Source organism: Agelaius tricolor, unplaced genomic scaffold (genome assembly GCF_023055355.1).
Source record: "Agelaius tricolor isolate 1412-34295 unplaced genomic scaffold, bAgeTri1.0.p SCAF_150, whole genome shotgun sequence".
Classification (NCBI taxonomy): domain Eukaryota; kingdom Metazoa; phylum Chordata; class Aves; order Passeriformes; family Icteridae; genus Agelaius; species Agelaius tricolor.
In genome coordinates, this window is record NW_027269410.1 from 1 (window position 1) to 140,660 (window position 140,660).

At 39.1% G+C, this 140,660-nt stretch overlaps 5 protein-coding genes and 2 long non-coding RNA genes across 7 annotated transcripts; 1 reads left to right on the forward strand and 6 right to left on the reverse strand.

The window, feature by feature from the left end:
• Positions 1 to 2,185: 2,185 nt before the first annotated feature.
• Positions 2,186 to 68,416, reverse strand: LOC139586896 (uncharacterized). Its single transcript, XM_071420560.1, has 29 exons — positions 68,315 to 68,416; positions 67,331 to 67,456; positions 63,819 to 63,950; positions 61,968 to 62,087; positions 60,372 to 60,485; positions 57,370 to 57,454; positions 54,800 to 54,917; positions 51,446 to 51,617; positions 51,096 to 51,230; positions 50,498 to 50,859; positions 49,509 to 50,295; positions 46,054 to 46,170; positions 42,058 to 42,216; positions 41,570 to 41,778; positions 40,106 to 40,474; positions 38,204 to 38,288; positions 34,583 to 34,639; positions 33,340 to 33,464; positions 27,880 to 27,968; positions 26,328 to 26,368; positions 22,810 to 22,980; positions 18,862 to 19,011; positions 18,682 to 18,795; positions 18,501 to 18,614; positions 15,717 to 16,592; positions 14,441 to 14,595; positions 12,827 to 12,995; positions 6,793 to 6,889; positions 2,186 to 3,434 (listed from the first exon to the last, which is right to left on the reverse strand). The coding sequence occupies exons 1-29, from the start codon at positions 68,414 to 68,416 to the stop codon at positions 3,058 to 3,060; spliced, it is 5,727 nt and encodes a 1,908-aa protein (XP_071276661.1). The 3' UTR covers positions 2,186 to 3,057.
• Positions 11,214 to 12,723, reverse strand: LOC139586895 (sporozoite surface protein 2-like; the record flags this gene model as incomplete). The annotated part of the gene is made up of 2 exons (XM_071420559.1): positions 11,214 to 11,556; positions 11,924 to 12,723. Coding segments are annotated over 2 exons (1,002 nt in total), but the record flags the coding sequence as incomplete, so codon positions are not given.
• Positions 68,417 to 71,433: 3,017 nt separating the features above from the next.
• Positions 71,434 to 89,369, reverse strand: LOC139586897 (sucrase-isomaltase, intestinal-like). The gene is made up of 7 exons (XM_071420561.1): positions 89,365 to 89,369; positions 89,168 to 89,303; positions 82,751 to 82,902; positions 80,100 to 80,271; positions 76,841 to 76,940; positions 71,775 to 71,887; positions 71,434 to 71,532 (listed from the first exon to the last, which is right to left on the reverse strand). Exons 1-7 carry the CDS (start codon positions 89,367 to 89,369, stop codon positions 71,434 to 71,436), a joined length of 777 nt encoding a protein of 258 aa, XP_071276662.1.
• Positions 89,370 to 100,061: 10,692 nt separating this feature from the next.
• Positions 100,062 to 100,402, reverse strand: LOC139586893 (uncharacterized). Its single transcript, XR_011678053.1, has 2 exons — positions 100,340 to 100,402; positions 100,062 to 100,210 (listed from the first exon to the last, which is right to left on the reverse strand). It is a non-coding gene; the product is annotated as an uncharacterized lncRNA (long non-coding RNA).
• Positions 100,403 to 119,149: 18,747 nt separating this feature from the next.
• LOC139586894 (uncharacterized) lies at positions 119,150 to 122,101 on the forward strand. Its single transcript, XR_011678054.1, has 3 exons — positions 119,150 to 119,213; positions 121,237 to 121,373; positions 121,534 to 122,101. It is a non-coding gene; the product is annotated as an uncharacterized lncRNA (long non-coding RNA).
• A 911-nt stretch (positions 122,102 to 123,012) lies between these two features.
• On the reverse strand, positions 123,013 to 140,067 carry LOC139586898 (nicotinate-nucleotide pyrophosphorylase [carboxylating]-like). The gene is given in 7 exon segments (XM_071420562.1): positions 123,013 to 123,299; positions 130,569 to 130,671; positions 132,202 to 132,230; positions 139,277 to 139,400; positions 139,402 to 139,633; positions 139,636 to 139,788; positions 139,791 to 140,067. Coding segments are annotated over 7 exon segments (1,104 nt in total). The 3' UTR covers positions 123,013 to 123,113.
• A 42-nt stretch (positions 140,068 to 140,109) lies between these two features.
• On the reverse strand, positions 140,110 to 140,508 carry LOC139586899 (sporozoite surface protein 2-like). The gene has a single exon (XM_071420563.1). The coding sequence runs from the start codon at positions 140,506 to 140,508 to the stop codon at positions 140,110 to 140,112; it is 399 nt and encodes a 132-aa protein (XP_071276664.1).
• Between the last annotated feature and the right edge of the window lie 152 nt (positions 140,509 to 140,660).

The window sequence follows — 140,660 nt, forward strand, 5'->3', positions numbered from 1 at the left end:
AAAAGTTCCCAAAAAATTCACAAAAAATACCCTAAAAATCCACAAAAAATCCCCAAAAAATCCCCCCAAAAATTCCCAAAAAATCCACAAAAAATTCCCAAAAAATCCCAAAAAATCCACAAAAAATTCACAAAAAATTCACCAAAAAATCTCAACAAATTCACAAAAAATCCCCAAAAAATTCACAAAAAATATCAAAAAATCCACAAAAAATTCCCTAAAAATTCCTTAAAAATCCCCAAAAATTCCCTAAAAATTCACAAAAAATCCCCAAAAATTCACAAAAAAATCCTCAAAAAATCACAAAAGACCCCCAAAAATCCTCAAAAAATTCCCCAAAATCTCAAAAAATCCCCAAAAAATCCTCAAAAAAATTCCCAAAAAATTCACAAAAATTCACAAAAAAAAAAAAAAAAATCAGAAGAAATTCCCAAAAATCTCCCAAAAAATCCCTAAAAAATTCCCCAAAAAATCCTCAAAAATTCCTCAAAAAAATCCGAAAAATCCACAAAAAAATCTCAAAAAATCCCCAAAAAATCCACAAAAAATCCCACAAAAATTCACCAAAAAATCCCCCAAAATCCCCAAAAATCCTCAAAAAATCCTCAAAAAATTCACAAAAAAATCACAAAAAAAAACCTCCAAAAAAATCCACAAAAATCCACAAAAAATCCCCAAAAAATCACAAAAAATTCCCAAAAATCCCCCAAAAAATCCACAAAAAATCCCCCAAAAATCCCCAAAAAATCACAAAAAATTCCCTAAAAATCCACAAAAAATCCACAAAAAATTCCCAAAAAATCCCAAAAAATCCACAAAAAATTCACCAAAAAATCTCAACAAAAAATCTCAACAAATTCACAAAAAATCCCCAAAAAATTCACAAAAAATATCAAAAAATCCACAAAAAATTCCCTAAAAATTCCTTAAAAATCCCCAAAAAATCACAAAAACTCTCAAAAAATTCACCAAAAAATCCCAAAAATTCACAAAAACTCCACAAAAAAAAATCTCAAAAAATTCACAATAAATCTCCAAAAATCCTCAAAAAATTCAGAAAAAATCTCAAAAATCCTCAAAAAATTCCCAAAAAATTCCCAAAAAATCCACAAAATTCCACAAAAAATTCAAAAAAAATCCCCCCAAAATTTCCCTAAAATTCCCAAAAAATCCACAAAATAATTTTTAAAATTCCCCCAAAAATTCAAAAAAATTCACAAAAAATTCCCTACAAATCCCCAAAAAAATCCCCCAAAAATTCACAAAAAATTCCTAAAAATAGTCACAAAAAATCCCAAAAAATCCCAAAAAATCTCAAAAATTCCTTAAAAATCCCCCAAAAATTCACAAAAATACCCAAAAATTTCACAAAGAATTCATTAAAAATTCACAAAAATCCACAAAAAATTCTCAAAAAATTCACAAAAAAATTCCCTACAAGTCCCCCAAAAATTCACAAAAAATCTCAAAAAATTCACCAAAAAATCCAGCAAAAATTCACAAAAAATTTACAAAAAATCCCTAAAAATCCCCAAAAATTCCCCAAAAATTCACAAAAAATCTGAAAAAATTCACCAAAAATTCGCCAAAAAGTTTTAAAAATTCACAAAAAATCCTCATAAAATTCACAAAAAATCCTCAAAAAATTCACAAAAAAATCTCAAAAACTCACAAAAATCCCCAAAAAAATTCACAAAAATCCCCAAAAAATCACAAAAAATTCCCTAAAAATCCACAAAAAATCTCAAAAAATTCCCAAAAATATCCCCCCAAAATTCCCAAAAAATTCACAAAAATCCACAAAAAATTCCCAAAAAATCCCCCAAAAATTCACAAAAAAATCTGAAAAAATTCACCAAAAATTCCCAAAAATTCAGAAAAAATCTCAAAAAATTCCCAAAAAATCCACAAAAAAATCTCAAAAAATCCCCAAAAAATCCACAAAAAATTCCCAAAAAATTCACAAAAAATACCCAAAAAATCCCCCAAAATTTCACAAAAATTCACAAAAATTCACCAAAAAATTCCCAAAAAATTCCCCAAAAGTTCCCAAAAAAATCAAAAAATCTACAAAAAAATTCTAAAAATTCACAAAAAATTTACAAAAAATCCCCCAAAAAAATCCCTAAAAATGCCACAAAATTCCCCAAAAATTCACAAAAAATCTGAAAAAATTCACCCAAAATTCGCCAAAAATTTTTTAAAATTCACAAAAAATCCTCAAAAAATCCACAAAAAAATCTCAAAAAATCCCCAAAAAATCCTCAAAAAATTCACAAAAAGTTCCCAAAAAATCACAAAAAATACCCTAAAAATCCCCAAAAAATCCACAAAAAATCCCCCAAAAAATCCCCAAAAAATCCCCAAAAAAATCCCAAAAAATCCCAAAAAATCCACAAAAAATTCACAAAAAATCTCAACAAATTCACAAAAAATCCCCAAAAAATTCACAAAAAATATCAAAAAATCCACAAAAAATTCCCTAAAAATTCCTTAAAAATCCCCAAAAATCCTCAAAAAATTCACAAAAAAGACCCCCAAAAATCCTCAAAAGATTCCCCAAAAATCCTCAAAAATTCACAAAAAATCCCCAAAAATCCTCAAAAAATTCAGAAAAAAATCTCAAAAAAATCCTCAAAAAGTCCCAAAAAATTCCCAAAAAATCCACAAAAAATCCACAAAAAATCCCCAAAAAATCCACAAAAAATCCCCAAAAATTCACAAAAAAATCCTCAAAAAATCACAAAAGACCCCCAAAAATCCTCAAAAAAATTCCCCAAAATCTCAAAAAATCCCCAAAAAATCCTCAAAAAAATTCCCAAAAAATTCACAAAAATTCACAAAAAAAAATAAAAAAAAATCAGAAGAAATTCCCAAAAATCTCCCAAAAAATCCCTAAAAAATTCCCCAAAAAATCCTCAAAAATTCCTCAAAAAAATCCGAAAAATCAAAAAAAAATCTCAAAAAATCCCCAAAAAATCCACAAAAAATCCCACAAAAATTCACCAAAAAATCCCCAAAAATCCTCAAAAAATCCTCAAAAAATCCTCAAAAAATTCACAAAAAAAACCTCCAAAAAATCCACAAAAAATCCACAAAAAATCCCCCCAAAATCCTCAAAAAATCCCAAAAAATCCTCAAAAAAATCCACAAAAAATTCCCAAAAATCCCCCAAAAAATCCACAAAAAAATCCTCAAAAAATCCCCAAAAAATCCACAAAAATCCCCAAAAAATCCCCAAAAAAATCCCAAAAATCCCCAAAAATCCCCAAAAAAATCCCCTCCAACCCCCCAAGCTCCCCATCCCCGTCTGGGCCTCACCTCCGTGTACTCCTGCACCACCTGCTCGGGGCTGGGCCCCAGCACCAGGTAAAAATCCAGGACACCCCCGGTGCTGCGGTAGGTGAGCGACGGCATCGGCGTCAACGTCACGTCTGCAACCGGGAAAGTTCCGGAACACGGCGCCCAAAATTCCCCAAGTTCCCCAAATTTCCCACAAATTTCCCCAATTTTCCCAAGATTTTCCCCAAATTTCCCTGATTTTTCCACAAATTTCTCTAAATTTCCCCAATTTTTCCACAAGTTTCCCCAAATTTCCCTGATTTTTCCTCAAATTTCCCCAATTTTTCCCAAATTTCTCCAAGTTTTCCTAAATTTACCCAATTTTCCCCACATTTTCCACGAGTTTCCCAAATTTTCCACAAGTTTCCTCAATTTTTCCCGAATTTCCCCAATTTTACACAAGTATCCCCATATTTCCCTGAATTTTCCTCAGATTTCCCCAAATTTTCCCAAATTTCCTCAAATTTCCCTGATTTTTCCTCAAATTTCTCCAAATTTCCCACAATTTTCCCCAAATTTCCCTGATTTTCCCCAAATATCCCAAATTTTCCACAAGTTTCCCCAATTTTTCCACAAATTTCCCCAAATTTCCCACAATTTTCCCCAAATTTCTCCAAATTTCCCTGATTTTTCCCCAAATTTTCCCCAAATTTCCCTGATTTTTCCTCAAATTTCTCTAAATTTCCCCAAATTTTCCACAAGTTTCCCAAAAATTCTCCAAATTTCCCACAAGTTTCCCTGATTTTTCCTCAAAATTCTCCAAATTTCCCTGATTTTTCCCCAATTTTTCCACAAGTTTCCCCAAAATTTCCCCAATTTTTCCACAAATTTCCCCAAATTTCTCCAAATATCCGAAATATATTTACACAAGTTTCCCCAAATTTCCCTGATTTTTCCACAAATTTCCCTGATTTTTCCCCAAATTTCCCTGATTTTTCCTCAAAATTTCCCAAATTTCCTCAAATTTCCCACAATTTTCCCCAAATACCCCAAATTTTACACAAGTTTCCCCAAATTTCCCCATTTTTCTCAAATTTCCCTCAAATTCCCCAAATTTTCCCCAAGATTTCCCCAAATTTCCTCAAATTTCTCCCAATTACCCCAAATTTTCCCCAAAATTTGCCCAATTTCCCCCAAAATTTCCTCAAATTTTCCCCCAAAATTTCCCCAGATTTTCCCCAAATTTTCTCAATACTTTCCCCAAAACTTCCCAAATCTCCCCCAAATTTCCTCAAAATCTCCCCCGAATATTTTCTCTCAAATTTCCCCCAATTCCCGTGAATTTTCCCCCAAATTTTCCCCAAATTTCCCAAATTTCCCCCAACATGTCCCCAAAATTTCCCCAGATTTTCTCAATATTTCCCCCAAAATTTCCCAAATCTCCCCCAAATTCCCCAAAATTTCCCCACATTTCCTCAAATTTCCCCAAATTTTCTCCAATTTCCCCTCAGATTTCCCCAAATTTTCCCCAAATCTCCCCAATTCCTGCACATTTTCCCCAATTTCCCCCAATTTCCCCAAAATTTCCCCATTTTCCTCAAATCTCCCCAAAAATTTTCCCAGATTTCCCCCAATTCCCACGAATTTTCCCAAATTTCCCCCAAATTTTCCCCAATTTCCCCATATTTTCCCAGTTTCCCCAATTTCCTCCAAATTTCCCCCAAATTCCCTAAAATGTCCCCAATTTTCCTCAAATCTCCCACAAATTTCCTGAGATTTCCCCCAAATTTTCCCCAATTGCCCCCCAAAATTTCCCCAAAATTTCCCCAATCTCCCCCAAATTTCCAACCAATTTCCCCAAATTTCCTCAAAATTTCCCCAAAATTACCCAAATTTTCCCCAGTTTCCCCCAAAATTTCCCCATTTTCCTCAAATCTCCACCAAATTTCCCCCAATTCCCGCGAATTTTCCCAATTTCCCCCCAAAATTTACCCCCAAAATTTCCCCAATTTCCCCCAAATTTTCCTTAGATTTTCCCCAAATTTCCTCAGTATTTTCCTCAAAACTTCCCAAATCTCCCCCAAATTCCCCAAAATTTCCCCACATTTCCTCCAAATTTCCCAAATTTCCTCATTTTCCTCAAATCTCCCCAAAAATTTCCCCAGATTTTCCCCAAATTTCCTCAAATTACCCCAAATTTCCCCCAATTTCCCCCCAAATTTCTCCAGTTTTCCCCAATTTCCCCAAAATTTCCCCAAAATTTCCCCAAAATTTCCCCCAGATTTTCCCCAAAATTTCCCCCAAATCCCGCTAATTTTCACAAGTTTCCCCAAAATTTCCCACAAATTTTCCCCCAAATTACCCAAAATTTCTCATTTTCCTCAAATCTCCCCAAAAATTTTCCCAGATTTTCCCCAAATCTCCTCCGATTTCCCCCAATTCCCGTGAATTTTCCCAAATTCCCCCAAAATTTCCCCAAATCTCCCCCAATTTTCCCAAATTTCCTCAAATTTCCCCAAAATTTCCCCAATTTCCCCCCAAATTCCCCAAATTTTCCCCAAGATTTCCCAAATTTCCTCAAATTTCCCCAATTTCCCCCTGAATTTTCCCACAAATTTTCCCCAAATTTTCCCCAATTTTCCCCAAATTTCCCCAATCTCCCCCAAATTTCCTCAAAATCTCCCCCAAATTACCCAAATTTTCCCCAATTTTCCCCACAATTTCCCCATTTTCCTCAAATCTCCCCCAAATTTCCTCAAATTTTCCCCAATTCCCGTGAATTTCCCCAATTTCCCCCCAAATTCCCCAAATTTTCCCCAAGATTTCCCAAATTTCCTCAAATTTCCCCCAATTACCCCAAATTTCCCCAAAATTTCCCCAATTTCCCCCTGAATTTTCCCACAAATTTTCCCCAAATTTCCCCAAATTTTCCCCAATTTTCCCCAATCTCCCCCAAATTTCCTCAAAATCTCCCCAAATTTCCCCCAAATTACCCAAATTTTCCCGTTTCCCCCAAAATTTCCCCATTTCCTCAAATCTCCCACAAATTTCCTCAAATTTCCCCCAATTCCCGTGAATTTTCCCAATTTCCCCCCAAATTCCCCCAAAATTTCCCCAAATTTCCTCAAATTTCCCCAATTTCCCCAAAATTTCCCGCAATTTTCCCCCAAAATTTCCTTAAATTTTCCCCCAAATTTTCCCCAGATTTTCCCCAAATTTCCCACAATTTTCCCCAAATACCCCAAATTTTACACAAGTTTCGCCAAATCTCCCCCAAATATCCTCAAATTTCCCTCAAATTCCCCAAATTTTCCCCAAGATTTCCCAAATTTCCTCAAATTTCCCCCAATTACCCCAAATTTCCCCAATTTCCCCCCGAATTTTCCCACAAATTTTCCCCAAAATTTCCCCAATTCCCCCCCAAATTTTCCCCAGTTTTCCCCAATTTCCCCAAATTCCCCGAATTTTCCCAAAATTCCCCAAATTTCCCCAAATTCTCCCCGGCATTACCCATGGCGTTGCTGTTGAGCAGGAGCACGCCGTGCGCGCTGCCGTCCCCCTCCAGCGCCAGGTGGAACGGGTGGAAGCCGTAGGAGTTGAGCTTGTACTGGGCACCGAGAACGGGGGGGAAAGGGCCCGTTATTGATCCGTGGGGTATTGGTTATTGATCCGTGGGTTATTGATTTGTTATAGAGCTCATCAATGATGTTACTGATCCGTGGGGTATTGGTTATTGGAGCTCATCAGCGTTATTGATCCGTGGGTTATTGATTCGTTATAGAGCTCAGCAATGTTATTGATCCGTGGGTTATTGGTTATTGGAGCTCATCAATGTTATTGATCCATGGGTTATTGATTCCTTAGAGAGTTCATTGATTTGTTATAGAGCTCATCAATGTTATTGATCCGTGGGGTATTGGTTATTAGAGCTCATCAATGTTATTGATCCGTGGGTTATTGGTTATTGGAGCTCATTGATTCATTATAGAGTTCATCAATGTTATTGATCCGTGGGGTATTGGTTATTGGAGCTCATCAATGCTATTGATCCGTGGGTTATTGGTTATTGGAGCTCATTGATTCATTATAGAGTTCATCAATGTTATTGATCCGTGGGGTATTGGTTATTGGAGGTCATCAATGTTATTGATCCGTGGGTTATTGGTTATTGGAGCTCATTGATTCATTATAGAGTTCATCAATGTTATTGATCCGTGGGGTATTGGTTATTGGAGGTCATCAATGTTATTGATCCGTGGGTTATTGGTTATTGGAGAGCTCATCAATGTTATTGATCCGTGGGTTATTGGTTATTGGAGCTCATTGATTCATTATAGAGTTCATCAATGTTATTGATCCGTGGGGTATTGGTTATTGGAGGTCATCAATGTTATTGATCCGTGGGTTATTGGTTATTGGAGAGCTCATCAATGTTATTGATCCGTGGGTTATTGGTTATTGGAGCTCATTGATTCATTATAGAGTTCATCAATGTTATTGATCCGTGGGGTATTGGTTATTGGAGGTCATCAATGTTATTGATCCGTGGGTTATTGGTTATTGGAGCTCATTGATTCATTATAGAGTTCATCAATGTTATTGATCCGTGGGGTATTGGTTATTGGAGGTCATCAATGTTATTGATCCGTGGGTTATTGGTTATTGGAGAGCTCATCAATGTTATTGATCCGTGGGGTATTGGTTATTGGAGCTCATCAATGTTATTGATCCGTGGGGTATTGGTTATTGGAGTTCATCAATGTTATTGATCCGTGGGGTATTGGTTATTGGAGAGCTCATCGATGTTATTGATCCATGGGGTATTGATTTGTTACAGAGTTCATCAATGTTATTGATCCGTGGGTTATTGATTCGTTATAAAGTTCATTGATTCATTAGAGAGTTCATTGATTCGTTATAGAGTTCATTGATTCGTTACAGAGCTCATCAATGTTATTGATCCATGGGGTATTGGTTATTAGAGCTCATCAACGTTATTGATCCGTGGGTTATTGATTCGTTATAGAGCTCATCAATGATGTTATTGATCCGTGAGTTATTGGTTATTGGAGTTCATCAACGTTACTGATCCGTGGGTTATTAATTCGTTATAAAGTTCATTGATTCATTGGAGAGTTCATTGATTCGTTATAGAGTTCATCAGTGTTATTGATCCGTGGGTTATTGATTTGTTATAGAGCTCAGCAATGTTATTGATCCGTGGATTATTGATTCGTTAGAGAGTTCAGCAATGTTATTGATCTGTGGGTTATTGGTTATTGGAGCTCATCAATGTTATTGATCCATGGGTTATTGATTCCTTAGAGAGTTCATTGATTTGTTATAGAGCTCATCAATGTTATTGATCCGTGGGGTATTGATTATTGGAGAGTTCATCAATGTTATTGATCCGTGGGGTATTGGTTATTGGAGCTCATCAGTGTTATTGATCCGTGGGGTATTGGTTATTAGAATTCATTGATTCATTATAGAGTTCATCAATGTTATTGATCCGTGGGGTATTGGTTATTGGAGAGCTCATCAATGCTATTGATCCGTGGGGTATTGGTTATTGGAGTTCATCAATGTTATTGATCCGTGGGTTATTGATTCATTATAAAGTTCATTGATTCATTAGAGAGTTCATTGATTCGTTATAGAGTTCATTGATTCGTTACAGAGTTCATTGATTCGTTACAGAGCTCATCAATGTTATTGATCCATGGGTTATTGATTCATTATAGAGTTCATTGATTCATTACAGAGTTCATCAATGTTATTGATCCGTGGGTTATTGGTTATTGGAGTTCATCAATGTTATTGATCCGTGGGTTATTGATTCGTTATAGAGCTCAGCAATGTTATTGATCCGTGGGTTATTGATTGGTTATAGAGTTCATTGATTCGTTACAGAGTTCATTGATTCATTACAGAGCTCATCAATGTTATTGATCCGTGGGTTATTGATTTGTTATAGAGCTCAGCAATGGGGTATTGGTCAAAAAAATGCTGGGGATGGGTTGGGTGGGGTTGAGTTGGGTTGGGTTGGGTTGGGTTGGGTTGGGTTGGATTGGGTTGGGTTGGGTTGGGTTGGGTTGGATTGGGTTGGGTTGGGTTGGGTTGGGTTGGGTTGGGTTGGGTTGGATTGGGTTGGGTTGGGTTGGGTTGGGTTGGGTTGGGTTGGGTTGGATTGGGTTGGGTTGGGTTGGGTTGGGTTGGGTTGGGTTGAGTTGGATTGGGTTGAGTTGGGTTGGGTGGGGTTGGGTTGAGTTGAGTTGGGTTGGGTGGGGTTGGGTTGGGTTCGGCTGGGTTGGGTTGAGTTGAATTGAGTGGGGTTGAGTTGGGTGGGGTTGAGTTGGGTTGGGTGGGGTTGGGTTGGATTGAGTTGAGTTGGGTGAGGTTGGGTTGGGTTAGGATGGAATGGGTTGAGTTTGAATGGGTTGGGATAAGTCTGGTCAGGTTTGGTTGGGTTGGCTTGGGCTGGGTTGGGTTGAGTTGACTTGGGTGGGGTTGAGTTGGGTTGGGTTGGGTTGGATGGGATTGAATGAGTTCAGTTGAGTTGGGTTTGGTTGGATTGAGTTGGGTTGGGTTGAGTTGGGTTTGGTTGGGTTAGGATGGGGTGGATTGGATTGAGTTGGCTTGAGTTGAGTTGGGTTGGGATGGGTTTGGTTGGATTGGATTGGATTGGGTTGGGCTGGGTTGGGTTGGTTTGGATGGGCGGGGTTGGTTTGGGAAGGGCGGGGTTGGTTTGGGAAGGGTGCCGTTGGGGTGGGGTGGGTTCCACAGTGTTGGGTTGGGGTGAGTTTGGATTACTTGGGTTAAGTTGGGATGGGTTTGGTTGAGATGGAATGGGTTGGGTTGGTTTGGGTTGGGTTGAGTTGCGTTGAGTTGGGTTGGGAGGGGATCAGTTGGGATGGGATGGGCTGGTTTCGGTTGGGTTGGGTTGAGTTGGGAGGGGAAGGGATGAGTTTGAACAGTTGGAATGAGTTGGGTTGGGTTGCATTGGGATTGGTTGGGATGGGTTGGGTTGAGTTAAGTTTGGTTGGGATGGGTTGGGTTGAGTTGGGTTGGGTTGGCTTTGCTTTGCTTGGGATGGTTTGAGTCTGGTTGGGTTGAGTGGGATTGGGATGGGTTGAGTCACGTCGTGGTGAGTTGGGATAAATTGGGATGGGATGGGCTGGGATGGGTTGGGTTGTGCTAAGCTAGGATGGGAAGGGTTCAAATGGGTTGAGTTGGGTTGGGTTGGGTTGAGTTGGGTGGGGTTGGATGGAATGGGTTGAGTTTGAATGGGTTGTGATAGGTCTGGTCAGGTTTGGTTGGCTTGGGTTGGGTTGAATTCCGTTGTGTTGGGTTGGGATGGGTTTGAATGGGTTCAGTTGGGTTGGGATGGGTTTGAATGAGTTCGGTTGGGTTGAGTTGGGTTGGGATGGCTTGGGTTGGGTTGACATGGTTTGGCTTGGGATGGGTTGGGTTTGCTTGAGTTGAGATGGGCTTGATTGAGTTGGGTTTGTTTGGATTGGATTGAGTTGGGATGGGTTGGGTTGAGTAGAGTTGGGATGGGGTTGCGTTGGGTTGGGATGGGTTTGGTTGAGTTAGGATGGGGTGGGTTGGATTGGGTTGGGTTGGGTTGGGATGGGATTGAATGAGTTCAGTTGGGTTGGGTTGGCTTGGGTTGGCTTGGGTTGAGTTGACGTGGTTTGGCTTGGGATAGGTTGGGTTTGCTTGAGTTGAGATGGGTTTGGTTGAGTTGGGTTCGGTTGAGTTGGGTTGGGTTGAGTTGGGTTCGGTTGGATTGGATTGGGTTGGGTTAGGATGGGGTGGGTTGGGTCGAGTTGGGATGGTTGGATTGGCTTGAGTTGGCTTGAGTTGAGTTGGATTGGGTTGGGCTGGGTTGGGTTGGTTTGGGATGGGATGGGCGGGGTTGGGGTGGGGTGGGTTCCACAGTGTTGGGTTGGGGTGAGTTTGGATTACTTGGGTTAAGATGGGATTGGTTGAGTTGCGTTGGATTGGATTGGTTGAGTTGGGTTAAGTTGGGATTGGTTGAGTTGTGTTGGGTTGGATTGGAGTTGGGTTCAGATGGGAAGGCTTGGCTTAGATTGGGTTGGGTTGAGTTGGGCTGGGTTGGGCTGGGATGGGATGGGTTGGGATGGGTTGGGTTGGGTTTGAATGAGTTGGGTTGGGTTTGAATGAGTGGGGTTGGGTTTGAATGAGTTGGGTTGGGTTTGAATGGGTTGGGTTGGGTTTGAATGGGTTGGGTTTGAATGGGTTGGGTTGGGTTGGACTCAGTTCGGTTGGGTTGCGATGGATTGGGTTAGGATGGGATGGGTTGGGTTGAGTTGGGTTGGGTTGGGAGGGGATCGGTTGGGATGGGATGGGTTGGTTTGGGTTGGGTTGAGTACGGTTGGGTTGGGTTGGGTTGGGTTGAGTTGGGTTGAGTTGGGAGGGGAAGGAATGAGTTTGAACGGTTGGAATGAGTTGGGTTGGGTTGCGTTGGGATTGGTTGGGATGGGTTGAGCTGGGTTGGGATGGGTTGGGTTGACATGGGATGGGTTGGGTTGGATTGAGCTGGGTTGGATTGGGATGGGTTGAGCTGGGTTGGGATGGGTTGGGTTGGGTTGAGTTGAGTTGGGTTGTGCTAAGCTAGGATGGGATGGGTTCAAATGGGTTGGGTTGGGTTGGATTGGGAGGGGATGGGATGAGTTTGAAGGGGTTGGGTTTGAACACCTTGGGTTGAGTTGAGTTGGGTTGGGTTGGGTTGAGTTGGGTTGAGCTGCATTGCATTGGACTGGGTTGGGTTGGGTTGGGTTTGAATGCGTTGGGTTGAGTTGGGTTGGGTTGAATTGGGTTTGAACACCTTGGGTTGAGTTGGGTTGGGCTGAGTTGGGTTGGGTTGGGTTTGAACACGTTGGGTTGAGTTGAGTTGGGTTGGGTTGAGCTCCATTGCATTGGACTGGGTTGGATTGAGTCGCCTTGAGTTGAGTTGAGTTGGGTTTGAACGCGTTGGGTTGGGTTGGGTTGGGTTGGGTTGGGTTGTGTTTGAACACGTTCGGTTGGGTTGGGCGGGGTTGAGTTGGGGATTGGGTTGAGTTGGGTTGGGTTTGAATGCGTTGAGTTGAGTTGGGTTGGGCTGAGTTGGGTTGGGTTGAGTTGGGTAGGGCTTGAACATTTTGGGTTGGGTTGAATTGGGTTGGGTTGGGCTGAGTTAGGTTGAATTGGGTTTGAACATGTTGGGTTGGGTTGGGTTGAGTTGGGTTTGAACACATTGGGTTGAGTTGGGTTGACTTGGGTTGGGTTGGGTTGAGTTGGGTTGGGTTTGAATGCGTTGGGTTGGGTTGGGTTGAGTTGGGTTGAGTTGGGTTTGAACACCTTGGGTTGAGTTGGGCTGAGTTGGGTTGGGTTGGGTTGAGTTGGTTGGGTTGGGTTGGGTTTGAACGCATTGGGTTGGGCTGATTTGGGTTGATTTGGGCTGATTTGGGTTATTTTGGCTTCTCTTCCACCCCCTTTCCCCGATTTCCCCGTTTTTCCCCCCAAAGCCGTGGCTCACGCCGGGCGGCTGGTCGCGGGCGAACATCCCCCACGTGTGCCAGCTGAGGTCGTGCCGGAACCTTCCGTGCTCGTGCTCGCCGAAGCCGTACAGGAACGGCGACGGGAGGCGCGTGGAGATCTGCAGGAACTGATCGGCGAAGGTGAACGTGGGCAGCTGCGAGTCCCAGCTGGGAATTGGGGCGGAAAACGGCAAAATCGGTGAAAATTGGGAAAAAAAAAATTCAAAATTTGGGGAAAATTGGGGGCGATCAAGCGAAATGGGAAATTAAAAAAAAAAATCCCAAGGAAATGAAATTTAAATTACAAAATAAAAGGGGAAGAAGGGAAACAAAGCCATGCTAATGAGAGGGTGTGGATATGCGAATGAGAGGGTGGGAATATGCAAATGAGAGGGCAGGAATATGCAAATGAGAGGGCAGGAATAGACAAGTGAGAGGGCGTGAATACGCAAACGAGAGGGGGGGTGAACATACAAGTGAGAGAGCATGAATATGCAAATGAGAGGGCACAGATATGCACATGAGAGGGCAGGAATCTACAAATGAGAGAGTATGAATATGCAAATGAGAGGGAAGGAATATGCAAATGAGAGGGCAGAAATATGCAAATGAGAGGGTGTGAATATGCAAATCAGAGAGCACAAATATACAAATGAGAGCATGAATATGCAATTGAGAGGGCAGGAATATACAAATGAGAGGGTATTACTATGCAAATGAGAGGGCACGAATATATGAATGAGAGGGCGTGAATACTCAAATGAGAGGGGACGAACATGCAAATGAGAGGACGGAAATATGCGAACGAGAGGGCACAAATATGCAAATGAGAGGGCAGGAATATACAAATGAGAGGGCGTGAATACACAAACAAGAGGGGGAGGAACATGCAAATGAGAGGGCACGAATATACAAATGAGAGGCCAGAAATATGCAAATGAGAGGGTGTGAATATGCAATCAAGAGGGCAGGGATATGCAAATGAGAGGGCGTGAATACGCCACCGTAAGGGGGATGAACATGCAAGTGAGAAGGCATGGATATGCAAATGTGAGGGTGTGAATATGCAAATGAGAGGGTGTGAATATGCAAATGCGAGGGGGATGAACATGCAAGTGAGAGGGCAGGGATATGCAAATGAGAGGGCAGGAATATACAAATGAGAGAGCGTGAAGATGCAAAGGAGATGGCACAAAGGGCACAAATATGCAAATGAGAGGGCACAAATATGCAAATGAGAGGGCACGAATATAAAATCGAGAGGGCACAAATATGCAAATGAGAGGGCAGGAATATACGAACGAGAGGGCACGAATATACAAATGAGAGGGCGCGAATATACAAATGAGAGGGTATGAATATACAAACGAGAGGGCACAAATATGCAAACGAGAGGGCGTGAATACGCAAACGAGAGGGGCGTGAATGAGAGGTCAGGAATATGCCAACGAGAGGGCACGAATATACAATCGAGAAGGCATGAATATGCAAATGAGAGGTCACGAATATAAGAAGGAGAGGTCAGGAATATACAAACGAGAGGGCAGGAATATACAATCAAGAAGGCATGAATATGCAAATGAGGGACATTAATATGCAAATGAGGCGCTCACATGACGGTGCCCGAGCGGCGGCGCCGCACGCGGATCCCGAAGGGCCAATCCTGGACCTCGACGTCGTAGAGGCGGCTCTGGGGGCGGGCCTGGGGCGTGGCCGGGAGCGCCAGCGGCAGCGGGACCTGGAACCGCCCCCGGGAGGGGTCGGAAATCTGAAATTGGGATAAAAATTAACAGGAAATTTAATTAATGTTGGGGTTTGCAAAGGCTGGAATAGGGAAATTTGGATTATTCAAATAGGGGAAAATTGAAGGGAAGAAAATTGGAAAAATTCAAAATATGGTAGAGGGAAAAATAGAGAGAGCAGTGGGTGGAAATGGGAAAATATAGAAAATATGGCATAATATAAAATGTTATAAAAATATAAAAATATATAATATAAAATATATATAATATAATATAAGTATAAAATTATATATAATATAAATATAAAAATTAATAATAACAAAAATAAAATACAAAATAGCAAAATATGAAAAAGTAAAAATATCAATATTTGAAAAAAGGTAAATATACAAAATAAAGCATATTATAAAATATTTTAAAATATAAAAATATATATTTTTTAAATTATAAATAATATAAAAATATATAGAATTAAATATAATAAAATATAAAAATATAAAGTTAAAAAAGTAAAAATATCAATATTTGAAAATAGGAAAATATACAAAATATAGCATAATATAAAATATTCTAAAAATATTAAAAAGATATAATATAATATAATATAACATAATATAACATAATATAATATAAATATAAAAACATAAAATAACAAAAATAACATATAAAAAATATAAAAACCCAAAAATAATATCTAAAATATAAAAAATATAAAAAAGCAAAATTCAAAATATCAAAAAGTCAAAAAGTAAAAATATCAGTATTTGAAATTAGAAAAATATATAAAATATAGGAAAAATAGCAAAATATACAAAATTTAGGAAAATATAAAAGATTATAAAAATATAAAAAATATTTATATATATTTTTATATATAAAAATATAAAATATATATAAAATATTAATTAAATAAAAATATTCAATAGATATCGTATTACTAATTAATATCACCATACTAATTAATCAGTAATTTACATATTCTAATGAAGAGCTGTTTAATCAAGAAATGAATAATCAATTATTAATCATTAATATTATTGTTTATATAAATATTATATTATTAACAAATAGACTATTAATTAATAAATAGAAATTTAATAATTGATTCTAATTTAAATAATTAATAATTATTAATTAACTAATTAACCTTGAACTGCAGCAGGTGGTCGCTGTGATAGGTGATCTCCAAACGAAGCCGCTCGATTGGCTGCAAGCCCGGGGGGTAGGCGGAGCCTGTGCTGCTGTGGGCGGAGCCTGAGCCACTGTGGGCGGAGCCAGAGTCACTGTGGGTGGAGCTTGAGCTGCTTTGAGCAGAGCTTTGGCTCTGGTGGGCGGAGCTTTGGCTCTGATGGGAGGAGCCTGTGCTGCTGTGGGCAGAGCTTGTGCTGTAGTGGGCAGAGCCTGTGCTGTAGTGGGCGGGGCCTGCATTGTCACAGTGGGCGGAGCCTGTCTCGCTGTGGGCGGAGCCTTTGCTGTCACAGTCTATCTGTCCTGTGCTGTACTGGGCGGAGCTTTGACTTTGATGGGCGGAGCTTTCTCCCTGGTGGGTGGAGCCTGTGCTGCTGTGGGCGGAGCTTGAGCTGCTTTGAGCAGAGTTTTGGCTCCGATGGGTGGAGCTTTGTCCCTGCTGGGCGGGGCTTTGTCCCTGCTGGGCGGAGCTTTGTCCCTGCTGGGCGGAGCTTTCTCCCTGTTGGGCGGAGCTTTCTCCCTGGTGGGCGGAGCCTGCGCTGCTGTAGGCGTGGCCTGCGCTGCTGTGGGCGGAGCTTGAGCTGCTCGGAGCAGAATTTTGCCTCTTTTGGGCGGAGCTTTGGCTTTGCTGGGCGGAACTTTGGTGGGCGGAGCTTTGTCCCTGCTGGGCGGAGCTTTCTCCCTGGTGGGCGGGGCCTGGGCGGCGGTGGGCGGGGCGTCCCAGGGTGACGGTGGCGGTGACGCCGGTGTCCCCGTACCGGATGTCGGTGGCGCCGTAGCCGCTCTCGAGGCCCTCGTAGAAGCAGAAGGGGACGCGCTCGGCCGAGGTCGTTTCCTGGAACCACGGAACATTCCGGAATTTTGGCCTTTTTTGGAATCATTTTGACCCAAAAATGTCATTTTTTAGCCCAACAATGGTCATTTTTTATCCCAAAAATGTCATTTTTTTGATCCCAAAAATGTCATTTTTTTATCGCATAGAAGGTCATTTTTTAGCCCAAAAATATCCATTGCACGCGTTAATTAACTGCAGGCTGTTAATTACGTTCCCAGGTACCCAATCATGCGTTAATTAACTGCAGGCTGTTAATTATGTCCCCAGGTATCCACTACATGCATTAATTAGCTGCAGGCCATTAATTACGTTCCCCAGGTACCCAATGCATGCATTGCAGGGCGTTAATTACGTTCCATTGGCAGCCGGGGCTGTGTTAATTAGCTGCAGGCCGTTCATTACATTTCCAGGCACCCAGTGCCCTCATTAATTAACTGCAGGCCGTTAATTACATCCCAGGCACCCAGTGCCCTCATTAATTAACTGCAGGCTGTTATGACCATTCCCAGGCACCCAGTGCCCTCATTAATTAACTGCAGCCGTTAATTACATCCCCAGGCACCCAGTGCCCTCATTAATTAACTACAGCCGTTCATTACATCCCCAGGCACCCAGTGCCCTCATTAATTAACTGCAGGCTGTTATGACCATCCCCAGGCACCCAGTGCCCTCATTAATTAACTACAGCCCGTTAATTACATCCCCAGGCACCCAGTGCCCTCATTAATTAACTACAGGCCGTTCATTACATCCCCAGGCACCCAGTGCACGCATTAATTAGCTACAGCCCATTAATTACGTCCCCAGGCACCCAGTGCCCTCATTAATTAACTACAGCCCGTTCATTACATCCCCAGGCACCCAGTGCCCTCATTAATTAACTGCAGGCCGTTAATTACATCCCCAGGCACCCAGTGCCCTCATTAATTAACTGCAGCCGTTAATTACATCCCCAGGCACCCAGTGCCCTCATTAATTAACTGCAGGTTGTTAATTACGTTCCCAGGTATCCAATGCCCTCATTAATTAACTGCAGGCCGTTAATTACATCCCTAGGTATCCAGTGCACTCATTAATTAACTGCAGGCCGTTAATTACGTTCCCCCATCCAATGACCATTCCCAGGCAATCAGGGGCTGCATTAATTAGCTGCAGGCCGTTAATTACGTTCCCCAGGCACCCAGTGCACTCATTAATTAGCCGCAGGCCGTTCATTACATCCCAGGTACCCAATGCCCTCATTAATTAACTACAGGCCGTTCATTACATTCCCCAGGCTCCAGTGCCCTCATTAATTAACTGCAGGCTGTTATGACCATCCCCAGGCACCCAGTGCCCTCATTAATTAACTGCAGCCGTTAATTAGGTCCCCAGGCACCCATTGCCCTCATTAATTAACTGCAGCCCGTTAATTACGTCCCAGGCACCCAGTGCCCTCATTAATTAACTGCAGCCGTTAATTACATCCCCAGGCACCCAGTGCCCTCATTAATTAACTGCAGGTGTTAATTACGTCCCCAGGCACCCATTGCCCTCATTAATTAACTGCAGCCCGTTAATTACGTCCCCAGGCACCCAGTGCCCTCATTAATTAACTACAGCCCGTTCATTACATCCCCAGGCACCCAGTGCCCTCATTAATTAACTGCAGGTGTTAATTACGTCCCCAGGCACCCAGTGCCCTCGTTAATTAACTGCAGTCGTTAATTACATCCCCAGGCACCCAGTGCCCTCATTAATTAACTACAGCCCGTTAATTACATCCCCAGGCACCCAGTGCCCTCATTAATTAACTGCAGGTGTTAATTACGTCCCCAGGCACCCATTGCCCTCATTAATTAACTGCAGGTGTTAATTACGTCCCCAGGCACCCAGTGCCCTCATTAATTAACTGCAGCTGTTAATTACATTCCATTGGCAGCCCCGCGCCCGGCAGCGCTCGGCGCTGGCCCCGTCCCAGGGGTGGCAGTCCAGGCGCTCGCTCTCGCGCGTCCCCAGGCACCCAGTGCCCTCATTAATTAACTGCAGCCCGTTCATTACATCCCCAGGCACCCAGTGCCCTCATTAATTAACTGCAGCCGTTAATTACGTTCCATTGGCAGCCCCGTGCCCGGCAGCGCTCGGCGCTGGCCCCGTCCCAGGGGTGGCAGTCCAGGCGCTCGCTCTCGCGCGTCCCCAGGCTCCCAGTGCCCTCATTAATTAACTGCAGGTGTTCATTACATCCCCAGGCACCCAGTGCCCTCATTAATTAACTGCAGGTGTTAATTACGTTCCATTGGCAGCCCCGTGCCCGGCAGCGCTCGGCGCTGGCCCCGTCCCAGGGGTGGCAGTCCAGGCGCTCGCTCTCGCGCGTCCCCAGGCTCCAGCGCACGGCGTGCGACCGGCCCAGCCGCAGCCGCAGCCCCCGCGCCTCCGCCACCTGCGGGGACACGGGGTAATTAGCAAAGGTGTTGATTGGGGGAGCTCGTTAGGCTAATGATCCGAAATTGGTTGTGGTTTTGGTGTGTGTTGTTTTTATTGACATCTGAATTGTATCTATATCTATGTCTATATGTATATCTATATCATTATCTATATCTATATGTATATCATAATCTATATCTATATCTATATGTAATCTATAGCTATATCTCTATCTCTATATATCTATATCTATATATCTATATATTTATATCTATATCTATATATCTATATATCTACAGCTATTATCTATATCTGTAACTATATATATATCTCTAACTATATCTCTAACTATATATCTATATCAATAACCATATATATATCCCCATCTATATCTATATCTATATCTATATCTATATCTATATCTATATCTATATCCCCATCTATACCTATACCTATACCTATATCTATATCTATCTCTATATTTATATCATATCCATATCTACATCTATTATCTATATCTATTATCTATATCTATATCTATACATATACCTATATCTATATCTATATATATATCTCTATATCTATATCATATCCATATCCATATCTATGTCTATTATCTATATCTATGCATATACTTATATCTATATCTATATATATATCTATATCTATATCCATATCTATAATCTATAATTATAATTGTATCTGTATCTATATCTCTATCTGTATCTCTATCTATATCTATATCTTTTTCTATACCTATATCTATATGTATATATCTATTATCTGTATCTATATATTTATATCTATATCTGTATCTACAAATATATCTATATAACTATATCTATATCTATAATCTATATCTATATCCATATCTATATCTACAATCTATAATCTTTACCTATAACAGTATCTATATCTATATCTATTGTCTATATCTATACCTATATCTATATCCATATCCACATCTATAACTATATATCTATGTCAATAACCATATATATATCCCCATCTATACCTATACCTATACCTATATCTATATCTATATCTATATCATATCCATATCCATATCTATATCTATTATCTATATCTATATCTATATCCATATCCACATCTATAACTATATATCTATATCATATCCATATCCATATCTATGTCTATTATCTATATCTATGCATATACCTATATCTATATCTATGTATATATCTATAAATCTATATCTATATCCATATCTATAATCTATAATTATAATTATATCTATACCTACACCTATATCTGTATCTGTATCTATATCTCTATCTCTATCTATATCTTTATCTATACCTATACCTATATCTATATATCTATTATCTGTATCTATATATTTATATCTATATCTATATCGATAAATCTATATCTACAAATATATCTATATAACTATATCTATATCTATAATCTATATCTATATCCATATCTATATCTACAATCTATAATCTTTATCTATAACAGTATCTATATCTATAACTATATCTATAACAATATCATATATCTATATCTATATCTATATCCATATCTTTATCTATTATCTATATCTATATCTAATCTATATCTATCTATATATCTATATATCTATACCTACATCTATTATCTATATCTGTAACTATATTTATATCTATATACACATCTATATATCTATATTTATATTTCTATATATCTATACCTATATCTATATGTATATATCTATATCTATATCTATATTTATATATCTACATCTATATATCTATACCTATATCTATATCTATATGTATATTTCTATATATCTATATATCTATATATCTATATATCTATATATCTATATATCTATATATCTATATCAATATCTATATCTATTATCTATAATCTTTATCTATAACAATATCTATATCTATAACTATATATCTACACCTATATCTCTATCCCCGTCTCTATCTATATATCTATATCCATATCTATATCTATATTTGTATTAAAAATTCTAGTTTGATTTTCTTTTTATATTGTTTTATCATCATGCTAATTTTATTTATTTTTACCTTTTGATTTTATTTCCATTTTATTAGTTTTATCATTTATTATCATACCAAATTCTCCAATATCCCAAATTCCCCAAATTCCCCATTCCCAAATACCCCAAATTCCCCAATATCCCAAATTCTCCAAATTCTGAATTCCCCAATATCCAAAATTCCGAATTCCCAAATATCCCAAATTCCCCAATATCCAAAATTCCCGAAATTGCTCAAATTCTGCATTCCCAAATATCCCAATTATCCCCAACTCCGCATTCCCCAATATCCCAAATTCCCCAATATCCCAAACTCCATTCCCCAATATCCCAAATTCCCCAAATTCCCCAAATTCCCAAATCCCAAATACCCCAAATATCCCAAATTCCCCAAATTCTGCATTCCCCAATATCCGAAATTCCCCAAATTCCGCATTCCCCAATATCCCAAATTCCCCAAATTCCGCATTCCCAAATATCCTAAATTCCCTAAATTCCGAATTCCCCAATATCCCAAATTCCTAAATTCTGAATTCCCAAATATCCCAAATACCCCAGTATCCCAAATTCCACAAATTCTGCATTCCCCAATATCCCAAATTCCCCAAATTCTGCAATCCCAAATTCCCCAAATTCCCCGAATTCCACATCCCCCAATATCCCAAATTCCGCAATTTCCACATTCCCCAATATCCCAAATTGCCCAAATTCCGAATTCCCAAATATCCCAAATTCCCCAATATCCCAAATATTCCAAATATTCCAAATTCTGCATTCCCCAATATCCCAAATTCTGCAATTCCCAATATCCCAAATTCCCCAAATTCCACATTCCCAAATATCCCCAATTCCCCAAATTTCGCATTCCCCAATATCCCAAATTGCCCAAATTCTGCAATTCCCAAATATCCCAAATTCCCCAAATTCTGCATCCCCCAATATCCCAAATTCCCCAAACTGCCCAAATTCTGAATTCCCAAATATTCCAAATATTCCAAATTCCCCAAATCCCCCAAATTCCGCATTCCCCAATATCCCAAATTCCCCAAATTCTGCATTCCCCAATATCCCCAATATCCCAAACCCCCCAAATTCAACATTCCCCAAATCCCAAATTCCCCAAATTCCAAATTCCCAAATACCCCAAATATCCCAAATTCCCCAAATTCCAAATTCCCCAAATTCTGCATTCCACAATATCCCCAATATCCCAAATTCCCCAAATTTCGCATTCCCCAATATCCCAAATTCCCCAAATTCCCCAAACTCCGAATTCCAAAATATCCCAAACTGCTCAAATTCCATATTCCCCAATATCCTGAATTCCCAAATTCCGCATTCCCCAATATCCCAAATTCCCCAAATTCCCCGAATTCCGCATTCCCAAATATCCTAAATTCCCTAAATTCCGAATTCCCCAATATCCCAAATTCCTAAATTCTGAATTCCCAAATATCCCAAATACCCCAGTATCCCAAATTCCACAAATTCTGCATTTCCCAATATCCCAAAATCCCCAAATTCCCCAAATATCCCAAATTCCCCAAATCCCCCCAAATTTGGAATTCCCCAATATCCCCAATATCCCAAGTTCCGCATTCCCCAAAATCCTAAATTCCCCAAATTCTGAATTCCCCAATATCACAAATTGCTCAAATTCCACATTCCCCAATATCCAAAATTCCCCAATGTCCCAAATTCCAAATTCTGCATTTCCCAATATCCCGAATTCCCCAAATCCCCCGAATCCCCCAAATTCCCCGTTTCCCCCCCAAAACCGTGTCCGTCCCCCACCTGGGCGGCGCCGTCCCAGCTCAGGCTGTGATTGGCCGTGGCGGCCACGCCCTCGGTGGTGACGCTGATGCCGATTGGTGCTCGCGGCAGCCCCAGCACCCGCAGCTCCTCAAAGTGCAGCCCGTGGGGGTCCGAGTAATTGTTGTGGGTCACGGAAAGTTCCAGAACGTTCTGGGATGGGGGGGGAAATGGGGGAAATTGGTCACGGAAAGTTCCAGAACGTTCTGGGATGCATGGGGGGAAAATGGAGGAGTTTGGGCACGGAAAGTTCCAGAACGTTCTGGGATATGGGGGGGAAATGGGGGAAATGGGTCATGGAAAGTTCCAGAACGTTCTGGGACTGGGAGGGGAAATGGAGGAGTTTGGTCACGGAAAGTTCCAGAACGTTCTGGGATTGGGGAAATGGGGGAAATTGGTCACGGAAAGTTCCAGAACGTTCTGGGATGAGGGGGGGAAATGGAGGAGTTTGGTCACGGAAAGTTCCCGAAGGTTCTGGGATCAGGGGGAAATGGGGGAAATTGGTCATGGAAAGTTCCAGAACGTTCTGGGATTGGGGAAATGGAGGAGTTTGGGCACGGAAAGTTCCAGAACGTTCTGGGATGGGAATGGAGGAGTTTGGACACGGAAAGTTCCAGAACATTCTGGGCTTGGGGGCAGGAAATGGGGGAGTTTGGTCATGGAAAGTTCCAGAACGTTCTGGGATGGAGGAAATGGAGGAGTTTGGTCACGGAAAGTTCCAGAACGTTCTGGGATGGGATGGGGGGGAAATGGAGGAGTTTGGGCACGGAAAGTTCCAGAACGTTCTGGGATATGGGGGGGAAATGGGGGAAATGGGTCATGGAAAGTTCCAGAACGTTCTGGGACTGGGAGGGGAAATGGAGGAGTTTGGTCACGGAAAGTTCCAGAACGTTCTGGGATTGGGAGGGGAAATGGAGGAGTTTGGTCACGGAAAGTTCCAGAACGTTCTGGGATTGGGGAAATGGGGGAAATTGGTCACGGAAAGTTCCAGAACGTTCTGGGATGAGGGGGGGAAATGGAGGAGTTTGGTCACGGAAAGTTCCCGAAGGTTCTGGGATCAGGGGGAAATGGGGGAAATTGGTCACGGAAAGTTCCAGAACATTCTGGGATATGGGGGGGAAATGGGGGAAATGGGTCATGGAAAGTTCCAGAACGTTCTGGGATTGGGGGGGGAAATGGAGGAGTTTGGTCACGGAAAGTTCCAGAACGTTCTGGGATTGGGAGGGGAAATGGAGGAGTTTGGTCACGGAAAGTTCCAGAACGTTCTGGGATTGGGGAAATGGGGGAAATTGGTCACGGAAAGTTCCAGAACGTTCTGGGATGAGGGGGGGAAATGGAGGAGTTTGGTCACGGAAAGTTCCCGAAGGTTCTGGGATCAGGGGGAAATGGGGGAAATTGGTCACGGAAAGTTCCAGAACATTCTGGGATATGGGGGGGAAATGGGGGAAATGGGTCATGGAAAGTTCCAGAACGTTCTGGGATTGGGGGGGGAAATGGAGGAGTTTGGTCACGGAAAGTTCCAGAACGTTCTGGGATGGGGGGGGGGGGGGGGGGGGAATGGAGGAGTTTGGTCACGGAAAGTTCCAGAACGTTCTGGGATGGGGGAAATGGCGGAGTTTGGTCATGGAAAGTTCCAGAACGTTCTGGGATTGGGGGGGGGGGGAAATGGAGGAGTTTGGTCATGGAAAGTTCCAGAACGTTCTGGGATGAGAATGGAGGAGTTTGGTCATGGAAAATTCCAGAACGTTCTGGGATTGGGGCGGGAAATGGAGGAGTTTGGTCATGGAAAGTTCCAGAACGTTCCGGGACTGGGGAAATGGAGGGGTTTGGGTGGTGAGGGGTGGGAAAGGGAAAATCAAATTTGGTTTTTATGGGGGATTTTTGGGGTAGGAAATGGAGGATGTGATTAAAATAGGAATGAATTAATGGATTTGTATGTGATAATTTATGTATAATATAGATACGGATGTGATTAGAAATGGAAATTTAATTGTGAATGTAATAGAATTTAATTATAAATATAATATTGTATAGTTAATGGGATATAATAGGATAGGATATAAAAGGATGTAATAATAATATAATATAAAATAATGTCATGTAATATAATGTAATGTAATGTAATATAATGTAACGTAATGTAATATAATATAATATAATATAGTATATACAATATAAAATAATATGATATAATATACCTATAAATATAAGTAAAAATATAAATATGTAAATTTTAAAATATGTAAATATACAAATATATACATAAATATATAAATATAATTATAACTATTAATATTATTATGACTATAGATATAAAAAATAGGATATAAAAGGATATTATATAAGAGGATACATTATAACTTAATATTAGAGGCTATTACATTATATTATATTATATTATATTATATTATATTATATTATATTATATTATATTATATTATAATATATTAGATTATATATTACCATATAATATATACTATGTTAATATATATAACATATATAAGAGATATTTAATATTACATAATCATTATTATCTATATTAATATTTCTATTAATATTAATATTTGATGGTGTCATTATCAATTTTAATATTGAAAATAATATTAATCATATTATATGCGTATATATACATAAATACCTATTTTATATTTTTAAATTTATAGATGTTCATAAATATTTTGAATTTAAACTTGCAGGATATTTCTTTAAATTAATTTTAAAATATTAGTGTATAAATAAATATAACAGATATAAACTATAAAATATTATATATATTATAATTTAATTATTTCTAATATTAATAGCACTATATTACAATAAACTATAATTTAATGCAAGATACAATTGGATATAAAAGGATATATTATATATGATATAAAATATGCTAAAATATAATATAAAAGATATAAAAATTTTTTCTTTGAAACACTGGCTATGTAAAAAACATATTTATTAATATTATATAAATAATTTAATATAATATAGATTTATACTGTATTAATTTAATATTTTATATCTTCCTAAGGTAATATTATAATAAGCTAAATTAATAAAGAAAATATGTTCATGAAATATAAATTAATATACTGGAGTAATTTATTGTAATAGAATTTATTTTATTCCCTTACATATAAATTATACAATTATATTATATTATATTATATTATATTATATTATATTATATTATATTTACAATACATTACAACATAATATAATATAATATAATATAATATAATATAATATAATATAATATAATATATAATTATATTTAGATAATTAGATATAATATATAATGAATAATAGATATGTTATAATATTATTATTTATATAATAATTAAATTTTATCACCTTTTATACTAAAATAATCCTTTAATAAATAAACTTTTTAATGGATTTCTTTGAATAATTCAGCATTTCCAATTTAATTCTGTAATTAATTGAAAATCTTGATGAATAAAAGCAGGAATTCCAATTGAAGGAATTTCAAGTTTGTGACTCACGTTGGAAAATCGGAATTCGTAGAAAATGTAGGAATTGCTGTCTGAAATGGGAGAAAAATCAAAATAATGAGGAAAATAATTAAAATGCTGAAATAATAATAATGATAATGGTGGTAATAATAATAATAATAATAATAATAATAATAATAATAATAATAATAATAATAATAATAATAATAATAAAGATTTTGCCACCTCACCCGTGGATTCTCCATAATAATAATAATAATAATAATAATAATAATAATAATAATAATAATGGTGATGCTAATCATGATGACAATGATAGTAGTGATAATAATAATTCCTTAATAATAGTAATTATAATTATAATGATGATAATGATAATAACAGTAATAATTTATTAATATAATAATAATAATAATAATAATAATAATAATAATAATAATAATAATAATAATAATGATTTTTCCACCTCACCTGTGGATTCTCAATAATAAGAATAATAATAATAAGAAGAAGAATGAGAATATAATGGATAATAATAAAATAATGGATGATGATGATGATGATAATAATAATAATAATGAATATTTTAATAATAATTAAGATTGTGCCGTCTCACCCGTGGATTCTCCCTAATAATAACAATAATAACAATAACAATAACAATAACAATAACAATAATAATAATGAATATTTTAATAATAATTAAGATTTTTCCGCCTCACCCGTGGATTCTCAATAATAATAATAATAATAATAATAATAATAATAATAATAATAATAATAATAATAATAATGATTTTTCCACCTCACCTGTGGATTCTCAATAATAATAATAAGAAGAAGAAGAAGAAGAATGAGAATATAATGGATAATAATAAAATAATGGATGATGATGATGATGATAATAATAATAATGAATATTTTAATAATAATTAAGATTGTGCCGTCTCACCCGTGGATTCTCCCTAATAATAACAATAATAACAATAACAATAACAATAACAATAACAATAATAATAATGAATATTTTAATAATAATTAAGATTTTTCCGCCTCACCCGTGGATTCTCAATAATAATAATAATAATAATAATAATAATAATAATAATAATAATAATAATAATAATAGGGATAATAATAAAATAATGGATGATGATGATGATAATAATAATAATAATAAAGATTTTTCCGCCTCACCTGTGGATTCTCAATAATAATAATAATAATAAGAAGAAGAAGAATGAGAATATAATGGATAATAATAAAATAATGGATGATGATGATGATAATAATAATAATAATAATGAATATTTTAATAATAATTAAGATTGTGCCGTCTCACCCGTGGATTCTCCCTAATAATAACAATAATAACAATAACAATAACAATAACAATAACAATAACAATAATAATAATGAATATTTTAATAATAATTAAGATTTTTCCGCCTCACCCGTGGATTCTCAATAATAATAATAATAATAATAATAATAATAATAATAATAATAATAATAATAATAATAATAATAATAATAATAATAATAATAATATTTTAATAATAATGATGATTTCCCGCCTCACCCGTGGATTCTCCGTCGTCCCAGAACAGCTCCCCCGAGGCCTCCTGGTTCTCGTCCAGCGCCACGATGAGACCCAGGGGGTTCCTGCGGCTGGGAAAACCCAATCACAGCTCGTTAATTGCTAATTAATCATCAGGCAATGAAGGAGAAGGCAGTGAAGAAGATGAAGAAGATGAAGACGATGAAGATGAAGACAATGAAGATGAAGACAATGAAGATGGAACAGGGAGAGGAGCTCATTAATTACTAATTAATAATCAGGCAATGAAGGAGAAGATGATGAAGAAGATGAAGAAGATGAAGATGGAACAGGGAGAGGAACAAGAAGAAGGAGATGATGAAGATGGCAAGAAGAAGAAGATGATGAAGATGAAGATGAAGATGAAGATGAAGATGACGAGGAAGAAGAGGAACTTGAAAATGATCAGGAAGAAGAAGAAGATGACGATGAAGATGAAGATGACATGAAGAAGAAGAAGACAATGAAGATGAAGATGAAGATGACAAGATGAAGATGAAGATGACAAGATGAAGAGGAAGACAATGAAGATGAAGAAGACAACGAAGAAGAAGAAGACGAGGAAGAAGAGGAACTTGAAGGTGATCAGGAAGATGAAGAAGACAAGAAGAAGAAAATGAAGAGGAACAAGAAGATGAAGAAGAAGAAGATGATGAAGATGAAGAGAAGGACACTGAAGATGAAGGAGAAGAAGAAGACGATGAAGATGAAGAAGAAGAAGACAATGAAGAAGAGGAACTTGAAGATGATCAGGAAGATGAAGAAGATGATGATGAAGATGAAGATGAAGAAGAAGAAGACAATGAAGAAGAGGAACTTGAAAATGATCAGGAAGATGAAGATGACAATGAAGATGAAGATGACAAGATGAAGAGGAAGACAATGAAGATGAAGATGAAGAAGACAATGAAGAAGAAGAAGATGAGGAAGAAGAGGAACTTGAAGATGGTCAGGAAGAAGAAGAAGATGATGAAGATGAAGATGAAGATGACAAGAAGAAGAAAATGAAGAGGAACAAGAAGATGAAGAAGAAGAAGATGATGAAGATGAAGAGAAGGACACTGAAGATGAAGGAGAAGAAGAAGACGATGAAGATGAAGAAGAAGAAGAAGACAATGAAGAAGAGGAACTTGAAGATGATCAGGAAGATGATGACGATGACGATGAAGATGAAGATGACAAGATGAAGAGGAAGACAATGAAGATGAAGATGACAAGAAGACGAAGATGACGATGAAGAAGAGGAACTTGAAGGTGATCAGGAAGATGAAGATAACAATGATGAAGATGAAGAAGACAACGATGAAGATGAAGACGACAAGAAGAAGAAAATGAAGAGGAACAAGAAGATGAAGAAGAAGAAGATGATGAAGATGAAGAGAAGGACACTGAAGATGAAGGAGAAGAAGACGATGAAGATGAAGATGGCAAGATGAAGAGGAAGACAATGAAGATGAAGATGACAAGAAGACGAAGATGACGATGAAGAAGAGGAACTTGAAGATGATCAGGAAGATGAAGAAGACAAAGATGAAGATGAAGAAGACAAAGATGAAGATGAAGAAGACAATGATGAAGATGAAGACGACATGAAGAAGAAAATGAAGAGGAACAAGAAGATGAAGAAGAAGATGATGATGAAGATGAAGAGAAATACACTGAAGATGAAGGAGAAGAAAAACAAGAAGATGAAGAAGAAGACGATGAAGATGAAGAAGTTGACAGTGAAGATGAAGGAGGAGAAGAAGATGACAGCAATGAAGATGAAGAAGAAGAGGACAGTGAAGATGAAGAACAAGACAACAATGAAGATGAAGCCAATGAAGGAGCCAACAGCGCAGCCACCACCCCACCATCCTCATCCTCCCGAGATGATGAAGATGAAGATGGCAAGAAGCTGACAGAGAACAAGAGGAGGAACAAGAAGATGAAGAAGACAACAATGAAGATGAAGAAGGAGAGGCCAATGAAGGAGAAAGCGATGAAGATGAAGCCAATGAAGATGAAGGAGGAGAAGAAGAAGAAGAAGACAACAATGAAGATCAAGAGGAAGCCAATGAACAAGACATCAATGAAGATGAAGATGAAGCCAATGAAGATGAAGAAGCCATTGAAGATGAAGAAGCCAGTGAAGATGAAGACAATGAAGATGAAGAAGAAGAAGACAACAATGAAGATGAAGATGCCAATGAAGATGAAGAAGAAGCCAATGAAGATGAAGCCAATGAAGAAGAAGCCAATGAAGAAGAACAAGACAACAATGAAGATGAAGAAGCCAATGAAGATGAAGATGAAGCCAATGAAGGAGCCAATGGCGCAGCCCCCGCCCCACCATCCTCATCCTCCCGAGCCTTCCTCCCCTCAGGGGTTACCTGGCGGCCGTGGTGGTGGCCGGGCGCTGCACGGGGAAGATGTGGCCCCCACCCCACCATCCTCATCCTCCTGAGATGATGGTGAAGATGGCAAGAAGCAGACAGAGAACAAGAGGAGGAACAAGAAGATGAAGAAGACAAAGAAGATGAAGATGATGAAGAAGACAACGATGAAGACGAAGAAGGAGAAGCCGATGAAGGAGAAGCCGATGAAGATGAAGGAGGAGGAGAAGAAGACAATGATGAAGATGAAGCCAATGAAGATGAAGAAGACAACAATGAAGATGGAGGAGAAGAAGAAGAAGACAACAATGAAGATGAAGAAGAAGCCAATGAAGAAGAACAGGACAACAATGAAGATGAAGATGAAGAAGCCAATGAAGATGAAGATGAAGAAGCCAATGAAGATGAAGAAGACAACAATGAAGATGAAGCCAATGAAAGAGCCAACGGTGCAGCCCCCACCCCACCATCCTCATCCTCCCGAGATGATGAAGATGAAGACGACAAGAAGCTGACAGAGAACAAGAGGAGGAACAAGAAGATGAAGAAGACAAAGAAGACGAAGAAGAAGAAGAACAAGACAACGATGAAGATGGAGAAGGAGAAAACAATGAAGATGAAGGAGGAGAAGAAGAAGATAATGATGAAGATGAAGCCAATGAAGATGAAGATGATAATGAAGATGAAGAAGAAGCCAATGAAGAACAAGACAACAATGAAGATGAAGATGAAGATGAAGATGAAGATGAAGAAGCCAATGAAGATGAAGATGAAGAAGCCAATGAAGAAGAAGCCAATGAAGATGAAGCCAATGAAGATGAAGCCAATGAAGGAGCCAACGGCGCAGCCCCCGCCCCACCATCCTCATCCTCCCGAGCCTTCCTCCCCTCAGGGGGCGTTACCTGGCGGCCGTGGTGGTGGCCGGGCGCTGCACGGGGAAGATGTGGCCCCCACCCCACCATCCTCATCCTCCCGAGATGATGAAGATGAAGATGACAAGAAGCAGACAGAGAACAAGAAGAGGAACAAGAAGATGAAGATGATGAAGAAGACAACAATAAAGACAAAGAAGGAGAAGCCGATGAAGATGAAGGAGGAGGAGAAGAAGACAATGATGGAGATGAAGAAGAAGCCAATGAAGAAGAACAGGACAACAATGAAGATGAAGATGAAGAAGCCAATGAAGATGAAGAAGACAACAATGAAGATGAAGCCAATGAAGATGAAGATGAAGAAGCCAATGAAGATGAAGCCAATGAAGATGATGATGAAGAAGCCAATGAAGATGAAGCCAACGAAGGAGCCAACGGCGCAGCCCCCACCCCACCATCCTCACCCTCCCGAGCCTTCCTCCCCGGGGCCGTTACCTGGCAGCCATGGTGGTGGCTGTGCATTGCACATAGAAGACATGGCCCCCACCCCACCATCCTCATCCTCCCGAGATGGTGGTGAAGATGACAAGAAGCAGACAGAGAACAAGAGGAACGAGAAGATGAAGAAGACAAAGAAGATGAAGATGATGAAGAAGACAACAATGAAGACGAAGAAGGAAAAGCCGATGAAGGAGAAGCCGATGAAGATGAAGGAGGAGGAGAAGAAGACAATGATGAAGATGAAGCCAATGAAGATGAAGAAGACGACAATGAAGATGGAGGAGAAGAAGAAGAAGACAACAATGAAGATGAAGAAGAAGCCAATGAAGAAGAACAGGACAACAATGAAGATGAAGATGAAGAAGCCAATGAAGATGAAGATGAAGAAGCCAATGAAGATGAAGAAGACAACAATGAAGATGAAGCCAATGAAAGAGCCAACGGTGCAGCCCCCACCCCACCATCCTCATCCTCCCGAGATGATGAAGATGAAGACGACAAGAAGCTGACAGAGAACAAGAGGAGGAACAAGAAGATGAAGAAGACAAAGAAGAAGAAGAAGAAGAAGAAGACAACGATGAAGATGAAGCCAATGAAGATGAAGAAGACGACAATGAAGATGGAGGAGAAAAAGAAGAAGACAACAATGAAGATGAAGAAGAAGCCAACGAAGAAGAACAGGACAACAATGAAGATGAAGATGAAGAAGCCAATGAAGATGAAGGAGGAGAAGAAGAAGAAGACAACAATGAAGATGAAGATGAAGAAGCCAATGAAGATGAAGCCAATGAAGCCAATGAAGATGAAGAAGAAGCCAATGAAGATGAAGCCAATGAAGAAGAAGCCAATGAAGATGAAGATGAAGAAGCCAATGAAGATGAAGCCGATGAAGGAGCCGACGGCGCAGCCCCCGCCCCACCATCCTCATCCTCCCGAGCCTTCCTCCCCGGGGGCGTTACCTGGCGGCCATGGTGGTGGCTGTGCATTGCACATAGAAGACATGGCCCCCACCCCACCATCCTCATCCTCCTGAGATGGTGATGAAGAAGATGGCAAGAAGCAGACAGAGAACAAGAGGAGGAACAAGAAGATGAAGAAGACTAAGATGATGAAGATGATGAAGAAGACAACGATGAAGACGAAGAAGGAAAAGCCGATGAAGGAGAAGCCGATGAAGATGAAGGAGGAGGAGAAGAAGACAACAATGAAGATGAAGAAGCCAATGAAGAAGAACAGGACAACAATGAAGATGAAGATGAAGATGAAGATGAAGAAGAAGCCAATGAAGATGGAGCCAATGAAGATGAAGAAGACAACAACGAAGATGAAGAAGAAGCCAATGAAGATGAAGATGAAGAAGCCAATGAAGAAGAAGCCAATGAAGAAGAACAAGACAACAATGAAGATGAAGATGAAGAAGCCAATGAAGATGAAGATGAAGCCAATGAAGGAGCCAATGGCGCAGCCCCCGCCCCACCATCCTCATCCTCCCGAGCCTTCCTCCCCTCAGGGGTTACCTGGTGGCCGTGCGCTGCACGGGGAAGACATGGCCCCCACCCCACCATCCTCATCCTCCCGAGCCTTCCTCCCCTCAGGGGGCGTTACCTGGTGGCTGGCCACTGCATGGGGAAGATGTGGCCCCCGCCCCACCATCCTCATCCTCCCTGAGCCTTCCTCCCCTCAGGGGGCGTTACCTGGCGGCCGTGGTGGTGGCCGGGCGCTGCACGGGGAAGATGTGGCCCCCGCGCAGGTGCAGCCCCAGGCGGTCCCCGGGCAGGTACAGGTGAGTCCACTCGCCACGGCGCCACAGGCGGGAACCCTGCGTGATGGGAGGGGAGGAGGAGGAAGATGAAGATGAAGACGGAGAGGAGGAGGAGGAGGAGGAAGAGGGAAAAGAGAAAAAGAAGGAAGAGGAGGAGGAGGAGGAACAAGATGAAGATGAAGATGAAGATGAAGATGAAGATGAGGAGGAAGAGGAGGAGGAGGAGGAACAAGATGAAGATGAAGAGGAGGAGGAGGAAGAACAGGAGGAGGAAGAGGGAAAAGAGAAAAAGAAGGGACAGGAGGAACAGGAGGAGAAGAAGGAAGAGGGAAATGAGAAAAAGAAGGAAGAGGAGGAGGAAGAGGAGGAGGAGGAGGAGAAAAATGAGTAAAAGGAGGGACAAGAGGAAGAAGAAAAAGAGGAGGAAAAAGGAGGAAGAAGAGGAAGAGGAGGAACAGGAGGAAGAGGAGGAGGAAGAGCGAAATGAGAAGAAGAAGGAGCAGGAGGAGGAGGAAGAACAGAAGGACGAGGAGGAGGAGGAAGAGGAAAATGAAGAGGAACATGAGGAAGAAGAGGAGGAGGAGGATGAAGAGGAGGAGGAAGAAGAAGAGAAGGGTGGAATGAGGAGGAAGCAGAAGAGGAAGAGGATGGGGAAGAGGAAGAGGAGGAAGAGGAAAAGCAACAGGTAAAGGAGGTGGTGAAGGAAGAGGAAGAGGAAGAGGAAGAAGAAGAGGAGAAGGAAAGAGCAACGTTACTCATTATGCATTGAACAACAACTCTCATTAATTACCCGTTAATTAATTAACCCCTGATTAATTAATGAATGAATGAATCCCTAATGAATGAATTCCTAATGAATGAATTCCTAATGAATGAATCCCTAATGAATGAATCCCTAATGAATGAATTCCTAATGAATTAATTCCTAATTAATTAATTCCTAATTAATTAATGAATGAATGAATCCCTAATGAATGAATCCCTAATGAATGAACCCCTAATGAATGAATTCCTAATGAATGAATCCCTCATGAATGAATCCCTAATGAATGAATGAATGAATCCCTAATGAATGAATCCCTAATTAATGAATCCCTCATGAATGAATCCCTAATGAATGAATCCCTAATTAATGAATCCCTAATTGGGGCAGGAGATCGGGAAGCGTCGCTCACCGAGTGCCACTCGTACCAGACGGCGTCGGGGATGTAGGCCCGGACCAGCTCCACGCCCTGCGGGGGACACGGAACGTTCCGGAATGAACCCGCCCCGCCGCGAGGAAGAGGAGGGGAGGAGGAAGGGGAGGGAGGGGAGGGAGGGAGGGGAGGGGGACAAGGAAAGGAAAAGAGAGGAAGAGGAAGAGAAAGAAGGAGAGGAAGATGAAGACAAAAATGATGAAGATGAGGAAGATGACAAGAAGAAGAAGAAGAGGAAGACAAAGAGGATGATGAAGAAGAAGAGAAAGACAATGAAGATGAAGATGACAAGAAGAAGACGAAGAAGAAGATGAGGAAGAAGAAGATGAGGAAGATGAAGAAGACCATGAAAAAGAGCAAGAGGAAGATGAAGACAAAGATGAAGAAGATGAGAAGAAGAAGAAGAGGAGGAGGAAGACAAAGAGGATGACGAAGAAGAAGAAGATGAAGATGACAAAGACCAAGAAGAGATGAGGATGATGAAGATGATGAAGATGACAAAGACCAAGAAGAGAAAGATGATGAAGGTGAAGATGACAAGAAGAAGATGAGGAAGGTGAAGATGAGGAAGATGAAGAAGACCATGAAAAAGAAAAAGAGGAAGATGAAGACAAAGATGAAGAAGTTGATGAAGATGGAGAACAAGAGGAAGGTGAGGAAGGAGAGGAAGATGAAGGAGACAATGAAAGGAAAAGAAAAGAAGGAGAGGAAGATGAAGACAAAAATGATGAAGATGAAGGAGAGGAAAAGAAGAAGAAGAGGAGGAGGAAGAGAAAGAGGATGATGAAGAAGATGAAGACCAAGAAGAGAAGGACAATGAAGATGAAGAAGACAACGAGGAAGAGGAAGATGAAGAAGACCATGAAAAAGAGCAAGAGGAAGATGAAGACAAAGATGATGAAGATGAAGAAGTTGAAGAAGATGAAGATGAAGAACAAGAGGAAGGTGAGGAAGGTGAGGAAGATGAGGAAGATGAAGAAGACAATGAAAGGAAAAGAAAAGAAGAAGAGGAAGACGAAGACAAAAATGATGAAGATGAAGGAGAGGAAGGGGAAGACAAAAATGATGAAGATGAAGGAGAGGAAGATGATGAAGATGAAGGAGATGAGAAGAAGAAGAGGAGGAAGACAAAGAGGATGATGAAGAAGAAGAAGAAGATGAAGAAGACCAAGAAGAGAAAGACGATGAAGATGAAGATGACAGAAGACAAAGAGGAAGAGGAAGATGAAGACAAAGATGATGAAGATGAAGAAGATGAAGAACAAGAGGAAGGTGAGGAAGGTGAGGGGAGACAATGAAAGAAAAAGAAAAGAAGAGGAAGAAAAAGAAGGAGAGGAAGACGAAGACAAAAATGATGAAGATGAAGGAGATGAAGAAGACCAAGAAGAGGAAGACGATGAAGATGAAGATGACAGAAGACAAAGAGGAAGAGGAAGAGGAAGACAAAGATGATGAAGATGAAGAAGATGAAGAAGTTGAAGAAGATGAAGAGCAAGAGGAAGGTGAGGAAGGTGAGGAAGGTGAGGGGAGACAATGAAAGGAAAAGAAAAGAAGAGGAAGATGAAGACAAAAACGATGAAGATGAAGAAGATGACAAGAAGATGATGAGGAAGATGAGGAAGATGAAGGAGACCATGAAAAAGAAAAAAAGCAAGAGGAAGATGAAGACAAAGATGAAGAAGATGAAGAAGATGAAGAACAAGAGGAAGGTGAGGAAGGAGAGGAAGATGAAGACAGAAATGATGAAGATGAAGGAGACGATGAAGATGAAGAAGATGAAAAGAAGAAGAAGAGGAGGAGGAAGACAAAGACGATGATGAAGAAGATGAAGACCAAGAAGAGAAATGCGATGAAGATGAAGATGACAAGAAGACGACGAGGAAGATGAAGATGAAGATGTTGATGAAGATGAAGAGCAAGAGGAAGGTGAGGAAGGTGAGGAAGATGAGGAAGATGAAGAAGACAATGAAAGGAAAAGAAGAAGAGGAAGATGAAGACAAAAATGATGAAGATGAAGAAGATGACAAGAAGAAGAAGATGAGGAAGATTAAGATGAGGATGAAGATGAGGATGAAGATGAAGATGATGAAGATGAAGATGAGGAAGGTGAGGATGAGGAAGGTGAGGATAAGGAAGATGAGGATGAAGGTGAGGATGAAGATGATGAAGATGAGGATGAAGATGATGAAGATGAGGATGATGAGGATGAAGATGAGGATGATGAAGATGAGGAAGATGAGGATGAGGAAGGCTTTTTCGAGGAAGGCGAGGATGAGGATGATGAGGATGAGGATGATAGATGATGAAGATGGTGAGGATGATGAAGGTGAGGATGAGGAAAATGAAGATGAGGATGAAGATGAAGATGATGAAGATGAGGAAGGCTTTTTGGAGGAAGGTGAGGATGAGGATGAGGAAGATGATGAAGGCTTTTTGGAGGCAGGTAAGGATGAAGATGATGAGGATGATGAAGGTGAGGATGAAGATGAAGAAGATGATGAAGGCTTTCTGGGGGAAGGTGATGAAGATGAGGGTGATGAGGATGAAGATGAGGGTGATGAAGGCTTTTTGGAGGAAGGTGAGGATGATGAAGATGAGGATGATGAAGGTGAGGATGATGAAGATGAAGGTGAGGGTGATGAGGATGATGAGGAAGATGAGGGTGATGAAGGCTTTCTGGGGGCAGGTGAGGATGAAGATGACGAGGATGAAGATGATGAGGGTGATGAAGATGAAGGTGAGGATGATGAAGGTGAGGATGAAGATGAGGATGAAGATGAGGATGAAGATGATGAAGATGAGGGTGGTGAGGGTGATGAAGATGAGGGTGATGAAGGCTTTTTGGAGGAAGGGTTAGGGTTAGGATGATGAAGATGAGGATGATGAGGATGAGGAAGATGATGAAGATGATGAAGGTGAGGATGATGAAGATGAGGATGAGGATGATGAGGGTGATGAAGATGAGGGTGATGAGGATGAAGATGAGGATGGTGATGGTGATGAAGGCTTTCTGGAGGAAGGTGAGGATGATGAAGATGAGGGTGATGAAGATGAAGATGATGATGGTGATGAAGATGAGGATGATGAAGATGAGGGTGGTGATGAAGATGAGGGTGACGAGGATGAGGATGAAGATGAGGATGAGGGTGATGAAGATGAGGGTGATGAAGGTGATGAAGATGAGGATGAGGATGAGGATGATGAAGGTGAGGATGGTGATGAAGATGAGGGTGATGAGGGTGATGAAGATGAGGGTGATGAGGATGATGAAGATGAGGGTGATGAAGATGAAGATGAGGATGGTGATGAAGATGAGGGTGATGATGAAGATGAAGATGATGAAGATGAGGAGAATGAGGGTGATGAAGATGAGAGTGATGAAGATGATGAGGATGAGGAAGATGAGGGTGGTGATGAAGATGATGAGGATGATGAGGGTGATGAAGGTGATGAAGATGAGGGTGATGAAGATGAGGATGATGAAGGTGAGGATGATGAGGGTGATGAAGGTGAGGGTGATGAGGGTGATTAAGGTGAGGATGATGAGGATGATGAGGATGAAGGTGATGAAGGCTCTCAGGGGGGGGCGGGGTCACTCACGGGCTCCAGCACGGGGGTGATGAGCAGCCCCGCCCCCCACAGGAACTGCTGCTCCACGTCCCACGCGGCCTCCTCGGCAAAGAACCTGCGGGGCCGCAATTAATTACCGCTAATTAGCCCTAATTAACCCTAATTACCCTTAATTATTACCCTTAATTGGGGCCATTAATGGGGGCAGTGCAATTACCCTTAATTACCCTTAATTACCCTTAATAATTAGCCTTAATTACCCTTAATTGGGGCCATTAATGGGGGCAGTAATTACCCTTATTACCCCTAATTACCCTTAATTACCCTTACTTGGGGTGGGCAGTGCAATTACCCTTAATTGGGGCCATGGGGGGGCGGCAATTACCCTTAATTACCCTTTATTAGGGCTATTAATGGGGGGCCATTAATTTCCCTTAATTACCCTTAATTGGGCCCATTAATGGGGGCAGTAATTACCCTTAATTGCCCTTAATTAGCCTAAATTGGGGCCATTAATGGGGGACAGTGCAATTACCCTTAATTGGGTCATTAATGGAGCCGGTAATGACCCTTAATTACCCTTAATTGAGGCTATTAATGGGGGCAGTGCAATTACCCTAATTGGGCCATTAATGGAGGGCGGTAATTATCCTTAATTACCCTTAATTGGGGTCATTAATGGCTTGGCCGTTAACTACCCTTAATTACCCTTAATTGGGTCCATTAATGGGGGCAATAATTACCCTTAATTGCCCTTAATTACCCTAAATTGGGGCCATTAATGGGGGCAGTGCAATTACCCTTAATTGGGGCCATTGGGGGGGACTGTTAATTACCCTTAATTACCCTTAATTGTGGTCATTAATGGGGGGCCGGCAATTACCCTTAATTACCCTTAATTGTGGCCATTAATGGGGGGGCTTTAATTACCCTTAATTGGGGTCAAAGTCAAGACCAAGCCAAGGCCCAAGTCAAGATCAAGGCCCACGTCAAGACCAAACTCAAGATCCAGGCCAAGCTTAAGGCCCAGCTCAAGGCCTAAGTCAAGACTAAGCCGAGATCAAGACAAAGTCAAGATCAAGACCAAGTCAAGGCCTAAGTCAAGACCAAGCCAAGGTCAAAATCCAAGTCAAGGTCAAAATCAAGATTCTAAGCCAAGCTTAAGGCCCAAGTCAAGGCCTAAGTCAAGAGCCAAGCCAAGCCTAAGGCCCAAGTCAAGGCCTAAATCAAGGCCCAAGCCAAGATCAAGGTCAAAGCCAAGGTCAAAATCCAAGCCAAGGTCAAAATCCAAGTCAGGACCAAGATCAAGATTCAAGCTCAGCTTAAGGCCCAAGTCAAGGTCAAAGTCCAGACTCAAGCCAAGATCAAGAGCAAGTCAAGGCCTAGGTCAAGACCAAGCCAAGGTCAAAATCGAAGTCAAGGTCAAAACCAAGATTCTAAGCCAAGCTTAAGGCCCAAGTCAAGACCAAGATCAAGATTCAAGCCCAGCTTAAGGCCCAAGTCACGGCCTAAGTCAAGATTCAAGCCCAGCTTAAGGCCCAAGTCACGGCCTAAGTCAAGAGCCAAGCCAAGATCAAGACCAAGCCAAGGTCAAGACCAAGCCAAGGCCCACGTCAAGACCAAGATCAAGATCCAGGCCAAGCTTAAGGCCCAGCTCAAGGCCTAAGTCAAGACCAAGCCGAGATCAAGACAAAGTCAAGACCAAGACCAAGTCAAGGCCTAAGTCAAGACCAAGCCAAGGTCAAAATCCAAGCCAAGGTCAAGACCAAGGCAAGACCAAGCCCAAGCCAAGGTCCAAGTCAAGACCAAGATCAAGATTCTAAGCCCAGCTCAAGGCCCAAGTCAAGGCCTAAGTCAAGAGCGAAGCCGAGATCAAGGTCAAAGTCAAGACCAAGCCAAGATCAAGGTCAAAGTCAAGGTCAAGATCAAGACCAAGTCAAGGTCAAAATCCAAGCCAAGGCCCAAGTCAAGACCAAGATCAAGGTCCAGGCCAAGCTTAAGGCCCAGGTCCAGATCATGGTCAGATCCAGGTCAGGGTCAAGATCCAAGTCAGGGCTCAAATCAAGGCCAAGGCCCAGAGCCAAGACCAAATCAGGCTCAGGACCCACATCAAGGCCAAGGTCAAGCTTAAGGCCCAGGTCAAGGCCAAGATCGAGGCCCAAGTCATGGTCAGGACCCAAATCAAGGCCAAGACCAAGACCCAAGCCAAGATCAAGGCCCAAGCCAAGACCAAGACCCAAGCCAAGATCAAGGCCCAAGTCGAGCTCAAGGTCCAGATCAAGCTCAAGACCAAGACCCAAGCTGAGATCGAGGTCCAAGTCAAGCTTAAGGTCCAAGGCTCAAGGCCAAGATCAAAATCCAGGTCAGGATCAGGACCCAAAACAAGGCCAAGACCAAGACCCAAGCCAAGATCAAGGTTTAAGCCAAGATCAAGATCAAGACCAAGACCCAAGCCAAGATCAAGGTCCAAGTCAAGCTCAAGATCCAAGTCAAGGTCAATGTAAGGGTCAAGTTCCAAGTCAAGCTTAAGGCCCAAGTCAAGGCCAAGATCAAGGCCCAAGCCAAGATCAGGACCCAAATCAAGACCAAGGTCAAGACCAAGTCAAGATCACGATCCAAGTCAAGCTCAAGGTCCAAGTCAAGCTCAAGACCAAGACCCAGTCAAGATCAAGGTCCAAGCCAAGGTCCAGGTCAAGCTTAAGGTCCAAGGCTCAAGGCCAAGGTCAAAATTCAGGTCAGGATCAGGACCCAAATCAAGGCCAAGACCAAGACCCAAGCCCCGATCAAGGTCTAAGCCCAGACCAAGATCAAGACCAAGACCAAGCCAAGACCAAGACCAAGTCAAGACCAAGGTGCAAGTCAAGGTCTAAGTAAGGGTCAAGTTCCAAGTCAAGCTTAAGGCCCAAGTCAAGGCCAAGATTGAGGCCCAAGCCAAGATCAGGTCCCAAATCAAGCCCAAGGCCAAGACCAAGGCAAGGTCAAGGCCCAAATCCAGGTCAAGGCAAACATTCCCAGGTGTCCCAGGTGTGCCCAGGTGTCCCCAGGTGTGCCCAGGTGCCCCCAGGTGTCCCCAGCTGTGCCCAGGTGTGACCCAGGTGTCCCCAGGTGTGACCCCAGGTATCCCCACGTGCCCCCAGGTGTGCCCAGGTGTCCCCAGGTGTGACCCAGGTGACCCCAGGTATCCCCAGGTGTCCCCAGGTGTGCCCAGGTTAATTCCCACCATTCCCAGGTGCCCCCATTCCCCCCAGGTGTCCCAGTACCCACTCTATGGGCAGTGCCCATGCCAGGCTGTGCCCGTGGCTGTGTGCCCGCTGTGCCAGGCTGTACAGGTGGGGCAGCAGGCGGTACCGGATCCCCAGGTGTCCCCATTGTCCCCAGGTGTCCCCAGGCTCTCACTCTAGGGGCAGTGCCCGTGCCAGGCCGTGCCCGTGGCTGTGTGCCCGCTGTGCCAGGCTGTACAGGTGGGGCAGCAGGCGGTACCGGATCCCCAGGTGTCCCCATTGTCCCCAGGTGTCCCCAGGTGTCCCCAGGTGTCCCCAGGCTCTCACTCTAGGGGCAGTGCCCGTGCCAGGCCGTGCCCGTCCCTGTGCGCTCTCTGTGCCAGGCTGTACAGGTGGGGCAGCAGGCGGTACTGGGTGCCCAGGTGTGCCCAGGTGTGCCCAGGTGTCCCCAGGTGTCCCCATTGTCCCCAGGTGTGCCCAGTACCCACTCTAAGGGCAGTGCCCGTGCCAGGCCGTGCCCGTGGCTGTGTGCCTGCTGTGCCAGGCTGTACAGGTGGGGCAGCAGGCGGTACCGGATCCCCAGGTGTGCCCATTGTCCCCAGGTGTCCCCAGGTGTGCCCATTGTCCCCATTGTCCCCAGGTGTCCCCAGGTGTCCCCAGTACCCACTCTAGGGGCAGTGCCCGTGCCAGGCCGTGCCCATCCCGGTGTGCCCGCTGTGCCAGGCTGTACAGGTGGGGCAGCAGGCGGTACCGGATCCCCAGGTGCGCCCGTGTCGAGTTCAGCAGCAGCGAACGGGCACCGAACGCAGCCGGGTCCTGGGCCTGGCACCAGGGGGAAACACAGGAATTAATGTCAATTAATCCATGTTTAATTAAATTAAATTAAATTAAATTAAATTAAATTAAATTATATTTTTAATTTATTGAATTTTAATTCTATTTATTTTTATTTCATTAAATATTGGGGTCCTGAGCCGGGCACCAAGGGAAACACAGGAATTAATGCTAATTAACCGAAGCTTAATTTAATTTAATTTAATTTAATTTATTTTATTTTATTTTATTTAAATTTTATTTTATTTTATTTTAATTTTCTTTTAATATTATTTTATTTTAATATTATTTTATTTTATTTTATTTTAATATTATTTTAATATTATTTTATTTTATTTTATTTTAATATTATTTTAATATTATTTTATTTCATTTTATTTTATTTTATTTCATTTTATTTTATTTTATTATTTTATTTTATTTCATTTTATTTTATTATTTTATTTTATTATTTTATTTTATTTTATTTTATTTTATTTTATTTTATTTTATTTCATTTTATTTCATTTTATTTTATTTTATAGTATTTGAATTTATTTTATATTATTTGCATTTAATTCTATTAATTTTTATTTAATTTAATTTTGGGCTCCTGAGCCTGGCATCAAGGGAATCCAACAATTAATGTTCATTAATCGAATTTTAGTTTAATTTAATTTAATTTTAATTTTATTTTATTTTATTTCACTTTTAATTAATTGAATTTTAACTCTATTATTTTTATTTCATTTAATTTTGGGGTCCTGAGCCAGGCACCAAGGGAATCCAGTAATTAATGTTAATTAATCGAATTTTATTTTATTTTATTTTATTTCATTTTATTTTATTTTACTTTATTTTATTTTACTTTATTTCATTTTATTCAGAATTTCGGAATTTTTTCAATGTAGAATTTCAGCATTTGATCATTTTTAAATTTTGGAATTTTTTTAAATTAGAATTTGATCATTTTAAAATTTTAGAATTTTTTCGATGTAGAATTTCAGCATTTTATAATTTTAGAATTTCAGAATTTTTTCTATTTAGAATTTCAGCATTTGATCATTTTAGAAATTTTTTAAATTAAAATTTTAGCATTTGATCATTTTAGAATTTCGGAATTTTTTCAATTTAGGATTTTATAATTTTAGAATTTTGGAATTTTTTAATTTAGAATTTCAGCATTTGATCACTTTAGACTTTCAGAATTTTTTTGATTTAAAATTTCAGCATTTTAGAATTTTAGAATTTCAGAATTTTTTCAATTTAGAATTTTATAATTTTAGAATTTTTTAATTTAGAATTTCAGCATTTGATCACGTTAGAATTTCAGAATTTTTTTATTTAAAATTTCAGCATTTTATAATTTTAGAATTTCGGAATTTTTTCAATTTAGAATTTTATAATTTTAGAATTTTGGAATTTTTTAATTTAGAATTTTAGCATTTGATCATTTTAGAATTTCAGAATTTTTTGATTTAGAATTTCAGCATTTGATCATTTTAGAATTTCAGAATTTTTTAAAATTAGAATTTTTGCATTTGATCATTTGATCATTTTACAATTTTTTTATTTAGAATTTCAGCATTTGATCACTTTAGACTTTCAGAATTTTTTTGATTTAAAATTTCAGCATTTTAGAATTTTAGAATTTTGGAATTTTTTCAATTTAGAATTTTAGAATTTTAGAATTTTGGAATTTTTTAATTTAGAATTTCAGCATTTGATCACTTTAGAATTTCAGAATTTTTTTGATTTAAAATTTCAGCATTTTAGAATTTTAGAATTTCAGAATTTTTTCAATTTAGAATTTTATAATTTTAGAATTTTGGAATTTTTTAATTTAGAATTTCAGCATTTGATCACTTTAGACTTTCAGAATTTTTTTGATTTAAAATTTCAGCATTTTATAATTTTAGAATTTCGGAATTTTTTCAATTTAGAATTTTATAATTTTAGAATTTTTTAATTTAGAATTTCAGCATTTGATCACTTTAGAATTTCAGAATTTTTTTATTTAAAATTTCAGCATTTTATAATTTTAGAATTTTGGAATTTTTCAATTTAGAATTTTAGCATTTTATAATTTTAGCATTTTACAATTTTTTTATTTAGAATTTCAGCATTTGGTCATTTCAGAATTTCAGAATTTTTTAATTTAGAATTTTAGCATTTTAGAATTTCAGAATTTTATAATTTTTGAATTTCAGAATTTTTTTGATTTAGAATTTTAGCATTTGACAATTTTAGAATTTCAAAATTTTTTCGATGTAGAATTTTAGCATTTTATAATTTTAGAATTTCAGAATTTTTTAACTTAGAATTTTAGCATTTGATCATTTGATCATTTTAGAATTTCAGAATTTTTTGATTTAGAATTTCAGCATTTGATCATTTTAGAATTTCAGAATTTTTTGATTTAGAATTTCAGCATTTGATCATTTTAGAATTTCAGAATTTTTTAAAATTAGAATTTTTGCATTTGATCATTTGATCATTTTACAATTTTTTTATTTAGAATTTCAGCATTTGATCACTTTAGACTTTCAGAATTTTTTTGATTTAAAATTTCAGCATTTTAGAATTTTAGAATTTCAGAATTTTTTCAATTTAGGATTTTATAATTTTAGAATTTTCTAATTTAGAATTTCAGCATTTGATCACTTTAGAATTTCAGAATTTTTTCAATTTAGAATTTTATAATTTTGGAATTTTTCAATTTAGAATTTTAGCATTTTATAATTTTAGCATTTTACAATTTTTTTATTTAGAATTTCAGCATTTGGTCATTTCAGAATTTCAGAATTTTTTTATTTAGAATTTCAGCATTTTAGAATTTTAGAATTTCAGAATTTTTCCAATTTAGGATTTTATAATTTTAGAATTTTGGAATTTTTCAATTTAGAATTTTAGCATTTGATCATTTTAGAATTTCAGAATTTTTTGATTTAGAATTTCAGCATTTGATCATTTTAGAATTTCAGAATTTTTTAAAATTAGAATTTTTGCATTTGATCATTTGATCATTTTACAATTTTTTTATTTAGAATTTCAGCATTTGATCACTTTAGACTTTCAGAATTTTTTTGATTTAAAATTTCAGCATTTTAGAATTTTAGAATTTCAGAATTTTTTCAATTTAGGATTTTATAATTTTAGAATTTTCTAATTTAGAATTTCAGCATTTGATCACTTTAGAATTTCAGAATTTTTTGATTTAAAATTTCAGCATTTTAGAATTTTAGAATTTCGGAATTTTTTCAATTTAGGATTTTATAATTTTAGAATTTTCTAATTTAGAATTTCAGCATTTGATCACTTTAGACTTTCAGAATTTTTTTGATTTAAAATTTCAGCATTTTAGAATTTTAGAATTTTGGAATTTTTTCAATTTAGAATTTTATAATTTTAGAATTTTGGAATTTTTTAATTTAGAATTTCAGCATTTGATCACTTTAGAATTGCAGAATTTTTTTGATTTAAAATTTTAGCATTTGATCATTTTAGAATTTCAAAATTTTTTCGATGTAGAATTCTTGCATTTGATCATTTTTAAATTTTGGAATTTTTTGATGTAGAATTTTAGCATTTTATAATTTTAGAATTTCAGAATTTTTTCAATTTAGAATTTTAGCATTTGATCATTTGATCATTTTAGATTTTTTTTTAATTTAGAATTTCAGCATTTGATCATTTTAGAATTTCGGAATTTTTTCAATTTAGAATTTTAGAATTTTAGAATTTTGGAATTTTTTAACTTAGAATTTCAGCATTTTAGAATTTTAGAATTTCGGAATTTTTTCAATTTAGGATTTCATAATTTGAGTATTTTGGGGTTTTCCTGACCGTGCCCGGCTCCTGGTTGTGGTTCCGGGCCAGGGGCAGGAAGGCCCCGAGTTGGTGCCAGCGCCGGCAAAGCTCCTCAGGACAGCGCCCGACGCCGCCGCAGATCGACCCGCCCGACTGCAATGCATAAAATAAATTAAATTAATCAGATTAATCAGATTCATTACATTAAAGTTGAAATTCAAATGGAAAAAAATTATAATTAAAATTAAAAAAAAAAAATTAAAATTGAAATTAGAAAATATCATTAAAAATGGAGGTGAAACTTGAAATTGAAAATTAAAATTAAATTCAAATGGAAATTTAAAATTCAAATTGATGTTGAGGAATGATTTGAAATTGAAATTCAAAAGGAAAAAATGGAAATAAAATTTAAATTAAAAATATCATTAGAAATGGAGTTGAAATTTGAAATTGAAAATTAAAATTAAATTCAAGTGGAAATTGAAAATTCAAATTTATGTCGAGGAATGATTTGATATTGAAATTCAAATGAAAAAATTATAATAAAAAAATTAAAATTGAAATTAAAAAATATCATTAGAAATGGAGGTGAAATTTGAAATTGAAAATTAAAATTAAATTCAAATGGAAGTTGAAAATATAAATTGATGTTGAGGAATGATTTGAAATTGAAATGCAAATGAAAAAAAATTATTATAAAATAAAAAATATCATTAGAAATGGAGTTGAAATGTGAAATTGAAAATTAAAATTAAATTCAAATGGAAATTGAAAATATAAACTTATGTTGAGGAATGATTTGAAATTAAAATTCAAATGAAAAAAATTATAATAAAAATTAAAAAATTAAAATTGAAATTTTAAAATATCATTAAAAATGGAATTGAAATTTGAAATTGAAAATTAAAATTAAATTCAAATGGAAATTTAAATTTCAAATTTATGTCAAGGAATAATTTGAAATTGAAATTCAAAAGAAAAAAATTAAATTAAAAACTAAAAATTGAAATTTAAAATATAAGAAATGGCACTGAAACGTGAAACTGAAATTGAGATTTAAAATTAAATTCAAATGGAAATTGAAATTTCAAATTTATGTCGAGGAACAATTTGAAATTGAAATTCAAAAAAAAATTAAATTAAAAAATAAAAATGTAACATTTAAATTTAACATTTCAACTTTTAAAGTCAAAATTTCAAATTAAGGATTTGATATTAAAATAGAATTGCAAATAAGAACGAAATGTGAGATGGGAATTTGAAAGGGAGCTGAAACTGGGGCTGAGTTCCCATTGAAATTCCCGCTGAAATTCCCATTGAAATTCCCATTGAAATTCCCAAAAACTGGGGCTGAATTCCCATTGCAATTCCCAAAAACTGGAGCTGAATTCCCATTGCAATTCCCAAACCGGCCCTGAATTCCCATTGCAATTCCCATTGAAATTCCCATTGAAATTCCCACTGAAATTCCCAAAACCTGGAGCTGAATTCCCATTGCAATTCCCAATCTGGCCCTGAATTCCCATTGAAATTCCCATTGCAATTCCCAAACCGGCCCTGAATTCCCATTGCAATTCCCATTGAAACTGGAGCTGAATTCCCATTGAAATCCCCAAACTGCCCCTGCATTCCCATTGAAATTCCCATGGAAATTCCCATTGAAATTCCCACTGAAATTCCCACTGAAATTCCCAAAACCTGGAGCTGAATTCCCATTGCAATTCCCAAACTAGCCCTGCATTCCCATTGCAATCCCCATGGAAATTCCCATTGAAATTCCCAAACCGGCGCTGAATTCCCATTGGAATTTCCACTGAAATTCCCAAAACCTGGAGCTGAATTCCCATTGGAATTCCCAAACCGCCCCTGCATTCCCATTGAAATTCCCACTGAAATTCCCACTGAAATTCCCAAAACCTGGAGCTGAATTCCCATTGAAATTCCCAAACTAGCCCTGCATTCCCATTGAAATTCCCATGGAAATTCCCAAAACCTGGAGCTGAATTCCCATTGAAATTCCCCAACCGCCCCTGCATTCCCATTGAAATTCCCAAAACCTGGAGTTGAATTCCCATTGAAATTCCCATTGAAATTCCCATTGAAATTCCCGCTGAAATTCCCATTGCAATTCCCAAAGTTGCCCTGAATTCCCATTGCAATTCCCATTGCAATTCCCAAACCGTCTCTGCATTCCCACTGAAATTCCCAAAAACTGGAGTTGAATTCCCATTGAAATTCCTAAACTGGAGCTGAATTCCCATTGAAATTCCCACTGAAATTCCCAAACTGCCCCTGCATTCCCATTGAAATTCCCATTGAAAATCCCAAAAACTGGAGCTGCATTCCCATTGAAATTCCCATTGAAATTCCCATTGAAATTCCCACTGAAATTCCCAAACTGCCCCTGCATTCCCATTGAAATTCCCATTGAAATTCCCATTGAAATTCCCAGACTGGCACTGAATTCCCATTGAAATTCCCATGGAAATTCCCAATCTGGCCCTGAATTCCCATTGCAATTCCCATGGAAATTCCCATTGAAATTCCCAAACCGGCGCTGAATTCCCATTGAAATTCCCACTGAAATTCCCAAAACCTGGAGCTGAATTCCCATGGAAATTCCCAAACCGCCCCTGCATTCCCATTGAAATTCCCATTGAAACTGGAGCTGCATTTGCATTGCAATTCCCATTGAAATTCCCAAACCACCCCTACATTCCCATTGCAATTCCCATGAAATTCCCAATCTGGCCCTGAATTCCCATTGAAATTCCCATGGAATTCCCATTGAAATTCCCCAAACCGGCGCTGAATTCCCGTTGAAATTCCCATGGAAATTCCCACTGAAATTCCCCAAACTGGAGCTGAATTCCCATTCCCATTCCCATTGAAATTCCCAAAACCTGGAGTTGAATTCCCACTGAAATTCCCAATGAAATTCCCATTTCAATTCCCATTGAAACTGGAGCTGAATTCCCATTGAAATCCCCAAACTGCCCCTGCATTCCCATTGAAATTCCCAAAAACTGGAGCTGAATTCCCATTGAAATTCCCACTGAAATTCCCAAACTGCCCCTGCATTCCCATTGAAATTCCCAAAACCTGGCCCTTCATTCCCATTGCAATTCCCATTGAAATTCCCAAACTGGAGCTGAATTCCCATTGCAATTCCCATTGAAATTCCCACTGAAATTCCCATTGCAATTCCCAAAAAGTGGCACTGAATTCCCATTGAAATTCCCATTGAAACTGGAGCTGAATTCCCATTGAAATTCCCACTGAAATTCCCATTGAAACTGGAGCTGAATTCCCATTGAAATTCCCACTGAAATTCCCATTGAAACTGGAGCTGCATTCCCATTGAAATTCCCACTGAAATTCCCATTGAAACTGGAGCTGCATTCCCATTGAAATTCCGGTTGCAATTCCCATTGCAATTCCCATTGAAATTCCCCAAACCAGCCCCTGCATTCCCATTGAAATTCCCCGACTGGCGCAGAATTCCCATTGAAATTCCCATTGAAATTCCCATTGAAATTCCCAATCTGGCCCTGAATTCCCATTGCAATTCCCAAAACCTGGAGCTGAATTCCCATTGAAATTCCCATTGCAATTCCCAAACCACCCCTGCATTCCCACTGCAATTCCCGTTGCATTCCCATGGAATTCCAGCGCCTCGGGCACCCCATTCCCATTGGGAATTCCCAACCTTTAGCCCCATTCCCATTGACATTCCCAGACTTTAACCCCATTCCCATTGGGAATTCCCAAACTTTAGCCCCATTCCCATTGACATTCCCAAACTTTGGCCCCATTCCCATTGGGAATTCCCAGCGTTTATCCCCATTCCCATTGGGAATTCCCAAAGATTTTGCCCATTCCCATTGGACATTCCCAGTTTTTCCCCATTCCCATTGGGAATTCCCAAAGTTCAGCCCCATTCCCATTGGGAATTCCCAGTTTTTCCCCATTCCCATTGGGAATTCCCAACCTTTATCCCCATTCCCATTGGGAATTCCCAACCTTCGGCCCCGTTCCCATTGAGAATTCTCAAACTTTCGCCCCATTCCCATTGGGACATTCCCAAACTTCAGCCCCATTCCCATTGGGAATTCCCAAACTTTGGTCCCGTTCCCATTGGGAATTCCCAAAGTTTTCCCCATTCCCATTGGGAATTCCCAAACTTCAGCCCCATTCCCATTGACATTGCCAACCTTTATCCCCGTTCCCATTGGGAATTCCCAAAGTTTGGCCCCATTCCCATTGGGAATTCCCAACCTTTAGCCCCGTTCCCATTGGGAATTCCCAGTTTCCCCCATTCCCATTGGGAATTCTCTCACTCACGTAGGGCAGGCCGGCCATGGCCGCCCCCAGGGCCTCGGGCACCCCATTCCCATTGGGAATTCCCAGAGTTCAGCCCCATTCCCATTGGGAATTCCCAGTGTTTCCCCCCGTTCCCATTGGGAATTCTCTCACTCACGTAGGGCAGCCCGGCCATGGCCGCCCCCAGGGCCTCGGGCACCCCATTCCCATTGGGAATTCCCAGTTTTTCCCCATTCCCATTGGGAATTCCCAGAGTTTTCCCCCGTTCCCATTGGGAATTCCCTCACTCACGTAGGGCAGGCCGGCCATGGCCGCCCCCAGGGCCTCGGGCACCCCATTCCCATTGGGAATTCCCAGTGTTTCCCCCATTCCCATTGGGAATTCCCAGTTTTTCCCCATTCCCATTGGGAATTCCCAGTGTTTTTCCCCATTCCCATTGGGAATTCCCAGTTTTTCCCCATTCCCATTGGGAATTCCCTCACTCACGTAGGGCAGCCCGGCCATGGCCGCCCCCAGCACCTCGGGCACCCCGTTCCCATTGGGAATTCCCAGAGTTTTCCCCCATTCCCATTGGGAATTCCCAGAGTTTTCCCCATTCCCATTGGGAATTCCCAGTTTTTCCCCATTCCCGTTGGGAATTCCCAGAGTTTTCCCCATTCCCATTGGGAATTCCCAAAGTTCAGCCCCATTCCCATTGGACATTCCCAGTTTTTCCCCATTCCCATTGGGAATTCCCAGAGTTTTCCCTCACTCACGTAGGGCAGGCCGGCCATGGCCGCCCCCAGGGCCTCGGGCACCCCATTCCCATTGGGAATTCCCAGTTTTTGCCCATTCCCATTGGGAATTCCCTCACTCACGTAGGGCAGCCCGGCCATGGCCGCCCCCAGGGCCTCGGGCACCCCATTCCCATTGGGAATTCCCAGAGTTTTCCCCCATTCCCATTGGGAATTCCCAGAGTTTTCCCCCATTCCCATTGGGAATTCCCTCACTCACGTAGGGCAGCCCGGCCATGGCCGCCCCCAGGGCCTCGGGCACCCCATTCCCATTGGGAATTCCCAGTGTTTCCCCATTCCCATTGGACATTCCCAGTTTTTCCCTCACTCACGTAGGGCAGCCCGGCCATGGCCGCCCCCAGGGCCTCGGGCACGGCCTCGCGCAGGCGCTGCCAGGAGGCGGCGCCGGCCCCGCCCCATTGGCCCCCGAAGCGGCCGGAGCCCGGGAAGGTGGAGCTGGAGACCAGCAGGGGGCGCCGGGCCGGGAACAGGCGCTGCAGGGCACTGCCGGGACATACGGGAATATGGGGAAAGGGAAATGGGTAAATATAGAAAAATATAAAAATAAATATATAAATATATAAATATATAAATACATAAATATATAAACATATAAATATATAAACATATAAATATATAAATACATTAAATAAAAATAAAAATAAAAATATATAGAGAAATGTATAAATATATAAATATAAATACAAGTATAAATATAACGTATAAATATAAATATAAATGAAAATGGAAATGGACATATATAAATGGAAAAATAGAAATAGAAATAGAAATAGAAATAGAAATAGAAATAGAATTGGAAATGGATAAATGGAAATTTATAAATGGAAATATATAAATATGGAAATTGGAAATATGGAAATATGGAAATATAAATATAAACGGAAATGGATAAATGGAAATGGAAAAATATAAATATAAATATAAATATAAATATAAATATAAATATAAATATAAATATAAATATAATCAGTGATCACTGTGGTCACTCAGTGGTCAGTTGGTCACTGTGGTCACTCTATGGTCAGTGGTCACTCAGTGGTCACTCAGTGGTCAGTTGGTCACTCTATGGTCACTCTATGATCAGTGGTCACTCCGTGGTCACTCACCCGTGCGTGGCCGCAGCCATGGCGTGCCCGTACAGGTTGTGCACTGGCAGTGGTCACTCATTGGTCACTCTATGGTCACTCTATGGTCACTCAGTGGTCACTCATTGGTCACTCAGTGGTCACTCAGTGGTCACTCAGTGGTCACTCATTGGTCACTCAGTGGTCACTCAGTGGTCACTCACCCATAGGTGGCCATGGCCATGGTGTACCCGTACAGGTTGTGGACGTGGTAGTGGTCACTCTATGGTCACTCTATGATCAGTGGTCAGTTGGTCAGTGGTCAGTGGTCACTCAGTGGTCACTCTATGGTCAGTGGTCACTCAGTGGTCACTCAGTGGTCACTCACCCATAGGTGGCCATGGCCATGGCGTACCCGTACAGGTTGTGGACGTCGTAGTGGTCACTCTATGGTCACTCTATGGTCACTCATTGGTCACTCAGTGGTCACTCTATGGTCACTCTGTGGTCACTGATTGGTCACTCAGTGGTCACTCTATGGTCAGTGGTCACTCATTGGTCACTCAGTGGTCACTCTATGGTCAGTGGTCAGTGGTCACTCAGTGGTCACTCTATGGTCAGTTGGTCAGTGGTCAGTGGTCACTCAGTGGTCACTCACCTGTGTGTGGCCATTGCCATCGTGTACCCATACAGGTTGTGGATGTCGTAGTGGTCACTCTATGGTCACTCTATGGTCACTCTATGGTCACTCTATGGTCACTCTATGGTCATTGGTCACTCAGTGGTCACTCAGTGGTCACTCAGTGGTCACTCACCCATAGGTGGCCGCGGCCATCGCGTGCCCATAGAGGTTGTGGACGTCGTAGTGGTCACTCATTGGTCACTCTATGGTCACTCAGTGGTCAGCGGTCAGTTGGTCAGTGGTCACTCACCCATAGGTGGCCGCGGCCATGGCCTGTCCATAGAGGTTGTGGATGTCGTAGTGGTCACTCTATGGTCACTCTATGGTCACTCTATGGTCACTCTATGGTCAGTGGTCACTCACCCATGTGTGGCCATTGCCATGGCGTGCCCATAGAGGTTGTGGACGTGGTAGTGGTCACTCTATGGTCACTCATTGGTCACTCCCAGCAGTCAATGGTCACTCTATGGTCACTCTATGGTCAGTGGTCAGTTGGTCACTCAGTGGTCACTCACCCATAGGTGGCCATGGCCATGGCCTGTCCATACAGGTTGTGGACGTGGTAGTGGTCACTCTATGGTCACTCTGTGGTCACTCTATGGTCACTCTATGGTCACTCTATGGTCAGTGGTCACTCAGTGGTCACTCAGTGGTCACTCAGTGGTCAGTTGGTCACTCTATGGTCACTCACCCGTGCGTGGCCATGGCCATGGCATACCCATAGAGGTTGTGGACGTGGTAGTGGTCACTCTATGGTCACTATGGTCACTCTATGGTCACTCAGTGGTCACTCATTGGTCACTCCCAGCAGTCAGTGGTCACTCTATGGTCAGTGGTCACTCAGTGGTCAGTTGGTCACTCACCCATAGGTGGCCGCGGCCATGGCATGCCCATAGAGGTTGTGGATGTCGTAGTGGTCACTCTATGGTCACTCTATGGTCACTCAGTGGTCAGTGGTCACTCAGTGGTCAGTTGGTCACTCACCCGTGTGTGGCCGCAGCCATGGCATACCCATAGAGGTTGTGGATGTCGTAGTGGTCACTCTATGGTCACTCTATGGTCACTCTATGGTCACTCTATGGTCAGTGGTCACTCAGTGGTCACTCTATGGTCACTCAGTGGTCAGTTGGTCACTCACCCATAGGTGGCCATGGCCATGGTGTACCCGTACAGGTTGTGGACGTTGTAGTGGTCACTCTATGGTCACTCCCAGCAGTCAATGGTCACTCTGTGGTCACTCCCAGCACTCAGGGTCACTCATTGGTCACTCCCAGCAGTCAGTGGTCACTCTATGGTCACTCTATGGTCACTCTATGGTCAGTGGTCACTCAGTGGTCACTCAGTGGTCAGTTGGTCACTCACCCATAGGTGGCCATGGCCATTGCATGCCCATAGAGGTTGTGGATGTCGTAGTGGTCACTCTATGGTCACTCTATGGTCACTCTATGGTCAGTGGTCACTCAGTGGTCACTCAGTGGTCAGTTGGTCACTCACCCATAGGTGGCCGCAGCCATTGCATGCCCATACAGGTTGTGGATGTCGTAGTGGTCACTCTATGGTCACTCTATGGTCACTCTATGGTCAGTGGTCACTCAGTGGTCACTCAGTGGTCAGTTGGTCACTCACCCATAGGTGGCCGCAGCCATTGCATGCCCATACAGGTTGTGGATGTCGTAGTGGTCACTCTATGGTCACTCTATGGTCAGTGGTCAGTTGGTCACTCACCCATAGGTGGCCGCAGCCATGGCCTGTCCATACAGGTTGTGGACGTGGTAGTGGTCACTCTATGGTCACTCTATGGTCACTCTATGGTCACTCCCAGCAGTCAATGCTCACTGTGGTCACTCTATGGTCACTCTATGGTCACTCAGTGGTCAGTGGTCACTCAGTGGTCACTCAGTGGTCAGTTGGTCACTCACCCGTGTGTGGCCATGGCCATGGTGTACCCGTACAGGTTGTGGACGTGGTAGTGGCGCCCCCAGGCGTGGGCGGCGTCCGGGCACAGCGAGCGCAGGAACAGCGGCCGCCCCACCCCCGCTGGGCAGTGACCGGATAATGAGCCCCCGTTAATTGATTGATTATTGATTAATGAGGCACAGATCTAAAATGATTACCTGCTAATTAATTAGCTATGCGGCGATTGAATGGAGTGACTCCAGCAATTAATGGAATTGATTGAATGGAGTGATTCCATCCATTAATTGGATTGATTGAATTAATTTCCTCCATTAATTGAATTGATTGAATTGATTAATTACATCAATTAATTGAATTGATGGAATTGAGTGATTTCATCCATTAATTGAATTGATTGAATTGATTGATTCCTTTAATTTATTGAATTGATTGCATGGAGTGATTCCATCAATTAATTGAATTCATTGAATTGAGTGATTTCATTGATTCCTTTAATTAATTGAATTGATTGAATTGATTGATTTCATTGATTAATTGAATTGATTGGATTGATTGAATTGATTGATTCCTTTAATTAATTGAATTGATTGAATGGAGTGATTTCATCGATTAATTGAATTGATTGAATTGATTGATTCCGTAATTAATTGAACTGATTGAATTGATTTCATCCATTAATTGAATTCATTGAATGGAGTGATTTCATTGATTAATTGAATTGATTGATTCCTTTAATTAATTGAATTGATTGAATTGATTGATTTCATCAATTAATTGAATTGATTGATTTCATCAATTAATTGAATTGATTGAATTGAGTGATTTCATCCATTAATTAAATTGACTGAATTGATTGATTTCATCAATTAATTGAATTGATTGAATTGATTGATTCCTTTAATTAATTGAATTGATTGAATTGATTGATTCCATCCATTAATTGAATTGATTGAATTGATTAATTTCTTTAATTAATTTAATTGATTGAATTGCGTGATTCCATCCATTAATTGAATTGATGAAATTGATTGATTCCTTGAATTAATTTAATTGATTGAATGGAGTGATTCCATCCATTAATTGAATTGATTGAATTGACTGATTCCTTTAATTAATTGAATTGATTGAATGGAGTGATTCCATCCATTAATTGAATTGACTGAATTTATTGATTCCATCAATTAATTGAATTGATTGAATGGACTGATTTCATTAATTAATTTATAGTTAAGTAACGATCCTGATACTGAATCATTAATTTCCCCCAATTAATTAATTTTTTAATCTAGGTTTTAAAGTTAATTAACTATACAATTATTTGATTAATTATTATCTAGTTTTTTAAATTAATTTAAAACCCAAGTATTTAATTAATGATTATGTAGTTTTTTAATTAGTTAAAAACCAAGTATTTAATTAATGATAATGTAGTTTTTTTAATGAATTAAAAATCCAAGTATTTAATTAACTATTACCTGTTTTTTTAATTAATTAAAAATCCAAGTATTTAATTAATTATTACCTAGTTTTTTTAATTAATTAAATTCCAAGTATTTAATTAATTATTTGGACAATAGGGAATTAAATATTATGGATTCTGTAATGGCCATTCCGCTAATTAGGGAATTAATTATTATTAATTATTATTAATATTATATTTCTTAATAATATTATTTATTATAATAATAGTATTTTTATTATTAATATTATTAATATTATTAATTAATAATATTATTAATTATTAATAATTATTATTATTACAAAGGACTGAATTAGTCATCCAATTAGGGTTAGATAAAAATAAATAAAAATAGATAAAAATAAATAATAAGAAATAAAAATAAATAAAAATAGATAAAAATAAATAAAAATAAACAAAGAGAAATGAAAATAAAAATAAAAGAATAAAAATAAATTAAAATAAATTAAAATATATAAAAGTAGATATAAATAAATAAAAATAAATAAAAATAAATAAAAGTAGATAAAAATATATAAGAAATAAAAATAAATAAAAATAGATAAAAAGAAATAAAAAGAAATGAAAATATATATAAATAAATATAAATAAATAAAAATAAATAAAAATAAATAAAAATATATAAAAATAGATAAAAATAAAAATAAATTTAAAAAATAAATAAAAATAGATAAAAATAAAAATAGATAAAAATAAATAAAAAGAAATAAAAATAGATAAAAATAAAAATAAATAAATAAAAAATAAATAAAAATAAAGAGAAATAAATAAAAATAGATAAAAATAAAAATAAATAAAAAAATAAAAATAGATAAAAATAGATAAAAGTAAAAATAAAAATAAAAATAAAAATAAAAAATAAAAACAGATAAAAATAAATAAAAATAAAAATAAATAATTCAAAATAAATCAAAAGTAATAAAAAGAAATAAAAAGAAATGAAAATAAAAAGAAATAAATGAAAATAGATAAAAACAAATAAAAATACAAACACAAATAAATCAATCGAAATCAATCGAAATAAATCGAAATCAAAATCAAAATCCAAATCAAAATGAATGAAGGTAAGCAAGGGGAGCAGGTTCATCTCACCGGGGCTGTAGGGGGGGAAGTTCCATCGGTTGTCGGCGCAGCCGCGCTCGGAGCCGGGCACCAAACTCGTGGGGACGTTCAGCTCCTGCGGCACAGAACGCACCGGAAACTGGCACAATTGCATCTCATTTGAATAGCATTTGCATCTCATTTGAATAACACCTGCATGACATTTCAATATTTGAACATTTGACTATTTGAATATTTCAATATTTAATGGCCAATCCATGTTCAGCTCCTGCAGGCACAGAATGCACCTTAAACCGGGACATTTGCATCTCATTTGAATATCATTTGCATCTCATTGAACACCATTTGCATAACGCTTGAATATTTGAACATTTGAATATTTGAATATTTCAATATTTAATGGCCAATCCACATGGGGACGTTCAGCTCCTGCAGCACAGAACGCACCGGAAACAGGGAGATCTGCATCTCATTTGAATAGCATTTGCATCTTATTTGAATGCTATGTGCATGACACGTGAATATTTGAATACTTCAATATGTGAATATTTGAATATTTAATGGCCAAACCACATGGGTCTGTTCAGGTCTGGAAAGAACAGAATGCACCTTAAAACGGGACATTTGCATCTCATTTGAATACCATTTGCAGAAGACTTGAATATTTGAACATTTGACTATTTGAATATTTCAATATTTAATGGACAATCTGTGTGGGGCCATTCAGGTCTGGAAAGAACAGAATTCACCTTAAACCGGGACTGGACATTTGCATCTCATTTGCATATTAAGTAATTATTAAAATATTTCAATATTTAATGGACCAACCCCAATGGGGTCATTGATGCAGGGACAGAACAACTCTGAAACGCAGAACTGGAATAGTGGGATATTTGCATCTCATTTGGATATCTGCATCTCATTTGAATATTTTGATATTTAATGGTCAATCCTCATGGGTTTTTGTTCATGTCCAGAAATCAAAGAACCCAGTTTAAACCCAGGATTGGAATGGCAGAAAATTTACATCTCATTTGAATATCATTTGAGTATTTTAATAATTAACAAAGGATCCTTGCATATCATTTGCATATAACTTCAATACTTGAATATTTAATGGCCAATCCCTGTGGGGCCGTTCAGGTCGTGAGCTCACAGAATTCACCTGAAACCAGCGCTGAATATTTACATCTCATTTGCATCTCATTTGAATATTTCAATATTCAATGGCCAATCCCTGTGGGGCCCTTCAGGTCCTGTGTGTACAAAACCACACAGAAACGGGTTCTGGGAATTTACATCTCATTTGAATCTCATTTGCATATAACTGCAATATTTAATGGCCAAACCTTGTGGGTCTGTTCAGGTCCTGAACTCACAGAATTCACCTGAAATCAGTGTTGGACATTTGCATCTCATTTGCATATCATTTGAATATCAACTATTTCAACTCACAGAATTCACCTGAAATCAGCCCTGAATGTTTACATCTCATTTGCATATCATTTGAATATAATTTAAATGTTTGAACATTTAATGGCCAATCCCTGTGGGGCCGTTCAGGTCCGGAGCTCACAGAATTCACCTGAATCCAGCACTGGCCATGTACATATCATTTACATATCATTTGCATCTCATTCAAATACGTCAATATTTAATGGCCAATCCCTGTGGGGCCCTTCAGGTCCTGTGTGTACAAAACCACGCGGAAAGGGGGTCTGGGAATTTACATCTCATTTGAATCTCATTTGCATGTAACTGCAATATTTGAACATTTAATGCATAATCCCTGTGGCGCCATTCAGGTTCTGAGCTCAGAGAATTCACCTTAAATCAGCACGGGCCATTTACATCTAATTTGCATATCATTCAAATATTTCAATATTTAATGGCCAATCCCTGTGGGGCCGTTCAGGCCCTGAACTCACAGAATTCACCTGAAACCAGCACTGGACATTTACATCTCATTTGCATCTCATTTGAATATCATTCAAATATTTGAACTCACAGAATTCACCTTAAATCAGCTCTGGGCATTTACATCCCATTTGCATATCATTCAAATATTTCAATATTTAATGGACAATCCCTGTGGGGCCCTTCATGTCCCGTGTGTACAAAACCACGATGAACCCAGGACCAGAAATTTACATCTCATTTGCATATAATTTGCATATAACAGCAATATTTCATGGGCAATCCGTGGATTTTGGGGTAAAGAAGGAGGATTTTGGGGTGAAAAAGGAGGATTTTGGGTTGATAATGGCAGATTTTGGGGTAAAAATGGCAGATTTTGGGGTGAAAAGGGCGGATTTGGGGTGATAAAGGTGGATTTTGGGGTGAAAAAGGCCGATTTTGGTGTAAAAAAGGTGGATTTTGGGGTAAAGAAGGAGGATTTGGGGTCGATAAAGGCGGATTTTGGTGTGAAAAAGGCAGATTTAGGTCAATAAAGGCCGATTTTGGGTTGATAAAGGTGGATTTTGGGGTAAAAAAGGCAGATTTTGGGTCAATAAAGGCAGATTTTGGGGTAAAAAAGGAGGATTTGGGGGTAAAAAAGGCGGATTTGGTGTAAAGAAGGAGGATTTTGGGGTGATCAAGGCAGATTTTGGGGTGAAAAGGGCAGATTTTGGGGTGAAAATTGGTGGATTTTGGGGTAAAAAAGGTGGGTTTGGGGTCGATAAAAGAGGATTTTAGTGTAAAAAAGGCGGATTTTGGGTTGATAAAGGCAGATTTTGGGGTGCAAAGGCGGATTTGGGGTGCAAAGGCGGATTTTGGGTGGATAAAGGCTGATTTTGGTGTAAAAAAGGCCGATTTTGGTTTGATACAGGCCGATTTTAGGGTGAAAAAGGCGGATTTGGGGTGGATAAAGGCAGATTTGGGGTGGATAAAGGCAGATTTTGGTGTGAAAAAGGCCGATTTTGGGAGGATAAAGGTGGATTCGGGGTGGATAAAGGCAGATTTTGGTGTGCAAAGGGCGGATTTTGGGTCAATAAATGCCGATTTTGGTGTAAAAACGCGGATTTTTCTCTCACCAGGCAGAGCCCATCGAAGCCGAGGCTGTCCCCGAAGCGCCGCAGTTCCTGTTCCCACCAGCGCCTGCAGGGGGCGCTGCTGAAATCCGGGAACCGCACCCGGCCCGGGCCCGCCTGCAACCATGAATGAATCCATCAATTCATTAATGATTAATTAATTTAATGATTGCGTAATTAACCGCCGGACTGCGCCCAGAGCCAACGGCCGGGATTCATGAATCCATCAATTCATTAATGATTCATTAATCAATAATTGCCTAATTAACCGCCGGACTGCAGCCAGAGCCAACGGCCGGGATTCATTAATGAATCCATCAATTCATTAATGATTAATTAATCAATGCTCGGGTAATTAACGGCCGGACTGCAGCCAGAGCCAACGGCCGGGATTAATGAATCCATCAATTAATTATTGATTAATTAATTTAATGATCGGGTAATTAACCGCCGGACTGCAGCCAGAGCCAACGGCCGGGATTCATGAATCCATCAATTCATTAATGATTAATTAATCAATAATTGCCTAATTAACCGCCAGGCTGCAGCCAGAGCCAACGGCCGGGATTCATGAATCCATCAATTCATTAATGATTAATTAATCAATGCTCAGGTAATTCCCTCCCCCGCCATGTTTAATTATCAAACTCCCACCCCAATTAACACCAGGGGCTGTTAATTACTGCATGACCTCTCCAGTTAAAGCCCCTGATTATTAATTAATTCATTCATTAATCCCCTCTCCAATTAACATCTGCGGCTATTAATCCCCTCTCTAATTAGCGTAGGGAGCTATTAATTAATCCCCTCTCTAATTAACATAGGGAGCTATTAATTAATTCCCTCTCTAATTAGCCCAGGGAGCTATTAATTAGTCCCCTCTCTAATTAGCATAGGGAGCTATTCATTAATTAATCTCCTCTCTAATTAGCACAGGAAGCTATTAATTAATTAATTCCCTCTCTAATTAGCACAGGAAGCTATTAATTAATTAATTCCCTCTCTAATTAGCATAGGAAGCTATTAATTAATTAATTCCCTCTCTAATTAGCATAGGGAGCTATTAATTAATTAATCCCCTCTCTAATTAGCATAGGGAGCTATTAATTAATTAATCCCCTCTCTAATTAGCATAGGGAGCTATTAATCAATTAATCCCCTCTCTAATTAGCATAGGGAGCTATTCATTAATTCTCTCTCCAATTAACACCAGGGGGCTCATTAACTCACTAATTACCCGTTAATTACCTGCCCAATTAGCGGCGTGACCCGTCACTCTCATTAACCCACACACCCATGCCCATTAACTAATTAATTAACCCATTAATTACCTGCCCAATTAGCAGGGTAACCCCATCACTCTCGTTCACCCACACCCATTAATTAATTAACTCATTAATTAACCCGTTAATTACCTGCCCAATTAGCAGGGTAACCCTGTCACTCTCGTTCACCCACACACCCGAACCCATTAATTAACTCATTAATTACCCGTTAATTACCTGCCCAACGAGGGGGGTGACCCCGTCACTCTCGTCACTCTCGTTAACCCACACACCCGAACCCATTAATTAACTCACTAATTAACCCGTTAATTACCTGCCCAACGAGCGGGGTGACGCCGTCGCTCTCGTTGACCCACACGCGTTCGCGGTTCCCTCTCTGGAATGTCCCGTACGGGCTCCCGTCCGAGAGCGGCCCCGCCCCAATGGCGGCGTCCTGGGAGCACCAAAATGGGGGAAAATCGGCGAATTTCAGCTTTTTACACCAAATATGGGCAATTCCAACCGGGCAGGGGTTAATACAAAAATAAAAGGGGAAAAAAAAGGGAAATTTTGGTGGTTTTAGCGCCGGAAATGGGGGGAAAAGCCCAATTTTGATGGATTTGGCCTCAAAAATAAAGGGGAAAAATCCCGAATTTTCTGTGTTTTGCCTCAAAAGAAAGTGAAAAAATCCCAAAATTTTTCCATTTTACACCAAAAATAAAGGGAAAAAATCCCGAATTTTCTGTGTTTTGCCTCAAAAATAAAAGGTGAAAAAATCCCAAATTTCTCCATTTTACCCAAACAAAAAAAAGCAAAAAAATCCCTAAATTTCAATTTTTCCCCCCCAAAAATACTTGGGAAAAAATCCCAAGTATTCCGATTTTTTCCCCAAAAAATTGTGAAAAAAAAAACCCCAAAATTTCAAATTTTTTTCCAAAAATGGTGAAAAATCTGAAAATTTCAATTTTTTTCCCCAAAAATCAGTGAAAAAAAAATCCCAAAATTTTGCGTTTCCCCTCCTAAAAAGGGTAAAAAAATCCCCAATTTTTTCCTGTTTTCTGACAAAAAATGGTGGAAAAAAATCCCAAAATTTCCATTTTTTCTCCAAAAAATCCCCAAAATTTCCATTTTTTCCCCCAAAAAATGGTAAAAAAAATTCCAAAATTTCAACTTTTTCCCCAAAAATCAGTGAAAAAAAAAATCCCAAAATTTTGCGTTTCCCCTCCTTCAAAGAGCAAAAAAACCCCAAATTTTCCCATTTTCTGACAAAAAGTGGAAAAATTCCCAAAATTTCAAATTTTTTTTCCCCAAAAATGGTGGAAAAAATCCCAAAATTTCCATTTTTTTTCCCCAAAAATGCTGAAAAATCCCCAAATTTTCCCATTTTCTGACAGAAATTGTTGAAAATGCCCAAATTTCCCTTTTTTTGCCCCAAAAAGTTGAAAAATCCAAAAATTTCAATTTTTCCTCCCAAAAATGGTGGAAAAAAATCCCAAGTATTCCAATTTTTTTCCCCAAAAAAAAGGTGGGAAAAAAAAATCCCAAAATTTCCATTTTTTCCCCAAAAAATGGTGGAAAAAACCCCAAATTTTCCAAATTTTCCCCCAAAAAATGGTAGGAAAAAATCCCAAAATTTCAATTTTTTTTCTCCAAAAAATTTCCAAAATTTCAAATTTTTTCCCAAAAAATGGTGGAAAAAAAAATCCCAAAATTTCACTTTTTTCCCTGAAAAGTGGTGGGAAAAAAAAATCCCAAAATTTCAATTTTTCTTCAAAAAATGGTGGAAAAAAAATCCCAAAATTTCAATTTTTTTCTCCAAAAATTCCCAAAATTTCAAATTTTTTCCCCAAAAATGGTGGAAAAAATCCCAAAATTTCCATTTTATTTCCCAAAAAATTGAGAAAAAAAATCCCAAAATTTCAATTTTTTTTCCCTAAAAAAATGGTGGAAAAATCACGATTTTTTTTCCCAAAAAATGGTGGGAAAAAAAAATCCCAAAATTTCAATTTTTTTCTCCAAAAAATTCCCAAAATTTCAAATTTTTTTCCACAAAAAATGATGGAAAAATCCCAATTTTTTTCCCAAAAATTGAGAAAAAAAACCCCAAAATTTCCATTTTTTCCCCCAAAAAGTTAAAAATGCCCAAATTTTCCCTTTTTTGCCCCAAAACGTTGAAATTCCTGACCAGAACCAGGAGCAGTTTCTGTCCCGCGGCCGCGAGGGATTCCCGGAATTCCGGAAGCTTCCGGAACCTCGCGGCGTCGATGGTGAAGTCGCGGTGCCCGTCCATGGCCTCGGTGCCCAGCACCAGCGCGTCCTGGGCCACACGGAAATGGGGTGAGAAACGGGGATTTTGGGCAAAATGGGAAATTTGGGGGGAAAATGGGGAGTTTGGGGTGAAAAATGGGGGTTTGGAGGGAAAAAAATGGGGATTTTTGAGGGGAAAAATGGGGAGATTTTTGAGGGGAAATGGGGATTTTTTGGGGGGAAAAATGGGGATTTTTGAGGGAAAAGTGGGGATTTGGGGGGAAAAAAATGGGGATTTTTGAGGGAAAAATGGGGATTTTTGGGGTGAAAATGGGGATTTTTGAGGGGAAATGGGGGTTTTTGGAGGAGAAAAATGGGGGTTTGAGGACGAAAATGGGGATTTTTGAGGGGAAAATGGGGATTTTGGGGTGAAAAAAGGGGGATTTTGGGCAAAACAGGGATTTTTGAGGGGGAAAATGGGGATTTTGGGGTGCAAAAAGGGGGATTTTGGGCAAAACAGGGATTTTGAGGGGGGAAATGGGGATTTTGGGGTGAAAAATGGGGGTTTGGGGGAAAAAAAAGGGGATTTTTGAGGGGAAATGGGCATTTTGGGTAAAAATGGGGTTTTTTGAGGGGAAAATGGGGATTTTTGAGGGGGAAAATGGGGATTTTTGAGGGGAAAATGGGGGTTTGGGGGGGAAAATGGGGATTTTTGAGGGGAAAATGGGATTTGGGGGGGAAAAATGGGGATTTTTGAGGGGAAATCGGGGTTTGGAGGGAAAATCAAGGGGATTTTTGAGGGGGAAAATGGGGATTTTGGGTAAAAAACCGGGGATTTTTGAGGGGAAAAATGGGGAAAATTGAGGGGAAATGGGGATTTGGGGGGGAAGATGGGGAAAATTGCGGGGAAATGGGGATTTTGGGGTGAAAAATGGGGATTTTTGAGGGGAAAATGGGGATTTTTGAGGGGAAAAATGGGGATTTTGGATAAAAAACGGGGATTTTTGAGGGGAAAATGGGGGTTTGAGGAGGAAAATGGGGATTTGGGGGGGAAAAATGGGCATTTTTGGGGTGAAAAAAGCAGATTTTTGGGCAAGATGGGGATTTTTAGGTAAAAATGGGGATTTTGGGGTGAAAAATGGGGGTTTGGGGGGGAAAAGTGGGGATTTTGAGGGGAAAAAGGGGATTTTTGAGGGAAAAATGGGGATTTTTGAGGAGAAAATTAGGATTTGGGGGGGGAAATGGAGATTTTTGAGGGAAATAATGGGGATTTTTGAGGGGGAAGATGGGATTTGGGGGGGGAAAATGGGGATTTTTGAGGGAAAAGTGGGGATTTTTGGGTAAAAATGGGGATTTTTGAGGGGAAAATGGAGATTTTTTGGGTAAAAATGGGGATTTTTGAGGGAAAAATGGGGATTTTGGGGTGCGAAAAGGGGGATTTTGGGCAAAACAGGGATTTTTGAGGGGGAAAATGGGGATTTTTGAGGGGAAAAACAGGGATTTTGAGGGGGGAAATGGGGATTTGGGGGTGAAAAATGGGGGTTTGGGGGAAAAAATGGGGATTTTTGAGGGGAAAAATGGGGTTTGGAGGGAAAAAAATGGGGATTTTTTGAGGGAAAAGTGGGGGGTTTTGGGTAAAAATGGGGTTTTTTTGGGGGGGAAATGGGGATTTTTGAGGGAAAAGTGGGGATTTGGGGGAAAAAAATGGGGATTTTGGGGGGGGAAATGGGCATTTTGGGGGGGGAAAATGGGGATTTTTGAGGGGAAAAATGGGGATTTGGAGAGAAAAAAATGGGGATTTTTGAGGGAAAAATGGGGAAAATTGAGGGGAAATGGGGATTTTGGGGGGGGGAAAGTGGGGATTTTTGAGGGGAAATTGGGATTTTTGAGGGGAAATGGGTGTTTGGGGGGAAAAATGGGGATTTTTGAGGGAAAAGTGGGGGTTTGGGGGGAAAATGGGGATTTTTGAGGGGAAAACGGGGATTTTGGGTAAAAATGGGGATTTTTGAGGGGAAAATGGGGGTTTGGAGAGAAAAAAATGGGGATTTTTGAGGGGAAATGGGGATTTTTGAGGGGAAAATGGGGATTTGGAGGGGAAAAATGGGGATTTTTTGGGGTGAAAAATGGGGATTTTTGAGGGAAAAATGGGGATTTTGGGGTGCGAAAAGGGGGATTTTGGGCAAAACAGGGATTTTTGAGGGGGAAAGTGGGGGATTTTTGAGGGTAAAAAAGGGGGAGGTTTGAGGGAAAATTGAGAACTTTGGGGTAAAAAAATGGGGGTTTTTGAGGGGAAAATGGGGATTTTGGGGTAAAAAAATGGGGGTTTTTAAGGGGAAAATGGGGATTTTGGGGTAAAAATGGGGGTTTTTGGAGGGGAAAAATGGGGGTTTGAGGACGAAAATGGGGATTTTTGGGGTGAAAATGGGGATTTTTGAGGGGAAATGGGGGTTTGGGGGGGGAAACGGGGATTTTTGGGTAAAATGGGGATTTTTAAGGAGAAAATTGAGGATTTTGGGGGGGGGAAATGAGGATAATTGAGAGGAAATGGGGATTTTGGGGTAAAAATGGGGATTTTTGGGGGTAAAATGGGGATTTTGAGGTAAAAAATGGGGGTTTGGGGGAAAAAATGGGGATTTTTGAGGGGAAAATGGGGATTTTGAGGGGAAGTGGGAGGTTTGGGTTGAAAATGGGGGTTTGTGGGGCAAAAAATGGGGATTTTTGGGTAAAATTGAGGTTTTTGAGGAGAAAATGGGGATTTTTGGGCAAAAAAGGGGAAAATTGGGGATTTATGAGGGGAAATGGGGATTTTGAGGGGAAAATGGGGATTTTTTTGGGGAAAAAAGGGATTTTTGAGGGAGAAGTGGGGATTTTGGGTTGAAAAATGGGGATTTTGGGGTAAGAAGGGGATTTGGCGGGGGGAAAATGGGGATTTTTGAGGGAAAAGTGGGAGATTTTTGGGTAAAATGGGGATTTTTGAGGGGAAAAATTGGGATTTGGGGGGGGGGAAGTGGGGAATTTTGAGGGGAAAACGGGGATTTTGGGGTGAAAAATTGGGATTTTGGGGCAAAAAATGGGGATTTTTTAGGGAAAAATGGGGATTTTTGAGGTGAAAAATGGGGATTTTTGAGGGAAAAACGGGGAGTTTTGAGGGAAAGAATGGGGATTTGGGGGTAAAAATGGGATTTTTTTGGGGGGGAAATGGGGATTTGAGGAGGAAAACGGGGATTTTTGAGGGAAAAATGGGGATTTTTGGGTAAAAGCAGGTATTTTTGGGATGAAAAATGCGGGTTTGCGGGGGAAAAAGGGGATTTTTGAGGGAAAAGTGGGAATTTTGGGTTGAAAAGTGGGGATTTTGGGGTAAAAAGGGGATTTTTGAGGGGGAAATGGGGATTTTTGGAAAATGGAATGCAATGATTTGAGTTCCATTGACGGCCGCGGGCGGCGCCTCACGTGCGGCACTCCGGCTGCGCGGTTTCGCTCCACGACGTTTTTTGCCTCCTCCAGGGAGCCGTAGCTGCTGTGGCTGAGCTGGAAGCCCAGGGCCCAATATGGCGGCAGCGCCGGCAGCCCCACCAGCTGTGGGGGAACCGCGACATCAGCGCCACAAAACCCCCAAAATTCACCCCAAATTCACCCCAAATTCACCCCAAATTCAGGAGCTGGGACCCCAAACACTGGGAATTCTACCCAAACCCCAAAATCCCCGGATTTCAGCCCAAAATTCCCAAATTTCACCCCATATTTGGGAGGCCGCAGCCCCACCAGCTGTGGGGGAACCGCGACATCAGCGCCACAAAACCCCCAAAATTCACCCCAAATTCACCCCAAATTCACCCCAAATCCAGGAGCCGGGACCCCAAACATTGGGAATTCTACCCAAAGCCCAAAATCCCCGGATTTCAGCCCAAAATTCCCAAATTTCACCCCATATTTGGGAGGCAGCAGCCCCACCAGCTGTGGGTGAACCGCGAAATCAGCGGCACAAAACCCCCAAATTCACCCCAAATTCACCCCAAATCCCACAGGTGGAACCTCAAACATTGGGGGTTCAACTCAAACCCCAAATTCCCCGGATTTCAGCCCAAAATTCCCAAATTTCACCCCATATTTGGGAGGCCGCAGCCCCACCAGCTGTGGGGGAACCGCGAGATCAGCGCCACAAAACCCCCAAAATTCACCCCAAATTCACCCCAAATTCACCCCAAATTCACCCCAAATTCAGGAGCCGGGACCCCAAACACTGGGAATTCAACCCAAACCCCAAAATCCCCGGATTTCAGCCCAAAAACTCCCCAATTTCACCCCCAAAATTCCTGAAATTCACCCCAAAATTGTCGAATTTCACCCCCAAAAATTCCTGAATTTCAACACCAAAACTTTTGAATTTCAACCCCAAAATTCCCAAATTTCACCCCCAAAATTCCTGAATTTCACCCCAAAAATGGGGATTTCGACTCCAATCCCAAATTGCCCAAAATCCCGGAAATTTCCCCCTAAAAATCCTTGAGTTTCACGGCCAAAATTTTTGAATTTCATGGCCAAAATTCTCAAATTTCACCCCCAAAATTCCTGAATTTCACCCCAAAAAATTCCTGAATTTCACTTTCAAAATTCCAAAATTTCACCCCCAAAAATTTCCAGAACTTCACCCCCAAAACTGCTGAATTTCAACCCCAAAATTCCCAAATTTCACCCCAAAAGCTCCCGAATTTCACCCCAAAAATTGGGATTTTGACTCCAATTCCAAATTGCCCAAAATCCCGAGAATTTCACCCCAAAAATTCCTGAAAACTTTTGAATTCCACCCCAAAAACTCAGGATTTCAACCCCAATCCCAGATTGCCCAAAATTCCTGAATTTCATCCCCAATATTTTTTTATTGATCCTCCAAAATTCCTGAATTTCACCCCAAAAATTGAAAATTCCATCCCAACCACCGCAGATTGCCCAAAATCCAGGGATTTCAACCTCAAAAGTTTTGAATTTCAACCCAAAAATTCTGGAAAAAGTTTCAATTTCACCCCCAAAATCCCCAAATTCCACCCCAAAAATTGGGATTTCAACCTCAGTCCCAAATTGCCCAAAATCCTGGGAATTTTCCCAGAAAAATTCCCAAATTTCACTCCAAAAATCGGGATTTCAACCCCAATCCCAAATTGCCCAAAATCCTGGGAATTTCCCCCAAAAAATCCTTGAATTTCACCCACAAAATTTTTGAATTTCACCCCCAAAATTCCCGGATTTCACCCCAAAAATCCGGATTTCAACCTCAATCCCAAACTGCCCAAAATCCTGGGAATTTCACCCCAAAAATTCCTGAATTTCACCCCAAAAATTGTCAAATTTCACCCCCAAAATTCCCAGATTTCACCCCCAAAATTCACAAATTTCAACCCAAAAATTCCTGAATTTCATTCCAAAAATGGGAATTTTGACTCCAATCCCAAATTGCCCAAAATCCCGAGAATTTCACCCCAAAAATTCCTGAAAACTTTTAAATTCCACCCCAAAAATCAGGATTTCAACCGCAATCACAAATTGCCCAAAATCCTGGGAATTTCCCCCAAAAATTCTTGAATTTCACTCCCAATATTCTTGAATTTCACCCCCGAAATTCCTGAATTTCACCCCTAAAATTCCCGGATTTCGGCCCCAAAACTGTCAAATTTCACCCCAAAACCTGAGAATTTTTTCCAAAATTCCCAAAATTTCACCCAAATTGCCCAAACTCTCTGGAATTTCCCCCATCCTGACCTGGGCGTGCTCCTGCAGCACCTGCTGGGGGCTGGTTCCCAGCAGCAGGAACAGATCCAGGCTGCCCAAAATTCCCAAATTTCACCCCAAAAATTCCTGAATTCCACCCCAAAACTGGGATTTCAACCCCAATCCCAAATTGCCCAAAACCCTGGGAATTTTCCCCAAAAAATCTTGAATTTCACCCCAAAATTTTTGAATTTCAGCCCGAAAAATTTCCAGAACTTCACCCCCAAAACTGCTGAATTTCACCCCCGAAATTCCTGGATTTCAGCCCCAAAATTGGGATTTCAACCCCGATCCCAAATTGCCCAAAATCCTGGGAATTTCCCCCCAAAATTCCTGAATTTCCCCACCAAAATTTTCAAATTTCACCCCCAAAAATTCCCGAATTTCACCCCAAAAATTCCTGAATTTCATTCCAAAAATGGGAATTTGGACTCCAAACCCAAATTGCCCCAAATCCCAGGAATTTCCCCCAAAATTTCTTAATTTCACCCCCAAAATTCCCGAATTTCACCCCAAAAATCAGGATTTCAACCCCAATCCCAAATTGCCCAAAATCCTGGGAATTTCCCCAAAAAATCCTTGAGTTTCACGGCCAAAATTCCTGAATTTCACCCCCAAAATTCCCGGATTTCAGCGCCAAAATTGGGATTTCAACCCTGATCCCAAATTGCCCAAAATCCTGAGAATTTCCCCCAAAAATTCCTGAATTTCATCCCCAAAACTCTCACATTTCAACCCAAAAATTTTCGAATTTCAGCCCCAAAATTCCCAAATTTCCCCCCAAAAACTCCCAAATTTCACCCCCAAAATTCCCATATTTCAGCCCCGAAATTGGGATTTCAACCTCGATCCCAAATTGCCCAAAATCCTGGGAATTTCCCCCCAAAAATCCCTGAATTTCACCGCCAAAATTTTCAAATTTCACCCCCAAAATTTTTTAATTTCACAGCCAAAATTCTCAAATTTCAATGCTAAAATTCCCAAATTTCACCCCCAAAATTCCTGAATTTCATTCCAAAAATGGGGATTTCGACTCCAATCCCAAATTGCCCCAAATCCCAGAAATTTCCCCCAAAAACTCCTAAATTTCACCCCCAAAATTCCCAAATTTCACCCCAAAAATGGGGATTTCAACCCCGATCCCAAATTGCCCAAAACCCTGGGAATTTGCCCCAAAAATCCTTGAATTTCACCCCCAAAATTTTCGAATTTCACGGCCAAAATTCCTGAATTTCACGGCCAAAATTCTCAAATTTCACCCAAAAACTCCCAAATTTCACCCCTAAAATTCCCGAATTTCACCCCAAAACCTGAGAATTTTTTCCAAAATTCCCAAATTTCACCCAAATTGCCCAAAATCCCCTGAATTTCCCCCATCCTGACCTGGGCATGCTCTTGCAGCACCTGCTGGGGGCTGTTTCCCAGCAGCAGGAACAGATCCAGGGTGCCCAAAATTCCCAAATTTCACCCAAATTTCACCCAAATTTCACCCAAATTTCACCCAAATTTCACCCAAATTTCACCCAAATTTCACCCAAATTTCACCCAAATTTCACCCAAATCCCCTGAATTTCCCCCATTCTGACCTGGGCATGCTCCTGCAGCACCTGCTGGGGGCTGTTCCCCAGCAGCAGGAACAGATCCAGGGTGCCCAAAATTCCTGAATTTCACCCCAAAAACTCCTGAATTTCACCCCCAAAATTCCTGGATTTCAGCGCCAAAATTGGGATTTCAACCCCAATCCCAAATTGCCCAAAATCCTGGGAATTTCCCCCAAAAATCCTTGAATTTCACCCCTGAAATTTTCGAATTTCACGGCCAAAATTCTTGAATTTCACCCCCAAAGTTCCCGAATTTCGGCCCCAAAATTCCCGGATTTCACCCCCAAACTTCCCAAATTTCACCCCAAAAATTGGGAATTTTTTCCAACGCCCCCAAATTGCCCAAATTTGCCCAAAATCCCCTGAATTTCCCCCATCCTGACCTGGGCATGCTCTTGCAGCACCTGCTGGGGGCTGGTTCCCAGCAGCAGGAACAGATCCAGGGTGCCCAAAATCCCCAAATTTCACCCAAATTTCACCCAAATTTCACCCAAATTGCCCAAAATCCCCTGAATTTCCCCCATTCTGACCTTGGCATGCTCCTGCAGCACCTGCTGGGGGCTGTTCCCAAGGAGCAGGAACAGATCCAGGCTGCCCCCGATGGTGCTGAAGGTGACGAGCGGGGCCGGGCTCACCGAGAGCTCTGAGGAAAAATGGGGAAATTCACCCAAAATGAACCAAAATCAGCAAAAATGGACATGAATTCTATGGAATTCACCCAAAATGAACCAAAATCACAAAAAATGGACACGAATTCTGGGGAAATTCACCCAAAATGAACCAAAATCAGCAAAAATGGACATAAATTCTATGGAATTCACTAAAAATTGAACCAAAATCTGCAAAAATTGACTCAAATTTAAGGAAATTGACTCAAAATTGAACCAAAATCCGCAAAATTTGACCCAAAATTCACCCAAAATCCACCCAAATTTACCCCCAAATCCACCGAAATTGAATGAAATTGAACCAAAATTGACCCCAAATCCTCAAAATTGACCCAAATTTAATGAAATGGAACCAAAATTGACCCAAAATCAGCACAAATTGACCCAAATTTAAGGAAATTGACCCAAAATCCGAAAAAAAAATCCACAAATTGACCCAAATCCGCCAAAATTTGACCCAAAATCCTCAAAAATTGACCCAGATTTAAGGAAATTGACTCAAAATTGAACCAAAATCTGCAAAATTTGACCCAAATTTTATGAAATTGACCCAAAATCCTCAAAAATTTCCCCAAATTGACCCAAAATCCACCCAAATTTACCCCCAAATCCACCCAAATTTAACGAAATTGACCCAAAATTTGACCCAAAATGGAACCAAAATCCACAAAAATGGACACAAATTCTACGGAATTGAACCGAAATTGAACCAAAATCTGCAAAAATTTGACCCAAAATGAGCGAAATCGACCCAAAATTGACCACAAAAATTTCCCCAAATTGACCCAAAATCCACCTAAATTTAACAAAATTGACCCAAAATTTGACCGAAAATTGAACCAAAAATCCTCAACGAAATTGACCCAAAATCCTCAAAAATTGACCTAAATTTACCGAAATTGACCCAAAATTGAACTAAAATCTCCAAAATTGAACCAAAATCCGCAAAAATCCACCCAAGTTTAATGAAATTAACCCAAAATTGAACCGAATTTGGGTAAATTTCAAAGATTTTGGTTGAATTTTGGGTCAATTTCATAGAAATCCTCAAAATTGAACCAAAATCCACAAAAATTTTGACCAAAATTTAAGGAAATTGACCCAAAATCCGCGAAAAATTTCCCCAAATTGACCCAAAATCCACCCAAATTTACCCCAAATCCACCAAAATTGAATGAAATTGACCCAAAATTGAATCAAAATCCACAAAAATTGACCCGAAATTCACCCAAAATCCCCAAACATTGACCCAAAATTGACCCCAAATCCCAAATTTAATGAAATTGAACCAAAATCCACAAAAATTCCCCCAAATTGATCCAAAATCCACCCAAATTTACCCCCAAATCCACCAAATTTTAATGAAATTGAACCAAAATCCACAAAAATTTCCCCAAATTGACCCAAAATCCACCCAAATTTACCCAAATCCACCGAAATTTCATGAAATTGACCCAAAATTGACCCAAAATCTGCAAAAATTGACCCAAATTTAACAAAATTGACCCGAAATCCACAAAAAATTCCACAAAATGACCCAAAATCCACCTAAATTTACCCCTAAAGTTGACCCAAATTGCATGAAATTGACCCGAAATTGACCCAAAATTGACCCAAAATCCCCCAAAATCCACCCAAATTTAAGGAAATTGACTCAAAATTGACCCAAAATCAGCAAAAATGGACACGAATTCTATGGAATTGAACTGAAAATGAACCAAAATCCGCAAAAATTTTACTCAAATTTAATGAAATTGACCCAAAATTGACCCAAAATTGCCCCCAAATCCTCAAAATCCACCCAAATTTAACGAAATTGACCCAAAATTTGACCCAAAATTGAACCAAAATCCTCAATGAAATTGACCCAAAATTGAACCAAAATCCACAAAAATTTCCCCAAATTGACCCAAAATCCTCAAAATTGACCCAAATTCTATGAAATTGACCCAAAATGGAACCAAAATCTGCAAAAATTGACCCAAATTTAGCAAAATTGACTCGAAATCCACGAAAAAATTCCACAAATTGACCCAAAATCCACCTAAATTTACCCCCAAAGTTGACCCAAATTGCATGAAAATGACCCAAAATTGACCCAAATTTATTGGAATTGACTCAAAATTGAACCAAAATCTGCAAAAATTGACCCAGATTTAATGAAATTGAACCGAAATTGACCCAAAATCTGCAAAAATTGACCCAAATTTAATGAAATTGACCCAAAATTGACCCAAAATCAGCACAAATTGACCCAAATTTAAGGAAATTGACTCAAAATTGAATCAAAATCTGCAAAAATTGACCTGAAATTCACCCAAAATCCCCAAAAATTGACCCAAATTGACCCAAAATCCACCCCCAAATCCACCCAAATTTAACAAAATTGACCCAAAATTTGACTCCAAATCCTCAAAATTGACCCAAATTCAATGAAATTGACCCAAAATTCAACCAAAATTCGCAAAAAAATTCCAAACTGCCCCAAAATCCTCAAAAATTTACCCCCAAATCCACCAAAATTTAATGAAATTGACCCAAACCTTGACCTGAAATCTTCAAAAATTGACCCAAATTTAACCAAATTGACCCAAAATTTAATGAAATCCTCAAAATTGACCCAAAATGCTCAAAATTGACCCAAAATTTAATGAAATTGACCCAAAATCCACAAAAATTGACTCAAAATTCACCCAAAATCTGCAAAAATTGACCCAAAATTGAAGAAAAATCCGCAAAAATTTGACCCAAATGTAGCGAAATTGGCCCGAAATTGAACCAAAATCCGGAAAAAATGGACCCAAATTCTATGGAATTGACCCAAAATTGACCCAAAATCCACCCAAATTTAATGAAATTGACCCAAAATTTGACCCAAAATTGAACCAAAATCCTCAATGAAATTGACCCAAAATTGAACCAAAATCCACAAAAATTTCCCCAAATTGACCCAAAATCCTCAAAATTGACCCAAATTCTATGAAATTGACCCAAAATGGAACCAAAATCTGCAAAAATTGACCCAAATTTAGCAAAATTGACTCGAAATCCACAAAAAAATTCCACAAAATGACCCAAAATCCACCTAAATTTACCCCCAAAGTTGACCCAAAATCCCCAAAAAATGACCCAAAATTGACCCCAAATCCCCCAAAATCCACCCAAATTTAAGGAAATTGACTCAAAATTGACCCAAAATCAGCAAAAATGGACACGAATTCTATGGAATTGAACTGAAAATGAACCAAAATCCGCAAAAATTTTACTCAAATTTAATGAAATTGACCCAAAATTGACCCAAAATTGCCCCCAAATCCTCAAAATCCACCCAAATTTAACGAAATTGACCCAAAATTTGACCCAAAATTGAACCAAAATCCTCAATGAAATTGACCCAAAATTGAACCAAAATCCACAAAAATTTCCCCAAATTGACCCAAAATCCTCAAAATTGACCCAAATTCTATGAAATTGACCCAAAATGGAACCAAAATCTGCAAAAATTGACCCAAATTTAGCAAAATTGACTCGAAATCCACGAAAAAATTCCACAAAATGACCCAAAATCCACCTAAATTTACCCCCAAAGTTGACCCAAAGTTGACCCAAAATCCCCAAAAATTGACCCAAAATTGACCCAAAATTGACCCAAAATGCTCAAAATTGACCCAAATTTAATGAAATTGACCCAAAATCCACAAAAATTTCCCCAAATTGAACCAAAATTTAATGAAATTGACCCAAAATTGACCCCAAATCCTCAACATTGACCCAAATTGAATGAAATGGAAGCAAAATCCACAAAAATTTCCCCAAATTGACCCCAAATCCACCCAAATTTAATGAAATTGACCCAAAATTGACCCAAAATCTGCAAAAATTTTCCCCAAATTGACCCAAATTAAATTTTTCCTAATTCAATTTTTTCCTAATTATATATTTTTACTAATTATATATATATATTTTTCCTAATTAAATTTTTTCCCTAATTATATTTTTCCCTAATTATTTATTTTTCCTAATTCCATATATTTTTTCCTAATTCAATTTTTTCCTAATTCAATTTTTTCCTAATTTCATATTTTTACTAATTAAAATTTTTCCTAATTCAATTTTTCCCTAATTATATATTTTTCCTAATTCCATATATTTTTCCCTAATTAAATTTTTTCCTAATTATATATTTTTTCCTAATTCCATATATTTTTCCTAATTATTTTTTTCCCTAATTCAATTTTTTCCTAATTATATTTTTTCCTAATTATATATTTTTTCTATTTACATATATTTTTTCTTAATTCAATTTTTTCCTAATTAAATTTTTTCCTAATTATATTTTTTCCTAATAATATATTTTCCCTAATTCCATATATTTTTTCCTAATTCTCTATATTTTTTTCCTAATTACATTTTTTTCCTAATTCAATTTTTTCCTAATTCAATTTTTCCTAATTATTTATTTTTCCTAATTCCATATATTTTTTCCTAATTAAATGTTTTCCTAATATCATATTTTTACTAATTATATATATTTTTCCTAATTAATTTTTTCCTAATTAAATTTTTTCCTAAATAAATTTTTTCCTATTATATATTTTTCCTAATTCCATATATTTTTTCCTAATTAAACTTTTTCCTAATTAATTTTTTTCCATATTATATTTATTATCCTAATTCCATATATTTTTTCCTAATTATATATTTTTCCTAATTAATTTTTTTCCTTATTTCATATTTTTCCTAATTAAATTTTTTCCTATTTAAATTTTTTCCTAATTATATTTTTTCCTAATTAAATTTTTTCCTAATTAAATTTTTTCCCCAATTTTATTTGCAAAAAATTAATCCTATTTTTCCAGAAAATGGAAATTTTGTGGGAATCTTTGGGAATATTTGGAATTTTGGGGCATTTCCCGCCCTTTGCTCACCCATGGCGTTGCTGTTGAGCAGGAAAATGCCCAGGGAGGCTCCGGACGTGTCCTCCAAGCACAGCAGGAATGGGTGAACTCCGGCCAAATTCTGCCCTTCCTGCAGGAAAAATTCAAAAGAATTCAAATATTTATCAAATAATTCAAAATTAACAGCACAAAAATGAACCACAAAGCGGTGAAATCATCAAAATCAGCAATTTGAACTGAAATATTTTCATTTTTTCCTGATTTTTTAAAGGGTTAAAATCAGTGGAAAAAGTGGAAAATTGGGGATTTTACCCCAATGTTTTGGAGGAAAATTGTAAAAAATTTCTGCTAAAATTTGGGGGGAAATTGTAAAAGTTTTGCCCCAAATTTGTGAATTTTGGAGAAGAAAATCCAAATTTTTTCTCAGTTTTGCCTCATTTTTCCCTGAAGGAATTTTCCCAAAACTGGTTGAATTTGCCCAAACTGAAGGAATTTACCCAAACTGAAGGAATTTACCCAAAACTGTAGGAATTTTCCCAAATCTGAGGGAATTTGCCCCAAATTTACCTCAGCACTGTCCCCATTGTGGCCCTGGCTGCTGTAGAGGCCCCGGTGGTGCCAGCCGGGCTGGAGGCGGAGTTTGCCCCAATCTCACCCATTAAAACTCTCCCAGATTTGCCCAAAACTGCAGGAATTTGCCCCAAACTGAAGGAATTTGACCAAAACTGAAGGAATTTACCCAAACTGCAGGAATTTTCCCAAAACTGCAGGAATTTGCCCCAAATTTACCTCAGCACTGTCCCCATGCTGGCCCTGGCTGCTGTAGAGGCCCCAGCGGTGCCAGCCAGGCTGGAGGCGGAGTTTGCCCCAATCTCACCACATTAAATAAAACACCGCCAGATTTGCCCAAAACTGAAGGAATTTGCCCAAACCTGAGGGAATTTGCCCAAACCTGAGGGAATTTGCCCAAACCTGAGGGAATTTGCCCCAAATTTACCTCAGCACTGTCCCCGTTGTGGCCCTGGCTGCTGTAGAGGCCCCGGCGGTGCCAGCCGGGCTGGAGGCGGAGTTTGCCCCAATCTCACCCATTCAATAAAGCAGTCCCAGATTTACCCAAAACTGACGGAATTTGACCCAAAACTGAAGGAATTTTCCCAAATCTGAAGGAATTTGCCCCAAATTTACCTCAGCACTGTCCCCGTGCTGGCCCTGGCTGCTGTAGAGGCCCCAGCGGTGCCAGCCGGGTTGGAGGCGGAATTTGCCCCAGTCTCACCCATTAAATAAAACAGTGCCAGATTTACCCAAAACTGAAGGAATTTGCCCCAAACTGAAGGAATTTCCCCAAAACTGAAGGAATTTACCCAAATCTGCAGGAATTTGCCCCAAATTTACCTCAGCACTGTCCCCGTTGTGGCCCTGGCTGCTGTAGAGGCCCCAGCGGTGCCAGCCGGGCTGGAGGTGGAGTTTGCCCCAATCTCACCCATTAAAAGTCTCCCAGATTTGCCCCAAACTGGTTGAATTTGCCCCAAACTGAAGGAATTTGCCCAAACCTGAAGGAATTTGCCCAAACCTGAGGGAATTTGCCCCAAAGTTACCTCAGCCCTGTCCCTGTGCTGTCCCTGGCTGCTGTAGAGGCCCCAGGTGGTGCCAGGTGGGCCGGAGGCGGAGTTTGCCCCAATCTCACCCATTAAAACTCTCCCAGATTTGCCTCAAACTGGAGGAATTTACTCAAAACTGAAGGAATTTACCCCAAACTGAAGGAATTTACCCAAAACTGAAGGAATTTACCCAAACCTGAGGGAATTTGCCCCAAAGTTACCTCAGCCTTCTCCCCGTTCTACCCCTGACTGCTGTGGAGCCCCCAGCGGTGCCAGCCGGGCTGGAGGCGGAGTTTGCCCCAATCTCACCCATTAAAACTCTCCCAGATTTGCCCAAAACTGCAGGAATTTGCCCCAAACTGAAGCAATTTGTCCAAAACTGCAGGAATTTACCCTAAACTGCAGGAATTTGACCAAATCTGAAGGAATTTACCCAAACCTGAGGGAATTTGCCTCAAAGTTACCTCAGCACTGTCCCCGTGCTGGCCCTGGCTGCTGTAGAGCCCCAGGCGGTGCCAGGTGGGCCGGAGGCGGAGTTTGCCCCAATCTCACCCATTAAAACTCTCCCAGCTTTGCCCCAAACTGACCACATTAAATAAAACTCTCCCAGATTTACCCAAACCTGAAGGAATTTGCCCAAACCTGAGGGAATTTGCCCCAAATTTACCTCACCACTGTCCCCGTTGTGGCCCTGGCTGCTGTAGAGGCCCCGGCAGTGCCAGCCGGGCTGGAGGCGGAGTTTGCCCCAATCTCACCCATTAAAACTCTGCCAGATTCGCCCCAAACTGAAGGAATTTACTCAAAACTGAAGGAATTTTCCCAAATTGAAGGAATTTTCCCAAATCTGCAGGAATTTGCCCCAAAGTTACCTCAGCACTGTCCCCATGCTGTCCCTGGCTGCTGTAGAGGCCCCAGCGGTGCCAGGCGGGCTGGAGGCGGAGTTTGCCACAATCTCACCACATTAAATAAAACACTGCCAGATTTACTCCAAACTGCAGGAATTTGCCCCAAACGGGTTGAATTTTCCCAAATCTGCAGGAATTTGCCCCAAATTTACCTCAGCATTATCCCCGTTGTGCCCCTGGCTGCTGTAGAGGCCCCAGCGGTGCCCGCTGGGCTGGAGGCGGAGTTTGCCCCAATCTCACCCATTAAAACTCTCCCAGATTTGCCCAAAACTGCAGGAATTTGCCCCAAACTGAAGCAATTTGTCCAAAACTGCAGGAATTTACCCTAAACTGCAGGAATTTGACCAAATCTGAAGGAATTTACCCAAACCTGAGGGAATTTGCCTCAAATTTACCTCAGCACTGTCCCCGTGCTGGCCCTGGCTGCTGTAGAGGCCCCAGCGGTGCCAGCCGGGCTGGAGGCGGAGTTTGCCCCAATCTCACCACATTAAATAAAACACTGCCAGATTTACCCAAAACTGCATGAATTTGCCCCAAACTGGTTGAATTTTCCCAAATCTGAGGGAATTTGCCCCAAATTTACCTCAGCATTATCCCCGTTGTGCCCCTGGCTGCTGTAGAGGCCCCAGCGGTGCCAGCCGGGCTGGAGGCGGAGTTTGCCCCAATCTCACCCATTAAAACTCTCCCAGATTTGCCCAAAACTGACCACATTAAATAAAACTCTCCCAGATTTACCCAAAACTGAAGGAATTTTCCCAAATCTGCAGGAATTTGCCCCAAAGTTACCTCAGCGTTTTCCCCGTGCTGGCCCTGGCTGCTGTAGAGGCCCCAGCGGTGCCAGCCCGGCCGCAGGCGCAGCCGGCGCTGCCCGGGGCTGTAGAGGGCGGAGCAGGAGAGGCGCGAGGAGAGCGACAGGAACTGATCCGAGAGCAGCAGCGGCCCCACGGTGGTGTCAAAGCTGAGGGGAAATGAAATGAAATTAAAATAAAATAAAAATAAAAATGAAAAAATAAATTAAAAAAATAAAATTAAAATTTAAAAAAAATTAGAAATTAATATGAAAATAAAAAAAATTAAAATTAAAAAAAATGAAGTTAAACTGAAATTAAAATTAGAAATTAGAATTAATATAAAAATTTAAAAAAATAAAAATAAAAATTAAAATAAAAATTAAAATTAAAGTTAAAAATATTAATTAAAATTAAAGTTAAAATTAAAATTAAAATTACAAATTTAAGTTAAGATAAAAATTAAAATAAAATTAAAATTAAAAAATAAAATTAAAAATTAAAGTTAAAGTTAAAATTAAAATTATAATAAAAATTAATATAAAAATAAAAATAAAAATAAAAATGAAATTAAAAATACTAATTAAAAATAAAATTAAAATTAAAATTAAAAATTAAAATTATAATTAATATAAAAAATTTAAAAATCAATATAATATAAAAATAAAAATAAAAATGAAATTAAAGTCAAAATGGAAATTAAAAATTAAAATTATTGTAAAAATAAAAATAAAAATAAAAAATAATATATAAATTAAAATTAAAATTAATATGAAAATCTTAAAAATCAATATAAAATAAATATAAAAATAAAAATAAAATTAAAATTATAATAAAATTAAAAATTAAAATTAGGTTGAAATTAATTTAAAATCAAAAATAAAAATTAAAATAAAAATAAAAATAAAAATAAAAATTGAAACAGATTAATATAAAAATAAAAGTGAAGATAAAAATAAAAATTAAAATAAGAATATAAAAATAAAAATTAAAAAATCAATGTAAAAATAACCATAAAATAAAAATAAACATAAAAATTAAAATAAAAATAATAATTAAAGTTAAAATTAAAATCAAAATTAAAAATTAAAATTGATATAAAAATTAAAAATAAAAATATTAACTATAAAAATAAATATAATAAAAATTAAAAATTAAAATAAAAATAATATAAAAATAAATATAAATATAAATATAAATATAAATATAAGAATAATAAAAATAAATTAAAATAAGAATTAAAATAAGAATTAATTTTAAAAATTAATGTAAAAGTAAAAATAACAATAAAAATGAAAATAGGCTGACAGGACTCTGCCAACATTGGGAATTTTTGGGGGTAAAAAGGGAATTTTTGGGTAAAAAAAAGGGAATTTTTGCAGGTTAAAAAAGGGAATTTTTGGGTGCAAAAAAGGGGATTTTGTGGGTTAAAAAAGGGGAATTTTTGGGTAAAAAAAGGGAATTTTTGCAGGTTAAAAAAGGAATTTTTGGATGTAAAAAAGTGGATTTTTGGGTTAAAAAAGGGGAATTTTTGGGTCAAAAAAGGGAATTTTTGGGGGTAAAAAAGGGGATTTTTTGGGGGTAAAAAAGGGGATTTTTTGGGTTAAAAAAAGGAATTTTGCAGGTCAAAAAAAAAGGGGAATTTTTGGGTAAAAAAAGGGATTTTTTGGGTTAAAAAAGGGGATTTTGGGGGGTAAAAAGGGAATTTTTTGGGTTAAAAAAGGGGATTTTTGCAGGTTAAAAAAGGGGAATTTTTGCAGGTAAAAAGAAAGGAATTTTTGGGTAAAAAATAGGGAATTTTTGGGGTTAAAAAAAGGGGATTTTTGGGTTAAAAAAGGAATTTTTGGGGTTAAAAAAGGGAATTTTTGGGTTAAAATAGGGCATTTTTGCAGGTTAAAAAAAAGGAATTTTGCGGTTAAAAAAGCGGATTTTTGCAGGTAAAAAAGGGGATTTTTGGGAGCGAAAAGAAAGGAATTTTTGGCTTAAAAAAAGGGAATTTTTGGGTTAAAAAGGGGGAATTTTTGGGTGTAAAAAAGGGAATTTTTTGGTTAAAAAAAGGGGATTTTTGGCTCACTTGAAAAATTGGGAAATCTGGAAAAATTGGGATTTATCTTTTGGGAAAAAAAGGGAATTTTTGGGTTAAAAAAGGGAATTTTTGGGTTTAAAAAAAGGGAATTTTTTGGGTGTAAAAAAAGGAATTTTTTGGGTGTAGAAAAGGGAATTTTGGGTTAAAAAAGGGAATTTTTGGGTTAAAAAGGGGAATTTTTGGGTGTAAAAAGGGGATTTTTTGGGTGTAAAACAGGGAATTTTTGGGTAAAAGAAGGGGTTTTTTTGGGTAAAAAAAGGGGGAATATTTGGTTGTAAAAAAAGGGAATTTTTGGGTTAAAAGAGGCGAATTTTTTGGGGTAAAAAAGGGAATTTTTGGGTAAAAAAAGGGGGAATTTTTGGTTGTAAAAAAGGGAATTTTTGGGGTGTAAAAAAGGGAATTTTTTGGGTTAAAAAGTGAATTTTTGGAGTTTAAAAAAAGGAATTTTTTGGGTTAAAAAGTGAATTTTTGGGATTAAAAAAAGGAATTTTTTGGGTTAAAAAGTGAATTTTTTGGGTTAAAAAAGGGAATTTTTTGGGTGTAAAAATGAGACTTTTGCTCACATGACCCTGCCCGTGCTGGCTCTCAGCACCTGCACCCCGAACGGATTCTCCTGGAATTTCAGCCGAAATTGGGGCTCGGGGGCGGCCGTGCCCGGGAAGGGCCCCACGACCTCCTCGGGGACCTCGAACCGCGGCTCCCTGGCGTCCGTGAACTGGGGAAAAGGGGAAAAAATGGGAAAAAATGGGAAAAAATGGGAATTTTGGGCTCTTTTGGGGTGGGAATGAGGGATTTGTAATTTCCCCCTGATTTTCCCTTTTTCCCCCAAATTTCCCCTCAGGATTTTCCCTTTTTCCCCCCGGATTTTCCCTTTTTCCCCCCAATTTCCCTCCAGGATTTTCCCCTTTTCCCCCCCGGGATTTTCCCTTTTTCCCCCTGGCTTTTCCCTTTCCCCCCCCCCGGATTTCCCTTTTTCCCCCCAGATTTTCCCTTTTTCCCCCCGGATTTTCCCTTTTTCCGCCAGGATTTTCCCTTTTTCCCTCCAATTTCCCTTCAGGATTTTCCCTTTTCGGGATTTTCACTTTTCCCTCCCAATTTCCCCCTGGATTTTCCCTTTTTCCCTCCAGATTTTCCCTTTTTCCCCCCGGATTTTCCCTTTTCCCCCCGGATTTTCCCCTTTTCCCCCTGGATTTCCCTTTTTCCCCCCGGATTTTTCCTTTTTTCCCCAATTTCCCCTCAGGATTTTCCCTTTTTCCCCCTGGATTTTCCCTTTTTTCCCCCGGATTTTCCCTTTTTCCCCTGGGATTTTCCCTTTTTCCGCCAGGATTTTCCCTTTTCCCCCCGGATTTTCCCTTTTCCCCCTGGATTTCCCTTTTCCCCCCCGGGATTTTCCCTTTTTCCCCCGGATTTTCCCTTTTCCCCCCTGGATTTTCCCTTTTTCCCCCTGAATTTTCCCTTTTTCCCCCCAATTTTCCCTCAGGATTTTCCCTTTTTCCCTTCAGGATTTTCCCTTTTTCCCCCTGGATTTTCCCTTTTTCCCTTCAGGATTTTCCCTTTTTCCCTCAGGATTTTCCCTTTTTCCCCTGGGATTTTCCCTTTTTCCGCCAGGATTTTCCCTTTTCCCCCCGGATTTTCCCTTTTCCCCCCGGATTTTCCCCTTTCCCCCCTGGATTTCCCTTTTTCCCCCCGGATTTTCCCTTTTTCCCCCCAATTTCCCCTCAGGATTTTCCCTTTATCCCCCCGGATTTTCCCTTTTTTCCCCCGGATTTTCCCTTTTTCCCCTGGGATTTTCCCTTTTTCCGCCAGGATTTTCCCTTTTCCCCCTGGATTTTCCCTTTGTCCCCCTGGATTTTCCCTTTTTTCCCCAAATTTCCCTCCAGGATTTTCCTTTTTTCCTCGTTATTTTCCCCCCAGGACTTTTCCCTTTTTGGGATTTTCGCTTTTTGGGATTTTCCCTTTTTGGGATTTTCCCTTTTTGGGATTTTCCCTTTTTCCCCCCAATTTCCCCTCCAGGATTTTCCTTTTTTCCTCGTTATTTTCCCCCCAGGATTTTTCCCTTTTTGGGATTTTCTCTTTTTGGGATTTTCCCTTTTTGAGATTTTCGCTTTTTGGGATTTTCCCTTTTCCCCCCAATTTCCCTCCAGGATTTTCCCTTTTTTCCTCATTATTTCCCCCAGGACTTTTCCCTTTTTGGGATTTTCCCTTTTTTCCCCCATTATTTCCCTTTTCCCATTCCTGTTATTTTCCCCTCTTTCCCCATCATTTCCATGGTTTTCCCTCCATTATTTCCCCATTATTTCCTCATTTTCCCTCCATTATTTCCCCATTATTTCCCAGTTTTTCCCCCATTATTTCCCCATTATTTCCTCTTTTCCCCCCATTATTTCCCTGCTATTTCCCAGTTTTTCCTCCATTATGTGCCCATTTTTCCTCCATTATTTCCCCATTTTCCCCCATTATTTCCCCATTTTTTCCTCATTTTCCCTCCTTTATTTCCCCATTTTCTCCCATTATTTCCCTGCTATTTCCCAGTTTTTCCCCCATTATTTCCTTTTATTTCCCCAGTTATTTCCCCCATTATTCCCCCATTATTTCCTGGGTATTTCCCATTTCCCATCCCCATTATTTCCCCGTTATTCCCTCATTAATTCCCATTATTTCCTATTTCCTCTCCCATTATTCCCCCATTATTCCCCGAATACTTCCTGATTATTTCCCCCATTATTCCCCATTATTCCCCATTATCCCCCATTATTTCTCCATTATTCCCCCATTATTTCCCCATTATTCCCCCATTATTTCCCCCGTTATTCCCCATTATTTCCCCCGTTATTCCCCATTGTTTCCCCCGTTATTCCCCCATTATTCCCAGCTCTCTTCCCCATTATCCCCCATTATTCCCCATTATTCCCCCATTATTTCCTGGTTATTCCCCCATTATTCCCCCATTAATTCCTGGTTATTCCCCCCAATATTCCCCATTATTCCCCCATTATTCCTCCATTATTCCCAGCTCTCTCCCCCCTTATTTCCCCATTATTCCCCCATTATTTCCCCCCATTATTCCCCATTATTTCCCCCATTACTCCCAGCTCTCTCCCCCGTTATCCCCCCATTATTTCCCCGTTATTCCCCCATTATTCCCCTGTTATTCCCCCATTATCCCCCATTATTTCCCCCATTATTCCCAGCTCTCTCCCCCATTATTCCCCCATTATTCCCCCATTATCCCCCATTATTTCCCCCATTATTCCCCCATTATCCCCCGTTATTTCCCCATTATTCCCAGCTCTCTCCCCCGTTATTCCCCCGTTATTTCCCCATTATTCCCCATTATCCCCCATTATTCCCCCATTATTTCCCACCATTATTCCCCCGTTATTCCCCCCCATTATCCCCCATTATTTCCCCATTATCCCCCCGCTGTTTCCCCCATTATTCCCAGCTCTCTCCCCCGTTATCCCCCCATTATTTCCCCGTTATTCCCCCATTATTCCCCCATTATCCCCCATTATTTCCCCCATTATTCCCCCATTATCCCCCGTTATTCCCCCATTCTCTCCCATTATTCCCCCATTATTTCCCCCATTATTCCCCCATTATCCCCCGTTATTCCCCCATTCTCTCCCATTATTCCCCCATTATTTCCCCCCATTATCCCTCATTATTCCCCCATTATTTCACCCATTATTCCCCCTTATTCCCCCATTATCCCCCGTTATTCCCCCATTATCCCCCATTATTCCCAGCTCTCTCCCCCATTATTCCCCTGTTATTCCCCCATTATTCCCAGCTCTCTGCCCCGTTATTCCCCTGTTATTTTCCCCCAGTATTCCCAGCTCTCTCCCCATTATCCCCCAGTATTCCCAGTTCTCTCCCCCATTATTCCCAGCTCTCTCCCCCATTATTCCCCATTATTCCCCGTTATTCCCCCATTATTTCCCCGCATTATTCCCCGTTATCCCCCATTATTCCCAGCTCTCTCCCCCATTATTTCCCCCATTATTCCCCATTATTTCCCCCATTATTCCCAGCTCTCTCCCCCATTATTTCCCCCATTATTCCCCATTATTTCCCCCATTATTCCCAGCTCTCTCCCCCATTATTTCCCCCATTATTTCCCCCATTATTCCCCATTATTATCCCCGCTCTCTCCCCCATTATTTCCCCCATTATCCCCCATTATTCCCCCATTATTTCCCCCATTATTTCCCCCATTATTATCCCCCATTATTTCCCCATTATCCCCCCGCTGTTTCCCCCATTACTCCCAGCTCTCTCCCCCGTTATCCCCCCATTATTCCCCTGTTATTCCCCCATTATCCCCCATTATTTCCCCCCATTATTTCCCCCATTATTTCCCCCCATTATTCCCCCATTATTCCCCCATTATCCCCCATTATTTCCCCCATTATCCCCCATTATCCCCCGTTATTTCCCCATTATTCCCAGCTCTCTCCCCCGTTATTCCCCCGTTATTTCCCCATTATTCCCCATTATCCCCCATTATTCCCCCATTATCCCCCATTATTTCCCCCATTATTCCCCCATTATCCCCCGTTATTCCCCCATTATTCCCCCATTCTCTCCCATTATTCCCCCATTATTTCCCCCCATTATCCCTCATTATTCCCCCATTATTTCACCCATTATTCCCAGCTCTCTCCCCCATTATTTCCCCCATTATTCCCCCATTAATTCCTGGTTATTTCCCCCATTATTCCCCCTTATTCCCCCATTATCCCCCGTTATTCCCCCGTTATTCCCCCATTATCCCCCATTATTCCCAGCTCTCTCCCCCATTATTCCCCTGTTATTCCCCCATTATTCCCAGCTCTCTGCCCCGTTATTCCCCTGTTATTTTCCCCCAGTATTCCCAGCTCTCTCCCCCATTATCCCCCAGTATTCCCAGTTCTCCCCCCCATTATTCCCAGCTCTCTCCCCCATTATTCCCCATTATTCCCCGTTATTCCCCCATTATTTCCCCGCATTATTCCCCGTTATCCCCCATTATTCCCAGCTCTCTCCCCCATTATTTCCCCCATTATTTCCCCCATTATTCCCCATTTTTTCCCCCATTATTCCCAGCTCTCTCCCCCATTATTTCCCCCATTATTCCCCATTATTTCCCCCATTATTCCCAGCTCTCTCCCCCATTATTTCCCCCATTATTTCCCCCATTATTCCCCATTATTATCCCCGCTCTCTCCCCCATTATTTCCCCCATTATCCCCCATTATTCCCCCATTATTCGCCCCATTATCCCCCATTATTTCCCCCATTATCCCCCATTATCCCCCATTATTTCCCCCATTATTTCCCCCATTATTATCCCCCATTATTTCCCCATTATCCCCCCGCTGTTTCCCCCATTACTCCCAGCTCTCTCCCCCGTTATCCCCCCATTATTCCCCTGTTATTCCCCCATTATCCCCCATTATTTCCCCCCATTATCCCCCATTATTTCCCCCCATTATTCCCCCATTATTTCCCCCATTATTCCCCCATTATTCCCCCATTATTTCCCCATTATCCCCCATTATCCCCCGTTATTTCCCCATTATTCCCAGCTCTCTCCCCCGTTATTCCCCCATTATCCCCCATTATTCCCCCATTATTTCCCACCATTATTCCCCCGTTATTCCCCCCCATTATCCCCCATTATTTCCCCATTATCCCCCGTTATTTCCCCATTATTCCCAGCTCTCTCCCCCGTTATCCCCCATTATTTCCCCGTTATTCCCCCATTATTCCCCCATTATTCCCCCATTATCCCCCATTATTTCCGCCATTATTCCCCCATTATCCCCCGTTATTCCCCCATTATTCCCCCATTCTCTCCCATTATTCCCCCATTATTTCCCCCCATTATCCCTCATTATTCCCCCATTATTTCACCCATTATTCCCAGCTCTCTCCCCCATTATTTCCCCCATTATTCCCCCATTAATTCCTGGTTATTTCCCCCATTATTCCCCCTTATTCCCCCATTATCCCCCGTTATTCCCCCATTATTCCCCGTTATTCCCAGCTCTCTCCCCCATTATTCCCCTGTTATTCCCCCATTATTCCCAGCTCTCTCCCCCGTTATTCCCCCGTTATTTTCCCCCAGTATTCCCAGCTCTCTCCCCCATTATCCCCCAGTATTCCCAGTTCTCTCCCCCATTATTCCCAGCTCTCTCCCCCATTATTCCCCATTATTCCCCGTTATTCCCCCATTATTTCCCCCATTATTTCCCCCATTATCCCCCATTATTCCCCCATTATTTCCCCCATTATTTCCCCCATTATCCCCCATTATTTCCCCCATCATTCCCCATTATTTCCCCCATTATCCCCCATTATCCCCTGTTATTCCCCCATTATTTCCCCCATTATTTCCCCCATTATTTCCCCCATTATCCCCCATTATTTCCCCCATCATTCCCCATTATTTCCCCCATTATCCCCCATTATCCCCTGTTATTCCCCCATTATTTCCCCCATTATTTCCCCCATTATTTCCCCATTATTCCCCATTATTCCCCCATCATTTCCCCCATTATCCCCCATTATCCCCCATTATTTCCCCCATTATCCCCCATTATCCCCCATTATCCCCCATTATTCCCCATTATTTCCCCCATTATTCCCCATTATTTCCCCCATTATTTCCCCCATTATTTCCCCCATTATTCCCCCATTATTTCCCCCATTATCCCCCATTATTCCCCATTATTTCCCCCATTATTCCCCTGTTATTCCCCCATTATTCCCCCATTATTTCCCCCATTATTTCCCCCATTATCCCCCATTATTCCCCATTATCCCCCATTATTTCCCCCATTATTTCCCCCATTATCCCCCATTATTCCCCCATTATTTCCCCCATTATTCCCCATTATTTCCCCCATTATCCCCCATTATTCCCCATTATTTCCCCCATCATTCCCCATTATTCCCCCATTATTTCCCCCATTATTCCCCTCTCCGTTCCGTACCTGCAGCCGCAGCCGCGTTGGGCTCTGGAGCTGGGCCCGGAGGCGCACGGAGCCCAGGGGGGCCCCAAAGAGCAGCGGGGCCGGGAGGGGAACCAGGGCCAGCTCCAGCCCTGGGGGGGACACGGACACACAATCACTGCACTGCAGCTTGGTTTAGTTTATTTTATTGTATTTTAATTTATTTTAGTGCATTTTACGGCATTTTATTGTATTTTATTTTATTTTGTTGCATTTTATTTTATTGTATTTTATTGCATTTTATTTTATTTTGTTGTATTTTATTGTATTTTATTTTATTTTGTTGCATTTTATTGCATCTTATTTTATTGTATTTTAATTTATTTTATTTTATTGCATTTTATTTTATTGTATTTTAATTTAATTTATTTTATTGTATTGCATTTTATTTTATTATTTCATTTTGTTTTTAATTTATTTTATTTTATTGTATTTTATTTTATTTTGTTGCATTTTATTGCATCTTATTTTATTGTATTTTAATTTATTTTATTTTATTTTATTATTTCATTTTATTTTTATTTTATTGCATTTTATTTTATTTTGTTGTATTTTATTGTATTGTATTGTATTTTATTTTATTATTTTATTTCATTTATTTTATTTTATTGTATTTTATTGCATTTTATTTTATTTTGTTGTATTTTATTGCATTTTATTTTATTGTATTTTAATTTAATTTTTTTTTTTAATTGCATTTTATTTTATTATTTCATTTTGTTTTTAATTTATTTTATTTTATTGTATTTTATTTTATTTTGTTGCATTTTATTGCATCTTATTTTATTGTATTTTAATTTATTTTATTTTATTTTATTATTTCATTTTATTTTTATTTTATTTTATTTTATTTTATTTTGTTGTATTTTATTGTATTGTATTGTATTTTATTTTATTATTTTATTTCATTTATTTTATTTTATTGTATTTTATTGCATTTTATTTTATTTTGTTGCATTTTACTGCATTTTATTTTATTGTATTTTAATTTAATTTTTTTTTTTTATTGCATTTTATTTTATTATTTCATTTTGGTTTTAATTTATTTTATTTTATTGTATTTTATTTTATTTTGTTGCATTTTATTGCATTTTATTTTATTGTATCTTAATTTAATTTATTTTATTTTATTGCATTTTATTTTATTATTTCATTTTGTTTTTAATTTATTTTATTTTATTGTATTTTATTTTATTTTGTTGCGTTTTATTGCATTTTATTTTATTGTATTTTAATTTAATTTATTTTATTTTATTTTATTATTTCATTTTATTTTTATTTTATTTTATTTTATTTTATTTTATTTTGTTGTATTTTCTTGTATTGTATTGTATTTTATTTTATTATTTTATTTCATTTATTTTATTTTATTGTATTTTATTGCATTTTATTTTATTTTGTTGCATTTTATTGCATTTTATTTTATTGTATCTTAATTAAATTTATTTTATTTTATTGCATTATATTTTATTATTTCATTTTGTTTTTAATTTATTCTATTTTATTGTATTTTATTTTATTTTGTTGTATTTTATTGCATTTTATTGTATTGTATTTTAATTTAATTTATTTTATTTTATTGCATTTTATTTTATTATTTCATTTTGGTTTTAATTTATTTTATTTTCTTTTATTTTGTTGTATTTTATTGTATTGTATTTTATTTTATTTTATATTTTATTTTATTATTTTATTTCATTTATTTTATTTTATTGTATTTTATTGCATTTTATTGCATTGTATTTTATTGCATTTAATTTATTTTTATTTTATTTTATTTTATTTTATTTTATTTTATTTTATTTTATTTTATTTTATTTTACAGCATTTTATTGTACTGTATTTTATTGCATTTTATTGCATTTTATTGCATTTAATTTATTTTAATTTTATTTTATTTTATATTATTTATTTTATTTTCTTTTATTGTATTGTATTTTATTGTATTTTATTCTATTTTATTTTATTGCATTTTATTTTATTGTATTTTATTGCATTTTATTGCATTTAATTTATTTTAATTTAATTTTATTGTATTGTATTGTATTGCATTTTATTGCATCTTATTTTATTGCATTTTATTGCATTTAATTTATTTTAATTTAATTTATTTTAATTGAATTTATTTTATTTTATTTTATTTTATTTTATTTTATTCTATTTTATCTTTTCTTTTCTTTTTTTGTATTTTATTTCATCGTATTTCATTTTATTTTATTGCATTTTATTGCATTTATTTTATTTTATTTTATTTTATTTTATTTTATTTTATTTTATTATTTCATTTTATTTCATTTCATTTCATTTTATTGCATTCTATTTTATCGCATTCTCTTGCATTTTATTTGATTGCATTTTATTCAATTTATCTTAATTTTCAATTCAATTCCCTTTCTTTTGTTTCATTTCTATTGCCAGGGTTTATTGCAGTTTCTTGCAATTTATTCCTCAATTTCTTCCAATTCCTTGGATGGATTTTAATTTCATTTTATTTTATTTGTTGGGTTCTTTTCGTAGGGCTTCATTTGTTTGAATTTATTTTTTGATTTAATTTGGTTTAATTTGTAGTATTTCATTTATATTACTATAAATTAAATAATATAAATTATTGTGTTATTATAATAATTTATATTCTTATAAATTCTTAATTTATAATAATATTAATTTCTATTATTAATGAATATATATTAAATTATATAAATTATATATTAAATTAATAAAATATTGATTAATTAATATAAGTATTATAAATATATATTATATAAATATAAAAATATATATTATATACATTATATATTTTATATAAAAATATTAATTATATATATACATATTTATATATATTTATATATAATATAAGTATATTATATATTTTATATAAAAAATAAAAATTATATTATTATATAATATTTTTATATAAAATTATTATATCATAATATAAAAATATAATATTAACTTCTATATTAATTATAGAAGTTAATATAAATTATGCAAACTATAATAGTTTAATTTAACTTTAATAGAATTTTCATTTTAATTTATTTTAATTTATATTTAATATAATTTTTATTTTATTTTAATTTATATTAATATAATAATTTATATTAGTATAGTATTACTTTTTCTTATTTTAATTTGGTTTTCATTACATTAAATTAAATTAAATGATACAGTAAATTAAATTAAATAATGAAATGAAATAAAATAAAACTCGATTCAATTAATGATACTAAAAGAAATTAAATAAATTGAATAATAAAAAATAATATAAAATGAAATAAAATTCAAATAAATAATACTATAATTAATTTTAAAAATTCAAGAATGGAATAGAATAGAATTAATAGAATAGAATAGAATAGAATAGAATAAAATAAAATAAAATAAAATAAAATAAAATAAAATAAAATAAAATAAAATAAAATAAAATAAAATAAATGACATTAAAATAAATTCCATTAAAAGGAATTGAAATGAATGAAATGAAATTGTACTGAAATGAAATGGAATAAAATGGAATAAAATAAAATAAAATAAAATAAATAAAATAAAATAAAATAAAATAAAATAAAATAAATTAAATAAATTAAAATAAATCAATTAAATCAATTAAACACATTAAATCAATTAAATAAATAAAAATAAATTAAAATAAAGTAAAATAAAACAAAGTAAAATAAAGTAAAATAAATAAAATAAAATAAAATAAAATAAAATAAAATAAAATAAATGACAATAAAAAAAATTCCATTAAAAAGAATTGAAATGAATGAAATGAAATTGTACTGAAATGAAATGGAACAAAATGGAATAAAATAAAATAAAATAAAATAAAATAAAATAAAATAAAATAAAATAAAATAAAAAAATTAAAATAAAATAAATCAATTAAAATAAATTAGAATAAATAAATTAAATCAATTAAATCAATTAAATAAATAAAAATAAATAAAATAAATTAAAATAAATTAAATTAAAATGAAATAAAATAAATAAATAATTAAATTAAATAAATTAAAATAAATTTAATAAATCAATTTAAAAAATTAAAATAAATTTAATAAATAAATTAAATAAATTAAATAAATTAAATAAATTAAATTAAATTAAATTAAATTGAATTAAACTAAATTAAACTCAATGGAATGGAATGGAATGGAATTCAGTTAATGCAGCGTTACCCTGCGGTGTGTCCCAGGGCCCGGCCTGCAGCCGGTAGCCGTGGTCGGTTCCAAAGAAGCACCAGGGCACGCCCGGCTCCGCCCCCGGCCTCCAGCAGCACCCGCGGCGCTCGCACACGGCCTGGGGACAACGGCGGCATTGTCAGTGTCATCATCGTCATCGTCATCATCAGCATCATCAATAACAACATCATCGTCATCATCGTCATCATCAATAACAGCATCATCATCAATAACAACATCATCGTCATCAACAATAACATCATTGTCAGCATCATCATCATCATCATCATCAACAACACCAACAACAACATTAATGGTATCATCAACAGCAACATCATCAATGTCATCATCATCATCATCATCATCAATAACAATGTCATCGTCATCATCGTCATCATCATCATCATCAATAACAGCATCATCGTCATCATCGTCATCATCAATAACAGCATCATCATCAATAACAACAACATCGTCATCATCGTCATCATCGTCATCAATAACAACGTCATCGTCATCATCGTCGTCATCATCATCATCAATAACAACAACATCGTCATCATCGTCATCATCGTCATCAATAACAACGTCATCGTCATCATCGTCATCATCATCGTCATCAATAACAACAACATCATCATCATCGTCATCATCGTCATCATCGTCATCAATAACAACGTCATCGTCATCATTGTCATCGTCATCATCAATAACAACATCATTGTCAGCATCATCATCAATAACAGCATCATCAACAACAACATCATCATCATGATCATCATCATCAATAACATCATTGCCAGCGTCATCATCAATAACAGCATCATCATCATCATCATCAATAACAACATCATCATCATCATCATCATCGTCATCAATAACATCATCATCATCATCAACACCAGTGTCATCAATGTCATCATCATCAACACCAATGTCATCATCATCACCATCATCACCATCATCATCACCATCATCACCACCATCATCACCATCACCATCACCATCATCACCATCATCACCACCATCACCACCATCATCATCATCACCAATGTCACCATCATCACCATCACCATCACCACCATCACCACCATCATCATCACCATCACCATCACCATCACCACCATCACCACCATCATCATCACCATCACCATCACCACCATCACCATCACCAATGTCACCACCATCATCACCATCACCACCATCATCACCATCATCATCACCATCATCATCATCATCACCATCATCATCACCATCATCACCATCACCACCATCATCACCATCATCACCATCATCACCATCATCACCATCATCATCATCACCACCATCACCACCATCACCATCACCACCATCACCATCACCATTACCATCATCACCATCATCACCATCACCATCATCACCATCATCACCATCATCACCATCATCACCATCATCACCATCACCATCATCACCATCACCATCACCACCATCACCATCACCATCACCATCACCATCATCACCATCACCATCATCACCATCACCATCATCACCATCATCACCATCACCACCATCATCACCATCATCACCATCATCACCATCACCATCACCACCATCACCATCATCACCATCACCACCATCACCATCATCACCACCATCACCACCATCACCATCACCATCATCATCACCACCATCACCATCACCATGCCCCGGCCTGGGGGCAGTCAGGGACTGGGCATGGAAAGGGCATTGGGGGGAACACAAGGAATGGAGAGCTATGAAATACAGAGATGGGAACATGTATGTGCAGACACACATACATATATACACGTATGTATGCATGTGTATGAATATATGTGTATGTGTGTATATGTATGTATATACGTGTGCACAGATACATGTAGAAATACAGATCTGTGTGTATATATGTATAAATACATATGTATATATATATGTATATGTATATATGAGTGTATAGATATATGTATGCATGAGTACATATATGTGTATATACATATGTATGTATATATATGTATGTATATGTATGTATGAGTGTATAGATATATGTATGCATGAGTACACATATGTGTATATACATATGTATGTATATATATATATGTATATGTGTATACACATGTGTGTATATATATGTCTATGTATAAATATGTGTATATATATGTGCATAGATATACGTATAAATATATGTGTACATATATGTATAAGTACATATGTATGTATATATATGTATATAGATGGATGTATATATGTGTGTATACATCTATGTATGCATGAGTAGATACATGTGCATATACACATGTATGTGTATGTGTATGTGTATATGTGCATGTATAGATATGTACACACACACATACATGTTTATATGTGTCTATATAACTATGTGTGTGTGTATATGTATGTATAGATACGTCTATACACATATGTATGTGTGTGTATATACATGTCTATATATGTATATATGTATATATATGTATGTTTAAGAATAGGTATGAATGCATGTGTATATACTCGTATATACATATGTATGTATATACATGTATATATATATATGTATGTGTATATATACATGTGTACATATACATGTATGTATAGATATGTCTATACATATATGTATGTGTGTATATACACGTCTATATATGTCTATATATGTATAATATGTGTATATATGTATGTATATGTATGTATATATGTATGTGTATGTGTATGTCTATGTGTATATGTGCATGTATCGATATGTACACACACAGAGACATGTTTATATGTATATATATGTATGTGCATATGTATGTATATGTATAAACATAGGCATGAATGCATGTGTATATACTCGTATATACATATGTACGTATAGATATGCATGTACATATGTATATATGTGTGTATATACATGTGTACATATATATGTATAGATATGTATAAATATGCATGTATGTGTTTGTGTATATGTATGTATGGATATGTCTATACATATATGTATGTGTGTGTATATGTATGTCTATATATACGTATATATGTGTGTATATATGTACATATATGTATGTTTAAATATAGGTATGACTACATGTGTATATATGCATATATACCTATGTATGGATATATATGTATGGATATATATGTATATATATGTATGTATATGTATATATATGTATGTATATATATGTATGTATATATGTATATATATGTGTGTATATGTATATATATGTATGTATATATATGTATGTATATATATGTATATATATGTGTGTATATGTGTATATATGTATGTATATATATGTATGTATATATGTATATATATGTGTGTATATGTATATATATGTATGTATATATATGTATGTATATATATGTATATATATGTGTGTATATGTGTATATGTGCATGTATAGATATGTACACACACAGAGACATGTTTATATGTATATATATATGTATGTGCATATGTATGTATATGTATAAACATAGGCATGAATGCATGTGTATATACGCGTATATACATATGTACGTATAGATATGCATGTACATATGTATATATGTGTGTATATACATGTGTACATATATACGTATGTATAGATATGCATAAATATATATGTATGTGTGTGTATATGTATGTATGGATATGTCTATACATATATGTATGTGTGTGTATATGTATGTCTATATATACGTATATATGTGTGTATATATGTACATATATGTATGTTTAAATATAGGTATGACTACATGTGTATATATGCATATATACATATGCATGGATATATATGTATGGATATATATGTATATATATATGTATGTATATGTATATATATGTATGTATATATATGTATGTATATATATGTATATATATGTGTGTATATGTGTATATGTGCATGTATAGATATGTACACACACAGAGACATGTTTATATGTGTATATATATGTATGTGCATATGTATGTATATGTATAAACATAGGCATGAATGCATGTGTATATACTCGTATATACATATGTATGTATAGATATGCATGTACATATGTATATATGTGTGTGTATACATGTGTACATATATATGTATAGATATGTATAAATATGCATGTATGTGTTTGTGTATATGTATGTATGGATATGTCTATACATATATGTATGTGTGTGTATATGTATGTCTATATATACGTATATATGTGTGTATATATGTACATATATGTATGTTTAAATATAGGTATGAATACATGTGTATATATGCATATATACCTATGTATGGATATATATGTGTGTATATGCGTGTATATGTATATATGTATGTATATGTGTATGTGTGCATGTGTAGATATGTACACACACAGATACATGTTTATATGTGTGTATATATATATGTATGTACATATGTATGTATGTGTATATATACATGTGTACATATATATGTATGTATAGATATGTATAAATATATATGTATGTGTGTGTATGTGCATGCATAACTATAGGCATGAATGCATGTGTATATATGCATATATACATATGTATGTATAAATATGTATATACACATGTATGAGTATATATGCATGTGTACATACGTATGTATTTGTGTATATGTATGTATAGCAATGTCTATACATGTATGTATGTATGTGTGTATGCACATGTGTGTATATATGTATGTATATATGTGTGCATATATGTACGTATATGTCTATATATGTATATACATGCATGTATGTGTACAGTCATACATATGTATATATATGCACGTATGTACATGTCCATATTTATGCATGTTTGCATATGTGTGTATATACATGTATTTTAATTGATTATTTTATCTCTAAATTCCATTCATTCATTTTCCCCTCATTTTAATTGATTATTTTATCTGTAAATTCCATTCATTCATTTTCCCCTCATTTTAATTGATTATTTTATCTCTAAATTCCATTAATTCATTTATTCCCGAATTTTGATTATTTTATCTCTAAATTCCATTAATTAATTTTTCCCTCCAAACTTTGATTTTCAATTCCATTTTCCAACTTTGATTCCTGAATTTCTGCAATTTCCCCTCCAACCTTTAATTCATTTCTTTTATCTCTGACCTTTGATTTATTGTTCTTATCTCTGAACTTTCATTTATTCTTTTTATCTTTAACCTTTAATTTCTTCTTTTATCTTTAACCTTTGATTTATTATTTTATTTTAACCTTTAATTTCTTCTTTTATCATTAACCTTAAATTTAATATTTTATTTTTACCTTCAATTTATTATTTCATCTTTAACCTTTAATTTTTTCTTTTATCTTTAACCTTAAATTTATTATTTTATTTTAACCTTTAATTTCTTCTTTTGTTTTAACCTTTAATTTCTTCTTTTATCTTTAACCTTTAATTTATTATTTCATCTTTAACCTTTAATTTATTATTTTATCTTTAACCTTAAATTTATTCCTTTATTTTAACCTTTAATTTCTTCTTTTATTTTAACCTTGAATTTATTCTTTTATTTTAACCTTTAATTTATTCTTTTATCTTTAACCTTTAATTTATTATTTTATTTGAACCTTTAATTTCTTATTTTATCTTTAACCTTTAATTTATTCTTTTATTTTAACCTTTAATTTCTTCTTTTTATTTGAACCTTTAATTTATCATTTTATCTTTAACCTTTGATTTATTATTTTATTTTAACTTTTAATTTCTTCTTTTATCTTTAACCTTTAATTTATTCTTTTACTTTAACCTTTACTTTTTATTTTATTTTAACCTTTAATTTATTCTTTTTATTTTAACCTTTAATTTCTTATTTTATTTTAACCTTTCATTTATTCTTTTATTTTAACCTTTCATTTATTCTTTTATTTGAACCTTTAATTTATTCTTTTATTTTAACCTTTAATTTATTATTTCATCTTTAACCTTAAATTTATTCTTTTATTTGAACCTTTAATTTCTTCTTTTATCTTTAACCTTTAATTTATTATTTCATCTTTAACCTTTAATTTATTCTTTTATTTTAACCTTTAATTTCTTATTTTATTTTAACCTTTATTATTTTATTTTAAGCTTTAATTTCTTCTTTTTATTTTAACCTCTAATTTATTATTTTATTTTAAACTTTAATTTATTATTTTATTTTAACCTTTCATTTATTCTTTTATTTTAACCTTTAATTTCTTCTTTTATTTTAACCCTTAATTTATTCTTTTATTTGAACCTTTAATTTATTCTTTTATTTTAACCTTTGATTTATTATTTTATCTTTAACCTTTAATATATTCTTTTGTTTTAACCTTTATTTTTTATTTTATCTTTAACCTTTAATTTATTCTTTTATTTTAACCTTTAATTTCTTCTTTTATCTTTAACCTTTAATTTCTTCTTTTGTTTTAACCTTTAATTTCTTATTTTATTTTAACCTTTATTATTTTATTTTAAGCTTTAATTTCTTCTTTTTATTTTAACCTTTAATTTCTTCTTTTTATTTTAACCTTTAATTTCTTATTTTATCTTTATCCTTTAATTTATATTTTATCTTTAACCTTTAATATATTCTTTTTATTTTAACCCTTAATTTATTCTTTTATTTGAACCTTTAATTTATTCTTTTATCTTTAACCTTTGATTTATTATTTCATCTTTAACCTTTAATTTATTCTTTTATTTTAACCTTTAATTTCTTATTTTATTTTAACCTTTATTATTTTATTTTAAGCTTTAATTTCTTCTTTTTATTTTAACCTTTAATTTATTATTTTATTTTAAACTTTAATTTATTATTTTATCTTTAACCTTTAATTTATTCTTTTATTTTAACCTTTATTTTTTATTTTATTTTAACCTTGAATTTATTCTTTTATTTTAACCTTTAATTTATTCTTTTATTTGAACCTTTCATTTCTTCTTTTATCTTTAACCTTAAATTTATTATTTCATCTTTAACCTTAAATTTATCCTTTTATTTTAACCTTTAATTTCTTCTTTTTATTTGAACCTTTAATTTATCATTTTATCTTTAACCTTTAATTTCTTCTTTTATTTTAACCTTTAATTTATTATTTCATCTTTAACCTTTAATTTCTTCTTTTATTTTAACCTTTAATTTATTATTTCATCTTTAACCTTTAATTTCTTCTTTTATTTTAACCTTTAATTTCTTCTTTTTATTTTAACCTTTAATTTCTTATTTTATCTTTATCCTTCAATTTATATTTTATCTTTAACCTTTAATATATTCTTTTTATTTTAACCTTTAATTTATTCTTTGATTTTAACCTTCAATTTCTTCTTTTATCTTTAACCTTTGATTTCTTCTTTTATCTTTAACCTTTATTATTTTCTGCTCCAATTCCCAGGAATTTTCTTCCCTCCCCCATTGAATTTCTGGGATTGATCAGCGACAGAGGCTGGGGCTGAATTCCCTGAAATTCCCTGAAAATTCCCTGGAAATTCCCTGAAATTCCCTGAAATTCCCATCATTTTGAACCCTGAAATTCCCTGAAAATTCTCCAAATTTCAGCCCCGAAATTCCCTGAATTTCCCCAAAATCCCCACCCTAAAATTCCCTGAAAATTCCCTGAAATCCCCAGAACTCCCAGTCCTGAAATTCCCTGAAATTTCCCAAAATTTCAGGCCCGAAATGCCCTGAAATTCCCTGAAATTGCCCCAAATCCCAGCCCTGAAATTCCCAGAAATTCTCCCAAATCCCAGCCTTGGAATTCCCTGAAAATCCCAGAAATTCCATGGAATTCTCCCAATTCCCAACCCTGAAATTCCCCAAATCCCAGCCCTGAAATTCCCTGAAATTCCCTGAAAATTCCCTCAAATCCCAACCCTAAAATTCCCTGAAAATTCCGTGAAATTCCCAGAACTCCCAGCCCTGAAATTCCCTGAAAAATCCATAAAATCCCAGCCCTGAAATTCCCTGAAATTCCCTCAAATCCCAACCCTAAAATTCCCTAAAAACCCAGCCCTGAAATCCCTGAAATTTCCAACCCTGAAATTCCCTGAAAATTCCCTGAAAATTCCCAGAACTCCCAGCCCTGAAATTCCCTGAAATTCCCCCAATTTCCAGCCCCAAAATTCCCTGAAAATGCCAGAAATTCCCTGAAATTCCCTCAAATCCCAGCCCTGAAATTCCCTGAAAAATCCCTGAAATTCCCCCAATTTCCAACCCTGAATTTCCCTGGAATTGCCCCAAATCCCAGCCCTGAAATTCCCAGAAATTCTCCCAAATCCCAGCCCCAAAATTCCCTGAAAATCCCAGAAATTCCATGGAATTCTCCCAATTCCCAGCCCTGAAATCCCTGAAATTCCCGAAAAATCCCAGCCCTGGAATTCCCTGAATTTCCCCAAAAATTCCTCCAAATCCCAGCCCTGAAATTCCCAGAAATTTCCTGGAATTATCCCAATTTCCAGTCCTGAAATTCCCTAAATTCTCCCAATTTCCAGCCCCAAAATTCCCTGAAAATCTCAGCCCAGAAATTCCCTGGAAAATCCCTAAAATTCCCCCAAATCCCAGCCCCAAAATTCCCTGAAAATTCCAGAAATTCCCTGGAATTCCCCCAATTTCTCAACCCTGAAATTCCCTCAAATCCCAACCCCAAAATTCCCTGAAAATTCCTAGAAATTCCTGAATTTCCCCCAATTCTGGAGCCCCAAATTCCCCCAAAATTCTCCTAAAAATTCCCCCAAAATTCCCAAAAAATTCCCCCAAAATTCAATTCAAATCCCCAAATTTCCCCCTAAAATTCCCCCAATTCTTCACCTCAAAATTCCACCAAAATTCCCCCCAAAATTTCCCCAAAATTCCCCGAAAATTCCCAGAAATTCCCAAATTTCCCCCAATTCTTGACCCCAAATTCCCCAAAATCTCCAAAAAATTCCCCCAAAAATTCTCCTCAAAATTCCCCCAAAATTCCCAAAAAATTTCTCAAAAATTTGCAAAAAATTCCCAGAAAATTCCCCCAAATTCCCCCCAAAATTCAACTGAAATCCCCAAAATTTCCCCCAAAATTCCCCCAATTCTTCACCTCAAAATTCCCCTAAAAAAAGCCCAAAATTCCCCCAAAATTCACAAAAATTTCCCCCAAAATTCAACTAAAAAGCCCAAAATTCCCCCTAAAATTCCCCCAATTCTTCACCTCAAAATTCCCCTAAGTTCCCCCCAAAAAAAGCCCAAAATTCACCCAAAATTCCCAAAAAATTCCCCCAAAATTCAACTAAAACCCCCAAAATTCCCCCAAAATTCCCCCAATTCTTCACCTCAAAATTCCCCCAAAACCCCAAAATTTCCCCCAAATCCCAACCCCAAAATTCCCGAATTTCCCCCAATTCTTGACCCCAAATTCCCCAAAATCCTCAGAAATTCCCCCAAAATTCTCCTAAAAATTCCCCCAAAATTCAACTCAAATTCCCCAAATTCCCCCCAAAATTTCCCCAAAAACCCCAAAAATTCCCCCAAAATTCACAAAAAATTCCCCCAAAATTCAACTCAAATCCCCCCAAATTTCCCCCAAAATTCCCCAAAATGCCTCAAATTCCCCCAATTCTTCACCTCAAAATTCCCCTAAAAAAAAATCCCAAATTTCCCCCAAAATTCACAAAAAATTCCCCCAAAATTCAACTCAAATCCCCCAAATTTCCCCCTAAAATTCCCTCAAAAAACCCAAAATTTCCCCAAATCCCAACCCCAAAATTCCCCGAAAATTCCCAGAAATTCCCAAATTTCCCCCAATTCTTGACCCTCAAATTCCCCCAAAATCCTCAGAAATTCCCCCAAAAATTCTCAAAAAAATTCCCAAAAAATTCCCCCAAAATTTGCAAAAAATTCCCCCAAAATTCAACTCAAATCCCCAAAATTCCCCCCAAAATTCCCCCAATTCTTCACCTCAAAATTCCCCTAAATTCCCCCCAAAAAAACCCAATTTCCCCCAAAATTCACAAAAAATTCCCCCAATTCTTCACCTTAAAATTCCCCCTCAAAAACCCAAAATTTCCCCTAAATCCCAACCCCAAAATTCCCCGAAAATTCCCAGAAATTCCCGAATTTCCCCCAATTCTTGACCCCAAATTCCCCAAAATCTCCAAAAAATTCCCCCAAAAATTCTCCTAAAAATTCCCCCCAAAATTCCCAAAAAATTCCCCAAAAATTTGCAAAAAATTCCCCCAAAAATTCAACTCAAATCCCTCAAATTCCCCCCAAAATTCCCCCAATTCTTCACCTCAAAATCCCCCAAAATTCCCCCAAAAACCCCAAAAATTCCCCCAAAATTCCCTGAAAATTCCCCGAAATTCCTGAATTTCCCCCAATTCTTGACCCCAAATTCCCCAAAATCCTCAGAAATTCCCCCAAAAATTCTCCTAAAAATTCCCCCAAAATTCAACTCAAATCCCCCAAATTCCCCCCAAAATTTCCCCAAAAACCCCAAAAATTCCCCCAAAATTCACAAAAAATTGCCCCAAAATTCAACTCAAATCCCCAAAATTCCCCCAAAATTCCCCCAAAATTCCCCAAAAATGCCTCAAATTCCCCCAATTCTTCACCTCAAAATTCCCCTAAAAAAAGCCCAAAATTCCCCCAAAATTCCCAAAAAATTCCCCCAAAATTCAACTAAAAATCCCCAAATTTCCCCCTAAAATTCCCCCAATTCTTCACCTCAAAATTCCCTCAAAAAACCCAAAATTTCCTCTAAATCCCAACCCCAAAATTCCCTGAAAATTCCCAGAAATTCCCGAATTTCCCCCAATTCTTGACCCCAAATTCCCCCAAAATCCTCAGAAATTCCCCCAAAAATTCTCCTCAAAATTCCCTCAAAATTCCCAAAAAATTCCCCAAAATTCAACTCAAATCCCTCAAATTCCCCCCAAAATTCCCCAAAATTCCCCCAATTCTTCACCTCAAAATTCCCCAAAATTCCCCCAAATCCTCGACCCCAAACTCCTCAGAAATTGCCCCAAAAATTCTCCTAAAAATTCACCTCAAAATTCCCCCAAAATTCCCAAAAAATTCCCCAAAAATTCACAAAAAATTCCCCAAAATTCAACTGAAATCCCCAAAATTCCCTCAAAAAACCCCAAAAATTCCCCCAAAATCTGCAAAAAATTGCCCCAAAATTCAACTCAAAACCCCAGAAATTCCCCAAAATTCCCCAAAATGCCCCAAATTCTTCACCTCAAAATTCCCTTAAAAAAGCCCAAAATTCCCCCAAAATTCACAAAAATTTCCCCCAAAATTCAACTCAAAACCCCAAAATTCCCCCAAAATTCAACTCAAATCCCCCAAATTTCCCCCTAAAATTCCCCCAATTCTTCACCTCAAAATTCCCCAAAAATTCCCCAAAAACCCCAAAATTTCCCCAAAATTCCCTGAAATTCCCAGAAATTCCCGAATTTCCCCCAATTCTTGACCCCAAATTCCCCAAAATCTCCAAAAAATTCCCCCAAAAATTCTCCTCAAAATTCCCCCAAAATTCCCAAAAAATTTCTCAAAAATTTGCAAAAAATTCCCAGAAAATTCCCCCAAATTCCCCCCAAAATTGAACTCAAATCCCCAAAATTTCCCCCAAAATTCCCCCAATTCTTCACCTCAAAATTCCCCTAAAAAAAGCCCAAAATTCCCCCAAAATTCACAAAAATTTCCCCCAAAATTTCCCCCAAATTCCCAGAAAATTCCCCGAAATTCCCGAATTTCCCCCAATTCTTGACCCCAAATTCGCCCAAATTATCTTCGTTAAATATGGAAATGAGATTAAATTCACATTAATTAAATATTGGCATTTTATTAATTAAAGACTGCAAATTTATTAATAAAATTTGAGATTCATATTAATTAAATATGGAAATTATAATAATTCTATAGGGAGAGTTAATGAAATATGGAAATGAGATTAAATTAATTAAATATTGATATTTTATTAATTAAAGACTGAATTTTGTAATGAAATTTGAAATTGTATTAATGAAATATGGAAATTATATTAATTAATTATGGAAATATCATAATTATGTATGAAAAATTAATTAAATATCAAGAATTAAATTCAATATGACAATTATCTAATTAAACCCTGTAATTAAATTAATTAAATTTTGTCATTATGGTAATGAAATCTGAAAATTAGCAGATTTAAATATGGTAATTACACTCATTACATATGACCAATCATACTAATTACATATTAATTATTATACTAATTAATTATTAATCATACTAATTAAATGTTAGTTATTATAGTAATTAAATATTAATTATACTAATTAAATATTAGTAATTCTATTAATTACATATTAGTAATTCTACTCATTACATCTTAGCAATTATACTCATTAAATATTAATAATGATCCTAATCAAATAGTAATTATTCTAATTAAATATTTGTAATTCTACTCATTAACTATTAGTAATTATACTAATTATTATAATAATAATTATACATTGCATATTAGATATGTAATGTACATAATTACATAAAGATAATTATACTAATTACATATTAGTAATTATACTAATTATATATTAGTAATTATGCTCATTACATATTAATGATTATACTAATTAAATATTAATCATACTAATTAAATATTGGTAATTCTACTAATCACATATTAATAATTACACTCATTGCATATTAGTAATTCTACTAATTACATAATAATTATTACACTAATTACATATTAAGAATTGTACTAATTAAATATTAATGCTACTCATTGCATATTAGTAATTATATTAATTACATATTAAGAATTATACTACCTAAATATTAATTACACTCATTAAATATTGGTAATTCTACTCATTAAATATTAGTAATTCTACTAATTACATATTAATAATTACACTCATTAAATATTAATTATACTAATTAAATATTAGTAATTACACTAGTTACATAATAATAATTATACTAATTACATATTAAGAATGGTACTAATTAAATAGTAATCATACTAATTAAATGTTAGTAATTCCAATCATTACATATTAATAATTATAATCATCACATCTTAGTAATTATATTAATTACATATTAATGATTCTAGTAATTAAATATTAGTAATTATACGAATTAAATATTAATTATACTAATTAAATATTAGTAATTCTACTCATTAAATATTGATCATTATACTAATTACATATTAATAATAATACTAATTAAATATTAGTAATTTTACTGATTACATATTAGTAATCATACTCATTACATAACAATGATTATACTAATTACATGACAATGATTATAGTAATTAAATATTAATCATACTAATTAAATATTAGTAATTCTACTCATTACATATTAAGCATTATACTAATTACATATTGAGAATTATACTAATTAAATATTAATTACACTAATTAAATGTTGGTAATTCAACTCATTAAATATTAGTAATTCCCCTAATTACATAATAATAATTACACAAACTGGATATTAATAATTATGCTAATCAAATATTAATTATACTAATTAAATATTAGTAATTCCACTCATTACATATTGATAATGATACATTGCATATTAGTAATTATATTAATTACATATTAAGAATGATACTAATTAATTATTAATTACACTAATTAAATATTGGTAATTCTACTCATTAAATATTGATCATTATATTAATTACATAATGATAATTATACTAATTGAATATTAACTATACTAATTACATATTAGTAATTACACTCATTACATAATAATTATTATACTGATTACATATTAATGATTACACTAATTAAATATTAATCATACTAATTAAATATTTGTAATTCTACTCATTACATATTAATAATTCTACTCATTGCATATTATAAATTATATTAATTACATATTAAGAATTATACTAATTAATAATAATTATACTAATTAAACACTAGTAACTCCACTCATTAAATATTAGTAATTATAATAATTATTATAATAATTATACATTACATATTAGGTATGTAATGTACATAATTACATACTAATTATACTAATTACATAATAACAATTATGCTAATTAAATAGTAATCATTACACTAATTAAATATTAATTATACTAATTAAATATTGGTAATTCTACTCATTATATATTGATCATTATACTAATGACATATTAATAATTATGCTAATTAAATAGTAGTAATTTTACTAATTACATATTAGTAATTATACTAATTACATAATAATTATACTAATTACATAATAATAACTATACTAATTAAATATTAATCATACTAATTAAATAGTAATTCCTCTCATTAAATATTAATGATTATACTAATTAATATTAATTATACTAATTAAATATTAGTAATTCGACTCATTACATATTAATAATTCTACTCATTGCATATTAGTAATTATATTAATTACATATTGAGAATTATGCTAATTAAATATTAATTATACTAATTAAGTATTGGTAATTCTACTCATTAAATATTAGTAATTATACTAATTACCTAATAATAATTATACTAATTACATATTAATAATTACATTAATTCCACACTAATGATTATACTAATTACACTTCAGTAATTGTACTCATTAATTATTGGTGATTCTACTCATTAATTATTAGAATTATTTTCCTATGACATGGAAATCAATAAAGATGGAAAATGAAATTTGGATTAATTAATGAAATATGGAAATTGTGTTAATTATTAAGTAGGAAATTTATGTTGATGAAATATTGAAATGATTACAATTAAATACTGAAATTATATTAATGAAATCGTGGAGTTCTGTTAATTATTTATGCAAATTTTAATAATTATATAGGAAGAATTCGCTTAACTAAATATGGGAATTCTATTAATTAAATATGGAAATGAGATTAAACTCATATTAATTAAAGAATGAAATTTTAAATTAAATTAAATTATTTTAATTAAATGCTGAAAATTTATGAATGGAATTTGAAATAATATTTGTTAAATATGCAAATTATAGTAGTTAAATAGGAAGAATTCTCTTAATTAAATATGGAAATTACATTAATGAACTATGGAAATGAGATTAAATTCATATTAATGAAATAGTGGCATTTTATTCATTAAATATTGAAATTTTTAAATGAAATTTCAAATTATATTAATGAAACATGAAAATTATAATAATTATATAGGAAAAATTATCCTAATTAAAATGGAAAGGAGATTAAACTCATATTAATTAAATATTAACATTTTATTTACTAAGCACTGAAAATTTATTAATGAAATATGAAATTATATTAATTAAACATGAAAATTATAATAATTATAATGAAGAATTAATTCAATAGAGACAATTAAATTTAATATGAAAATAATCTAATTAAACCCTGTAATTATCTTAATGAAATACGGAAATGTTGTTCATTAAATGTGGAATTTGGGGGGGAAAATTGGAATTTTGGGGTGGAAAATGTGAAAATTTGGGGAGGAAAAGGAGAATTTGGGGTGGAAAATTCCCAATTTTACTGGGGAAAATTGGAAATTTTGAGGTGAAAAAAGGGAAATTTTGGGGTGAAAATTGGGAATTTTGAGTGAAAAAAGGGAATTTTGGGATGGAAATTGGGGATTTTGGGGTAAAAAAGGGGGATTTTGGGTCAAAATTGGGAATTTGGGGTGAAAAAAGGGAATTTTTGGGGTGAAAATTGCAAATTTGGGGATAGAAAAATGGGATTTTGGATGAAAAATTCAGAATTTGGGGAGGAAATTTTGGGGTGAAAATTGGGAATTTTGGAATAAAAAAAGGGAATTTTGGGGTGAAAATTGGGAATTTTGGGGTGAAAAAAGGGAAATTTGGGTGGAAATTGAGAAATTTTGGGTGGAAATTGGGGATTTTGGGGTAAAAAAAGGGGAATTTTTGGTGGAAATTGGGAATTTTTGGGGTGAAAAATTGGAAAATTTGGGGTGAAAATTGGGAATTTTGGGTAAAAAAAAGGGGAATTTTTGGGGTGAAAATTGGGAATTTTGGGGGGAAAAAAATGGAATTTTTGGTGGAAAAAGGGAATTTTTGGGGTGGAAAAAAGGGAATTTTGAGGTGAAAATTGGGGATTTTGGTGAAAATTGGGGATTTTGGTGAAAATTGGGGATTTTGGGGTGAAAATGGGGAATTTTGGGGTGAAAATTGGGGATTTTGGTACCTTGGTGGCGGGGCTGCCATCGGGGGCGCAGTCGATTCTCTCAGCCAGGGAAATGTTGGGGCAATGGGGGGAAAAGGCTGAAAAAAAACAGAAATAAATGAAAATTTAATTAAAAATTTCATTAAAATTTCATTAGAATAGATTAGAAATAATTGAAAATGGAGTTAAAGTTCATTTTCCCCCATTTTTTCCCTCATTTTCCCTCATTTTTTGCCCCAAAACCCCCGGGTCTTTTAGCCCCAAAATCCCCATTTTTCCCCCAATTTTTCCTCAAATTTTCCCTCATTTTCCCCCATTCTTTTCCCAAAATCCCATTTTTTTTCCCCAAAACCCCCATTTTTTCCCAAAATCCCCACTTATTTTCCCAAAATCCCCATTTTTTCCTCATTTTCCCCCATTTCTTTTCCCAAAATCCCCATTTTTTCCCCATTTTTCCCCCATTTTTCCTCATTTTCCCCCCTTTTTTTCCTCCATTTTCCCCCATTTTTCCCAAAACCCCCAGGATTTTTTAGCCCCAAAATCCCCATTTTTTTTCCCAAAATCCCCATTTCCCCCTCCAATTTTTCCTCCAATTTTCCCTCATTTTCCCCCATTTTTTTCCCAAAACCCCCACTAATTTTCCCAAAATCCCCATTTTTTTCCTCATTTTCCCCCCATTTCCCCCCCAAATCCCCATTTTCCCCCATTTTCCCTCATTTTTCCCCTAAAATCCCCATTTTTCCCCCATTTTTTCCCCCTATTTTTCCCTCATTTTCCCCCATTTTTCCCAAAACCCCTGGGTTTTTTTTTCCCAAAATCCCCATTTTTCCCAAAACCCCAATTTCCCCTCATTTTCGCCCCATTTCCGCCCCAAATCCCCATTTTTCCCCCCAATTTTCCCTCATTTTCCCCCATTTTTTTCCCAAAATCCCCATTTTTTCCTCATTTCCCCCCATTTTTTCCCCCCCAAAATCCCCATTTTTTCCCAAAATCCCCATTTTTCCCATCATTTTTTCCTCCATTTTCCCCTCATTTTCCCCCATTTTTCCCAAAACCCCCGGGATTTTTTAGCCCCAAACCCCCATTTTTTTCCCCAAAATCCCCATTTTTTTCCCCAAAATCCCCATTTTTTTCCCCAAAATCCCCATTTTTTCCCCAAAATCCCCATTTTTTTTCCCAAAACCCCCGGGATTTTTTCCCAAAATCCCATTTTCCCCAAATTCCCATTCCCTTCATTTTCCCCTCATTTTCCCCCCATTTTTTCCAAAAATCCCCATTTTTCCCCCCCGATTTTTTCACCTAAATCCCATTTTTCCCAAAATCCCCATTTTTTCCCCCGGGATTTTTTCCCCTCAATCCCCATTTTTTCCCCAAAATCCCCATTTTTTCCCAAAACCCCCATTTTCGCCCAAAACCCCCTTTTTTCCCTCATTTTTTCCTCAATTTTCCCCTCATTTTCCCCCATTTTTTCCCAGAACCACCGGGTTTTTTTAGCCCCAAACCCCCATTTTTTCCCCAAAATCCCCATTTTCCCCCCCTTTTCCCTCATTTTCCCCCCATTTTCCATCATTTTCCCCCAAAATCCCCATTTTTCCCTCTTTTTCCCTCATTTTCACCCAAAATCCCCATTTTTCCCTCTTTTTCCCTCATTTTCACCCAAAATCCCCATTTTTCCCCCCATTTTTTCCTCCATTTTTCCCAGAACCACCGGGGTTTTTTAGCCCCAAAATCCCCATTTGTTTCCCAAAACCCCCTTTTTTTTCCTCATTTTCCTCCATTTTCCCCCCCAATTTTCCCTCATTTCCCCCCCATTTTCCCTCATTTCCCCCCCATTTTCCCTCATTTTCTCCCTCATTTTCCCCCCAAAATCCCCATTTTTCCCCAAAATCCCCATTTTTCGCCCCATTTCCCGCTCACCGTCCGGGCGCGGTTCCCGCGTTCCCAGAATTCCCAGCAGCGCCGCGGCCGCGGCCACGCCCAGCAGGAACAGCGCCCCCAGCGCCGCCTCGCGGCCGCTGAAGGAACTGCAGGGGAAAAAATCCGGGTTTGGGGTTAAAAACGGGGATTTGGGGAAAATAATCGGGATTGTGGGGTAAAAATAACGGGGATTTTGGGTTAAAAAACTGGGATTTGGGGAAAATGGGGATTTTGGGGGAAATAATCGGGATTTTGGGTTAAAAAAACGGGATTTGGGGAAAATAATCGGGATTGTGGGGTAAAAATAACGGGGATTTTGGGGTAAAAATAACGGGGATTTTGGGGTAAAAAAACGGGATTTGGGGAAAATGGAAATTGGGGAAAATAATCGGGATTTTGGGGAAAATAATCGGGATTATGGGTTAAAAACCGGGGATTTTGGGAAAATGGAAATTGGGGAAAATAATCGGGATTTTGGGTTCAAAAATGGGGATTTGGGGAAAAGAACCGGGATTTTGGGTTAAAAATAACCGGGATTATGGGGGAAAATAACCGGGATTATGGGGGGAGAAAACAGAATTTGGGTAAAAATAATCGGGATTTTGGGTTAAAAAACGGGGATTTTGGGAAAAATAATCGGGATTACGGGGGAAAAATAACCGGGATTATGGGAAAATAATAGGGATTTGGGAAAAATGGAAATTGGGGAAAAATAATTGGGATTATGGGTTAAAAAACGGGGATTTTGGGAAAAATGGAAATTGGGGAAAATAACCGGGATTGTGGGGGAAAATAACCGGGGATTTGGGGAAAAATGGAAATGGGGGAAAATAACCGGTATTATGGGGGAAAAATAACTGGGATTATGGGGAAAATAACCGGGATTTTGGGTTAAAAAAGGGGATTTGGGGAAAAATGGAAATTTGGTAAAAAACACGGGATTTTGGGTAAAAAAACCCATGATTTTTGGGGAAAATAATCGGGATTTTGGGTTAAAAATAACTGGGATTATGGGTAAAAATAACCGGGATTTTGGGGGAAAAAACCGGGATTTTGGGGGAAAAATAATCGGGATTATGGGGAGAATAATCGGGATTTTGGGGAAAACAGCAGCAGTTTGGGTTCAAAAACCGGGATTTGGGGAAAATGGAAATTGGGGAAAATAATCGGGATTTTGGGGAGAAATAACCGGGATTTTGGGTTAAAAAACGGGGATTTGGGGAAAAATGGAAATTGGGGAAAATAACCGGTATTATGGGGGAAAAATAACTGGGATTATGGGGAAAATAATCGGGATTTTGGGTAAAAATAATCGGGATTTTGGGGAGAAATAACTGGGATTACGGGGGAAAAATAACCGGGATTATGGGAAAATAATAGGGATTTTGGGAAAAATGGAAATTGGGGAAAAATAATTGGGATTATGGGTTAAAAAACGGGGATTTTGGGAAAAATGGAAATTGGGGAAAATAACCGGGATTGTGGGGGAAAAATAACTGGGATTATGGGGAAAATAACCGGGATTTTGGGTTAAAAAACCGGTATTTAGGGAAAAATAATCGGGATTGTGGGGAAAATAATAGGGATTATGGGAAAATCATCGGGATTTTGGGTTAAAACCCGGGGATTTTGGGGTAAAAATAACCGGGATTGTGGGGGGGAAAAACGAGGATTTGGGGAAAATCACCGGGATTTTGGGTTAAAAAAGGGGATTTGGGGAAAAATGGAAATTTGGTAAAAAACCACGGGATTTTGGGTAAAAAAACCCATGATTTTTGGGGAAAATAATCGGGATTTTGGGTTAAAAATAACTGGGATTATGGGTAAAAATAACCGGGATTTTGGGGGAAAAATAATCGGGATTATGGGGAGAATAATCGGGATTTTGGGGAAAACAGCAGCAGTTTGGGTTCAAAAACCGGGATTTGGGGAAAATGGAAATTGGGGAAAATAATCGGGATTTTGGGGAGAAATAACGGGAATTTTGGGTTAAAAAACCGGGATTTGGGGAAAAATGGAAATTGGGGAAAATAACCGGTATTATGGGGGAAAAATAACTGGGATTATGGGGAAAATAATCGGGATTTTGGGTAAAAATAATCGGGATTTTGGGGAGAAATAACCGGGATTTTGGGTTAAAAAACCGGGATTTGGGGAAAAATAATCGGGATTGTGGGGGAAAAATAACGGGGATTACGGGGGAAAAATAACCGGGATTATGGGAAAATAATCGGGATTTTGGGAAAAATGGAAATTGGGGAAAAATAATTGGGATTTTGGGGTAAATAATCGGGATAGTGGGGAAAAATCACCGGGATTTTGGGTTAAAAACCGGGGATTTTGGGAAAAATAATCGGGATTGTGGGGGAAAATCACCGGGATTTTAGGTTAAAAAACCGGGATTTGGGGAAAATGGAAATTGGGGAAAAGAACCGGGATTTTGGGTTCAAAAACGGGGATTTGGGCAAAAATGGAAATTTGGGAAAAAGAACCGGGATTTTGGGTTAAAAAACGGGGATTTTGGGAAAAATAATCGGGATTTTGGGTTAAAAATAACCAGGATTTTGGGTTAAAAAAACGGGATTTTGGGGAAAATAATCGGGATTGTAGGGAAAATAATCGGGATTTTGGGGTAAAAAAAGGGGATTTTGGGGGAAAAAAAGGAAATTTGGGGAAAAAAGGAAATTTGGGTAAAAGAAATGGGATTATGGGGGAAAAATAACCGGGATTTTGGGTTAAAAAACCGGGATTTGGGGAAAATGGAAATTGGGGGAAATAACCGGGATTTGGGTTAAAAAACCGGGATTTGGGGAAAAATGGAAATTGGGGAAAAAGAACCGGGATTGTGGGGGAAAAAAACGGGGATTTGGGGGAAAAATCATCAGGATTTTGGGTTAAAAATAACCGGGATTTTGGGGTAAATAATTGGGATTTTGGGTTCAAAATAACCGGGATTATGGGTAAAAATAACCGCGATTTTGGGTTAAAAAAGGGGATTTGGGGAAAAATGGGATTTGGGAAAAAAGAACCGGGATTATGGGAAAAAATAACCGGGATTTTGGGGAAAAATAACGGATTTTGGGGGGAAAAATGGGAATTTGGGGGAAAAACCCCGGGAGTTTGGGTAAAAAAAACAGGATTTAGCACAAAAATAATCGAGATTTTGGGGAAAAACTCTCGGGATTTGGGGGAAAGATAAGTGAGATTTGGGAAAAAAACTCCGGGATTTTGGGAAAAAACCCCCGGGATTTGGGACAAAAATAATGGGGATTTTGGGTAAATATAAAGGGATTTAAGGCAAAACCCCCCAGGATTTTAGCGGGAAAAATGGATTTTTGGGAGAAAAAAGGGGATTTGGGGAAAAATAATCGTAATTTTAGGGGGAAAATGGGAATTTGGGAAAAAATAATCGGGAATTTGGGGAGAAAAACCAGGATTATGGGGGAAAAATACCTGCAGAATTTGGGTTAAAACCCCGGGATTTAGGGGAAAAATAATCGAGATTTTGGGCAAAAAAAGGGATTTAGGGGAAAAATAATCGGGATTTTGGGAAAAAAATCGGGATTTTGGGAAAAAATCCCGGGGGTTTTGTGGCAAAAAATGGGGATTTTAGGGAGGGAAATGGGGATTTTTGGAGGAAAAATGTTGGGGATTTTGGGGTGAAAAAATGGGAATTTGGGGAAAATACCCGGGATTTAGGGAAAAATGGAAATTGGGTAAAAAACCCGGCGATTTGGGGCAAAAAATTGAATAAACATGGGATTTAGGGGAAAGAAAAAAAACCAAAATTTGGGGGGGAAAAAGGGGATTTAGGGCAAAAATCTCCCCAGGATTTGGGGAAAAAACTTCGGGATTTGGGGGAAAAAATCTGGGATTTAGGGTAAAAAAATCCCCGGGATTTGGGCTGAAAAACCCGGAAATTGGGGCAGAAACCCAATTTCGGGATTTGGGGAAAAAATAACGGAGATTTTCGGTAAAAAAGGGGATATTGGGTAAAAAAGGAGATTTGGGAAAAAATAATCGGGATTTTGGGTGGAAAAATGGGATTTTGGGGAAAAAAACGGGATTTGGAGGGAAATGGGGAAATTGGGAAAATAAGTGGGATTTTGGGGAAAAATAAGCGGGATTTGGGTAGAAAAACAGGAATTGGGGGCAAAAATTAATTTCGGGCAAAAAAATGGGATTTGAGGCAAAAATAACCGAAATTTAGGGCAACCCCGGAAATTTGGGGGAAAAAAGGGAGATTTTGGGAAAAAAACTCGGGAATTGGGGGAAAAAATGGGAATTTGGGGAAAAACCGCAAGGAATTGGGAAAAAACCGGAAGGAATTTGGGGGAAAAACCGGGAATTGGGTAAAAAACCCGGGATTTGGGACAAAAATCCGGATTTGGGGGGAAAAGGGGATTTGGGTAAAAAAGATGGGATTTGGGGAAAAAAACGGGAATTGGAGGAAAAAACTCAGGGATTTGGGGGAAAAGCCCAGGAAATGGGGGAAGAAACGCGAGATTTGGGGCAAGAAACGCGAGATTTGGGGCAAGAAACGCGAGATTTGGGGCAAAAATCCCGGGATTTGGGGCAAGAAACGCGAGATTTGGGGCAAGAAACGCGAGATTTGGGGCAAAAATCCCGGGATTTGGGGCAAGAAACGCGAGATTTGGGGCAAAAATCCCGAGATTTGGGGCAAGAAACGCGAGATTTGGGGCAAAAAACGCGAGATTTGGGGCAATAAACGCGAGATTTAGGGCAAAATCCCGAGATTTGGGGCAAGCAACGCGAGATTTGGGGCGAATAAATCCTTTGTAAAGATATAAAAGATAATAATCGAGTTTAATAATCATATAATAGACTAAATTTCATAATAATACAATTTCCTCATAGAAATGGGCATAATATATAAAGAAATAGTTGTAAATATATAAAATAATGCTATTAATAATAAGTGGGTTAATTTAAATTTAAATTTAAATTTTTATTTTTATTTTATTTCTACTTTTAATTTTATATTTATATTTTTAATTTTATATACATGATATATAAAAAGAAATATTAATAAATACATAAAATAATAATAGTAACAATGATAGTTGTTTTAATTTTAATTTTAATTTTAATTTTTATTTTTATTTTTATTTTTATTTCTGTTTAAATTTTATTTTTAATTTAATTTTTTAAATTTAATTTTTATTTTAAATTTTAATTTTAATTTTAATTTTAATTTTAACTTTAGTTTATATTTATATTTATATTTAATTTATATTTTTTATTTTTAATTTTTATTTCTATTCCTGTTTAATTAAATATTCCATTTCCCTTTTATTTTTACCTTTATATTTTGTAATTTTTAGTTTTCCTTTAATTTAAATTTTCATTTAAATTTTCATTTAAATTTTTTAATTGCTATTTTTATTTGGTTTTAATTTAAATTTTATTTCAATTTTGATTTTGTTTCATATTTTTATTTTATTTCCATTTTAACTTTTGTTTTTAATTTTTATTTATATTTCTATTTAATTTACATTTTAATTTTAATTTTAATTTTAATTTTTATTTTTATTTTTATTTTTATTTTTATTTTTTTAATTTAATTTAGTTTTTGTTTAAATTTTATTTTTAATTTAATTTTTAAATTTTAATTTTAATTTTTTTTTTATTTTTAAGTTTAGTTTTTAATTTTTATTTATATTTCTATTTAATTTATATTTTATATTTTTATTTTTGTCTATTTTTTTTATTTCAATTCCTGTTTAATTAAATATTCAATTTCCGTTTAATTTTTACCTTTGCATTTTTTTAATTTTTACTTTTCCTTTAATTTAAAATTTCCATTTAAATTTTCCTTTAAATTTTTTAATTGCTATTTATATTTGCTTTTCATTCATATCTCATTTTGATTTGGTTCCCATATTTTTATTTCCACTCCCATTCCTCTCATTTCCCCACCTGCCGCTGCCTCCTCCCATCCTCCTCTGGGTGGGCCGAGCTCCCAGAACCCTTCAGAACCTTCTGGAACCTTCCGGAACCTTCCGGAAGCCTCTGGAACCCCCGGCCGGGGCTTTTATCCTTCCCTGGCCCCGCCCCCGGGGGGAAATTCCAAATTTCCCATGGAGTTCTTCCGGCATTTATGCCCTTATATGGAATTTATGACCTTTTATGGCATTTATGCCCTTATATGGAATTTATGCCCTTATATGGCATTTATGCCCTTATATGGAATTTATGCCCTTTTATGGGTTTAACGTCCATTTCTGTTTTTATGACCTTTTATGGCATTTACAAACTTCTATGAGATTTATGGATTTATGACCATTTATGGCTTTAATGCCCATTTATGGCTTTAATGCCCATTTATGGCTTTATGACCTTTTATGGCATTTATGCCCATTTATGGCATTTATGACCTTTTATGGTTTTAATGACCTTTTATGGCTTTAATCCCGATTTTCTGCGGTTTTCCATGGGCTGACCCCATTTTGGTGACTTTAAAATGGGATTTATCCCAATTGTCTCGGGGTTTTTCATCGCAAATGAGGGGAAATGCCTGAAAATTTGGGGGTTTTTTCTTCCAAAATGTGCAGGGATTCGGGTGAAATCTGGTAAATCCGAAAATAATTTAAAAAATAATAAAAATAAAAATAAATTTAAAAATAAATTTTAAAATAAAAATAAAAATAAAGATAAAAATAAAGATAAAAATAAAAATAAAAATAAAAATAAAAATGTAATAGTAATAGTAATAATAAGAATAATAATAAGAATAATATAATAACAATAAACTGGAAATTTAAATTTTAAATTTAATAAAAAAAAAATTAAAAGAAATTTAAAAATAAAAATTAAAAAAATAAATAAAAATAAAAATAAATAAAATAAAAAATAATAATGTTAGTAATAATAATAGTAATAATAGTAAAGTAATAATAAAAATAATAATAACAATAAACTAGAAATTTAAATTTAAAATTAATAAAAATAATTAAAAATAATAAATTTTAAAATAAAAATAAAAATAAAAATAAAAATAAAAATAAAAATAAAAATAAAAATAAAAATATAATAATAATAATATAACAATAAACTGGAAATTTAAATTTAAAATTAATGAAAATAATAAAAAAATAAAAATAAAAATAAAAATAAAATAAAAATAAAAATAAAAATTAAATAAAAATTAAAATATAATAATAATATTAAATAACAATAAACTGAAAACTTAATTTTAAAATTAAGAAAAATAATAAATAATAAACTTTAAAATAAATTTAAAATAAAAATAAAAATAAAAATAAAAATATAATACTAATATTAGTAATAATATTAGTAATAATATTAGTAATAATAGTAATAGTAATAGTAATAGTAATAGTAATAGTAATAGTAATAGTAATAGTGATAGTAATAAACTGGAAATTTAAATTTAGAAATAATAAAAATAATTTATAAAAAAAATAAAAATAAAATTAAAATATATTAATATTAATATTAATATTAATATTAATAACTGGAAATTTAAATTTAAAATTAATAAAAATAATAAAAATAATTTTAAACTGTAAAATTATGCAAAAAAAAGTTTAAAATATTAAAATAATAATGATAATAATGCTGTGGGATTTATTGGGACCCCAAACTGGGATTGGGGACCCCCAAACTGGGATTTATTGGGACCCCAAACTGGGATTGGGGATTCCCAAACTGGGATTGGGGACCCCAAACTGGGATTGGGGACCCCAAACTGGGATTTATTGGGACCCCAAACTGGGATTGGGGACCCCAAACTGGGATCTCAGGGGAGATTTGGGGTTCCTGGGTTGGATTTTGGGGTTCCAGGCTGGGGTTTGGGTATTTTAGGCTGGGATTTGGGGTTCCAGGTTTCTGTAGGTCCCAGGTTGGATTTTATTGGTTCCAGGCTGAGTTTTGGGGTCCTGGGATGGATTTTGGGGTCCAGGTTGAGATTTTGGGGTTTCCAGGTTTTTGTAGACCCCGGGTTTGATTTTGGGGTTCCAGGATGGATTTTGGGGTTCCTGGGATGGATTTTGGGGTTCCCAGGTTTCTGTAGGTCCCAGGTTGTATTTTATGGGTTCCAGGATGGATTTTGGGGGTTCTGGGTGGGTTTTGGGGTTTCCCAGGCTGGATTTTGGGTTTCCAGGATGGATTTTGGGGTTCCAGGTGTTTCTAGGCCTCAGGTTGGATTTTATTGGTTCCAGGCTGGGTTTTGGGCTCCTGGGATGGATTTCAGTGTTCCAGGATGGATTTTGGGGTTTCCAGGATTTTGGGGTTCCTGGGTTGGGTTTTGGGGTTTCCCGGTTGGATTTTGGGGGTTTTGTAGATCCCGGGTTGGATTTTGGTGGTTCCAGGTTGGATTTTTGGGTTCCCAGGATTTTGTAGGTCCTGGGCTGGATTTTATTGGTTCTAGGCTGGGTTTTGGGGTCCCGGGATGGATTTCAGGGTTCCAGGTTTTGGTAGATCCCAGGTTGGATTTTGGGGTTTCCCAGGATGGATTTTGGGGTTTTTGTAGATCCTGGGTTGGATTTTGGTGGTTCCAGGTTGGATTTTTGGGTTCCCAGGTTTTTGCAGGTCCTGGGTTGGATGTTATTGGTTCCAGGTTGGAGTTTGGGGTTTCCCAGGTTGGATTTTGGGGTTCATGGGACAGATTTCAGGGTTCCAGGTTTTTACAGGTCTCAGGCTGGATTTTATTGGTTCCAGGCTGGATTTTGGGGTTCCAGGATGGATTTTGGGGTTCCTGGGATGGATTTCAGGGTTCCAGGATGGATTTTGGGCTTTCCCAGGTTGGAGTTTGGGGATTCCAGGATGGATTTCAGGATTCCAGGTTTTTGCAGGTCCCGGGTTGGATTTTATTGGTTCCAGGCTGGGTTTTGGGGTTCCTGGGATGGAGTTTGGGGTTCTGGGTGGGCTTTGGGGGTTCCAGGATGGATTTTGGGGTTCCAGGCTGGGGTTTGGGTATTTTAGGCTGAGTTTTGGAGTTCCAGGTGTTTCTAGGCCTCAGGTTGGATTTTATTGGTTCCAGGTTGGATTTTGGATGTTCTGGATGGATTTTGGGGTTCCTGGGATGGATTTTGGGGGTTCCAGGCTGGGATTTGGGGTTCCGGGTTTTTGTAGGTCCCAGGTTGGATTTTATTGGTCCCAGGTTGGATTTTGGGGGTTCTGGATGGATTTTTGGGGTTCCAGGATGGATTTTGGGGTTTCAGGCTGGGGTTTGGGGTTCCCAGGTTTTTGTAGGTCCCAGGTTGGATTTTATGGGTTCCAGGATGGTTTTTTGGAATTCTGGGTGGGTTTTGGGGTTTCCTGGGATGGATTTTTGGGGTTCTGGGTGGGTTTTGGGGGTTCCAGGCTGGATTTTGGGGTTCCAGGTGTTTCTGGGCCTCAGGTTGGATTTTATTGGTTCCAGGTTGGAGTTTGGGGTTTCCAGGCCGGGGTTTGGGGTTCTGGGGTTTTGCAGGTCCCAGGTTGGATTTTGGGGTTCCTGTGATGGATTTTGGGGTTCCTGGGACGTATTTTTGGGATTCTGGGTGGGTTTTGGGGTTTCCTGGGATGGATTTTTGGGGTTCTGAGTGGGTTTTGGGAGTTCCAGGAAGGATTTTGGGGTTCCAGGTGTTTCTGGGCCTCAGGTTGGATTTTGTTCGTTCCAGGTTGGATTTTGGGGTTCCATGATGGATTTTGGGCATTTCCAGGCTGGATTTCAGGGTTCCCAGGTTGGAGTTTGGGGTTCCTGGGATGGATTTGGGGGTTCCAGGTGTTTCTGGGTCTCATCTTGGATTTTATTGGTTCCAGGGTGGATTTTGAGGTTTCCAGGATGGATTTTAGGGTTCCAGGTTTTTACAGGCCTCAGGATGGATTTTTTTTGGTTCCAGGTTGGATTTTGGGGTTCCCCAGGATGGATTTTGGGGTTTACAGGTTTTTGTAGATCCCGGGTGTGATTTTGGGGTTCCTGGGATGGATTTTTGGGGTTCTGGGTGGGTTTTGGGGGTTCCAGGATGGATTTTAGGGTTCCAGATGTTTCTAGGCCTCAGGTTGGATTTTATTGGTTCCAGGATGGATTTTGGGGTCCCAGAATGGGTTTTGGGGTTCCAGGTTGGAGTTTGGGGTTCCAGGCTGGAATTTGGGGTTCCTGGGATGGATTTTTGGGGTTCCAGGATGGATTTTAAGGTTCCAGTTTTCTATAGGCCTCAGGTTGGATTTTATTGGTTCCAGGTTGGATTTTGGGGTTTCCAGGTTGGATTTTGGGGTTTCAGGCTGGGTTTGGGTATTTTAGGCTGGGATTTGGGGTTCCAGGATTTTTTAGATCCCGGGTTGGATTTTATTGGTTCCAGGATGGATTTTGGGCTCCTGGGATGGATTTCGGGGTCCCAGGATGGATTTTGGGGTTTCCAGGATTTGTAGATCCTGGGTTGGATTTTGGGTTTCCAGATTGGATTTTGGGAGTTCCAGGATGGATTTTGGGGTTCCAGGTGTTTCTAGGCCTCAGGTTGGATTTTATTGGTTCCAGGCTGGGTTTTGGGGGTTCCTGGGATGGATTTTGGGGTTCCCAGGTTTTTGTAGGTCCCGGGTTGGATTTTGGGTTTCCCAGGTTGGAGTTTGGTGTTCCTGGGGTGGAGTTTGGGTTTCCAGCATGGATTTTATTGGTTCCAGGATGGATTTTGGGGTTTCCAGGAAGGATTTCGGGATTCCAGGATGGATTTCGGGGTTCCCAGGTTTCTGTAGGTCCCAGGTTGTATTTTATGGGTTCCAGGATGGATTTTTGGGGTTCTGGGTGGGTTTTGGGGTTTCCCAGGCTGGATTTCGGGGTTCCCAGGTTGGATTTTTGGGTTTCCAGGCTGGATTTTGGGGTTCCAGGTGTTTCTAGGCCTCAGGTTGGATTCTATTGGTTCCAGGCTGGGTTTTGGGGTTTCTGGGATGGATTTTGGGGTTCCCGCATTTTTGCAGGTCCCGGGTTGGATTTTGGGTTTCCCAGGTTGGAGTTTGGGGTTCCTGGGGTGGAGTTTGGGGTTCCAGGATGGATTTTATTGGTTCCAGGCTGGATTTTATTGGTTCCATGATGGATTTGGGGGTTTCCAGGATGGATTTTATTGGTTCCATGATGGATTTTGGGGTTTCCAGGATGGATTTTATTGGTCCCAGGTTGGATTTTGGGGTTTTCCAGGTTGGATTTTATTGGTCCCAGGTTGGATTTTGGGGTTTCCAGGTTGGATTTTATTGGTCCCAGGTTGGATTTTGGGGTTTCCAGGTTGGATTTTATTGGTTTCAGGTTGGATTTTATTGGTTCCAGGTTGGATTTCATTGGTTCCAGGCTGGATTTTGGGGTTTTCCAGGTTGGATTTTATTGGTTCCAGGTTGGATTTTGGGGTTTTCCAGGTTGGATTTTATTGGTCCCAGGTTGGATTTTGGGGTTTCCAGGGTGGATTTTATTGGTTCCAGGTTGGATTTTGGGGTTTCCAGGGTGGATTTTATTGGTTCCATGATGGATTTTGGGGTTTCCAGGGTGGATTTCATTGGTTCCAGGCTGGGTTTTGGGGTTTCCAGGTTGGGTTTTGGGGTTTCCAGGTTGGATTTTATTGGTTCCAGGCTGGGTTTTGGGGTTTTCCAGGTTGGATTTTATTGGTTCCAGGTTGGATTTTGGGGTTTCCAGGGTGGATTTTATTGGTTCTAAGCTGGTTTTTGGGGTTCCCAGGCTGGTTTTTGGGGTTCCCAGGCTGTTTTTCGGGGTTCCCAGTCTGGTTTTTGGGGTTCCCAGGCTGTTTTTTCGCTCCCTTTCACTCCTGCAGCACCTTGAGGGCGAAGTCGAGGGCGGTGGCGCCGTGGGTCAGGCACCCCATGGACACCACGTCCACGTGGGGCCCCAGGAACCGGGGCAGGGTCTCCAGGCCGATGCCCCCGCTGGCCTCCAGCGTCACCCATGGGTGCTGGGCCTTGACCCGCGCCGCCGCCGCCTGCAGCTCCTGGGGGACCAAAATTGCATTTTTGGGGGGGTTGTTCCCATTTTTGGGGGGTTTAATTCCCACTTTTGGGGGGTTTTATCTCCATTTTTTGGGGGGTTTTATCTCCATTTTTTGGGGGGTTATTGCCATTTTTTGGGGTTTTTATCTCCATTTTTTGGGGGGTTTATTCCCATTTTTTGAGGGGTTTATCCCCATTTTTGGGGGTTATTGCCATTTTTGGGGTTTATTCCCATTTTTGGGTTTATTCCAATTTTGGGGGTTTATCCCCATTTTTTTGGGGCTTTATCCCCATTTTTAGGGTTTACCTCTATTTTTGGGTTTATCCCCATTTTTTGCGGTTTATTCCCATTTTTGGGGGAGTTATTCCCATTTTTGGGGGGTTTTATCTCCATTTTTTGGGGGGGGGGTTATTCCCATTTTTGGGGGGTTTATCCTGATTTTTGGGGGTTTTTATCCCCATTTTTGGGGGTTTTTATCCCCATTTTTTGGGTTTATTCCCATTTTTGGGTCTTATCCCCATTTTTGAAGTTTATCCAAATTTTGGCAGTTATCTCCATTTTTGGGGTTATTATCGCCATTCTTTGGGGGTTTATTCCCATTTTATGGGGGTTTGTTCCCATTTATGGGGGTTATTCCCATTATTTGAGGGGTTTATTCCCGCTTTTTGGGGGGTTATTCCCATTTGTGGGGGGTTTTATCTCCATTTTCTGGGGTTTTTATCCCCATTATTTGAGTGGTTTATCCCCATTTTTTGGGGTTTTTATCCCCGTTATTTGAGGGGTTTATCCCCATTTTTACATTTATCCAAATTTTGGGGTTTATTCCCATTTTTGGGGGTTTTATACCCATTTTTGGGTTTATCCCCATTTTTGGGGTTTATCAAAATTTTGGGGGTTAATCCCCATTTTTTTGTTCATCCCCATTTTTTTGGGGCTTTTCATCCCCATTTTTTGGGGGTTTTATCCCCATTTTATGGGGGTTATTCCCATTTTTTGGGGGTTTGTTCCCGTTTTTGGGGGTTTGTTCCCATTTTATGGTGGTTTGTTCCCATTTTTTGGGAGGTTATTCCCATTTTTTGGGGGCTTATTGCCATTTTTTGCAGTTTATTCCCATTTTTTTGGGGTTTACTCCCATTTTTTTGGGGGTTTGTTCCCATCTTTGGGGGGTTTATTCCCATTATTTGAGGGGTTTATCCCGATTTTATGGGGGCTTTATTCCCATTATTTGAGGGGTTTATTCCCATTATTTGAGGGGTTTATTCCCATTATTTGAGGGGTTTATTCCCATTTTTGGGGGGTTTTATCTCCATTTTTTTGGGGGGTTATTGCCATTTTTTTTTGCAGTTTATTCCCATTTTTTTGGGGGTTTATCCCCATTTCTTGGGGGTTTATCCCCATTTTATGGGGGTTATCCCCATTTTTGGTGGGTTATTCCCATTTTATGGGAGTTTATTCCCATTTTATGGGGGTTATTCCCATTTTTTGGGGGTTTTATACCCATTTTTTTGGGGGTTATTCCCTTTTTTTGGGGGTTTGTTCCCATTTTATGGGGAGTTTATTCCCATTTTTGGGCGGTTTATCCCCATTTTTGGGGGGTTATTCCCATTTTTTGGGGTTTTTATCTCCATTATTTGAGTGGTTTATCCCCATTTTTACATTTATCCAAATTTTGGGGTTTATTCCCATTTTTGGGGGTTTATCCCATTTTGGGGGTTTATCAAAATTTTGGGGGTTTTCATCCCCATTTTATGGGGGTTTGTTCCCATTTTTTGGGGTTTTTATCCCCATTTTATGGGGGTTATTCCCATTTTTTGGGGTTTTTATCCCCATTTTTGGGGGGTTTTATCTCCATTTTTGGGGGTTATTGCCATTTTTGGGGGGGTTTATTCCCATTGTTTGGGGGGTTTATCCCCATTTTTGGGGTTTTATCCCCATTTTTGGGGGGTTATCGCCATTCTTTGCAGTTTATTCCCATTTTTTTGTGGTTTATTCCCATTTTTGGGTTTATCCAAATTTTGGGGTTTATTCCCATTTTTTTGGGGTTTATCCCCATTATTTCGGAGTTTATTCCCATTTTTTTGAGGGGTTTATTCCCCATTTTTTGAGAGGTTTATCCTGATTTTTTGGGGGGTTTATCCCAATTTTTGGGAGGTTATCCCCATTTTTATGGGGGTTATTCCCATTTTTGAGGGGTTTATTCCCATTTTTTGGGGGATTTATTCCCATTTTTTGGAGGTTTACTCCCATTTTTTGGGGTCTTTATCCCCATTTTTGGGGGGTTTTATCTCCATTTTTTGGGATGTTATTGCCATTTTTTTTGCATTTTATCCCCATTTTTTGGGGGTTTATTCCCATTTTTGGGGGGTTTGTTCCCATTTTATGGGGGGTTATTCCCATTTTATGGGGGGATTTATTCCCATTTTTTGAGAGGTTTATTCCCATTTTTGGGGGGTTTATTCCCATTTGTGGGGCTTTATCCCCATTTTTAGGGTTTACCTCCATTTTTGGGTTTATCACCATTTTTTGCGGTTTATTCCCATTTTTGGGGTTTATTCCAATTTTGGGGTTTATTCCCATTTTTGGGGGGTTTTATCTCCATTTTCTGGGGGGTTATTGCCATTTTTTTTTGCAGTTTATTCCCATTTTTTGGGGGGTTTATCCCCATTTTTGGGGGGTTTAATTCCCATTTTTGGGGGGTTTATCCCCATTTTTGGGGGGTTTTATCCCCATTTTTGGGGGGTTTACTCCCATTTTATGGGGGGTTATTGCCATTTCTTTGGGGTTTGTTCCCATTTACTTTGGGGGTTTATTCCCATTTTTGAGGGATTTTAGGGGTTATTCCCATTTTTGGGGGGTTTATCCCGATTTTTGGGGGGTTTATTCCCATTTTTGGGGGTTTTTATCCCCATTTTTTGAGGGGTTTATCCCCATTTTTACATTTATCCAAATTTTGGGGTTTATTCCCATTTTTTGGGGGTTTTTATCGCCATTATTTGAGGGGTTTATTCCCATTTTTGGGGGGTTTTATCTCCATTTTTTGCGGGGTTATCACCATTTTTTTGCAGTTTATTCCCATTTTTTTTGCAGTTTATTCCCATTTTTTGGGGTTTGTCCCAATTTTGGGGGTTTTATCACCATTTTTTGTGGTTTATTCCAATTTTGGGTTTATTCCCATTTTTGGGGGGTTTTATCCCCATTTTTGGAGGTTTATTCCCATTTTTGGGGGGATTTATTCCCATTTTTTGAGGGGTTTATCCACATTTTTGGGGGGTTAATTCACATTTTTTGGGGGGTTTATTCCCATTTTTGGGGGGTTTTATCCCAATTTTATGGGGGTTTTATCCCCATTATTTGAGGGGTTTATCCCCATTTTTGGGGGGTTTATCCCCATTTTTGGGGTTCAGCTTCACACCTGGGATTTGTCCTCCCATTTTAGGGGGCCCCTTCCAAATTTTGGGGTCTCACCTGGTGGGGACCCAAATCTCTGCCATCCCCACCCCAATTTTGAGGTCATTTTTGGGTTGTGTTTCCCCCAAATTTTCACCTTTTTTCCCCAAAATTTCACCATTTCCCCCCAAAATTTCATCTTTTTTCCCCAAAATGTCCCCATTCACCCCCAAAATTTCGCCATTCTGCCCCTAAATTTTGTCATTTTTCCCCAAAAATTTCACCCTTTTTCCCCCAAAATTTCGCCATTTTTCCCCCAAATTTCACCATTCTCCCCCAAAATTTCACCATTTCTTCCCCCAAAATTTCCCCATTCACCCACAAAATTTCGCCATTTCTCCCCCCAAAATTTCACCATTTTCCCCCAAAATTTCGCCCTTTTTCCCCCTAGAATTCCCCCATTTTCCCCCCAAAATTTCCCCGTTTTTCCCCAAAATTTCCCCCATTCACCCCCACAACTTCACCATTTTTCCCCCAAAATTTCGTCATTTTTCCCCCAAAATTTCACCATTTCTCCCCCCCAAATTTCACCATTTTTCCCCAAAATTTCCCCATACACCCCCAAAATTCTGCCATTCTCCCCCTAAATTTTGCCATTTTTCCCCCCAAAATTTTGCCATTTTTCTCCTAAAATTTTGCCATTTTTCCTCAAAATTTCACCATTCTCCCCCTAAATTTCGCCATTTTTCCTCAAAATTTTCCATTTTTCCCCAAAATTACGGCCATTTTTCCCCCAACATTTCGCCATTTTTCCCCCCAAAATTTCGCCTTTTTTACCCAAAACTTCACCTTTTTTCCCCAAATTTTCACCGTTTCTCCCCAAAATTTCGCCCTTTTTCCCCTAAATTTCCCCATTCATGCCCAACATTTCACCATTTCTCCCCCCAAGACTTCACCGTTTTCCCCCAAATTTTCACCATTTTCCCCAAATTTTCACCTTTTTCCCCCAAAACTTCACCGTTTTTCCCCAAAATTTCCCCATTCACCCCGAAAGCTGCGATTTTTGGGTCTCACCTGTGGGCTCAGAGCTCGAATCTCTGCCATCCCCACCCCAATTTTGGGGACATTTCTGGGGTTGTTTTTACCCCCAAAATTTCGCCTTTTTTCCTCAAAATTTCACCTTTTTTCCCCCAAATTTCCCCATTCATCCCCAACATTTCACCATTTCTCCCCCAAAGTTTCGCCATTTTCCCCCCAAAATTTCGCCACTTTCCCCCAAAATTTTCACCTTTTCTCCTCAAAATTTCCCCATTCACCCCCAAAACTTCACCATTTCTCCCCAAAATTTTGCCATTTTTCCCAAAAATTTCCCCATTCACCCCCAACATTTCACCATTTCCCCCCAAAATTTTGCCCTTTTTCCCCCCAAAATTTCGCCTTTTTTCTCCCCAAAATTTCACCATTTCTCCCCCAAATTTTCACCGTTTTTCCCCAAATTTTCGCTGTTTTTCCTCAAATTTTCACCGTTTCTCCCCCAAGCTGTGATTTTCGGGGTTCCCTGAGTGTTTTTGGGGCTCTCACCTGGGGGCTCAGAGCTCGAATCTCTGCCAGCCCCACCCCAATTTTGGGGACATTTTTGGGGTTGGTTTTTCCCCAAAACTTCACCTTTTTTCCCCAAAATTTTGTCTTTTTTCCTCAAATTTTCCCTATTCACCCCCAAAATTCCCCCATTTTCCCCCCAAAATTTCGCCATTTCTCCCCCCTAAATTTCACCGGTTGCCCCAAAAATTTCGCCATTTTTCTCCAAATTTTCACCGTTTTTCCCCAGAATTCCCCCATTTTTCCCCCAAAATTTCACCATTTTTCCCCCAAAATGTCTCCATTTCTTCCCCCAAAATTTCGCCGTTTGCCCCCAAAATTTCGCCATTTTCCCCCCCAGAATTCCCCCATTTTTCCCCCAAAATTTCACCGTTTTTCCCCAAATTTTCCCCGTTTCTCCCCAGAATCCCCCCAGAATTGCCATTTTCGGGGTTCCCTGAGTGTTTTTGGGGCTCTCACCTGGGGGCTCAGAGCTCGAATCTCTGCCCTCCCCACCCCAATTTTGGAGACATTTTTGGGGTTGTTTTTACCCCCAAAATTTCGCCTTTTTTCCCCAAAATTTCGTCTTTTTTCATCAAATTTTCACCATTTCTCCCCCCAAAATTTCGCCATTTGCCCCCAAAATTTCCCCATTCACCCCCAAAATTTTGCCGTTCACCCCCAAAATTTCACCATTTCTCCCCACAAAATTTCACCGTTTTTCCCCAAATTTTCACCGTTTTTCCCCAAAATGTCACCATTTTTCCCCCAAATTTCAGCATTTTCCCCCCAAAATTTCGCCATTTTCCCCCAAATTTCCCCATTCACCCCAACATTTCACCATTTCTCCCCCCAACATTTCCCCATTTCTCCCCCAAAATTTCGCCGTTTTTCCCCAAAATTTTACCATCTCTCCCCCCAAAACTTCACCATTTCTCCCAAAATTTCGCCCTTTTTCCCCCTAGAATTCCCCCATTCACCCCCAAAATTTCCCCGTTTTCCCCCAAAATTTCCCCATTGACCCCCAAAATTTCGCCATTCACTCCCTAAATTTCGCCATTTTTCCTCAAAATTTTGCCATTTTTCCCCAAAATTCCGGCCATTCTCCCCCAACATTTCACCATTTCTCCCACAAAATTTCGCCATTTTCCCCCCCAGAATTCCCCCATTTTTCCCCCTAAATTTCCCCATTCACCCTCAAAATTTCCCCATTTCTCCCCCAAAATTTCGCCTTTTTTCCCCAAAATTTCCCCATTCACCCCCAAAAACTTCACCATTTCTCCCCCAAAATTTCACCATTCTCCCCCAAAATTTCGCCTTTTTTCCCCAAAATTTCCCCATTCATCCCCAAAAACTTCACCATTTCTCCCCCAAAATTTCCCCATTCTCCCCCAAAATTTCGCCTTTTTTCCCCAAAATTTCCCCATTCACCCCCAAAAACTTCACCATTTCTCCCCCCAAAATTTCACCATTTTCCCCCAAAATTTTGCCCTTTTTCCCCCTAGAATTCCCCCATTTTCCCCCTAGAATTCCCCATTTTCCCCCAAAATTTCCCCATTCACCCCCAAAACTTCACCATTTCTCCCCCGAAAACTTCACCATTTCTCCCACAAAATTTTGCCATTTTTCCCCCCCAGAATTCCCCCATTTTTCCCCCTAAATTTCACCGTTTTTCCCAAATTTTCACCGTTTCCCCCCAAATTTTCCCCGTTTCTCCCCAGAATCCCCCAGAATTGCCATTTTCAGGGTTCCCTGAGTGTTTTTGGGGCTCTCACCTGCGGCCTCAGAGCTCAAATCTCTGCCCTCCCCACCCCAATTTTGGAGACATTTTTGGGTTGTTTTTATCCCCAAAATTTCGCCTTTTTTCCCCAAAATTTCGTCTTTTTTCCTCAAATTTTCACCATTTCTCCCCCAAAATTTCGCCATTTGCCCCCAAAATTTTGCCTTTTTTCCCCAAAATTTCCCCATTCACCCCCAAAATTTTGCCGTTCACCCCCAAAATTTCACCATTTCTCCCACAAAATTTCACCGTTTTTCCCCAAAATGTCACCATTTTTTCCCCCAAATTTCAGCATTTTCCCCCCAAAATTTCGCCATTTTCCCCCAAATTTCCCCATTCACCCCCAACATTTCACCATTTCTCCCCCCAAATTTCACCATTTCTCCCACAAAATTTTCACCGTTTTTTCTCAAATTTTCACCGTTTTCCCCCAAATTTTCACCGTTTTTTCCCGAATTTTCCCCAGAACCCCCCCAGAATTGCCATTTTCGGGGTTCCCTGAGTGTGTTTTTGGGGTGCTCTCACCTGCGGGCTCAGGTTGTCCAGCAGGACCAGGTCGGCCCGGCCTCGGCCGCCTCCAGCGCCTGCTCCCGCGCTCGCGCACTCGACCCCGAGCCTGCGCGTGAAGCCTCCGGCGCGACGCACAGCCCAAAATCAGCTGGGGGGACCCCAAAAAGGGTCAGGGGCACCCCAAAAAGGGTCAGGGGCACCCCAAAAAGGGTCAGGGGCACCCCAAAGGAACCCCCAGACCCAAATTGGGGGATTTGTACCTAAAATTTATCCCAAAATTTGGGGTTCCCCCATGATCCCCACCCCTAAATAATCCCCAAAATTTGGGGTCCCCGGCGCGACGCACGCCCAGGATCAGCTGGGGGGACCCCAAAAAGGGTCAGGGGCACCCCAAAAAGGGTCAGGGGCACCCCAAAAAGGGTCAGGGGCACCCCAAAGGAACCCCCAGACCCAAATTGGGGCATTTGTACCTAAAATTTATCCCCAAAATTTGGGGTCCCCCCATTAAACACCCCCAAATTAATCCCCAATATTTGGGGTCCCCCTATGATCTCCCACCCAAGTTAATCCCAAAATTTGGGGTCTCCCCATGAACCAACCCCAAGTTAATCCCCAATATTTGGGGTCCCCCCATTAACCACCCCCAAATTAACCCCCAAAATTTGGGGACCCTCCCCAGTTCAGGGGTGTTCCCCAAGCCCAATATTGGGGTCCCCCCATTAAACACCCCCAAATTAATCCCAAAAATTTGGGGTCCCCCCATTAACCAACCCCAAATTAATCCCCAAAATTGGGGTCCCCTCACCCCAAATCCCCCAATTCAGGAGTGACCCCAAGCCCAAAATTTGGGGTCCCCCCATGATCCCCACCCCCAAATTAATCCCCAAAATTGGGGTCCCCATTCCCCCAGACCCACTGGTGTTGACCCAAAATTTGGGGTCCCCCCATTAAACACCCCAAAATTTGTCCCCAAAATTTGGGGATCCCCCCAGTTCAGGGGTGACCCCCAAGCCCAAAAATTGGGGTCCCCCCATTAACCACCACCAAATTAATCCCCAAAATTTGGGGTTCCCCGGCGCGACGCACCCCCAAAATCAGCTGGGGGGGACCCCAAAAAGGGTCAGGGGGACCCCAAAAAGGGTCAGGGGCACCCCAAAGGAACCCCCAGACCCAAATTGGGCAGGGGGGAAATGGGGGATTTATCCCTAAAATTTATCCCCAAAATTTGGGGACCCCTCACCCCAAATCCCCCCAGTTCAGGGGTGTTCCCCAAGCCCAATATTGGGGTCCCCCCATTAAACACCCCCAAATTAATCCCAAAAATTTGGGGTCCCCCCATTAACCAACCCCAAATTAATCCCCAAAATTTGGGGTCCCCTCACCCCAAATCCCCCCAATTCAGGGGTGACCCCCAAGCCCAAAATTTGGGGTCCCCCCGTGATCCCCACCCCCAAATTAATCCCCAAAAATTGGGGTCCCCATTCCCCAGACCCACTGGTGTTGACCCAAAATTTGGGGTCCCCCCATTAAACACCCCAAAATTTGTCCCCAAAATTTGGGGATCCCCCCAGTTCAGGGGTGACCCCGAAGCCCAAAAATTGGGGTCCCCCCATTGAACACCCCCAAATTAATCCCCAAAATTTGGGGTCCCCCGGCGCGACGCACCCCCAAAATCAGCTGGGGGGACCCCAAAGAGGGTCAGGGGGACCCCAAAAAGGGTCAGGGGCACCCCAAAGGAACCCCCAGACCCAAATTGGGGGATTTGTCCCTAAAATTTATCCCCGAAATTTGGGGTGCCCCCATTAAACACCACCAAGTTAATCTGCAAAATTTGGGGTCCCCCCATGATCCCCACCAAGTTAATCCCCAAAATTTGGGGTCCCCCCCATTAATCACCCCCAAATTAATCCCCAAAATTTGGGGTCCCCCTACCCCCAGACCCACTGGTGTTGACCCAAAATTTGGGGTCCCCCCGTGATCCCCCCAAATTAATCCCCAAATATTGGGGTTCCCCCATGATCCCCCACCAATTAATCCCCAAATATTGGGGACCCCCTTCCCAGATCCCCCAATTAAAGGGAGTCCCCCGAGCCCAAAAATTGGGGTTCCCCCATTAAACACCCCAAATTTATCCCAAATATTGGGGTCCCCCCATGATCCCCCCTAATTAATCCCCAAAATTTGGGGTCCCCCGGCGCGGCGCACGCCCAGAATCAGCTGGGGGGGACCCTAAAGGGGTCAGGGGGACCCCAAAGGAACCCCCAGACCCAAATTGGGGGATTTGTCCCTAAATTTATCCCCAAAATTTGGGGTCCCCCCATTAACCACCCCCAAATTAACCCCCAAAATTTGGGGACCCTCCCCCAGTTCAGGGATGTTCCCCAAGCCCAATATTGGGGTCCCCCATTAACCACCCCCAAACTAATCCCAAAAATTTGGGGTCCCCCTATGATCCCCCCCAAATTTATCCCCAAAATTTGGGGTCCCCTCACCCAAAATCACCAAAATTTCAGGGGTGTTCCCCAAACCCAAATTGGGGTCCCTCCATCATCCCACCAAAATTTATCCCCAAAATTTGGGGTCCCCCGGCCCGGCGCACCCCCAGAATCAGCTGGGGGGGACCCCAAAAGGGTCAGGGGGACCCCAAAAGGGTCAGGGGGACCCCAAAGGAACCCCCAGACCCAAATTGGGGGATTTGTCCCTGAAATTTATCTCCGAAATTTGGGGTCCCCCCATTAAACACCACCAAGTTAATCCCCAAAATTTGGGGTCCCCCTATGATCTCCCACCCAAGTTAATCCCCAAAATTTGGGGTCCCCCATTAACCACCCCCAAATTAACCCCCAAAATTTGGGGACCCTCCCCAGTTCAGGGATGTTCCCCAAGCCCAATATTGGGGTCCCCCATTAACCACCCCCAAACTAATCCCAAAAAATTTGGGGTCCCCCTATGATCCCCCCCAAATTTATCCCCAAAATTTGGGGTCCCCTCACCCAAAATCACCAAAATTTCAGGGGTGTTCCCAAACCCAAAATTGGGGTCCCTCCATCATCCCACCAAAATTTATCCCCAAAATTTGGGGTCCCCCGGCCCGGCGCACCCCCAGAATCAGCTGGGGGGGACCCCAAAAGGGTCAGGGGGACCCCAAAGGAACCCCCAGACCCAAATTGGGCAGGGGGAAATGGGGGAGTTCCCCCAAATTTATCCCCAAAATTTGGGGTTCCCCGGCGCGACGCACGCCCAGGATCAGCTGGGGGGACCCCAAAAAGGGGTCAGGGGCACCCCAAAGGGTCAGGGGCACCCCAAAAGGGTCAGGGGGACCCCAAAAAGGGTCAGGGGACCCCAAAGGAGCCCCCAGACCCAAATTGGGCAGGGGGGAAAATGGGGGAGTTCCCCCAAATTTATCCCCAAAATTTGGGGTCCCCCGGCGCGACGCACCCCGAGGATCAGCTGGGGGGGACCCCAAAAAGGGTCAGGGGGACCCCAAAAAGGGTCAGGGGGACCCCAAAGGAACCCCCAGACCCAAATTGGGGGATTTGTCCCTAAAATTTATCCCCGAAATTTGGGATCCCCCCATTAAACACCACCAAGTTAATCTGCAAAATTTGGGGTCCCCCTATGATCTCCCACCCAAGTTAATCCCCAAAATTTGGGTCCCCCCCATTAATCACCCCCAAATTAATCCCCAAAAATTTGGGGTCCCCTACCCCCAGACCCACTGGTGTTGACCCAAAATTTGGGGTCCCCCCGTGATCCCCCCAAATTAATCCCCAAATATTGGGGACCCCCTTCCCAGATCCCCCCAATTAAAGGGAGTCCCCCGAGCCCAAAAATTGGGGTTCCCCCATTAAACACCCCAAATTTATCCCCAATATTGGGGTCCCCCCATGATCTCCACCCAAATTAATCCCCAAAATTTGGGGTCCCCCGGCCCGGCGCACCCCCAGAATCAGCTGGGGGGGACCCCAAAAAGGGTCAGGGGGACCCCAAAAAGGGTCAGGGGCACCCAAAAAGGGTCAGGGGCACCCCAAAGGAACCCCCAGACCCAAATTGGGGGATTTGTACCTAAAATTTATCCCCAAAATTTGGGGTCCCCCCATTAAACACCACCAAATTAATCCCCAATATTTGGGGTCCCCCTATGATCTCCCACCCAAGTTAATCCCCAAAATTTGGGGTCCCCCCCATTAAACACCCCCAAATTAATCCCCAAAATTTGGGGTCCCCCCGTGATCCCCCCAAATTAATCCCCAAATATTGGGGTTCCCCCATTAACCACCCCCAAATTAATCCCCAAAATTGGGGTCCCCTCACCCACAAACCCCCAATTTTTGGGTTACCCCAAACTGGAACCCTCCCCAATTCAGGGGTCCCCCCCCACATCACCCCCAAATCCGGGGTTCCCCCAAATTTTTCCCCCAAATTCGGGGACCCCTCCCCATTTTCACCCCAAATTCGGGGGTCCCCCCACAACCAAAACCCCCCCAAATTTTCCCTCCAATTTTTCCCCCCAATTTGGGGTTCCCCCCCCATTAATCCCCCCCAAATTTGGAATCCCCCCCACCCATCATCCCCCCAAATTCGGGGTCTCCCCACCCATTTCCCCCCCCCCAATTTCCCCCCCATTTTTCCCCCCCAAATTCCGGGTACCCCCACGTCCAGATCCCCCCAGATCCCCCCAAATTCGGGGTCTGCCCCCCCGTTTCCCCCCCAATTTCCGGACCCTTCCCCATTTCCCCCCCATTTCCTCCCAAATTTTCCCCCCAAATTCGGGATCCTCCCTCCAGATTTTCCCCCCCATTTCCCCCCCAAATTTTCCCCCAATTTCCGGACCCCCCCCAAATTTTCCTCCTCCATTTCCCCCCATATTTCCGGACCCCTCCCGTTTCCCCCTCATTTCCCCCCCATTTCTCCCCCAAATTCGGGGTCCTCCCCCTCCAAATTTTCCTCCCTCATCTCCCCCCTCATTTCCCCCCATTTCCCCCCCAATTACCGGACCCTCCCCAATTTCCCCCCCATTTCCCCCCCAAATTCGGGTCCTCCTTCCCCCATTTCCCCCAAATTTTCCCCCTAATTCGGGATCCTCCCCCCCCCATTTCCCCCCCAAATTCGGGATCCTGCCCCCCAAATTTTCCTCCCCCATTTCCCCCCTAATTTCCGGACCCCCCCCATTTTCCCCCCCATTTCCCCCCCAAATTCGGGGTCCTCCCCCTCCAAATTTCCTCCCCCATTTTCCCCCCATTTCCCCCCCCCCCATTTCCCCCGCCCCATTTCCCCCCTAATTTCCGGACCCCCCCCATTTCCCCCCCAAATTCGGAGTCCTCTCCCCCCTCATTGTCCCCCATTTCCCCCCATTTCCGGACCCCCCCCTCATTTTCCCCCCATTTCCCCCCATTTTCCCCCCAAATTTTCCCCCCAAATTCGGGTCCTCCTCCCCCATTTCCCCCCCATTTCCCCCCAAATTTTCCCCCAAATTCGGGGTCCTCTCCCCCCTAATTTCCCCCCCAATTTCCGGACCCCCCCCATTTATTTCCCCCCCAAATTCGGGGTCCTCCCCCCCCATTTCCCCCCCCAAATTTCCCTCCCTCATCCTCCCCCCCCATTTGCCCCCCAATTTCCGGACCCCCCCCATTCCCCCCCATTTCCCCCCCATTTCCTCCCCCATTTTCTCCCAAATTCCGGATCCTCTCCCCCCAAATTTTCCCCCGTTTACCCCCGAATTTCCCCCCAAATTTCCCCCCAAATTTTCCTCCCCCAAATTTCCCCCCAAATTTTCCTCCCCCATTTCCCCCCATTTTCCCCCCAAATTCGGAGTCCTCTCCCTCCAAATTTATTTCCCCCCAAATTTCCCCCCAAATTCGGGGTCCTCCCCCCCTCATTTCCCCCCCCATTTTCCCCTCAAATTTGGGGTCCTCCCCCCCCCATTTCCCCCCCAAATTTTCCCCCAAATTTCCCCCCCATTTCCCCCCCAAATTCGGGATCCTCTGCCCCCCCATTTCCCCCAAATTTCCCCCCTCATTTTCCCCCATTTCCCCCCATTTCCCCCCAAATTTCCCCCCATTTCCCCTCATTTCCCCCCCAAATTCGGGGTTCTCCCCCCCCATTTCCCCCCAAATTCGGGATCCTCTCCCCCCTCATTTCCCCCCTCATTTCCCCCATTTCCCCCCCAATTTCCGGACCCCCCCAAATTTTCCCCATTTTCCCCCCCAAATTTGGGATCCTGTCCCCCAAATTTTTCTCCCCCATTTCCCCCCAAATTCGGGGTCCTCCCCCTCCAAATTTCCTCCCCCATTTCCCCCCCCATTTCCCCCCCCCCCATTTCCTCCCTAATTTCCGGACCCCCCCCCAATTTCCCCCCCAAATTCGGAGTCCTCTCCCCCCTCATTTTCCCCCCATTTTCCCTCCATTTTCCCCCCAAATTTTCCCCCAAATTTCCCCCAAATTTTCTTCCCCCATTTCCCCCATTTTCCCCCCAAATTCGGAGTCCTCCCCCCCCATTTCCCCCCCATTTCCCCCCAAATTTTCCCCCCAAATTCGAGGTCCTCTCCCCCCTAATTTCCCCCCCAATTTCCGGACCCCCCCCATTTATTTCCCCCCCAAATTCGGGGTCCTCCCCCCCCATTTCCCCCCCAAATTTCCCTCCCTCATCCTCCCCCCCATTTGCTCCCCATTTCGGACCCCCCCATTTCCCCCCCCATTTCCCCCCCCATTTCCTCCCCCATTTTCTCCCCAAATTCCGGATCCTCTCCCCCCAAATTTTCCCCCGTTTACCCCGAATTTCCCCCCAAATTTCCCCCCTAATTTTCCTCCCCATTTCCCCCCATTTTCCCCCCAAATTCGGAGTCCTCTCCCTCCAAATTTATTTCCCCCCAAATTTCCCCCCCAAATTCGGGGTCCTCCCCCCCTCATTTCCCCCCCCATTTTCCCCTCAAATTTGGGGTCCTCCCCCCCCCATTTCCCCCCCAAATTTTCCCCCAAATTTCCCCCTCATTTCCCCCCCAAATTCGGGATCCTCTGCCCCCCCATTTCCCCCAAATTTCCCCCCTCATTTTCCCCCATTTCCCCCCATTTCCCCCCCAAATTTCCCCCCATTTCCCCCTCATTTCCCCCCCAAATTCGGGGTTCTCCCCCCCATTTCCCCCAAATTCGGGATCCTCTCCCCCCTCATTTCCCCCCTCATTTCCCCCATTTCCCCCCCAATTTCCGGACCCCCCCAAATTTTCCCCATTTTCCCCCCCAAATTTGGGATCCTGTCCCCCAAATTTTTCTCCCCCATTTTCCCCCCAAATTCGGGGTGTTCCTCCCCCATTTTCCCCTATTTCCCCCCATTTCCCCCCCCATTTTCCCTCATTTCCCCCCAATTTCCCCCCAAATTCGGGATCCTCTCCCCCCCCCATTTCCTCCTCATTTCCCCCCATTCCCCCCCATTTCCCCCCCAAATTCGGGGTCCTCCCCCTCCAAATTTCCCCCCCCATTTCCCCCCCATTTTCCCCCCAAATTTTCCCCCCATTTCCCCCCCAAATTCGGGTCCTCCCCCCCCATTTCCCCATTTCCCTCCAAATTTTCCCCCCAAATTTTCCCCCCAAATTTTCCCCCCAAATTCGGGATCTTCCCCCCTCCCATTCCCCCCAAATTCGGGATCCTCCTCCCCCATTTCCCCCCATTTCCCCCCCCATTTCCCCCCAAATTCCGGAACCCCTCCCATTTCCCCCCAAATTCGGGATCCTCTCCCCCCTCATTTCCCCCCCATTTTCCCCCCAAATTCACCCCCCAAATTTCCCCCCCCCAAATTTCCCCCCATTCCACCCATTTCCCCCCCATTTCCCCCCATTTTCCCCCCAAATTCGGGATCCTCTCCCCCCTCATTTCCCCCCATTTCCCCCCATTTCCGGACCCCCCCTCATTTTCCCCCATTTCCCCCCATTTTCCCCCCAAATTTCCCGCCCAAATTTCCCCCCATTTCCTCCCCCATTTCCCCCCAAATTTCCCCCCAAATTTCCCCCCAAATTTTCCCCCAAATTTTCCTCCCCATTTCCCCCCAAATTCGGGGTCCTCCTCCCCCCCATTTCCCCCCCCATTTCTCCCCCAATCCCCCCCATTTCCCCCCCAAATTCGGGTCCTCCTCCCCCATTTTCCCCCCATTTCCCCCCAAATTTCCGGAACCCCCTCCCATTTCCCCCCAAATTCGGGATCCTCTCCCCCCTCATTTCCCCCATCTCCCCCCCAAATTTCCCCCCAAATTTCCCCCCAAATTTCCCCCCAATTTCCCCCCCAAATTTCCCCCCATTTCCCCCCAAATTTCCCCCCATTTCCCCCCCCATTTCCCCTCCATTTTCCCCCCCAAATTTCCCCCTCATTTTCCCCCATTTCCCCCTCATTTCCCCCCCAATTCGGGATCCTCTCCTCCCCCCCATTTCCCCCAAATTTCCCCCCTCATTTTCCCCCATTTCCCCCCCCATTTTCCCCCCAAATTCCGGATCCTCTCCCCCCTCATTTTCCCCCATTTCCCCCCCATTTTCCCCCCATTTCCCCCCAAATTTCCCCCCAAATTTTCCTCCCCATTTCCCCCATTTCCCCCCCAAATTTCCCCCCCAAAATTTCCCCCCATTCCGCCCATTTCCCCCCCATTTCCCCCCCATTTCCCCCCCATTTCCCCCCCAATTTCTGCCCCCCATTCCCCCCAATTTCCCCCATTCCTCTCAATCCCCGCTCTCTCCCCGCACCTGTTCCGCGCCGCCCCGCGCCGCCAGCGCTCTGTGGTTGTCCTTGACGAGGCTGAAGGCGCCCAGCCCGTCCCGGTGCGGCTCCGCGCCCCCCACGCCCAGCGCGTATTTCTCGGCCGCCGGAACCCGGGGGTCGTTTTGCGGTCCCGGCCACGACCCCCGCCCACCCCGCGCCCCTCGCCACGGCCACGGCCCTCGCTGCCATCGAGGCCACGCCGCTGCAGCGCCCCAAAATGTTCAGGGCCACCCGCTCCGCCAGCAGCAGCCCCGCGGCCGGGCCCTCCACCAGGGCCACCACGGCCCTGCCCGGCGGCAGCCGCGAGCCCTCGGGGATCCTCCAGCTCACGGTGCACCCGAGAGCCCGAAAACGGCCTCGGCGAAGGGGCAGCCCGCCAGAACGCCGTGGAAAGGGCCCGGGGAGGAGCCGGGCTCCGGGGCTTTGCTGAGCAGCTCCGCGCGGGCCCGGAGGGTGCCCAGGGGGGCCACGCTGGGGTCCGGCCATGGGGCGTCTCGTCCAGCCAGGAGCGAGCCAGGGAGAGCAGGCGGTGCTGGGGAGGGGCGGGGGGCCAGGGGGCGGCGGGGAGGGTCGGGGACATCGGGGGGTTCGGGGACATCGGGGGGTTCGGGGGTTCGGGGGGTTTGGGGGGTTCGGGGACACCGGGGGGTTTGGGGGACCGCGGGTTTGGGGGGTTCGGGGGGTTCTGGGGATTATGGGGATTCGGGGGGTTCGGGGGGTTCGGGGACATCGGGGACATCGCGGGGTTCGGGGTCATCGGGGGGTTCGGGGTCATCGAGGGGTTCGGGGGTTCGGGAGGTTCGGGGGGTTTGGGGGATTATGGGGGTTCGGGGACACTGAGGGGTTTGGGGTCATCGGGGGGTTCGGGGGGTTCGGGGTCATCAAGGGATTTGGAGACATCGGGGGATTCGGGGGATTTGGGGGGTTTGGGGTCATCGCGGGGTTCGGGGGGTTCGGGGGGTTCGGGGTCATCGGGGGGGTTTGGGGGGTTCGGGGGGTTCAGGGGGTTCGGGAGGTTTGGGGGGTTCGGGGGGTTCGGGGTCATCGGGGGGTTCGGGGCGTTCAAAGAGTTCGGGGACATCGGGGGGTTCTGGGGGTTCGATGGGTTCGAGGACACCGGGGGGTTTGGGGGGTTCTGGGGGTTCTGGGGATTCGGGGGGTTCGGGGGCATCGGGGGCATCGGGGGGTTCGGGAGGTTCAGGGGGTTTGGGGTCATCGGGGGGTTCGGGGGGTTCGGGGACACCGGGGGGTTCGGGAGATTTGGGGGGTTCAGGGGGTTCGGAAGGTTTGGGGTCACCGCGGGGTTCGGGGCTTTTGGGGGGTTCGGGGGGTTTGAGGGGTTCAGGGACACCGGGGGGTTTGAGGGGT

Bases quoted from the DNA above. Each gene is read 5' to 3' on its own strand.
- LOC139586896 (XM_071420560.1), bottom strand. From the start codon at position 68,416: ATGAAATTCAAAAATTTTGGCCGTGAAACTCAAGGATTTTTAGGGGGA. The intron at 67,457-68,314 runs GTGAAATTCAGG...GTTCCCCCACAG, and splicing joins TCGAAATCCCCATTTTTGGG to CTGGTGGGGCTGCCGGCGCT. The intron at 16,593-18,500 runs GTAATTAACAGC...CCGTGGTTCCAG, and splicing joins CGCGGGGCTGCCAATGGAAT to GAAACGACCTCGGCCGAGCG.
- LOC139586899 (XM_071420563.1), bottom strand. From the start codon at position 140,508: ATGACCCCAAACCCCCTGAACCTCCCGAACCCCCCGATGCCCCCGATG.
- LOC139586897 (XM_071420561.1), bottom strand. The intron at 82,903-89,167 runs GTACGGAACGGA...CCTTTTCCCCAG, and splicing joins CAACGCGGCTGCGGCTGCAG to TTCACGGACGCCAGGGAGCC. The intron at 76,941-80,099 runs GTAACTTTGGGG...TTTTTCCTGCAG, and splicing joins AGCACGGGGAAAACGCTGAG to GAAGGGCAGAATTTGGCCGG.